The sequence below is a fragment of the Helianthus annuus genome, chromosome 13 (assembly GCF_002127325.2).
Source record: "Helianthus annuus cultivar XRQ/B chromosome 13, HanXRQr2.0-SUNRISE, whole genome shotgun sequence".
In the NCBI taxonomy this organism is placed as follows: Eukaryota; Viridiplantae; Streptophyta; class Magnoliopsida; order Asterales; family Asteraceae; genus Helianthus; species Helianthus annuus.
This window is the reverse complement of record NC_035445.2, coordinates 150,851,027-150,995,205: the sequence shown is the minus strand read 5'-3', so window position 1 is coordinate 150,995,205 and position 144,179 is coordinate 150,851,027. Positions and strand designations below refer to the sequence as shown.

The window sequence follows — 144,179 nt, the reverse complement described above, 5'->3', positions numbered from 1 at the left end:
TCAAGAACACTCTCAAGTCTTCTCCTATCTGCATTGGACTTCTGTAAGTCGTTCAATCCTTTGTGGTTTAGTTTTTGCTTAGTTATGTAGATAAAAATCAAACCGTCGTAATTACGGTTTGACTTCGAGATTAGTCCTCAATGGCTCAGTCATATCTCGAATTGAAAGTAGTTATAAGTTGGTATTTATGTGGGTAATAAACCCTTAAAAGGGTTCCCCCTGATCACCACTCTAACTAGTTCAAATGACGAGTCAAACATGCTTAGAAAAAGTCAACAGAAGTACTATTTTGCGATTTACGCATAATCTGTAATGTGGAGAGTATGCAACCTGTTTAAACACTCATAAAACATGATAATAAGTATATTAACAAGTCTAAGCTTGTTTGATCCGGCCATTTACTATATTGACCCGGTTCGGAGCCGAAAGTCGCAAAACTTTGACTTTTGCTTTGACTTCAGTTCTGACCCGTTTTAGGGTAATGTAGATATGCCTTAGGACTCTCTTAGGACCAGGTTACATGATGGTATAACCCTCTGTGACCGGTTCGTCGTTTGTCCAAGTCTTTTACACCTTTCCGTTAGGTGCTTAAAAGTTGACCGTAACACCCTTTTCAAATTAAAACGAGAATTTCGGACATGTGAAAGGACCATAAACTTGGTTACTGAATTCTAAGCATGTCCCTAAAGTTTCACGTCAATCCGAGGTCTAGAATAGAAGTTATGCTAAATAGCGCAATTAAAGAAAACTTTGGTAATTAACGGCGCAATTAGCATAACGCCTATCTAAACCAAGATTTCGACACCAAACCTTTTACACACTGATGTAAAATAATATTTCGGGATTTTTAAAGATTTTTAATTATTTTTGACCTGCTCATAACCTACGGTTATGGCATCGGTTCGGTAAATACCGAATATGCCCTTTTTGACCATAACTTGAGTTCTACAAGGTCTTTTGACCCGATTCCAGTTGCTACTGATTTTAAATAATAAATAAAGTATTTTAAACTTTATAAACTGTTCGGGAAACTCAGATTTCCTGTAGAACTCAGAAAGCTCTTTAAAAGCCTTTAGAATGACCGAAAAACCCCTACGAGGCGTATAATGGACTTAAACTCGTTACGGGCAATACGGAAGGTATCCTACTGATACCACAACCTCTTTAAAGCATATTGACTTAGGAAACAAGTGTAGGACTCCTACGGTTACCCGTTGCGCCTTTTGCGCGCACGGTTCGGCTTATGTAACTAGTTTACATGAATTAGCCGAAACGGGTCAAACCATATTGTTTTGACCCCAAAATCCAGAGTATGATTATTATACCCATATAAAACAAGTCTTCAAACTTGTAGGGTCAAAAATCACACTCCATTCACGGTTTTCGTCTTTCACGCGATTAAACTGTAACTATACTTTGAAACTGACCGGTCTAAGCTACGGCTAAATTAAAGACCTGTTAGGATTCTAATAGGTTAAATTACACCTTCGTTCCAGATTAGGGGACCAGTAAAAGCTGTCTGCAATTTATTTCAATTTAAGGAATTATACTTGCAAAGGTAAATACTTTTGACTTATTTTCCGTTATACGCGCTTGGGTTACGGTATTTAAAATACCGCTTGGTCGGGCAATTGACCCCAACTCATTAGTAGTTGGGTATTATCAATGTGACCCATTTAAAAACTTGTTTTGTTGGCTTAACGCCTTTGGGGGCTTAATGACCATGTCCCGGATATCCTTGGCAGCATTTACGAATGGCCACGACCTTGACATCCCGGTGTAGGCGTACACCCGGCATTATGTCTATAACTATAAAAGTGTAGCCGTTGGTTACCCGCCACGGTTTTATACTATCTGGTGTGTCTATTAAACTTTAACCCGATACGACTCGGGCGACCGAACGCATAGTAACATGTAATTCTTTACAAGATTTGATTATAAATTATCCCAAGTTATAAAGAGTTTGTGCTTTGAGCATTTAAACCAATTTTATTAAACATTTTTACAAAAGTGTCAGTTGAATGTATTTACCAGTGTAAACTGACGTATTTTCCCCAAAAAGACTAAATGCAGGTACTATGCGTAATTGGCTGGGATTTCTCCTTAGCATCACTAGAAGTCTCGCAAGCTTAAGATGCCTGAAGTCTGTTGAACAATATTGTTGTTATTTTTATTTGATCCCTTGTGGATTATTATTTCAACAATGGTGATACATTGATATTACACTTAATGTTGAAATATAATTATCTTTATGCTTCCGCTGTGCATTTATATATTGTGGTTTGACTATATTGTTGCCAACTACGTCACGGTAATCCTCCACCGGGCCCACCGGTGATACACGTGGAAATCGGGGTGTGACAGCGGGTACTGGGTCAGGGTACTGAGGCATAGGTTCTCCGTATGGGTATGGGTTTTCTAGTATCTCCTGGACATACTGATAGGCATTCCAATACGGATCTAGAGGGTTAAGGTTGGTATATTGTGCTATGGGGTTTGGTATTGGTTCTCCCTGTGGATAGAGTTCCTGATAATCCCTATGGTCATCCTCCCATGGATCATACATTAGAGGGTTAAGTGCTGGGATTCTAGGTATCTCGTTTGGGTCAAATGCTGGTATGGGAATCTGGTCTCCTTGGTTCGGTTCTATCTCCATTGGTTGGGTTGAGAATAGTGGCAGTGGTTGTGGTTTGATTATTTGGTCTAGGTTTGGATCTGCTGCAGTGGTGGCTAGTATGTGAAAGTTTGCTAGTCGCCTATTGACTATATCTTGGGTCTGGGCGTTCATATCCCTATTGGATGCTGCTAGTGCCCTTTGTTGTTGCAATTTTCTCATTCGCTTCCTGCGCTCATGCGCTCCCCGACTGAACCATCCTCTCTTTTAAAAAGGGAATGGTTCTTTGAATTGCGCCTTAAATATGAAGATTCCCTCTTCTGTATCAGCAGAATACCCCAAAGGAGTAGGCTGTGAGGAAGTTCCTTCACTTTTGGGAGAACTAGCTAGGTGACGATAGGCGTCAGACGGACCTTGATCACTCATACTGTAAACTAACAAATTGTTAAATAACACAAAATAATAATATACAGATACACACATAATCACATAGATTATTTCCTAACATAACGGATAAAAACTTTTGTGTCAGTAGAACACTTCCGTGGCTGAAATCAATGGTTGTCGCTCTAATACCACCTCCTGTCGCAACCCCCGACCCCTTTCCCGGGAGCGGGCGGCCGCGAGCGCAAATTCAGTGGTATCTGTGTTTATTAATTTGGCAGCGGAAATTTCATTAGGACAGTTGATGCGTGTTAGTGTATATATGTTTTTAGATATATATTAAAGCCCTTTTTACACTTTTAGCCAACTTTTAAATTTATAAAACACGATATTTACTAACACTAAACACACATATGGGCAAGTGCACCCATCATGGACGTAGTATAGTGTTGGTAAGATACCGAGGTCGTCCAAGGACACAAGAGCTTTTAATACCGGTTTATCCTCAACGTCTAATCAAATCAAAAAGGTTAGAAAAATGTTTTAAACTAAGAAAAATAAAAACTAACTAAATGCTGAAAATAAAAATAAAATAAAAACAGATAGACAAGATGAATCACTTGGATCCGACACGTGTATTAGTATAACCTTTGATTATTTTCGCACTTTTGCACTTGTTTAAGAGATTATCTTAGTTATTGTAGTAGGCCCCTCTTTTGAAGGCGACGTTACCCTCAACCCAGTAGTTTGAGTCAGCAAGGATACAATCCTAAAGGGTCGGATTATTGGAAGATAATGAATTAAGTTATTAATGAAAATTGTGGTAGGCCCCGCTTCTGGCGGTGACGTTACCCTCGGCTAAGTAGTCTGAGTCAGCAGGGATACAGTCCTAAATAGCCGGGTTATAGTATTAATAGTAGTTAACTTATGAGGGGGTCAAAGAGTTTGGATCCCCGCCATCCAATACCTATGGGCATTGAAGGAGATCCTACTAAATTTGACCCAGGTCCCAAGCAGGACCTCTAAACGCTGAACAAGGGCAAGACCCTTACCAAACTGTTCCCTTAACCCCCGACCAGGTAGCCAACATACCTCCATATAGACCGTGGAGATATGAATGGTGAAAATCTTTTATTTTATATAGACAGTAAAATAACGCCAAGACACCACGGACAAACGATAAGGAAAGATCACCTTCAACATAAGTAACTAGTTATTAAAGTCATTAATACAAAACCAAATAAAAAGTGCAAAAGATTAAAAATAAAAAGTATTATACTAAACACTTGTCTTCACCAAGTGATGTAAGAGACTTAGGCAAACATGGCCTTGATTGTCAAGAACTCTTACGATCAATCTTGGATCCCGAGACGACTCACACACTCTACGATGGACAATGGATGATGGTGGTGGATGATGGTGTTATGGTGGTGGTGGGTGGTGGATGAGGTGTGAGAGAGGTGGTGTGCCAAGGGATGAGAGAGAATGAATCCAAGCTCCTCTATTTATAGGCTGAACAGAAGGCTGGACACGGCCCCGTGTCCGCTGGACACGGCCCCGTGCCCGCCTGACACTCTCTCTCTTCATTAACTGTAATTGCGAATTACAATTAATGCGCCTGCTGTACTTTCACCACGCCCCCGTGCTCGCTGGACACGGCCCCGTGGTGGGCAATGGAAGCTTCTACTGGTTTGTCTTTTCTGCTGCTTCCTTGGCACGCCCCCGTGTTCGCTGGACACGGGGCGTGTTCAGACTCTGTTTCCTTCTTTTTGCCTTGGGAGGTGCCGTTGAGGGTCCGGGCAGTCCACTTTTGTTCCTTTTCTTGTATTTATGGTAGAATTAGTGGTCTTTTTGCTTCTTTTGTGATTTTGAGCTCATTTCATCCTGAAAATACAAAAGGAAGACAAAAACACTCTTTTTCCAACATTAGTACTTAAAAAGGGTTAGTTTTATGCCTTAATTGATGTGTTTTATATGTTGCATTTTACACACATCAAATACCCCCACACTTGAACTTTTGCTTGTCCTCAAGCAAAACTCTTTAAATGTGGCTTACACTCCCAAATGGAATAGGTAGAAGAGAAGTTTTTTTAGCTTGTCCAAGAGTGTCGGGAATCCAAGGTTTTTATAGGTTTTATTTTTAGTTATTTACAATCCTATTCGTTATGATTTATTTTGAACTTTTCACAAGATAAATTACTTATTCGGGCATAACATGTTTTATTAAAATTCCATTTATATACAAGTTCACATACCTCACGGGAGATCACTCAACACTCGGCCGAAGGTGTATATTTTAGTGAATCACTCGAGAGCGGCACGGAACTTACGTCTTTCCATAGGCTTGCCAAGCAATCAATCCTCCTCCTTTTTAACTTTTTACCTTTGTAAATATCAAGAGGACTTTTTGGGTGAAGGCTTGGGTTTAAAGGTGGGTGGTTGGTTAGTGGTTAGTAAAAAAAAGGGCGAAAATCGTAACAAGTGTCGGTTTTCGTAAAATACCTTGTTTTTAGTGACTTATTATTTTTGAAGTATTTCTCCAAACAAGCTTTTGTAGCTCTTGTTTGTTTTTGACTTCATATAAGATTTTTTTTTTTTTTTTTGATGTCACATGAAAGGGCAAGTTGATGAAAAACCGAGCTTGTTACTAAAATAAAAGAAAAAAAAATGAAAAAGGTTCTTGGTGGGTAAAAAAAAAAATTGTTTTGGGGTAATGAAATGAAAGGTTTAGGCTCAAAGGGGTTTTCTAGGGGGATTTTTGGGTAGGTAAAAAAAATGAAAAATAATGGTTTTGAAAAAAAAAATAGTTAGTCCTAATGCCTCCATCATTTACTTACTTGGGTTTAAGTTGGTAAGGACCGGGAATGTATTGTTGTGGCAAGTTCTAGATTTGTAAGGACCGAGCGGCTATTCACACAAGAAACGAAAAATGAGCATTTAATCTAAATATGTGTATTTTTATGCTCAATAAAGGCTCAAAACTCACTTTTGTGGGAATGGGTTTTTAATGTGACCAAGCATATATAATCGAATTTTAAACTAGACTTGTTATGCCGTTTCATAATTTTCTTATGTTGGTTCCTTTTTTTTTTTATCACCACGCTATCGGTTGTAAACTTGTAAAAATATAACCTTTTTAGAACTTGTTATTCCTAACTTAAACCAAGACAAGTAAATAAAAAAAAGAAAAATTTTTTTTGAAAAAATTTGGGGTGTTTAGCGGTTCCAATAGAGTTTTGTGTAAGGCTTGTGTTTAGGATTTTGCAAAATTTCAAGGTTTTAGCATCCCCCCCACACTTAAATTACACATTGTCCTCAATGTGTCCAAAAATAATATTTTTGGTTGATTAGAATGTATAAAAGTGTGTTAAAAAGCAAAGATTTATGTTACTGGCAGTCTGGACACGGCCCCGTGTTCACCGGGCACGGCCCCGTGGTCAAGTGCCAGTAACAAAAATTTCAGAATTGAAACAGAAGCCTGGACACGGGGGTGTGTCCGCTGAACACGGCCCGTGTCCAGTTACCTGAACTGGGTGATTTTTCTGCAGGGGTTCAGCACGGGGCCGTGTTGGTTGAGCACGGCCCGTGTTGAGCCTTCTGTGACGGAGATTTTTGTCGGGTTGCTCTGTTCTTCGTGCATGGTTCCATTTTTCTCGTTCCCTTTTTCATCCATTACCACCAGGAGTGTGTTTTATTCTCAAAACAACCATCAATCATAAAAACCATCATAACATTGCAAATCATAGAGAGATATTACACTAAGTTAGCTGAATAACTAGGGGATACATAAGGTTATCATAAGAGTTCTACTTATTTAAGAAAATTTCGGGAATAGCTTCCCGATGTAGTAACTCTCTTTAGCCGATGGCTCCTTGGTTGTCATTCAAAGCCATTCTTCTATCTCCCTAGGGAGGTAGAAGGTGGCCTCATTCTCTTCGGTGTCTTGAGGAGGAATGCTCACCGGGATTCCTTGCACCACCCTCGGTTGAGGTACTTGGTGCATGGCGTGCCATTCTGCTGGAATGATAACCTCGGGTACTACATTCCACGCCCTTTGGGTTATCACCGGGACCAAAGGCGGGGAAGCGAGAAGGTTTAATCTCTGGTGCAGGAGATTTACTTCCCGTAGGCAACCCTCCAAACCTACCGTCAGATGATTAATACGATCCACCAAAGCTTCCTCTACTCCCGTCATCTCGTCTATGGCTTCCCTCAAAGCGTAAACGTAGTTTACTAGGGAATCCTCTGCCGTAGACGACCTCCTTCCATTTCGGTTATTTCTTGAAGATGTTCCGCTGTTTCTGCTGGCCATTTTCTGCGAAATAATCCGAAGATAACTAAACTTTTGCAAAACAGTACCTCGAACACGGCCCCGTGCTCAGTGAGCACGGCCCCGTGTTCAGCTATCTGCAGGATTTTTGCCTAACGACTCTAGGTTTTTAAATTATTTTAATACACATTTGTTGTGTTTTAAGCTTAGATAATTTAAAACAAAGTTATAGAACTAACTTTAGACAAGAATCCGTGGCAAAAAAAATTCCTACAAACCCTTTCATAGAAGGTTGGAATCATGGGTTTCCAAGCTTCCATGGAGGTAAGGTTTGAAAAATTTTGGAAGAAGGAGAAATGAACAAAAGTGGAAAAGACAAGATGGTCCTTAGGAACCTTCTTTTAGCACTTACCTAGGATGGTATATGTGAAGATCCCAGGAATCTCTGCTTGGTGAAGTGGTCAAAAAGAGCAGAATTCAGGCTGCATTTAAAGAAAACGACAGCACACTGGACACGGCCCCGTGTCCGCTGGACACGGCCCCGTGTGCAGAGAAAATCCTGACACATTTTGTCCGTATTCTGACAGAATCAGCAGAGAATCTGCTGAGTGGACACGGGGGCGTGTTGACCGGGCACGGCCCCGTGTTGGTAGGCTGTTTTATGGAGTTTTGTTTCTACTAAGGAGCTAATCTAAATCGGGTGGCTCTTGACTTGTTGGAACAACCCCATAGTGCCTAAGATACCGTAATTGTCCTATACTAAGGCGAGAACGCAAGAGGTTGTCGGTGAGGGTAATTCCTATTTTCATTCTAGGTGGACAAGTCCAACCCTTTCCCGGGCTCTCGTTAAAGAAGGTGTATGCCGAATCGCTCAGGTCTATGTATGCACCGAACGAAGTCGATGGGGAGTCCTTCACGGCACAATCGACAAAGGGACGACTATCGTCCGCGTCTTTTCTAGGTAAGAAGGTATTTTCGGGAGCAACGAGGTTGTCGGAATGCGGTTCCAACATTTCCTCATGGTCATCATCTTGGGATGGATCTAAAAAATCCTTCCTAAGTTCTTTTGACCAATTAAGAAGTAGTTCTTCTAGTTGAAATAGCTCGTCAAGGAGCATTTCTCCTAGAATATCTGGCTGGGCGCATTCGAGGGAGAAATAGTGCTTATTTTTACTTTCGCCCCTCTTAAGGTTACAAGGAATCGGTGGGTCTATATAGTGGGGCCTATAAGTGAGGAAAAAACATTTTAATTCCTCATGTTCGCCTCCACATATTCGACACCACAAACCATAAGAGTGCCGAAAGTAAAAAGAATTACTATCACTCATGTTTGTGTCAGAAATTACCAACCGCCGGGATCTAACGGCTCTGTTTTCAGCAACTGAATCTTGGGCACGGGGGCGTGTTGAGTGGACACGGCCCCGTGTTCAGCCTACTGTCTGACTTAAAACAGGATTGCCAGTTCCAATGATTGAGCACGGGGCGTGTTCAGCAGGCACGGCCCCGTGTTGAGCTCTGCAGAAGCTAAAAATCTAAGAAAAAAAATCCTAAAAAATTTAAAAAATAAAAATATGATTAGGCCGTTGATTCCTAACTTTCTTAAAATCCTTGTGTCCCCGGCAACGGCGCCAAAAACTTGATGCGTGTTAGTGTATATATGTTTTTAGATATATATTAAAGCCCTTTTTACACTTTTAGCCAAGTTTTAATTTTATAAAACACGATATTTACTAACACTAAACACACATATGGGCAAGTGCACCCATCGTGGACGTAGTATAGTGTTGGTAAGATACCGAGGTCGTCCAAGGACACAAGAGCTTTTAATACCGGTTTATCCTCAACGTCTAATCAAATCAAAAAGGTTAGAAAAATGTTTTAAACTAAGAAAAATAAAAACTAACTAAATGCTGAAAATAAAAATAAAATAAAAACAGATAGACAAGATGAATCACTTGGATCCGACACGTGTATTAGTATAACCTTTGATTATTTTCGCACTTTTGCACTTGTTTAAGAGATTATCTTAGTTATTGTAGTAGGCCCCTCTTTTGAAGGCGACGTTACCCTCAACCCAGTAGTTTGAGTCAGCAAGGATACAATCCTAAAGGGTCGGATTATTGGAAGATAATGAATTAAGTTATTAATGCAAATTGTGGTAGGCCCCGCTTCTGGCGGTGACGTTACCCTCGGCTAAGTAGTCTGAGTCAGCAGGGATACAGTCCTAAATAGCCGGGTTATAGTATTAATAGTAGTTAACTTATGAGGGGGTCAAAGAGTTTGGATCCCCGCCATCCAATACCTATGGGCATTGAAGGAGATCCTACTAAATTTGACCCAGGTCCCAAGCAGGACCTCTAAACGCTGAACAAGGGCAAGACCCTTACCAAACCATTCCCTTAACCCCCGACCAGGTAGCCAACATACCTCCATATAGACCGTGGAGATATGAATGGTGAAAATCTTTTATTTTATATAGACAGTAAAATAACGCCAAGACACCACGGACAAACGATAAGGAAAGATCACCTTCAACATAAGTAACTAGTTATTAAAGTCATTAATACAAAACCAAATAAAAAGTGCAAAAGCTTAAAAATAAAAAGTATTATACTAAACACTTGTCTTCACCAAGTGATGTAAGAGACTTAGGCAAACATGGACTTGATTGTCAAGAACTCTTACGATCAATCTTGGATCCCGAGACGACTCACACACTCTACGATGGACAATGGATGATGGTGGTGGATGATGGTGTTATGGTGGTGGTGGGTGGTGGATGAGGTGTGAGAGAGGTGGTGTGCCAAGGGATGAGAGAGAATGAATCCAAGCTCCTCTATTTATAGGCTGAACAGAAGGCTGGACACGGCCCCGTGTCCGCTGGACACGGCCCCGTGCCCGCCTGACACTCTCTCTCTTCATTAATTGTAATTGCGAATTACAATTAATGCGCCTGCTGTACTTTCACCACGCCCCCGTGCTCGCTGGACACGGCCCCGTGGTGGGCAATGGAAGCTTCTACTGGTTTGTCTTTTCTGCTGCTTCCTGGGCACGCCCCCGTGTTCGCTGGACACGGGGCGTGTTCAGACTCTGTTTCCTTCTTTTTGCCTTGGGAGGTGCCGTTGAGGGTCCGGGCAGTCCACTTTTGTTCCTTTTCTTGTATTTATGGTAGAATTAGTGGTCTTTTTGCTTCTTTTGTGATTTTGAGCTCATTTCATCCTGAAAATACAAAAGGAAGACAAAAACACTCTTTTTCCAACATTAGTACTTAAAAAGGGTTAGTTTTATGCCTTAATTGATGTGTTTTATATGTTGCATTTTACACACATCAACAGTTGTTAGGAAATAGTTTATCAGAGTAAAACACCACATTTTTATAATAATAATAATAAATACATGGGAAAAACCCAAGTTTCAATTACAACATGTTTATAGTGATAAACCCTAATTTATTAAAATAAAACTTCTTTCTTGTTTAGGTAACTTTTATAGCCACTTTTACAAGCCTTTAGTGCTCTCCAGCTGACTTCTATTTGCCTTTCACATGTTGTTACCTAAAACGCGTTTAAAAAGTTTTTATTAGCAAGAAATACTGGCGAGTGAATCCCATTTTAATCAAAACAAGTTTTATCATTTTACAGCATTGTGGGTATCCGCAATTACATTTGTTTACATCTACTCAATTACCATCCACGGTACTGTCAATCCTGACTTGTGGTCATGTTACTACTCATAGTGTAGTAACAAGTTATGTATACAAAACCCCAACATACCGACAGTAATTGTAGAATCACAAATACTCAATCACTGTGAAATATAATTTAAAATAATTGAGGTTTTGTAAAAACAATTTACAAAAAGAGGAATTACTCACATTGCTATTTTAGATAATTCCTGGTGATTTCCTGGTTATAATCTATTAAATTAAACAATGCACACGTGTTAGTAAGATAACCCACTTTACATTAGATACCCTTCCCCCAAGACAGAACTTCAACGACTGAGTTAGGCAGAGCCTTGACATGCGTTATCGAGCTCTAGATCAATCGGGCAGAGCAACTAATACGTAACCGGGGGTTATAATACTTATATCGAGGAAGAGCTTCGCTTTTTAGTGGGTATATACCTGAGTATTATTTTTACTTATAAAAATTTTGAGAGAGAAAGTTGTTTTGAATGGTTTGGAAACTGAACATCGGCTACTCCATTTATAGGCTGGAAACAGAGGGCCTCGCGGCCCGCGACAACTTTTGTTGTCTCCTTCGCGGCCCGCGACGGTAGTAGCTAGGTTTTAGGCTTGTCGATTCAAGGGTATAGGCTCGACACGACATGGACACGTGGCAGCCTAGGGTTACACCTGTTGTTAGCGGGTCACGGGCCGCGACAGACACACCTAAGTGTGTCGCGCCCCGCGAGCGACCAGAAATATTTGTTTTATTTATTTTTTTGATAAAATAAAGGTATTTTGGGGCCGTTTTTCGTATACGGGGTGTATTTTAGGATATATATAGGGGTGTTTTAAGAATTTTGGGAGAGTTGTTATATTAAGCGCATAAAGTATTATACGAGGTCTTGGCCATTGTTGACGCAAAATCAGAAGACCATGTATAATACCCCATATATCAAACAATATAAAAACCTAGTATCCCAGAATCTGGCAATCTCTCAAACAACATTTCTGGGGTTACCCATATCTTCGAGAGATGTTCCCCACGAGATAAGTAAGATATTGATATTTAGGTTTATATCTCGAAATCAATCTACTAAGCGTGTAAAAACCTACTGGAATATCATCAGTGAGACCGTTTATCACATTTTACTTTCCATTTCTTTAGCGTACTCTGATTGTCTACTGATGTATTATTATTTTCTCTTTTTACAGAAAAACTCATTTTTAAGTTTTCTATTGTTTTTGGCTTTTTCAAATTTTTCAAATGTTTTTGTATTTTCTGAAATTTTTCTCCCCCTAAAATCCAAAACATTTAAGAAAATTTGACAGCCCGATGTAGATAGCTTTGTCTCGCCATCTATTTTCTGCTATACATGCTCTGTTTTGCAGAAAATACCCCCATGATTTACAACATACTGATTTTTAACAATGTTAAAACCATTTTCAATTGTGAAATAATCATGTTTGTTCAGGCGTGAGGGTTTTGGCATATTCACTTAACAATTTTTTAAGATTTTTTATTTTTAACAAATTTAAAAACAAACATATTTTTTTCATTTTTCAATTTTTGACAAATTAAAGACATAATTTTGATTTTTAAGTTTTTCTGTTTTTAGGGTTTTTGAAATATGGTTTATTTAAGTATAGAAACGAACAAACTCTCTGTTTTCACTTGCAGGGATCCACAACCTCCTCCTGTGCCAGGCTGCTCCTCTGTTCATTCTGACAATCATCCATCTTCTGGAGCACTGCACATTCAAATAATTCGATTATTTGAATAATGCAACCCAAGCCCGCTTTGACTCAGGTAGCTGAATATGTATCTTTACAGGTAAAACTGGATAGTTTCGTTCATTCTTCTCAAAAATATTTTCTTTATTATTCTCACTCACATAAGTCTTTTGTTGCTTGACCACCCAGATTTGACCTTTTGAAACTTGCCCTTGGTAAAATCTTGGATCAGTTTTTGGTTTCCAGATTTTTTTTATTCAAACTTGGATCTTTTTGTTTTCCAAGTTTGTTTTGGCTTTTGAAAATCAACCTTTTATTTCCAAATCTGTTTAGACTCAACTCTAGGTGTCTTTGATTTTGGTTTCCAAGTTTGTTTTGATTCAAACTTGGTTGACTTCTGATTCACAAAATCAGACTTCTTTTTCTTTCCAACATCAACAGGTTTTGGATTTGGAGATTTGCGACCAATATGTCCAGTTTGGTTACATTTAAAACATCTACTTTTTTAAACATCTTTAACCTGTTGTTGTTTCTTCTGAGCATAGAACTCTTCATTAGACTGTCGTCTAAATTGGAGTTCTTTCTCTTCTTCTGAACTTGTTCTGTGAACAAAGTTAGTCTGTTTATGAAGATTTTTCTTTTCAAAACACTTCTGATTATGTTTCTTCTTATAACCCAACCCAGCCTACGTATTCTTTTTCTTGTAACTAGGTTTGTTATAAAAAGGTTTCTTGCTCTTTCTAGTAAATTTTGAAATTTCAGATTTTTCAAATTTGAAAACTTTGTCAATCTTTTCTGAAATCACATTTTGAATCGGAACTTCAATATCTGAGAATAATTTGTCCGATCCAATCATGGTGTAAGCCAATCCTATCGAATCATCATTCGTATATTTCTTAGATTTTGAATTTTTAAGATAAGTTTCATGAAAACTTCCCTCATTTTCGTCCTGTGACTCAGACTTATCTGTTTTGGTAGACTCCTCTGTCAGAACACTTTCAACAACCTTACTTACCACCTCTGAATAACCAAGATCATCAGATTTGGTGTAAGTCACGTCGATGTTGTCAGGTAATTGGTCAACCATATTAATTGCTTTTTCCACCTTTTCGCCATCATAGAATGTATAATTATCGTCCAACGGTGGTGGAACTTGATGGTATTCTAACCCAATTCCCTTTTTGTTTGTTTCAGACTCTTTACCATCCGGTGTGATGTTGAAAATACATTCCAGAATATAGAATATATGATGAAGCATGATAACTTTGAAGTTTGTTAACTAATTTTTTTTTCAGCCAGTTCTTGTTTAAGTTTAGCTACTTCATTAATATAGTTATTTAAAACTTTTTGTTTTCCTTCATATCTGGCTTCAAGAAACTTAGTTGTTTCTTGACATGCTGACAATCTATTATCCAGACTTGTGACTTTACTTTTCAAAATTTCATAAGCTTCTTTTACTGTATGATATGACAATTTCATTCCATCATATTCTTTTTGCAACTCTTGAATAGTTTTATCTTTTGGAATACATTCATTGCAATCAGCTAAACACTTTTGTTTTATAACTTCGTTTTCTTTTAAAAGACTATCATATTTTTGTGTCAGCTTTTCATTTTCCTGTTTCAAAAACTTTTCATTTTCTAACATTTAATTACATTTTTCTTTGAAAATCTTTTCAATTTTAGTAAATTCAATGTATCTGGATCTCAGATTGTTATCCTTTTCAGCACAAGCCTTGCACGTTTCCATGCATTTCTTGCACTGTTCATCAGTTTATGATCAATTTTAATCGATGAATCAGAAGAATCGGTTTAAGTCATTACCTTGGCATTAGGAACCGTGACTTCTTCTGTCTTCTTTTTTTTATTTTCTTCCTTCCCCTGCTGTTCTTCAGCAACTGCTTCCTCTGCCTTTGCATCGGCTTACTTCACGTGTTGTTCTTTAGCACCACCTTCATCAACCGGCTTCCTTAGCTTTTCATCTGCTACTTTTTCTTTCTTCACCTCCTTCACCAACTTCTGACTTTCATCTACAATCTCCTCCACTGTCTTCTTCTTCTTCTCCAAGCTTGCATAAATTACCTTGTTTATTCCTTCCTTGACCTTTTCTCTGTAGTGTGGAATCTCTCTGAGCCCTCGACACCAAACTCCAATAGTTGGAATTGCAGCAACTAATGCTCCAAAATCAACCTCATCAGGATCAATTGTCGATTTTCCTTTAGGATCAACATAACACGCTAAATCAACATCCCATCTATTTGCCCGCCTTGCTTCTTTGTAAGCATCATATACATGACTCAAATAACATCGTGCCTCTTCTTCCTCTTGGCTTCTTTTGATCTCAGCAACCAACGACCATCTCTCTTTTCTCTCATCTTTAATATAATTGTTCCAATTGAAACCTTCATCTTCTTGAATTATCATACTGGGTCCACTGCATTCATCATTAATTGTCAACATAGCTTGTTTCTTCTCTTTAGATGACCCTTCTTCAATCTGCTTTAATTTCTTGACGGTTGCTCGTTGTTGGGATGATAGATAGCCTTTTTGTAAAAATCATCATGAAACGAATTTACACTATTATCAGCTTGATGGTTGGAGCATTCTCTTTTAAAATGTCCTGATAACGCTTGCCATGCACCAGCGAATATCCATGAGCTCCATCTCTTCCGGATCAACTTGATCATAGTCTTCCTTTGTCATGTTAGGATTGCCTATCTTTCGTGCAAGCAGACCTTCATATGACCCCAGAATAGAAGCTAAGAAACTCATGTGCTGTCTAGCGAAATCAGTGTTCAAATGCGGAGAATCTTTCCAGTCTTGACTTTGATTTGATTTGGATGATGCGGAAGATGAATGATATCCTGGATCATAACTTGGAGACTTGCTTTTGGATGAATCACCAGAATTATCTACACTGAATGTTGTACTAATCTTTGGTGACTGGTTGTTCTATAGCATACCTCTTCGGTAATACAGATCAACATTCTGTTGATAACTTGAACTGGACATTTTATTTTGTTTTTGCATCTCTAGATCATGTCCTTGCAGTTTCTCAATCAAACCATCCAATGTCATTTCATCAAACTTGGCATCATTTTTCAACACAATCACAAAAGTTTTTCAATCTTCCTCATGTGGTAACGCCTCGACAAGTTTATCAACAATCTCTTCTCTGTCTTTGTAGATTCCAAATCTCTCTAACTCAATCTTCTGATGACAAAATCTTTCAGTCATCTGTCTAACAGTCTCGCCTTTCATGTAGCCAAATAGATTAAACTCCTTTTTCAGTAAAGAGATTTTGTTTTTCTTAATATCTTTACCACCCTCTGCTTTCAACTTCAACGCTTCCCACATTGACTTAGATGTTTCACCATGTTGAAGTAAAAACAAAATATCCTCTCTAACTGATTTTTGCAACAATGTTACCATTTTTAGTTCATCAGAATGTTTTTCTTTATCGGTTTTTGAAAATTCTGGAATTGGAAGTAATACATTTTGATCTTTCACACGTTTTTTATATCCGTAAGTCATCATAATCCAACTCTCATAGGCATACGCCTTCACCCAATTTTCAAATATCATGCTCCACCAATGATAATCTTCGATATTCATTACTTTAGGTGGCCTTTGATGATTTCCATAAACATTATCATGATTTATATTATCATTTATGGTTTTTGAAATGTTTTTCAGTGTAACAGTTGCTGTTTCTGACGACTCGGAAGTGAACGCATTATAGAATGTGTTGTAAAAGTCTTTTGCCATGATTCTGATCTTTGAACAACCTGCAAACAAGCAAACACTTGATCAAATCTGAAAATCAAACGAGATAAACGCTCCGTTCGTATGAAACTATACACCTTAGGTTCATATGAAGCCAAGCTTTTCAAAGAATCACACTTGTTGATGTGGGTTCGTACGAAGCCATGTATTGAGGCTTCGTACGAAGCTACTACAGTGACTTTGTAAACACAGTTATCACAAAAACTTCAACTTTCTTCGTGGGTTCGTACGAGGCTAGTATCTGGCTTCGTACGAAGCTATGCTACAAGAAACTCAGTCACGTTTTCATGGTTTTTCACTGATTTGAGTATTATTTTGTTAGAATTTTGATCTGAAATTTTGAAGGATTTTTCAAAAACGTTTTTTCACACAACATATTCAAAAATCAGCCGATTGTAACCGTTAAAACTTCGTAGATCTAAGTTTTAAGTTCAAAAGGAAAAAGTAGAAGATGAGTAAAAGAAGATGAAGAGATTTGTCACTGAATCTGATGAAGTTGTTGAATCTTCATGTCTTCAATCCCTGCAAACAAACACCAGCTCTGATACCACTTGTGAATTCAGGATCTAGATTGAATTCTTGACCATTGAATGCGTACAAACACGTGAATGTGCGGAATCCAATCACGTGTGTGGATAGAACACGAAGATGTAATTATCAATGTTTTCTATTGCTGATATGACAGTAAAATAACGCCAAAACAAACGGGCAGAGCTTCGCCTCAAGAATACCCCAAAAGTTACAAATGACAAACACAAGACCTCTATTTATAGATAACTGGCTTCGTACGAAGCCTTGGAGTGGTCCCTTCGTACGAAGCTGTTGGCTTTGTATGAAGCTACTCTAGCTTCATTTCAAGCTGTCTTCTGTTCAGTCCCGGTCTTGTATCATCTGTTTAAGCTACAGTACGTGATTGACGTAAACGATAGACATTATGCACTCACATCTGCCATAAATAATAAAGATCAACAACACACTCTCTCTCCATCAATCATCACATCTCTCCCCTGTTTCTCTCTCTTAAAAAACCCCAGATCTAACTACATTCAAAACAGAAACTGAAATTGAAACTGAAACTCAAATCTACATCATGAGAAAACAAATAATCGGTGGATCCAAACATCATTAAGCAACTTTAAATGAAATCAAATGCAGTTAAATTCAAAATCAATGAACAATTACTTCCGTTACAGAAATCTCAAGCATGAAAATTGGAACTACACTCAAAACAGAAATCAAACTACTAGTAGTGAATCCAAACATCAATAAACGACTTAAAGCGAAATCAAATATCAATTACTTCAGTTATCATCAAAATCAAAACTACATTCAAACAAAAACAACTGAAATAAAATCAAACTGCTAGTAATTGAGTACATAAAATACAGTTAAATTCAAAATCAACAAACAGTTACTTCCGTTACAGAACTCCTAGATCTAATCAAACAAATTACTAGTGAATTAACCTGATTAACAACTACTTCCGTTACAGAAATCAAGTAATCGAAACTACAATCAAAACGGAAATTGAAAGGACGAATGAACAAGTACTAGCGATTGAGTACAAAATAATTACCTAGGTCGTGTGAGCAGAGTGAATTGAGATCGAAAGCAAAACTGCTAATGATTGAATGGAAATTTAGTGGAAGTGAAAATGGAGTTGAAACCACCACCCACCTTCGTCGACCAACCACCATTTATCTAACAGTTCATCTGAGAATTTTGAAGCAATTGGCCATGAACATAAGCAATTGAGAAAGTTACCTCCGTTAAGTTAATTTTGAAGAGAGATGGGTCTTTTATTTTAGATCTGGGTTTTTTAAGAAAGAGAAACAGGGGAGAGATGTGATGATTGATAGAGAGAGAGTGTGTGTTCTTGATCTTTGTTATTTATGATAGAAAATGTAGAAACAAAATAACTAAGATGAAATACCAATAATATCCTTGCCTTAAATAAACTTAACTGAGTAATTTAACTCGGTTTGGTGTAAAGGACTTAAAGTGATATAAAACATGTGTTGTTTGGACATAAAATGAAATTAAAACTTTTACAAGGCACGTTTCAAAATTCTGATAGTACATAAAGGACAAAAAGTGAAATTTACTCATTCATAAAATAAGGTGAAAATAAAAGATATATGAATTGACAATAATACCCTTCATTTAACTTGTCTGACTTCACTAGGTTTTAATGTTTGGACTGAAGTGGCATGTTTTCAGTATGTCAAGGAGGAAACTGGTGCATTTTTTAAAATTGGCCTGAAATAGAAAAAGTTAACAAAGCACAGGAACGAAAATGACAGTTAACTCTTAATTTTAATATAAAATGGTTAGATCTTTAGTAATCTACATAAGTAGTTCCTGAAAGGGTGAATTGACAAAAATGCCCTCATGTGCAAAGCACATGACCAAATTTAACTGAAAAAACTAACTGAGTTAGGCCTAAAGGACAAAACGTGTACGATTTGAAAACATAAAGTACAAAACTCGTCAATTTTGAACATAAAGGACAACGCCTGAAAATTGGTATAAAGATAAAGGACAATCCTTGAAATTCACTCTTCTGTGATATAACCGACATAGAAATTATGCTTTACTTTTTTTAAAGTGAAACTCGGCCCGAGTTGACCTCCTAGCTTTGATTCTGGCCGAGATTGATCGCATTTGATCGATTTCGAGTAATAATGCGAAGTTGAAGAAAGTCGTATCGGTAGCCTACCTTGGAGCGATTACTCGAAGTGTACTCAGCCTTAGAGACCTTGTTATTCTAAATGATGATTCAGAATAAGTTAAAAATTATTCTGAATCAGTTAAAAATTATTCTGAATCATCATTTAGAATAATTTGAATTTTGAACCATGTAGGTTGTATTGTTCTCATAGATATTGCCAAGTCCTTTTTTTCGAGTTCTTCTAAACTTTGTATTGCTTGTATGTTTTGGACCACCGATCTATAATGGTATGAATTCTCGACTGGTATCATGCAGTGTTATAAGTGTGTTGTTATTTAATAGTGTTAACCTCTAAGAAGTATTGTGTCGCGTATATATACTTGAATATGTGTTTTTTTAGTTCAAGTGTCTACATGTTGGACTCGAACTAGAAATGTTTTATAGATATTATTTCATTTTTTTTCTATGGGTTGTCATGTTTATCTTTATTGTTATTGGGCTTGATTTTTTTTGTTTTTTTTTTTTTTTAATATATTAGATTTTAAAACCAATTTTAAGTATTATTATAATAATTAAAACCATTTTGTAAGGACGGAATTAGGGATACCCATCACTTCATCACTAAACAACCATCCGAACACCGATCACAAGATGTCCTCTCATTCTCTCTAATTCCATCACAACATCAGTAAATTACTAATCCTCTATCACTAGATTTTTTTTAAATAAAATACTCAATAAAGTAAAAACCAACGTTTTTAAAATACAAAAAGAAAAATGAAAGACAAATAAATTTGAAACGCATTTTCATTTAAAATAAAAAGTGCATTAAAAAAACAGTCGACCTAAAAAAAAACAACCTAAAAGTTAGGGTCCCAACCCCACTTCGCACAACTCACCCATTTGCGATCTAATAGAATCGACTTGTATGGTTCTGTGATATTTTCATGTAGCTACATCACAACTTTCGAATCCTGGTTTTTCGATTGTCCGCTATTTCCGTCATTTTTTTCTCATCTTTTATTCGGAGACGACATCCACCAAACCTTTCCCTTTGCTTGATGACGACTCGACAGTTTTCCTCCGTTGCGGCCTTGTCAGTGTTGTGTCGTCGGTGGGGTCATCATTTAAATTGATTTCGGGTATGTTGCTTGATAACCAATCCGCTGACATTGTGTAATTTCCCGACTCGAGTGTTTTGTTCATTTTTTGGGAACGAGCTCGACTACCCATTGAGCCTTCAAGATCCATCAACGGAATAAGAACCCATTTGGAATGTGATCTCACAGTCTCCCTTGCCGGCAAGTGGAGGAAAGATTTCTTGCTGTAGGTTTTTGTGTACTCTTTTAGGGCGGCCTTGACGACATCCGCCTAATCTGATCCACTTGGCCAATTGTGAAACTAATATAATTATATAAGTAAAAATTAAATACTCAATATTTTGCATTTTAAGCATTAAGTATTGTTATACACATCATCAGTAATAAACAAGATACAGATAAGCATTCAGGTACACTCCCTCTAGACAAGTGCCGCCATCTCAATAGAAAAACACCATATCTGCACCCGCATCAGCAATGGCGCGACTGATCAATCGAAGATAGTGCAGAAGGATGGACTCAACCATGTGGGCTGTGGTTATGGCCTTGGTAGTGGTTGTGGCGTCAGTTTTCTACGGCCTATGCTTCTGAACTGCAATAGAATAAAGAACAGTTATATAAAAAACAGATAATATAAATAATAAAAGGAAAGAACGTAATAAACGAGCTTAGTCCCTTTAGTGGCGGAAGAGCATATAGAAAAAGAGGGAACATACATCAACTACACTTGCATACATGGAAACGAGTTATCAGGTGAGGCCATGAGCAAGCAAAATCCTGAATTCCAAATTGAGATACTGAGAGGATATTCCAAGCAGCAATATAGAAGTCAGATATCATATATAGCCCAAGTCAAGCCTCAAGGCAATGTACAAAATCTCATGTCACCTCATAGTCTAAATGTGTAATATCAAAGCATGAAATAGCATACTCATCTATAGGGGGGGGGGGTTAGTGCACGGACCTCCCGGCCGCCGGAGTATTTCAACTCACGCAAGCTAGCTTAGCCCCATAGCTGCCTGGCGGTGATTATCCCACCCGGAATTCAATACTTGGGGTTGCCAAGGCTCGAACCCGGGGCTCTACTGAAAGAAGGGATGAGGCTGGCCAACTGGGACACCCCAGTTGGTTAGCATACTCATCTATATATAACCTCAAAACAACAAAAACTATGGTGGAAAGTAACCGAAGATTCATTGCAAAGATCTGACAAGGGGTCCACGGTTTATATATACTATATAGAGTTAATTGCCCGGTTGGTCCCTGTGGTTTCATGTTTTTTCACGTCTAGTCCCCACTTTTCGGAAATAGCAGGTATGCTCCCTATGGTTTGTCATTTTTTACTCGGATAGTCCCCTTTTTACTCAGGGGACTATCCGAGTAACAAAATGACAAACCATAGGGAGCATACCTGCTATTTCCAAACTAACTGATATCTACTCAGGGACTATCCGAGTAACAAAATAACAAACCATAGGGAGCATGCCTGCTATTTTCAAAAGGTGGGGACTAAACGTGAAAAAACGTTAAACCACAGGGACCATCCGGGCAATTAACTCTACTATATATTAAACATATGAATGGAGCATAGTTGCCATATATAGAACTAAGATACACCTGAAATCCACCTTTCCCTAACAACCAATCATGCATAAATGACAGAGATACGGGACAACTCAGAATTCAGCAGAAGAACGATGAAACTGTAGAATAACAAGCATAATCATAGGGTATAGAGATACGGGACAACTCCGAATTCAGCATAAAGGTTAATGGTTCATAACTTCATATTTAACTTTGTATCTCTAGAATCCGAACAAGCAAACCTATGAATATATTTTACTACCTTTAGGGTTCAGGTACACCTGGCAAAACGGGTGGGTCGGGTAAATGGGTTCGGGTCAAAACGGGTCGAATAAAAAAAAGGGTTGTTTTGGTCTGGGTTGAAACGGGTACAGGTCGAAACGGGTATACACTCTAACAACTGCAACCATTTTAATAGGTGTACCTGGTTAACATCTGCAAAGGCGCTCATTTATCAATCAAAGATTCTGCAGATGGAAGGATTCAACCATGTGGGCTGTGGTGTCGATTTCCAACGCCCTGTACTTCTACACCACAGTAGAATAAATAAGAAGAGTCATATTGAGAAAAAAACAATATAAATGATAAAAGGAAAGTATGTAATGAATGAGCTTATACACTTTAGTGGCGGATGAGCATGTAGAAAAAAAGAGAACAAATATCAACTTGCATACATGGAAAACAGTTATCAGGTAAAGCAATATACTTCAATAGCACATTGCGCCTCGGGTACGATAAGCGGTGCGCTTGGTGCGTCCCGCCTCGGTTTTTTACCTTGTCGCTTTTGTGCACTTCTCGCTTTTAAAACTAAGAAATGAAGTAAGGGTTCTAAGCACACGATTTTGTATAAAACTAGTGTTATTTCACAAAGAAAAAAAAAACAAAGTGCATAGCAACTAATCATATAAAGAAACAACTGGGGTGATTTGCACCAATCAAGCACAACTACTTTGATGATCAAGTTAGCAATTCTCTAACCAAACACATCATCAGCACATAAATCGGATACAGATAAGCATTCAGGTATACACCCTCCAAACAAAAGCTACCATTTGTGGACCTGGTTAAACATCTGCAGTGGCGTCCACTAATCAAGCAAAGAGTCTGCAGAAGGATGGACTCACCCATGTGGCCTGTGGTTTTGGCCTTGATAGTGGTTGACTGGTTGTGGTGTCAGTTTTCAACGTCCTGTGCTTCTGAACTGCAATAGAATAAATACGAACAGTCATATAAATAATAAAGCGAAAGAATCTAACGAATGAGCTTAGTCACTTTAGTGGCGGAAGAGCATATAAATAAAAACAGAACAGACATCAACTAGCATACATATGAGGCCATTAGCAAAATTCCAAATTCCAAATTGATACACAAGCCATAAGCTAGTCAATCAACAACATCAAATGTAACCTCACATGCCCTAAAAAGGTACCACGGAGGGAAGTAATTACACCCTAGTCACAGAAACAAAACATCATCCACATGAACCATAATGAGCCTCTTGATTCACATCACATCCGATTTTTTTTTTTTTTTTTGAACATTCAAAAAAATTAATTATTAATTACAATGTTATCTCAAGATAGTATAGTTGGTAAAAGGGCAACACGCTGCACCGCTACCCAATATATAAACTCTGAGCCATCATCATGGAACATATACTCAATATATACTACATAAACCTATATCTTTATAAATACTCAGAAATACAATAAACACACCAAAGATGTCACAAAAGTACACAATGAACATATTTTTCCCAATCTCGCAACCCGGGCAAAAACGGGAATGCCTGGAGCATATTCATGTGGTAAATATACCATATTCCAAAAGTAAAGAGATACGAAACGATCCAAATTCAGCTAAAAAGATTAATTGTTCATGTATAATTCTGCATCTCCAGAATCCAATACAGATAAGCAATTTTCTACCCATACACATGAACAACACATAAACCGGATACAGATAAGCATTCAGGTATATACCCTCCAAACAAATGCTACTGTCTCAATAGACAAACACCATAAGTGCACCTGGTTAGACGTCTGCAGTGGCGTCTAGTGATCAATCAAAGATTGTGCAGAGGGATGGACTCAACCACGTGGGATGTGGTTATGGCCTTGGTAGCGATTGTGGTGTCAGTTTTCAACGCCCTATGCTTCTAAACTGCGATAGAATAAAGAACAGTTACATAAGAAACAAACAATGTGAACAATAAAAGGAAAGATTGTAATGAACCAGCTTAGACATTTTAGTGGCGCAAGAGCATGTAGAAAAAACAGAGAACAAATGTCAACTTGCATACATGGAAACCAAATTGATATTGAGAGGAATTTTTAAAGGGCAATATAGAACTCAGATATCATATACAGCCCAAGTCAACCCTCAAGGCAATGTACAAAAACTCATTTAACCTCATATACTAAGAGCGTGACATCGAACCATGAAATAGTATACTCATCTAAATTACCTCAACACAACAAAAACTACATACGATGGGAAATCAACCCTTAAGGCAATGTATAAACTCTTATGTAACTGCATATTCTAGATGCGGAACATCGAAGCATGATATTGTATACTCGTCAAAATAACCTCAAAACAACTAAAACTACATATGATGGGAAATAATCGAAGATTCAGTACCAAGGTCTTACAAGGGGTGCATAGTTTACAATCAGAAACCAAATTACAAAGTCCACCACATAAAAAGAGAATTTAATAACTACACACATCTTACTCATCTTTTAAAAATAACTCATTTTCAAACGAGGTCTAATTTGGGAAGAATGGTTTAAATGTTTAATGGAGGCTGATACATAAAGGTTGAGTTTATAAATACAGAAACGAAATGGAAGAGTTTATAGCTTTATATATAGCGCCCCTAAAATCTTGATAATGTAATATTCAAGGGAACACGACAATGCTTGCCAATAACTATGAAATAAAAGATCCTCATAAAACACCAAGAGAACAACAATATACTGTTATATGTCCCGAATAAAGTAAATATGCAAACAAACACCAAACAGCGCAAACTGGGAACACAGTAGAGCATGTTGAAAGCATATACACGGCATCATTATCATTATTCATCAAAGGGAAGATATAGCATAACTTGGCATCCATATAAGCACCAAAAATATAGTAAATAAATGGTTGGAAGTATATGTTAGCACACGACCAAGGACTTGTATAGACTGGGAACACGGTTCAAATACACAACCACATCACTCAAGTCAAGCCATAAGTCAACAACAACATCTAATGTAACCTCAATGCCCTAAAAAGGTACAATGGAGAGATGTAATTACCCCCTAGTCACAGAAACAAAACATCATCCACATAACCCATAAGTAAGTGAAGCAATAAGCGGCTCTACAAAATCAAACTGCAAATGGAGCTCACGATTCACATCCAAAATCTATATATGATATGAAGCAACACATAAACTCTGAGACATCATCATGGCCATATACTCCCAACATAATAAGTAAATACTAATACACCTTTATGGCTTTATATACACTAATACACAAACCTAACCTAACATAACGAATCCGTGAATGGTCATCAGTGCTGAGCACCGTTTTTACAAAAAAATCACTGCGCCTAAAGACATGGTTCGCCTCGCTTCAATGCGCCTAGGCGCACGCCTTTTGCGCTTTTGACAACTATGATTACACCTTTGCGCCTAACATACTAACTGCAAGCATTATTAATATCAGAAATACAATAAAGACACCAGAGATGCCACAAAAACACACAATGAACATATCTTTCCCAATTTATGTTAAAAGTGTTTAGTAAATAATTCATCAGTTTTATATTTTCTTTACTTTTGTATTTTATATTATTTGTTCTAATACGTGTCCTTTGTACATTTGAGGTATGGGCTGCTTATTGGATACCTACAACAAATTATTGTTGAGTTGGGCTTGATGATGGACAAGGCTTATTATACGGCTGCTTATGGGCCAGGTTTCAAGATCTAGACCTCATATATATAAATTGCAGTTCATCTCCATTTGTGTAGAGGGAGAGAGAAAAAGAGCTGGATATTCACATAAATTTCTAGGGTTTATTTTGTGTGTTCCTCAAAAGAATCGCACGTCTGATTCAAGTTCACTTTCACATTCTTTTGTTTCTCTATCTTCCTTTAGAAGTCTCTGGAGTTATAGGAGATCAAGGGTTTTTTCTTTGTAGTGTAAATCCGTTAGATCTCGTTTGTATGATTGTGAGATCGTCTCGTTGGTGAAGATGATCTGATCTTTCGAGTTCCTTAAAGGTTGTAAGTTTGTGAGTTTTATTGGTATAATAAAAGTCTGAGTCGTTTTGTTGTTATCAAAAGTCTCTGTAATACCAAATTTGACAATTTAGCAACGCGGGCAAAAACGGGAATGCGATCAAGACCTGAAGCAACAAGTTCAGCTGCGCAAGAGAAGCCGTACGTCAGGACGCTGTTGATGGTGAACCTGACTTGGTGAGGATGGGTGAAATAAGGAAAGCCGGGTTGGCACTGACACTTCATAGCTGCAAAAGCAAGGAGAACAGTGATGATAAAGCTCAGCCCAGATTTCGGCATCACTACGCGTTCCTCCACAAATGCTAATCGCTCATTATACTCGCCCCAGAGGTACACTACACCGTCACGTATTGCTGCTGCTGCTAGAGTAAACCATTTGATCAAAAACAAATGGGCGTTGGTGAAGATTGTGGTGGAGTGATCTGTTCTTGTGTTGGGGAGAGTTATTTGGTTTTTGTAAAAAATCTTAAATGAAAACACAGGCATCATTTCAACTCTCAAAATCCAACAACTCAGAGACTCGATACCAACAACAATATCTAAATCACTATCCAAAACCCCAACTACAAAGAGTCTCGGGAGCGAATTGGTGAAGACAGAAAATAACATTTGATTAAAGTTGATTTCTTCTAAGATCTTTAAATAGGATCCGTATGAACACTGCGTGATAAATTGTAGACTATGCTCACTTCCTAAATGCGTGATAAATTGTAGATCACTTCCTAGAAGTTTCAGTCTAGGATCTTTAAAATTTTACGGTGCCACCACGTGTAAACTAGTTATTTTACCACGTGTCAACTAGTTATTTTACCAGTTGTGTTGCGCGTTGTAGGGCTTGATAAATTTAGACTACAATCAACCTGCCTCGTTTCTAAACTAAATTTACGTTGAAACGTAAACTAATCCGAATTCATACCATTAAATGAAAATATATTTTATTTGACCCGACTTGTTTTCAAACAAAATTTACCTCGAAACGTAGACCAACTCAAAACATATATAAAATAAAGACGTACGTTGGCGTCATACGCGGCGTGATAAAGCATAGACTACATTTGGCGCTCTCGCCCCTGACGCGGTGCGGTTCCTAAAGCAGGTTCAACAGGTGGTAAGCAGTAACACCGCACATGTTAAGGGGCAGAATTTTGTGCTTAGCAGGGTAGGGTTTGCTATTCAGAAAGGGGTAGCGGCGCAGATTGTTGCTCGTCTACCTGTCATTAATTTGTAATCGTATTGCGTTTGTTTAAAAATAAACCCAATATATAGTAATTAATGTTTTCAAACTAAATTTACGTCGAAATGTGTAGCAACTCAAATTTATATCGTCGAATGAAAACGTATTATGTTTCACCCTATTTGTTTCTAAACAAATTTTACGTCGAAACGTACTCCAACTCCAAACATACATAAAAAAACATTATATAATTGACCCAACTTGTTTCCAAATAAAAATTACGTTAAAGTGTAAATGAACTTGAATTTATGAATTTATATCGACACGTACAAAAAAATAAAAATACAAACATTAAGAAATTAATTTTAAGGTAAACTCGAAATTTGAGAAACTTGTAGGAGTTAAAGTGACATTTAAAAAATTAGAGGGATTAGTTTTGGCAGTATCACAATGTTTAAGGGTAGAAAGATAGAACAACTCGTTTTCAAACAAAATTTACATCGAAATGTGGAACAACTTTAATTATACACATACGTATATAAAAATAAGCGCACAACAAAATAGTTTTTTTAAGTTAACGAACAAATTAGTTTTTTAAGTCTAGAACGCAAGTTATTAAGAAAAATCAGATTATATATACTCTCGAGTTTCAAATGGGTTAAAGTTACATTTTATAAACTTCATAGAAAGTTATAGAGGTGAAATAAATCCTATCATAGTTTTACTGAAGTTTCACATCGCCTCATGGCTTTTACAACTTTCAAATGAAGTCTGTTTAAATTCAAAAGTTTCCACTACACTTCCATTTCAATGGGCCCGCAGTTTCCGTTGATGATGCCTTTGAGCACCCGCATCTCACACAGTCACACTGGATGTTGATGATGCCTTTGAGCACCCGCATCTCACACAGTCACACTGGCGTTACATCGAACACCCAGTGGGCAATGACTAAGATACCAAAAACTTTGGCCTAATGCCAGAAGTACAAATCGTTAGAACGACGAACCTGGTTCTGAGTCGATGATTGCAGAAGAGGCACTAATCTGTGAACGATAATCTGTATAATGATATTTTATACATAATATAGTTAAAACCCAGCGAACGAACAAAGCTACAGACATTTCTTGTAATAGCAATCTTTATTTTTCTTAAAAGAAAAAGGTACAAACAAAGCTTCTAACATCCCAGCCTTTTGGATTCAAATTCTACAGGGATGAATTTAAAATACACAAATTTGATATTCCGGTTGCCTACCCACTAAAACCAAACGTCGCACATTCCTTACCGCCACACATTTGATTCTCGGCCACAATCCTTATTACCCGCGAGTAGCATTTGGGGAAGAAGGTGTTGTCATGCCCCATTCTGCACTAAGCTTTATCATCAATGCTCTCCTTGCTTTTGCAGAAATCAAGTGGCAGGGCCTACCTGGGTCCCCTTCCAAACTCACCCTCAGCCCATCATGTTCTATGTTGCCATTCTCTTGATGCATCGCTTTGCCGACTTCCACAACCGAACCTGTCTTCTGTTGCACGCTTCCTACCATAAGCAATGAATGGCATGATCCCAATTTCTGTCCACATGTCCACCACTTTGATTTCTAGATTAACTGAACCAAAAAATATTGATATGAGCATTAGGACTCTACTATTTGGACCTGGAAGTTGCAGAACAAATGGTAGTTCTACTACATAAGCTTCATTTTGCTTATGCTAGAGCCGGCCTTGCAGTAGAACGTGTCTAAAGCATATGCACACATCATCAAAGTGAACATATAACATAACTTCCGAGGTTGACATCCAAATAAGCAACTAAACGAAGCAATCAATGATGGGATCGAAGTCATTGTTAGCATGCTACAAAACACTTGTATATAAATTGGGCACATAATTCAAATGCACAACCACATCACTCAAATTCCTTGTTACAATTACAACAAGCATAACCATCATCCAATTAACCAACAAATCGGCCCGTAAAACAATCCACAAAATCAAATATTCAAATTTAACCTTTGATGCTTTACAAAGGTAGATTCGTCTATGTAAAGAAATATCCTTAGTGACAAATACAAAAATACCATCCCAAGTTCATATAAGCCCATGCGTAGTGGTAACAACAAATAATGCCCCACCCATCATCTAGTCAGCAAAGGGGCGTTTTTGGCGTAGTGGTGATAATGTCCAATAATGTCGAGTCAATCATTAGACAATTATTAATTTTTTTAGAGTTGATTACTGTTTTCGTCCTTGTGGTTTGTCAAAAATCACTATTTCAGTCCATTAGTTTAAAAATTGTGATCTCAGTCCCTGTGGTTTCACTTTCATAACAATTGCAGTCCCTGTGGTTTCCTTTTCGTAACCATTTCAATCCATTATTCTGTTAAGTACAGGGACTGAAATGGTTACGAGGTGGACTGAAATGGTTACGAAAGGGAAACCACAGGGACTGAAATCGCAATTGTTAAACTAATTGACTGAAATAGTGATTTTTGACAAACCACATGGACGAAAACGGTAATTAACTCATTTTTTTATTAAAACTAATAAAATTCATTAAATAAAAACATCACTAAACCCAAAGTGGGAAAAAAGAAAACACCTTTTTATACAAAATACAGAAACTTTATCAAATAAAGAAACCTATCAACCCAATCTAACAATAATGATGTAAGCATAAGTGAGATCAAGACCTGCAGCAGAAACAACAAGTTGGGTTCCGTACATCAAGAAACTGGTATAGCCGATAACATGATGGAGTGAGGGTGAGTTTGGAACCAACCCAGATCGGCCCTGTGACAAGATTTCTGCAAAAGTAAGGAGAGTATTGATGATAAAGTTTGGTACAGTATGAACACCTTCTTCCACTACTCGCGGGTAATAAGAGACACTAGATCTAGACCGCCACTTATTTATATTATTCTAGATATGGCCGATGCATCGGAACAACATTAAACTAAAGAAGGGCAGGTGAAGATGTAGGAGGTGTGGTTTTTGAAGGCGATCGGAATATCAATGTTTGTGGCGGAGGAATCATGTTTGTTAGGATAAGGGTTTGTGGTTTTTGAAGGCGATCGGAATATCAATGTTTGTGGCGGAGGAATCATGTTTGTTGGGATAAGGGTTTGATGTGAAGGAACTCGATCTTATCCGGAAAAGTCGGCAATCAGTTACGTCACCAGCACCGCTTTTGTTTTTTCTTTTCTTAAATTTTGATTTAAGTTTTACTTTTTTCCTAAACTACTGCTAGAAAGAAAAAAAAGAAAAAAAAAAAACTATTTATCAAAATAGTGTTTTCTTGTTTGTATTTGTCTTTTCTTTTTCAACCAACATATTAAATTTTTGAGTTAATTATTGTTTTCGTCTATGTGGTTTGTTAAAAATCACTATTTCAGTCCATTAGTTTAAAAATTGCGATTTCAGTCCCTGTGGTTTTACTTTCGTAACCATTTCAGTCCTTGTGGTTGCACTTTCGTAACCATTTCAATCCATTATTCTGTAAGTACAGGGACTGAAATGGTTACGAGGTGGACTGAAATGGTTACGAAAGTGAAACCACAGGGACTGAAATCGCAATTTTTAAACTAATGGACTGAAATAGTGATTTTTGACAAACCACAGAGACGAAAACAGTAATTAACTCTAAAATAGGTTAGCTAAGGATAATCAGATAATGGACTGAAATAGTGATTTTTTAGCAAGGAGTGACAGATCGCAATTAGAAATATTTTCTTTCTTTGACTTTCACTTTGACTTTTGAAACACGGGGTGTTACACAACATTTATCTGATTATCCTTAACTAACCTATGGACAGACAACATATTCACATTATAGCCTGGAACATAGAAAACATCTTTTAAAATAATGTTGTTCAACAGTTTTATACTACCAATTTTTACGACCTTAACATTAGTTCCATTAGGGTGACCAACCTTAAGATCAAACTCAGACACATCAATAGTATCAAACATATTTTAATCAGTGTTTATCATATGTTGACTAGCTCTAGAATCTATTATCCCATTAAACTGCCTACCAAACATCACCGAATTAAAACAACTAACAAAACTACTAACATTAACATACTCACCTCCCATATTAGTGTTTTGAGTGTCCACCGCATTATTTTCACCAACAAGACTCAACAACTTAGCTATCTGCTCAGATGTAAAAGCATACCAGAAGTAGACATACTAGTACTAGCAGAAGATCCAACAGACACATTAGACTTATTACCAACATTACTTTTACCTGATGGATTATTAACTTTTTTTCTTAAAACGAGGAGGGTACCCAACAATCTCAAAACATCTATGACCTAACATGTTGTGGTGGGTACATTTCAGATTAGGGTTAGGTCCTCTAGTTAACCTTCTTTTAGAATCAAAACTCTGATTAGACTTGGACACAAAAGACACACTTTGTGTTTTAGACCCACCAGTGGTAGACAACCTATGTGACTCTTCTTTAGAAACAATAGAGAATGCCACCTTGATTGAGGGAAATGGTTCTCTTGTCAAAAGATTAGTTCTCACAGGCTAATAAACATCATCAAGCCCATGAAAAACTGCATTAGTTTTATTATAGTTGAAAAATCGTTATAATTCTTAGCAGCTTGACAAGAACAGGAAGGCAGATGAAGCATAACATCAAACTGCTTCCACATTGTTGTCAACCTGTTGTAATACTCAGCAACAGTGCTGCCATTTTGAGAGATATTATTAATCTTCTTGTATAAGTCACAGGGCCGGTTTTGGGCCTGTGCGGGAGGTGCCACCGCACAGGGCCCAAAGCATTTAAGGGCCCAAAGTTTTTTTAAAAAATATATATATTTTTAATATATAAAGTTGATGTAGAAAAAAAAACACAAATCTCTCCTTTGGCATAATGGATGCGGCAATCATGTGATGAATTGGCTATTCCGGGTTCGAATCCCACCATATCTTTTGTTTTCTAGTCTCCAAATTTTCTTTTGTTTTATTAACTGTTGAAACTCATACGGACTGCCAATTTGCAATCATTTTTTAGTTTAATTTTGATTTTTACATTTAAATTTTGGCCTTAGTTTTTTTTTTTAATAAACTTTACATGGTAGGTATTTTATTTCTAATTTATTATTTAACCATTTACAATATAAACTTAGAAGAACTCAATATCTAGTTATATTTATTGTTTAAATTTGTAGGTATTTTATTTCTCATTTATTATTTAACCATTTACAATTATTATTTGCCAACACGGTATCCGAGCTTTGGTTTGTCAATTATTATTTATAATTATTATTTCTAATTTATTATTGTTTAAATTTGTAGGTATTTTATTTCCCATTTTATTTCTTGAGTCATTTGATTGCGTGAGAAACTGCATCAGTTGGTATCAGAGCTTTGGTTTGTCAAATGGCTCAAGAAACTATTGATAATCAAAGACGATAATATGAACCAAAGGTTCCAAGAACAATGTTCTTTTCAATAAAATTCAATCAAAAACTAACTAAACAATAAACCATAGATGCCTTACTTATACTAAATAATTAAAAGATAAACATGGTAAAGATAATTCAAATATTAAAAAAAGATAAACTTGATCTTCTCCATTTAAAAGATAATCTCGATCTTTTCCATTTAGATTCTCTTACATCAGTTTGATCATTTTGTACACTGTTTTTGTTTTGTTTTGTTTATTTTAAAACAATTAGCGTCGTATTGTGGTTTTTTGATATATGATTGATGAGTTTATATTATACGGAGGGGGCCCAATTTTTTTGCCTCGCACAAGGCCCAAAAATTTTATATCATTTTCAGGGACGGCCCTGATAAGTCATATACAACAGACCCATCAACCTTGTAAAAAGATTCTTTAAGATCATTCCAAACTTCAGAAGCTAATTTTGAAAAAACTTGAACAAGAAAAAGTTCTTCAGTAATAGAGTTTAACAACCATGTTAACACGACAGAGTTACATCTATCCCACTGATTAGCTAAAATATCATCATCCTTAGATTTTTTTTTTGCTTTACCATCAATAAACCCATATTTGTTTTTAGTTTCTAAGGCTAGCATCATAGCACTCGACCAAACAACATAGTTTTCAGTATCCTTTAGTTTAATACTAACTATGGTCAAACTAATAGAGTCACTTAGATGTAAGTACAAGGGATCTCCTATATCCAGTTTACTAATTAAAGTTTGTGAAGTACCTTCACCATCACCCATGATAACAACACACAAAAAATAACAACAAGCAGATGACAGACAAACATCAGGCAACAGAGGATATTCTCTTTAGTAGGCGGAAATCCATGTCAGACTTCCTATTTGTTAGCTTAACGCTATTCGGATGGTTGGAGTTCCCTAGAGGGTGTATTGTAACCAGGGCCGGCTCAACCATTTTGGTGGCCTAAGGCGAAGTAAAAGATTGTGGCCTCCCCCCCCCCCCTAAAAAAGAAAACAATTTGAGAAAAACCCTCCTCCTTTACTCGGGCTTGGGACCGGCAAAATAAACTATAAGGTTTATTGTTGGCGGAGTTAAATTTTTTTTTTTTTTTTTTTTTTTTTGCATTCTTATATATTTGTTGTATGTGTAAAGATATCTTTAGATTAAGTTTACTTTTCTAGCTTAATAGATGCAAACTTTTTAATAAAATCTTCATAATCAGTTTCTTCTAACAAATCGTTTTCAATTGATAAAGTAGCTAATCCATTCAATCTTTCTTGTGACATTGTAGATCTTAAATAATTTTTTAACAATTTTAATTTAGAAAAGCTTCTTTCGGCCGACGCAACAGTTACCGAGATAGTTAACATAATTCTATAAGCAATATAAGCATTTCGAAAAGATTCAAAATCTTTAATATAGCTTAGTATGTTTATAGGGGTGTCACATTCTAAATCTATCATATGTCTTAGAACTTTTAATTCTTCAAATAAATCTAAGCCATCAATATCTATACTAGTATCATGTTTTAAAGAACTTTCAAGATTAATACAATGTTGTTTTAAAGTATTATCATCTAATAATTTCAGCTTTTTTATACTAAATAGAAAACCAAAAATACTTTCAAACATTTTAAATTGATCAAATCTAGTATTGATTGAAGAAATAGCTTGATCTACTTTGCCATTTTTCAAACATTTTCTTTCATATTTCTCTCCATTTGCCATTTTTTGCATATAGAGCGAAGTACTAAAGCTCCTAGAATGCTCATCTTTAGGAAAATCATAACTATCAATCTAAATGGACCTTTTTCTACAAGGAAATATCTTAAGTTAGTGTTAATAGTGGTCCACTGACTAGGAGCAAATATATTTGAAGGTCCATATCTATATCTATATAACTATATAAAGTATTTCCTATGTACACATATGTAATTTCCATTACAAATTTTAAGATGGCAGCCCAATAGTCAAGCCTTTTTCCCTGATTTTTCATCCATTTCTTCCAAATTTGCCCCCAATTCATGCTCCTGCTCTCCCTTCATTGCTTCTACCCCTGCTCTTACTTCGTTTCCTCCGTCCATTTGACTGACCTCATATTGAATATCAAATCTGAAACCGTCCATACCAAATAGCCTTTTTAACACATTCAATGGAGTTCATCTACAATAGTGAAACCGTCCATTTAGCGCTTTCAATGCTTGATGGATTTTTGCATACAAATCGAATCACACACAAGAACTCATCATCTTTCTAGCAATATATACACCACCACTACTAAACACGATCATATTTGAAGTGGTGATCGTGAGATGAGAACCGCTCATTACAAAATTGTTGGTGCACTTGTGTCTGTACTTTGTCTGTATTCGATCTCGATGTAAAACGATGTTCTTGTTTGTCATGTAAGTTTGACCAAGTCAACCATCCTCCTGGTTTGACTTGGCCAAACAGTTAGTTTATGAATGTAACATGTCTAGTTCGAAGGATGTCTCATCGAAGGATAGTTTAGATCCTTCGATGAGCTCGAAAGTTGAACCTTCGATGGAAGTCTGATCGAAAGATGATCTTTCGATCAGTATTCCTGATCCTTCGACAGGTTCAACATCGATAGATGGTCCTTCGAGACATCTATCGGATCCTTCGGACAGACCTGCTGTGTATGGGTATAAATACCCATGCAGTGTGTTCTTTTCAGTAGGGACACACACACACAGACAGAAAGATAGCCTCGAGAGTTAGAGAGAGTTTTCTGTCAAGAACACACATACACTTAGAGAGAGTTTACAAAACAGATTTGTAAACATTGTGCTTGTAACCGGAACCTTCATTCGCATTAATACAAGTGGTGTTAATCGGTGAATCTTGTGTGTTTTGTGTTTATGCTTGTCTCAACTCGGTTTGCATTCTAGCTTGGATTCCGCACTCGCTAGTGTGTTACTATAACAAGGTTAAGGTTAAACCTCATCCTCCACGAGGGACCTACAAGTGGTATCAGAGCCGTGGCTCTTTACCTTGTTAAAAACCGGGTTTTGTTCAAGTCTTGGTGTGTTTGGACACTTGGTTTAGCTCCCGTTTTTAGTGGTTTTCTTGTATTTCTTGGCATAAAAACGTGTTCTAAACCAACCGGGAGTGTTTAAAAGCGGGTTGGGTAACTTACAACTTGTTTTTACGAAATTTGGTGATTTCCGGCCAAATTCCGGTGTGTTCCGGTGACTGGACTTTTTGGATAAGATTTGCCATTTTGGGCATATTTTGTTTAAAAATCTAAGTTGGTGAAAAGTTGAGGTCAGAACATACTTTCTGCCGAAAGTTGGTTCACCAACCAATCACCTTTCTCACCAACCTGTCACCTTTTTGTCAGTTGTGTCAGAAGCGATCGAAGGATATCTTTCGATATCGAACGATCATCTTTCGATCAAGGAAGGCTCGATAGATAATCATCTTTCGACCCATCCTTCGAAAGTGGTAACTTAACCTTCGTTACAGGGAATCTAGTTCGAAGGATAGTTATACGAAAGATAAGGATCATTTCATTGTGAATCTTTCGAGATTAGTGTTCGAAAGATAAGAATCTTTCATTGTGAATCTTTCGTGATCAGTGTTCGAAAGATAAGGATCTTTCATTGTGAATCTTTCGTGATCTTTATTCGAAAGATAAGGATCTTTCAAATTGTGAATCTTTCGAAGTCTTTGTTCGAAACTCAACAGTGATCTTTCGAACACTGTTGATCCTTCGAACAAGTCTTGATCTTTCGAACAAGTTAGTATCTTTCAATTCTTGTCTGTTTGAATTTAACAGTTTGTGTTTGTAGGTTTTCTATTAGTATTTCATCAAAATGAGTTGTACAAGTCCTTGGGACTGGAGTATTGACTCACAATCTAGTCAAGAGCTAACCTCTGCTGCAGCTTGGGCGAAAAGTATGTTTCCTCCGCCATCAATCAGTCCAAGTCAATGGGCTTTGGTATCCAATCAAAGTCAAAGCATTCAAAACCTTTTGATTAGTGAAAGCGAAACGGGCAGCAACAATCGTCCACCAAAGTTGAATCCAAACTGCACTGACCAGTCACATCCCTCATCAGCTTGAACAGCCAGAGCCCGATTGGGATTTGAAGTTCCAGGCTGGCCCTGATTGTTATTAACTGCCACCATCCTCCTTTCACGGTTCTCTTGCTGGGCATTCACATTTGTAGTACTTGTCTGGTTTCTGAAAGGGTTGTGATTGCCTTGTTTTGTTGGTCGAGTGCACTCTCGTTTGAAGTGCCCTTTATTACCACAATTGAAGCATGTAACGGCGTTAATATCAAACCCATACTTCGTATCTTTCTTTCCTTCCAACGAAGTTCTACCAGTACAAGCCATGAAGTCTTTGGCCCTTCTAACTGCACTTGCAAAAGCCCATTTGATATCCATCAACTCCATTTCTTCCTTGTCGATCTGTTGATAGTCTTCATTGGTCATGTTGATGTTTCCAAGCTGACCTGCTACCAAACCACAGTAAGCACTGACCATTGTATTGATAATTTCCATATGCTCCTTAGCAACTTCAATGCTGAGGTGTGAAAGGTTTGAATTATCGACTCGGATTGTTTTAGGGTTTTGAGGTTGAGGATTGTTTGTATAGTGAGCCTGCTGTTGTTGTTGTGGTGGTTGGACTTGTGGCTGTGTTGGGACGGGAATGTAAGACCTCGGATCAAAAGCTGGAGCAGCAGTTGATTGAGGAAACGGAAGAGAACTTGAGTTGGACACAAATGCAGTTTGCAGTTTAGGTTGCTGAGCTGCAGCTGATCTTGCCAAAACATCGAAGCCTGGAAGGTACATTTCTGTATTCTGAGGAGCGGGAGCTCGCTTTGCTTTCCTGATTTCTTCATCATTTTTATGTTCCAGCTTCTGAATGAACTCGTAGATGTTAACCGTGTCTAGAGTTCCAGTGTGCTTCAACAACTCAATAAAAGAACTCCACTTTGGAGGTAAGGCGTCAGCAAACCTATTCACCATGTCTTGTTGAGTGGATACAACCCCATAAGCACACATTTCACTAATCAGATGATAGAACCGTGTTGTCATATCATTTAGAGTTTCGTTTTCCAAAAATTGAAACGATTCAAACTCTTTCTTCAACAAATCATGACGAGACTTTCGAGTAGCTGCATTGCCTTCTCCTCTAGCAACTAAGGCATCCCACAATGTTTTCGTGGTCTTGCAGTAGGAGAACTGATGATAGATATCTTTGTTGAGTGCTTGTGTAAGTGTAGCAAAAGCCTTTTTCTCCAATTCATAAGCCTTCTTGTCATTTTCCAGCATGTTAGCATAACCTTCTGAAGTGGACGCAGCAACCTCCAGATTAGCATTGAATGCATTGATGATGATCAGAGAAGTGGAACAGCTTGTTATGCAAAGATCATCGAGCATGTTCATAAAGAAGAGTCCTCTGGAAGTGATGACAGTTCTGGTTATTCTGGAAGTTCTGATGAAGAAGGCTCTGTTTCTGGGGATAATCACTCAGAGTCTGATGTGAAGGAGGAAGGAGGTGATGATATTCAAGATCTACTGAATGAAGCTGATGAGCTTAAATGTCAGAAATCAATTCTGATTAGGAAGGCGGCTACTGCATCAAAGGAAATGGAGAAGTTATTTTCTGAAGATGGAGCTTTTTCTTTTCAAACTGCCTTTATGGCAAACTTTTCAGCCTCTTCTAGTCAGGTAAATTCTGAACCTCCTGCTCCTAGTGTTTGTAAATCATGTGCTGATATGAAGCTTGAATCAGAAAAGCTTCATAGTCATAATCAGAATTTGGTTATTGAACTGTCGAAATGCAAAGATGCGAACATGGCTTTAACTCGGAATGAAAAAGAATTTAAATCAGTAATTGAAACATTAAAGAAAAATGTGTCCGAAGTGAACAAAGTAGTTTACCACAAGCAAGTAAGTATAAATGAATACATTAACATTGTGGAAGAAACTAAGAAGCAATTAGCCATAGCCCAATGCGAGCATGATGCGATCAAACAAAAATTGGAGAGTTATTCTAACTCCCAATTTGTGCTTGATCACATCATCGATGTTCAACAACCAAAGGGAAATCAGAAAGGCATAGGGTATAAGAAATGTCCGCCCCCCTTTGATGAATAATTATACCAAGATGCCTGATGAGGAGGAAATGCCTCGATATGAACCCAGTGTGCCTCTTGATGTTGAGGAATTTGCTGCTGGCCTAGGGTTCAAACCGGACAATTCTTCAAACACATCCTCTAAGGAACAAGAGACTTCATCATCCATGAAGCAAAGTCCTCCAATTATCGAGGACTATGAGACATCGGATGATGAATCAGAAGTGGATGTAAGTGATCAGGATAAATCACTTAACAAGATGAAAGGAGTAGTTATTCCACGAGAGAATCACATCCTTTGTGATCCTGACACTCCTGATGTCTCATCTGTTAAGAAACAAGTGATTGATTCTGTCAAAGTTGATAAGACATGTGTGTCTACTGTTAAAAGCAGTAATGTGTTGTATACATTGGTTGGAGATAATAAAATCTACTCAGATCATGTTTTCCCAATTAAAAATGTAAATCAATCTTTGATTGACAAAGTCTTTGAAGACAACACAAACAGGTTTTTGGGAAAAACACTTTCGGGAATTGTTGTAACACAATGTGATCCAATTCCTAAGCATGAGATTAGAAAACAGTTTGGTAATCAAAAATCTTCAACCACTCAACAACCTAGTGCTTCTAATGGTAAACAACCAGTCAAACGAGCTCAAAAGCATAAAGTCTCTCAGATGAAGTCTGAAACAAAAGGAGCTCGATTTCAAAAGAAAGCAAAAGATGTCAAGTTCGTGTCATCCAAGGGTACTGATAAGATTGAAACTTTTGAGAACAAATCTAACACTGATTTTGTAACACAAGTCACAATCTTAAAACGTAACAGTGATAACAATTACACTCAACGCACAAATGGGTGTGATGAAAAGGCTAGTACCTCAGGTTCCACGAGTTCGACATCTTGTGGTCAATCAAGTTCTCCTAAGTTTGTTGAAAGGAGAACATGTTTTAAATGTGGAGAAATTGGGCACATCATCAAAAACTGCCCAAATGCTCCAAAGAATAAATTTGTTGAGAAAGCTCCACCTGAAACAGTTCATCCTCAACGTCGGTCAGTTTCACCTAAACATGATAAACGAACTGTAAAGGAACAAGAAACTAAACAACGACGTAAGAACATGAAAACTGTTGAAAAAGCTTTAAAATCTGAAGTTAAAACAGTTCAAAGGGAACCAAGTGTGTCACAACCTGTAAAACCAGAATCTTCAAAAACTGGTAGGCAAAAACGAACTTGGTTACCTAAGGCGGGTGACAATTCAGGGGGAGCAGTTGTTCTTGAAAACCATCAAGAGATTGATATCACGTTTCGTGATGCTCAGGGACGACCCAAGACCACTAAGGCTTGGGTCCCCATTCTCAACTGATGTTTTTAAATGACACGTGCAGGATGTTCTAGGAGGAACTATTAATAGTCATTGGATTGTTGATAGTGGGGCATCCAGGCACATAACTGGCGACTTACAGCTCCTATACGACGTGAGAAACATTAGAGGAGGGTATGTTGCTTTTGCGGGAGACAAAGGCGGATTCATCACTGGAGAGGGAAGTATCTCAAATGGTATGGTGTGCTTCGATAAGATCAATTATGTTAAGCAAATTGATCATAATCTTCTCAGTGTGTCGCAAATCTGCGATAAAAAATTCTCTGTGCATTTTGATGATGTCGGCTGCTATGTGCTGAAACCTGGATTCAAAATTCCACAAGAATGGATTCTCTTATCGGCTCCGAGAGTTAATGATCTTTATATTCTCGACATGAGCCAAGCGATTACAACATCTGCACAAGTCACTTGCTTTGTCTCAAAAGCCACGGAAAAGGAGTCTATATCTTGGCACAGAAGAATGGGACACATTCACTTGAGAAAGATGAACCATTTGGTGAAAAATAATCTTGTGAATGGTGTGCCTGTGAGAAGTTTTCATTTACAAGATATCTGTGTCTCGTGCCAAAAAGGGAAGCAAACAAAGAAGTCTCACCCTTTGAAGAAAATCAACACTGTCAGCATGCCTCTCGAACGTCTTCATATGGATCTTTTTGGACATATGAAGCACAAGACAACTTTCGGAGATGCTTATTGTCTAGTTGTTACTGATGATTATTCTAGATTTTCTTGGGTATCCTTCATGGCACACAAGAGTCAAACTCCTGGCTTCCTCAAGGATCTTCTTACAATGTTGGAGAATCTCTATTCGTTGAAAGTGAAGAGGATCCGAAGCGACAATGGAACCGAATTCAAGAATCAAGTTATGGATGAGTTTTGTACTTCTAAAGGCATTCTTCATGAGTACAGTTCTCGTTATACTCCACAACAAAATGGTGTCGCAGAGAGGAAGAATCGGACGATTATTGAAACTGCAAGAACAATGTTAGTAGAGTCGGAACTCCCTATTCAATTCTGGGGGGAGGCTGTATCGGCTGCATGCTACACGTTAAACAGAGTTCTTACAGTAAAGAGACATGGCAAGACTTGCTTCGAACTCCTTCAGAAAAGGAAACCGGATCTTTCTTACCTAGAACCGTTTGGTGCTCCATGTACTATGATTGAACCGGATGGAAAGTTTGGAGCAAGAGCTATCGAGGGTTTCTTCCTTGGATATGCTACTCCGAATTTTCGTGTTTGGAATCTGGCTACCAAAAAGATTGAGCTTTGGAGCGAAGTGAGGGTTCAAAGGTACACGAGTCCTGTTAGGGCTCCGGGTGATCCGTGGATGTTCGACTATGATGGGCTATTTGACTCCTTCAATCTGCCAACCTTTGACGAAGAATCAGCAGCGGCTAGGATGTTGTTGGAAAGTGACAACGCTGCTGTCTCGCCTTTGGTTAGACCTATTGTTGTTGACCCCCAAGCTTCTTCATATGTCAACAATATGGTTCAAAATGAGGTTTATGAAGATGCTGCTGATTATAATGATTCTTCTGAAGATGATGAATATCATGATGCAGCTGAAGGATCTTCGGCTCCAGTTGCTCCTGTTCAAGGTGCCTCTGTTGATACTCCTCATATGCAGAATGTAGACACTGCTGAAGGGAATGCATCCACCTCTACACACATTCCTGGTGTGGAGTTGGTTGTTGATCTTAATCTTACCAATTTGGGTATCAATGCACGTGTGCCAGAAAATCCTGAAATGAGGATTCATGATACCCACCCCAGCAGAATATTATAGGAGATGTCCATCGCGGTGTGCAGACGCGTAATCAGCTGAGAAACAACCGGAATGCTGGTTTGTATTCAGCTATAAGAGAATCTGGTCAACAAAATGACTGGTCCTTCGCGCGTTACGTGTCACAAGAAGAACCAAAATCGTGGAAAGAAGCGTTGAAAGACAGTGCTTGGGTTGAAGCCATGCAGGAAGAATTGCAGCAATTTCAAAAGCTTAGTGTTTGGAAGCTTGTTGAAAGACCTGAGAACTACAAGAAAATTGGCACTCGATGGGTCTTCAAATGCAAGAAAGACGACCGTGGAGTGGTTATTCGGAACAAAGCACGTTTAGTCGTTCAAGGTTTTCGTCAGATAGAAGGAATCGACTACAACAAAGTCTATGCACCTGTTGCACGTCTGGAAGCCATTCGGATCTTTCTGGCTTATGCCTCATTCAAAGGATTCAAGGTTTACCAAATGGACGTGAAAAGTGCATTCTTACATGGTGTGGTTGAAGAAGAGGTGTATGTCGAACAGCCTCCAGGTTTTGAAGATCCTATCCATCCCGATCGGGTTTGGTTGCTCAACAAAGCTCTCTATGGTCTTCATCAAGCACCGCGAGCTTGGTATGCAACCTTATCTACCTATCTGCTGGAGAACGGTTTTCGAAGAGGTATTATCGATTGTACTCTCTTCATCAAAGAACAAGATGGAGATCTTCTTCTGGTACAGGTATACGTTGATGATATTATTTTTGGTTCTACTAATGATGTCTTGTGTAGGAATTTCGAGCGCATTATGCAGGATAAATTCGAGATGAGTGCTATGGGGGAAATGACCTACTTCTTGGGCCTACAAGTGCAACAAACTGAGTCTGGGATATTCATCCATCAGACTAAATATGTTGGTGACATCTTGAGCCGGTTCCAGATGTCTGATGCAACGCCCATTGGTAACCCACTGCCACAAAATCACGGAATTACTCCAGACTTGAAGGGTGAAGCTGTTAGCCCCTCATACTATCGCGCAATGATCGGATCTCTTATGTACCTCACAGCATCAAGGCCAGACATAATGTACCCAACGTGCCTGCTAGCCAGATATCAAGTCAACCCGAAGGCCTCACATCTTGCAGCTGTAAAAAGGATTTTTCGTTATTTGAAGGGTTACCCTGACACCGGTCTATGGTACCCTAGGGATAATAACTTTGACTTAGTCGCATTCAGTGATTCTGATCATGGCGGATGCAAAATCGACGGCAAATCCACAACGGCTGGATGTCAGTTTTTAGGAACTCGCCTAGTCACATGGCAGTGCAAGAAGCAGACGTGCGTCGCTACATCAACATGCGAAGCTGAATACATTGATGCCTCAAGTTGTTGCTCCCAAGTTCTTTGGATACAACAACAATTGCGGGACTATGGTTTTGAATTCCTAACTACTCCTATTTACGTTGATAATTCTGCTGCATTACAGATCACTAGAAATCCTGTGCAGCACTCAAAGACCAAACACATCGAAATCAAATATCACTTCATACGTGATTGCTTTGAGAAAAGACTAATCGATGTTGTTAAGGTCCACACCGATGACCAACGTGCCGACCTTTTTACCAAAGCATTTGACAAATCAAGATTTGACTTTTTATTATTGGTAAACGGCATTAAGGTCAAGCAAGAGTAAACCAACATAGGAAAATCATTTTTGTAAATACCTTTGTGTTTTTAAATTTGTCTTAGTTTATTGATTTTAGGGGGAGTAAATCCAAAAATCGGAAAATCCAAAAACATCGAAAAATTTCAAAAACACAAAAACAATAGAAAAACAAAAATGAGTTTCCTGGCGAGCAAAAGAGAAAATGATAGTACATCAGTGGTCTATCCAAACCTCTTTAAACCTTAAATGAAAAACGATAAGCAGCTCTATATAAGATGTATCGGTAGGCTCACAATCATTTTAAAGTGTGCAGGGTGATATAAATCTTAAATCGACTGAAGACCAGGTGGGAACCATTCATTGGAATATGGTCTTAGTACCGAAATTTCGTTTGATAGATTGCCGAGGTTCTGAGATATTCGGTCTTTATGCTGCTTATCATCTAGGTATCATGGTTGTATCTTTTACCGAAAAATAACGGGGACGCAAGTCTAGATCTTCCATGATACTATACATACGTGTACATAATACATACTGCATTCGACCTCAATAAGTGATAAACAATCACATGTCCATATCAAATAAGTGATAAAATATCACATTTATCCGGGAGTCAAGTTCGTCTCTCTGCTGTACGGAAGTACTGACCTGTTTCACGGACTTGCTCCTGTGCCCTCATGCATATGAAAATCAAGTTCCTCATCAATAAGTGATTATATCACATAGGGCTTGTTTTCAAATCAAAATAAGTGAGTATCTCACATCATATACGGTCAAACAGATGATAATCGGTATACTCACCGGTAAGATGAACCCTCGTGCATACCTTGATACGGGAATGTGTCGTGATGTGGATGAACACCGGTCGGTAAGTATAAATCATACCTTAACGTATCCCCTCGCCATGATTACATCTGATAAGTTGAGCTTAAGTGGACAACAATACCGATAATTGTTATAGGATGCTTATTTTAATGTTAACTAACTGAATAACAAGAGTGTTTTGACATGACCGTACACTGATATGATTCTCTTACCCTCGAAACTCGCAAAAAGAATGTCTGTATATATTTATTTACTGCTTAACTTTTATTGTTTTATTTTTAAACAGTTTCGTCGTTTGGTGCATATCAGCACGACATTAGCGGTGATGTCGTTTGATAACACTCAAAGGATATTAAAATTGTTGTCTTTTAATTTCAAAAATACCAAAAAGATTTTAGGTGAGTTTTAATATAAACTTTATAAAAGCCAAAAAGATTTTATTTCTAATTTATTTTCGATCGTACGATGTTGGAGCTCGAGTCTTCGTTACCTGAAACCTGAACGAAAACCGAATTGACTAAATCTTCATAAACGGTCGAAATTTGCAAGCTTTGAAAGTTAGATCCAAAATTGACAACTTTATTAAAACTTTCAAACTGTCGGACGGTGTTTGATTATGACATGGTCATTCGTGTGTCATTTGTTTATACTAACTATTCCAAGCAGTTGTTCTCATTACGCGTTTAGATTTCTTGCATGTGCAGATTCTAAAGGCTAGGAGAACATGGTCAATGACAAGCTTTGGAATGAAGACACGACGTGAAGGCGCTCAAAAGATGAAGATGATCGAGTTGCTGCTGGCCATCATCAACACCACAAGGATCTTAAGCATTGAAGATCAAGTCATTCACGAGCATAACTCAAGGGGGAGCTTATGTTAAGGGGGAGTTTGTCAACACACTTCCTACACGATACGGGTAGTTTGTTGATACACTCTCTGCTTTCAAGACGTGAAGACTTTGAAGATCCTCCGACATCGAAGACTTAAAAGGACATCAGAGTCTTGAAGACACGAAGATCAAGGATGATCAAGATCGAGACAAGATTGAGACAAAGCTACAGCCAAGGGGGAGTTTGTTGGTGCACTTGTGTCTGTACTTTGTCTGTATTCGATCTCGATGTAAAACGATGTTCTTGTTTGTCATGTAAGTTTGACCAAGTCAACCATCCTCCTGGTTTGACTTGGCCAAACAGTTAGTTTATGAATGTAACATGTCTAGTTCGAAGGATGTCTCATCGAAGGATAGTTTAGATCCTTTGATGAGCTCGAAAGTTGAACCTTCGATGGATAGACCTCGATAGATCACCCTTCGAGGTCACTGTGAACCCTGCGATGGAAGTCTGATCGAAAGATGATCTTTCGATCAGTATTCCTGATCCTTCGACAGGTTCAACATCGATAGATGGTCCTTCGAGACATCTATCGGATCCTTCGGACAGACCTGCTGTGTATGGGTATAAATACCCATGCAGTGTGTTCTTTTCAGTAGGGACACACACACAGAGACAAAAAGATAGACTCGAGAGTTAGAGAGAGTTTTTTGTCAAGAACACACACACACTTAGAGAGAGTTTACAAAACAGATTTGTAAACATTGTGCTTGTAACCGGAACCTTCATTCGCATTAATACAAGTGGTGTTAATCGGTGAATCTTGTGTGTTTTGTGTTTATGCTTGTCTCAACTCATGTTTGCATTCTAGCTTGGATTCCGCACTCGCTAGTGTGTTACTATAACAAGGTTAAGGTTAAACCTCATCCTCCACGAGGGACCTACAAAAACCTCCTTAACTCTTTAACCATCATCTTCCGATGAGCAACAATCGCCGGTATCCTCTTGGTACCGGCAACGGCTTCGACGGAGGCGGCCAGTACGACGTTAGTTAATATTTTTCAAACAAACCCTAATTATAACCATCAATGTTCAAACCCCAAACTCAACAAAACCAACAGCAACAGTCATACTTCGAAATCATGCCGAGTGCAGGCAAGACATTCATATTGGTTGTTGATTAATCTGCTCTTATAAGGAATCTTTGACGGTTCTTAAGGTTGATATACAACACAACAGTGCTCTGTAAGCTATTTTTAACTCAGTTTCTGTTATCCTTATATTCATCGATATATATTTATTGGTTAGATGATCTATTGATCTGAGCACCTTTTTTCTAAGTAAGTGAAATGTTGATTATAGGGATGATGGCAAAAAGTTGCAGATACGCATGAACCACAGTTCTCTATGGTAAAACATTGATCTAAGTGTTTCATCTATTTTCTTCTCATATCTATGTGGTCTATGAAGAGTTTAAAGTTTAGTGTAACTTTTATTTTGATGTATTGTGATTGTACAGTAGGTGTAGAGTCTTGAGGTTTTAAATTGGGTTTTTCGTACATGGGTAAAACTAAGGAATTTTCATATGTGGTTTGTGCATATGGCTATACGGAGTTGATATCTTTGTAAATCAACCAATAGGCATCCATATTGATTAACGAAGGTGACAAATTGTTGCTTAGTTGGAATTTCTCTAAAGAATATTCGTTACATTGGTTACACGTAGTTGCTTACTTGAAAATTCACGCATAATGATTGTCTTGAGTCTTTATATCATGTGTTACTTTCCTTTTCTTCAACCCAACATTATCCTTCAACCGCTCCACACATCCCAACATCATTTGTAGCTCAAAATTCTAATGGCATTTGCAGGTACAACCTAGAAATGCATGACATGTAAGAAGACTGTCTACTTGGTGGACAAACTGACTGCTGATAACATATACTCAAGGTTTCTTATATCTGCCCATTAGGTGTTTGATGTAATGCCTCAATGACTATGAGTTCATGATACTAACTGATTGTTTAACTTTTTGGTGATTTTGCAGCTTAGTAACTACGACTCCTTTAAGGGCGTTCTTTGTTGCAGGCTTGATTAGTTATTCTAACTCCTTAAGGGCGTTCTTTGTTGCAGGCTTGATTAGTTGTTCTAGAAAACAGCTGGTAGCTTCCCGTTCCAAAGTTTATGCTCATCAAGAGTGTCGTTTTTCGACGTATTGGCAGGTAGTACTTCTCACACGTTTCTTATTTTGTTTTTTTCCCTATACGGTTTTGGCATTTTTAGCACAACCAGCCCATATAGAATCTAATTTATTCTACCCCCTCAGTTAGAAATAATATGCTTCCCATATTGACCCGCTATTTGACTTGATTGCTAATGCGTCAACAGTTTTCACAAGGCAAAATCGGCGAATGGAAATGCAAGCAAACCTATACTAAATATGCATAATCTGAACGGGGTTGATACTGACCATGCTTCAAGACCAACAACATTCGGTCAAAGTTCTCAAATTACCATGGCTCCACAGGTCTATCATTCTCTTTGTTTTTTCTTCAGATAATTCTATTTTCATTTATATAAAATAACCAAAATTATATTTATACATTTAGAGTCCATATGTGGAAAGCTCCAAAATTTTGCTGGTATAGTAATTTTTCCTTTCCTAATGCCAACAACCTGGGGTCCAAAGAAACCAGTGAAGTTGCAGGGTTAAGGTGAAATGGTATAACTATAAATAGTGATCTCATTCTATTTTGAGTGAATTTTTACGTTTTGATTGAATTCATGAAATTTGAGCTTTTTTAATGACATGGTTTTGTACTTTTTTTTGTTACATTTACAGATGTTATGGTGTGGAAATCTTATCATGTATTTCTATTTATTTGTAGATCTATAATCACAAATCATTTTAAGCATTCTAACACTTTTGACCCATTCGGACACTTCATAAATCTGATCTCGTGACAATTAGGAAAATTATGTTATTTAATAAACTCCTAAACTTGAAGTGGTATAACCTGGATTTGGTGGCTTATTATTTGAGCCTTAAACTTAGGTATTATTTGAGCTGTGTATGATAAAGAAGATCACTATTTTTTTGTTGGGTGTGTTAGTTACATAACCACTTTTAAATAGAAAATCACAAAGATCATACAAACATATGTACTTGATGTTTTAAATATTTGTCCTTACACCCGAATGTATACCATTGTAAATTGTCGACCCGCTGCAACGCGCGGGCTCCTCACTAGTACATGTACAAAATCATCATTTAAAGGTTCATCAACATTTAAAGGTTCATAAACATTAACATTTATAGGTTCATCAACATCAACATTTAAAGGTTCATCAACATTTACAGTTTCATCAACATCAACATTTAAAGGTTCATCAACATTTACAGTTTCATCAAGATCAACATTTAAAGGATCATCAACATTTACAGTTTCATTTATAGGTTTTACGAATCTGAGTAAAGAACCCTTTAGCGATTCTATTTCAGCTTCTCGTTTTTGTTTCTTTAGCCTTTTAAAATGGCCGGATTCATGTTTACAATATCTATTAGACATTATAAATTTATCACAAATTCACAGAACTCGCTAACAAACAGAAAATTAGGCAACTATGAAATTAGGGCTAATATCACAAACTTCAATTGGGCAACTAGGAAATTAGGCAACACTACAACATATTTTAACTAGAAAATTAGGCAACTAGGAAATTACGGCTTTACCTTCAACAAGGATTCAACAAGATGCAGCCACTAAGCGATCCCAGCGAAGAGCCGAAGATGCAGCCACTGAGCGAAGATGCAGTCTTGATTTTGTAAGAAGATGATTCGCATATGAGCACTGATGAGCGAAGAACAGCCGAACAATAGTGAGTTGAGTTTGTAAATTAGGTAGCAATTTAACTATTTAAGCTTAAGAAGATGAATCAGTGGCGAGAAAATAAAGATTACCGTTGAAAGAACTCAAGAAGATGATGAGACGCTGCCATAATTGCTCCGTGACGGCCGGCTGTTTCTCTTCCACTGACTCCGTGTGACTCGCTGCCATAATTGCTTTCCCTTGGGCCGCCCTAATAACCTATACGACTACCAGTGTTTGTGAGAAAATACATATAATATAATTTTTTTTTAAAAAAATGGAGGCCCTATGGTTGATGTGGCCCAAGGCCCAAGCCTCATTTGGCTTACCCTTGGGCCGGCCCTGACTGTAACATATCATCGACACATACTGACATACATATCACGTAGGACAAGAGGCTCCATTATCTTTTATGAATAAAGCCTATGATATGGGTTAAACACCTCAATAGCCCTTCCCCCATTTATTTTTTGGGTTTTAAGGTTTTGGATTGAAGTGGGGCCCACAATTCCATACGTTTATTGCTCGCTATGTAATCACTGGGCATCAATAGCGTCCTATCAATGACGCTCTGGTGTGAAAATGGGGCCCTATTGATAATTTTTTTGCTGAGGTGGAACAGGTTTGACGTCCTATATTATCCAGCCTTAAGGTTTGATGGAAAGTTGTGAGTATCCCATATATATATATACAATATTATACTAGAAAAAATATATTTTCTTAAGTAAACTGCAATTTTATCCCCTGTGGTTTTGGGTGATTGGCACCCTTACCCCCCTAACGAAATAATTGCAATTTTACCCCCCAACGTTTGCTGTTATGTCGCAACCTTACCCCCCGGCCTCAGTCAACGGTAGTTTGACCCTTATAGGTAAGGGTATTTTAGTAATCTTACCCTATATTTATTATTATTATTATTATTATTATTATTATTATTATTTTTATTATTATTTATAAAATCAAATTATCATCATCATCTTCAAATAACAGATCTGATCCTCCATCATCATCATCTTCAAATTATCATCATCATCTCCTAGTAACAGATCTGAACCTCGTAAGCTACTCGAAGGTTACTGCTGTTGTTCCCACTCCATGCGTGTCTTCCACCCTACTTCATTCTCCCAAAATTATACATACAAACCCCCATTATATATACACCCCCATCTTCAAAAGCCTCTCAATTCACCAATCTTCACTCCCCTAAACCCAAATCGCAAATCGAACCATTATTCCCACACTCTCCACGATCAAAACCCAGATCTAGCTCCTTCAATCTTCCTCAAATTTGATCAGAAAACCATGAATTCTCGATCGGTTGCAGTCGCCTTTATCGGGTTTGTGTTCATGGCTTTGTTTGGTGTCAATCGAGCTCAAGAATTCGCTCCAGTTCCGGCTCCGGTTCCGGGTAATGATGGTGCTGCGATTGATCAAGGGGTGGCCTATCTTCTTCTGTTGGTGGCACTTGCTATTACTTATCTTGTTCATTAGAGTTGTATTTGGTGTTGGATTTGGTTGATTGTTATATTCTTTTGATTCTTATATAGATTTTAGTTAGTGTGGCAATGGTGGTGCTCGATAATGGTGGCTGGGGGTGAAATGGTGGAGAGTGGGCTGGAGGTGGTGGGTGGAGGTGGTTGAGGGTGGTGGCTAGAGGTGGTTTGTGGTGGTGAATGGCGGTGGCAGTGTTGGCAGGGGGCAATATCACATAATGCACAAAACACAGGGGATAATATGAAAGGGCATTATAGTCATTTCAAGTTATAGTCAACAGATTAGTCAACACATTTGAGGCCGGGGGGTACGGTTGCGACATAACAGTGAACAGTGGGGGTAAAATTACAATTATTTCCTTAGAGAGTAAACATGCCAATGACCCCTAACCTCAGGGGGTAAAATTACAGTTTATACTCTGTTTTCTTTTTAAGGTAGTGCTACTTGTTAAGTGTCAATTCTCACAAAGTAAAAAGTTAACCACCGACAAAATTATGCATAAAAAATGTCAATTCTCACAAAGTAAAAAAGTTAACCACCGACAATTTTATAAAAAATGTTACATTTTGCCATTTTGGTCATGAAACCTTTTCATAATAAAAAAAAATCGCTAAATTATTGAAATTTTGTCATCAGTGACACAAAAAAGTCCGAAACGCCGCACACTCTTCCGATTCACCAGTCACCACACTCAATTTTCAGATGAGTGAAGAACGGAAGATGCCTCCGGCAGATGATCGGAAAACCACTGCATCGTCGTTAACAACCTCCACTTCCGGCAGCAAAAAAGTCGTAATCAAAAGCGCCGATATGAATGAAGAAATGCAAACTGATGCTGTCAATATCGCCATTTCTGTAATTATTAGTCCACTTTTGTTCTATTAAGATTATTATTATTATTATAACAAAATCAAGTTCGTTCACTGTTAATGTTATGAAGTATAATAATCGGAGTTGTGATTACGTGTGTGCAGGCGTTTGAGAATTGCAGTGTGGAGAAGGATGTAGCGGAATTGATTAAGAAGCAGTTTGATAAGAATCACGGTCCTACGTGGCACTGTATCGTCGGCAAGAACTTCGGTAATTTTTCTGTATTTTGTTAGAATTTATATATGATTTTGAGTACATATCGTATTGCAGTAGTTTTAATTTTGATTTAGCAGTGTAGATCTAGTGATTTAGGTTTAAATTAGTGTGTTGAGATTGTCGTTGAGTGTAAGAGTGTATGAATGTGGTGAAAAATTAGGGTTCGGTTTATGTGATTTAGTTCTAATATCGTGTTGGGGGCTGTTTGGCAACTTCTGAATGGTCAAGTGCTGAATCAATAAGAGGTCTGAATCATTAAGTGCTGAATCAGTAAGAGGTCTGAACTATTAAGAGCCAGTGTAATGCTTAACCGTTTAGAGGCAAATGTCTGATCAATTCACATTAGAGGTCTTAACCATTCAGACTTAGGGGCTGTTTGGCAACATCTGAATGGTTAAGTGGCTGAACCAGTAAGAGGTCTGAATCATTAAGAGCCAGTGTAATGCTTAACCGTTTAGAGGCAAATGTCTTGAACAATTCACATTAGAGGTCTTAACCATTCAGACTTAGTATAATGTTTAACCATTCAGAGGCAAATGTCTGAATCATTAAGTGCTGAACGAGTAAGAGGTCTGTACCATTAAGAGCCTCGTTAAGAGGTAAACAAACAGCCCCTTAACCTGCAATTGATGTGGCAATTACTTGTAAAATTAGGTTTAGTTTTGTTTTGGATAACTAGAAGTTGTTTTTGATTATTTTTACGCTAGCTAAAACTCTACGGCCCAATAGTTATGCCAGATATTAGTTGTCTTTAGGTGATTTGCCGGGAAGTCTCTACTCAGGCAACCAAAAACAAATCTATGAGTTATTCGTAGACAAGGCGGACACTATTGAATGTATGAGGGGTCGGATGTTACAGTGGTAGAATCTTGATTTCTAATTTCCAGCTGCTCACATGTAAAGCGTCTTCAATGGGACGTATCCACCACCACTTCTCACTCCGTCAAATATGAATCCTTGCAGGTTCATATGCTCCTAAATTTGGGATTTTATACTTGAACCAATCTTGAGTAAGCAGTGGTAACTAGATGTAACTGCATACTAAAAGTACAGTTTCCACTTTCCACATACAGAAACTGTTGATTCATGCAACTGTGAATGAAATGTGGTGCTGCTGAATTCATCATTTACTGATTAATTATTTAATACACCAGTTACAAACAACTTTTTTATAAGTAGGGTGTGTGGGAAGTGTGGAAATAGGATATAGTGCAAACATGTAAATACTGGGAGGATTAAATTTATGTTCTGAGCCCTTAAAAGAAACATTCTTCCTGTAGGCCCTTAAAAGAACCTTTATATAAGATCAAAGATATTATATTTTTTGTAACCTAAGATTATGTTATGAGCCCAGATAATAAGACCTAAGGTGAAGAGTTATTGTTGATATTCATTATAATTTGACCCCCTATATTTGTTAATCATGGAAGCTTCCTGTTACATCATGTAGTAAATTGTATTTAAGGATGTTGTACACATGTTTAGAAAGTGGTTGTATACTCATCCACTAACACCTTTTTTTTTGGGTAATCATCCACCAACACTTAAATCTGTTCATACCTAATTCTTGGGTTCGCGTGTGCGCTTGGTAAAATTAAATCTTTACGGGTCGGTTGGATTTTGCAGGGTCTTACGTGACTCATGAGACAAACCACTTTGTGTATTTCTATTTGGATTCAAAGGCAGTGTTGCTGTTCAAATCTGGTTGAGCCTGCTTACATATGCATTCAAGTTACCAATTGTAGCTGAACATGCATGCTTGTGATGTTGTATATTACACTCCACTATTAAATCTACTTTGGTGTTTGAATAATAATATAATATAATATAATATAATAATACCCTTCATTGTCTATTGACTCTTATATCCATCTTCTTCTGGTGTTATTATCTTGATTATGAAGTAAATTTTTTTATTATAGGTAACTTGAAATTTTCAACTTCACGTTATTTTTAATAAAAGGTTTTTTCAAAAAGCTCGTGACTTAAAACTCTCACGCAATCTGCTAATTAATAAACAAGTTGAGCTGACTTGGTTTGTAAACACGCTAAGCTTTAGTTAAGGTAAGCTTAATCGTTTGGATCATTTAAGTTAAACCCAAATTTTAATATTCATATAATCTAATTTCTATAAATAAGCCAATATAATATGCCCATGAAGCAATTAGAGACCGCCGTAATATTAAGTATATTTTAAACAAGTTGTCTCGAGCTTCTTACTAGTCGAGCTTAGCTTAAATTTCAACTCGATAAGAATAAACAAGTTGAGCTGAGCTAGCTCCTTTTACTCAGAGCCCAAGCTAAAGCTGGCTCCGACTAGAGGTGTACAAAACCGGTCTATTTACAAACCGATTAGGTTCCTGAAGTGAATCATTTTTTTTTCATAGTGGGCTCAAACTGGGTTGAACCAACCTGGTTCGAGTTGTAAATTGATCTTAGAGTTGAAACTCTGAACCTACCCAAATCGGTTTGGGTCGGGTTCTAAACCGATTTGGTTCCAAAACCTATTCCAGTATCGTTTTTTTTTGTACAAAACCATTTTTCTTACAAACCGGTTTGGGTCCAAATCGATTCTTCCATTGAAATCTCAAACTGATTACCAATCGGTGGGTTGGGTTGGGGTCCAAACCAGGGTGGGTCAAACTGGTTTTTAAGTGTAGTGGGCCGGGTAAGAAGCAAGTAGGCAACCCAAATTATGTAAATTACACTTTATCACGGATCATTAAAAGATTTATTGGGCCTAATCTGTTGGGCTCAAATTCACCTGTTAAAACTTAAAGTTCCCGCCATTAAAATTACAGAGTTCTACTCTCTGGAGGTTGCATTAAAACTACACTTTTTTTCATGGATGCTTATATAAATCGACACCGTCTTGATGAAGAAAATCAAATGTATTTGTAGCTACAGGACAACGTATTCGTATTGAGATAATTTGCAGATCTTTTACACATTCAGGTACTTTTATCCAATCGCTTTAAGGTACAAGTTGTTATTATTAACTGTCAATTTACATAAAGTTAGCTTCTTGAGTAGATTGTCACATATTAGATATTTGTTATTAAAGGGAGAAAATGTCATTATCATTAGTGTTCTGTTTTCAGTTATTAGTATGAGGATGTGTTTTAAAAAGATTATTAAATTATCAATGATTGATCTCAGAAATTTAAAAAGATAATTAGATTAACAATGATTATTTTCAGTGATGTATGAGTTCAGATCACATAAATCCTAATAGTTCATGTAAGAAAGGATGAAAGAAACCAATAAAGTATTATAGGCCCACTCAGTTAGGTTTCTGGGTTACAATATATATGGGTAACCCTAGAAACCTAACTGAGCTTGTGGGCCCATTATACTTCCGATATATATTTTTCTTTGATTCTACATTCAGTTATCTACTTTTATATTCTTGAAAGATACATTTAAGTCAGTAGCCTCTTTTTATTGTTTATTGCATCTCCAACGAGAGCTTGTAAGTCCCACATCGGCCGAGGAGGAGAACGAAACATTCTTTACAAGGGGGTGGAAACCTTTTCTACCAGGACATAGGGATGAGCAAATACCGATACCGTCCCGATCCCGAAAAATACCGATCCCGAATTTTGTGTAAACTTGGTACCGATACCGAAATATGTCGGTACGGTATCGGTATTTTGAGGGTAAAATTCGGTATTTTACCGATACCGTACCGATATCGAAAATGCCAAAAAGGGGATACCATTTCCGGTACCGAAAGAATTCGGGATCGGGATCGGGACGGTATTTTATACCAATTGCTCATCCCTGCCAGGACACACTTTTCCTGCATTGAGCAATTCGCTGGGTGAAAACAAATCATGAGTTCCTGGATGGGCAACCCATCAGGGCCAAGGACAAAGCAGCAGACAATATTCTGGCATGGTTTACTTGATCTGTTACACCAAAGTTCATATTGTTATGTTAGTTTGTAGTTAATGCTAAGGGCGTACGGGGCACCCTTCGGGGACCCCTTCGGTGACATGAAACACCGATCGGCAAAGCACCGCCGATGATGCGGGAGAGGAAATCGGGGAGGAGAGATGGAGGGGGACCGGTGGCGGCTCACCGAGAGAGAGGGAGGAGAGAGAAGGCAGCGGTCCAATCACACCTTTTTTTTTTTTTTTTTTTTTTTTTAAAAAAAAAAAAAAAACCAATTCACCTAAGAGGGGAGTGGCGCCATCAAATTGGGGTGTTAGGGGAGTTTAAGAGGGGAGTTGACGTGGCACACGGGGATTGGTTTGGCGTAAGAGAGGGGACTCACCTATTAGGTGAGCACCCCCTTCACCCTAAAGACTGAAAGGAGAGATATGGGTAGGAAGAATTAGTACAACAGTACCATATGTTGTATGACTTGAGAAATATTAAAACAAACTTCATTTTCTGTACATACATGTGTATTAACTATTAAGTATCAACTAAATAAACCCAATTCCTAGCTCACATTGATGTTTTGATCTTCATCTTCTGCCTACTATCTGTTACGCGTACGATGCTTCTTTTCTCTCTCAGTTTGTTCTGCATATCACAGCCAAGATCGATAATAGACATGTCTCCTTGTGTACAACTATATAAACCCAATTCCTTGCTCACATTCCATAGTTTGATCTTCATATGTGCATTCACTGCTTCTTCCTACCAACTGCCTTGCATCCGATGCTTCTTTCTCCCAATCTGTCCTGTATATCACAGTCAAGATCGATAGCAGACATGCCACCTGTGCCGCTAAAAGCCCATAACACAACCCCAAAAATCCTAACTTCCACACAAAAGCTGAAATTATGGCTACGGGTGTACCCACCAAGTAAAACGAGCATAGGTTGATTCTTGCACTAATAGACGGCCTTGCACTTCCTCGAAGAACCCCCGAACATGTGGTTTGTGGACAGTTTGCCAGCTCACATATTCCAATTATGGGTAAAGCAGCCATTGCTAACTCTAAAACTTCAATATCATTAGTGAACACTTTTCCCCATGCTTCTCTTCCAAATGTAATCCCCAACAGCCCAAAAACTGACGTTAATATTGCGAGCCCGATTGCCACTAGTGTTGCCAGGTGGGCCCGGCCCGGTTCTCCTGCCCCAAGCTCGTTCCCAACCCGGATCGATATTGACATACTAAGCGCTGATGGCAATGTGTACATTAAAGAGGTTGTTTGGATTACTATAGCAGATGTCGCTAAAGCAATGTACGGTTTATGAAGATAACCGGCTAAAAGTGTTAGTAATTCATACCACCACCATTCTGAACATACCGCTAAACAGCTGGAAATCGCGAGCCGAAATAGCACGCCCCACCCCTCCCCTAGTGACTCTTGTTCAGCCATCGGTTCAGACTCGTGGGTATGCGTGAAAAACATGTAGCCAAGAATGAAAGCCGATGCACTCAAGTTGGTGATAATTGTCGACAGTGCAATCCCTTGAAGACCAAGGTTAAGGGTGAAGGCTAAAATGTTGGCAATTGGAAAATGTAAAAGTGTTGATAGTAAGGTACACCACATTAATGGCCATGTTTTCCCATTGGTTCTTAGAAATATACGTAAAGGGTTTAAAATGCAATAAACAATAAGATCAGGGGCTGCGTATTTACAATATAAACTAGCAATGTGTGTAATCTCGGGGTCTTGGTGTAACTTGAGCATGATCGGTTCAAGGTTAAGCCATAGAATCCCAATGGGTAGTGATGCACATAATAACATAAGTATGGTTCGTTGTAGCGATAGGTTAACCATGTGTAAGTTTCTTGAACCGAAAGCTTGGCTGCAAAGTGGTTCCATCCCCATAGCCAACCCTGATAGAACCGAGTAGCCGGTTATGTTTGTGAACCCAATGGCTAGTGCACCACCAGCTAGCTCAAGTCTCCCTAGCCTTCCCATGCATGCAACCGAAATCATATTTTTTAGATAACTCACCAACCCCATGGTAAAGAGCGGGAACCCTATAGTCGTTATCATCTTCATTTCCTCCATTACCTACAAAAAATTATAACATAACATGTTTATAAATCTATCTTTATTATAAAGTATTGATTAAGGTTGCTTACCATGGGAACTATGAGAATTATTTGAGTGTAATCTGGCATGGTTTGCTTGTATAAGATGGAGATATAGGATTTGATAAAAGGCATTGATGTCTTCATGCATACAAAATATTATAATCGAGAGATACACACACATAAAAGTGTAGGGAGAGAGATAAGAGGACAGATGCAGAGTTGTCGGTTTTTATGAAGGATTTGGCATGGTTTTATAGTAGTGAAATGTGGTGGGGATAGCTTCATATGTCAAAAAAAATAGAGACATACTTTTAGAAGATAAGAATGTATTTAGATCATTGTAAAGTTAATGAAGTTCACATCAACACATGACACATGATATATGTACGTACATGCACTTATTTTAGACATCATCTTTTACGAACGTGTTATGTTGGTGTCTTACCGGATGCAACATGTGACAGTCTTTAATTTGAGAGCATGAACAATGTGAAGCCTAGAATTGTGTTTATAAACTTAGATCGTGTTGTTTATTTCATGGACCGCTATGGAAGTTGCATCTGTTAATGAAAACATGCCACATTTTCCTGTTGTTCAGTCGTAATCAGACAATTTTTCACTTGTTCTGTCTGAGATTCTTTTCCTAGATTGACATCCAAGATTACAAAAACACCTGTTTATAGCATTACATGTTATGAAACTATATATACGTTCATAATTTTAACATGTTCATTCATTTCTGTTTTTCCTTCAGAAGGGGGTAGCGGCGCAGCTTGTTGCCCATCTATCTACCATTAGTCTGTAGTCGTCTCTGTTTTATTGAAAATTAAACATTACATTTCCCTTCTTAAAATTTTTAAATGCCTAATTGGCTTCATCTTTATCTTTATCCATATGTGCGTGTGCTCATGAACAGTTGACGGTCGACCAGATGGTAAGATGTTATCTCAACTTAAAATCGCTAGTCAGACTTGAATGAAAAACCATGCATGTGGATTTGGTTACAAACTTACAACTTATAACAAATCAATTGTCATCAATCAAATTTATCTCCACTTTCTTTAACTCTCCCGTACAATAAATGATCGCTGTTTACTTCATCGCAATAATTGAGGTTTCCTTTTCTTCTACTTTTTAAGGAAAGCAGATGTAGGACTGAGGAGATATTACACCATCCAGTTATATCCCATCTTAACAACTCTCATAATATATAGCTGGTTACACAAAACCAACCATCTTTCATAATCTCACTCGTTTTGTGGCTTTTCGGTCTCAAATGTCTTAGGCATTTTCAAGAATCTGAGTCTTAATTAATACTCCATTGAAATGATTACACAGAAAGTTGACAACCTTCGTGTCCCGAAAGAGGAATGATATCTTATACCTACCACTAATTGAGATTTAGAAATCTTTCGCTCACTTAAACCACACAACGTGCATCCATTGCCCCACATTTCATGCTTGTTCTTTCATATTATATTTTGTATTAGCAAAAACTATTTCGGGTACAAGTTCGATCATGTGATGAAATGATGATCTTCGGTGTATTTATGGGCTAACATGATTATTAACCGAAAACTAGATGTAGAGATTGAGTGTCGTGTTGGTCAACATTATCTTGTCTAACCTTAAAAAAACTTATGTTATTCTTGTGCCATCTCTAAAATAACCGTTCTCAGTGGAGATATTCTTTAAACTAGATTTGTCGTGTTACTTTCGTATTTTTTGCTCGTCATTATGCTCCAACCTTTTACGATGTCCTACGAAATAATGAAAAATTGGAACAATTCTGTTTTTGGGATGTTCTGACTCATTCATACTTGTGTTCTTATTTTTGGTGTCACTGATCTTGTCCTCAAGATTAGCTTATTTTGACATTTTAAAAGTAGTCAAACGCTGTCTTGAAACCGAGTATCTAATCAAATGTTGCAATTTCATGATACAAAGGGACTACAATACCCTTTATACCTTGTAAGTTTTAATCCAGTGTAGCTAAAATTGTATGCCATTTCATTAAGACAAAATGCAAATTTAAATCACTCAAGTTCACCTTGGTTGCCCCCTTTTGCAAATTAAGCATACCTGAATTTATTGTGACAGCAAGTTATAGATGCTAGGTAGGAAACTTTACACTTATGTGTATGTGCCTTAATTCTTTAGATTATATACAAATATTATGGTTGATGTGTTGTATTTTAAATTTTATAAAACTGGGCAGTAAGTTTCATTATGTTTTTGATTTCTTATCTATAATTTTGTATCAAATATTTCATATTTCATATTTCATATTTGATGGAACAAATGAATTTACACATGTAAAAAGCATATAGTGAATGATGAGCCTCCACGTGACGTCGGTTTGTTACCGCCATGACAAGTTTGATCTAAAGTCAAGTAGTCCATAACCAGGGGGGCACTAATGATCAACTTGTTCCACAAAAAAAAATCTTTTTATTATTTTAAAAGGACATGGGATAATTTAAAAAGTTAGTTAGGTATGTGAATGTGACCCCCTCTCATCTTTGATCTCCAAGTTACACACATGCATATAGGGACCAGAATGAAACATTATTTGATGGGGTGTGGGGAATAGAGAAAAGGATCTTCTACCCCATTACACACACAAACACACATACACATATACACACAACTTCATATGTTGCACAACAATACTAAAGTGATTGAATCTAAAACTAGCATTTCCTGTACTTTAGAAAAAAAGTTCATGGTGATCTAAATAGGATAAATGTGACTGATGAGTTTCATGAATCCGATATGACATTCGTGAATTACACGTTGCCTTTTCTTTCTGTATATCAATGGTATATGATGGTATTCATTTACCCTCTTTTGTGATATCGTTATCAAAACTTTTAGTGAATACAGTAACTGACTGTGTGTGGTTGGTCCAATAATTTGGCAGGAATTTTATAAGTGTACTTTGAGGATATGGATGTGCTTAATGCATCCCAACTTGTACTTTTTCACACCCATGCATATGCAGGTAGGCTGGAAAAGACCTGACTCCTAAGGAAAAAATACAGGTACTATTAGATATACGATGGGCAAGGGCATACCCATGATTTATTTTAGATGTGTGTGTGTGTGAGGGGGGGGGGTACTTTGAAGGTTATTAAATAGCTTCTGTCATGGCATGTGATTTTGGAAATATGGAAATGTCGATTCATAGATGACTAAACTCACTGAAATGTACGTACTTTTGAAAACATATGGATGAGGTTTGATAGCGAATATAGAGCATGAACACTCACAAACATTAAATGTCTTTTTTCAGTTTTAGGCCATTACTTTCCATGTGTCTTGTGACTTATCACATCACACTTCTATATTCCTCCTAAGACTAAGTGATATGGTTTAATGCCTCCTTGCCACATCAGTCTTTTGGGCATGAAACACCACTCAAGTAGGGTGTGATTGGGTTTTTCGTGGAGCAAGCAACTGGCAAAGGAAGGGCCAAGAAAGGGGGGCCGCCCTCGGTTCGGATTGCAGGCTGCAACTCGCAAGAGCTCATTATATTGATCAGGGGTTGAGAACAGGAATGGATTTTGTGACATTTCTAATTTTGGGATCAATGATTGGATCATGCATCTAGCAATTTATCCATTTTACAAATGATAGACATTGTTGAGAAAAAGATGGCCCTTTCTTTTTCTTAAGAAAGTCCCCGTTTGAGTTATTTCAACTCCACACTTCCTTTCCTTTGAATCAAAATTAAAACATTAATCGTGGGGCGTGAGTTTGCACACAAACCATTTTTAACTAATTTTTCACCCAATCACAGTTAACCACATCACACTCATCTCTTTTATTTTTTCTTTGTTTAAATTGATTTTTTTTGGATAAACTGTGAAGAATCAGAATGATGCATCTTCGAGCAACCCAAGTTCAATGCATTGGAACTTTTAGGAAGCACAGCAGCCATTTGCTGAGAGACAAGGGATAGATGCCGAAGAGTCAAGAAAGGAGCTTTAACGCGTCGTTCACGTAAAACGCGTTCGACATAATTAGTGATTTGGTTATAACTGGTGAAACCATCACACAACTTGGAGAAAAAAAGTTAGTGAAAACCCTCTTGCCTACATGGCAGTTACTTTTTCACTTTTTAATGAAACCATTGCACATGGTCTAACTTTTTGAAACTCCGTTGAATCTCTTAGAAGTTAGAACATTACATTCATCATAAATCTAGTGTATCTAAGAGACCAAAGGTGTAGTTTTAACTTTAAACGTTTTCACTTTGACTTTGACATTTGGATATCGGAATTGTTGTAATCAGTTGCTTGGATCAAGCGGATCATTTATGACATGATGAACTAGAACCGTGCAGTACAAATTATTGTTGGTTTGTCAAGAATCAAGATCCGTGCAACAAGCAGTGGCGGATCCAGGGTAAGATTCCACTGGGTTAATTCCTTTTGTTAGTTTTTCACTAATTTTCATTATTTTTTCCCAAATCATACAATGTTTACACTAAATTTTTCCATTTTCTTCGAATCGAATGGGTTCCTGGGAACCCATGAAACCATGCTAAATCCGCCCCGGGCAACAAGGCCCATTTAAGCAAAACTTTTACAAGTGTTTAAGCAATAGCGTCACATTGTGTTTTTGAGGATAAGAGTCATAGAGAGAAGATGTTTATGCCATGACCCATCATCTGACTTGGCATTATCTATAATAACATTTTGGGTAGACTCTTGTGAACAGTATGGTAAATAGACAAATTCAGGACATTATTTACGATAATGCCACAGGCCACGCCACCACCTGCTTATCTCCATCACAGCCTCCCCTCCGTCGGTATCCCAAAGGCAAACCAGATTAAAAATAAGAGATAGAGAAAACGGGAAGATAGAAAGAGAGATGAGAAAGTGAGAAGGGAGGGGCCGGCCACGGTTGTTCCGTGGCGGCACTACGGAGGCAACACCATTGTACATCCGAGCGACGGTGACGATGTTGGACGGTGTAATAGCTCACTGGTCGGCGTCAGAACAGTACCCGAGGCTGCCTCCGGTGATGCGGCTACGGTGCTGGCAAGGTTCTTGCTTACCTCGGTTTTAAGGCGCCGCGCTCTTTCCAAGGCCACCATCAATTCCGGATTTGCGATGTTCATCTAGGATCCCATCTACTATTGCACATTCAAACGGTATCCGTTTCTTTTCCGGTCATCAGGTTTAGGCTTCAATTATGTAAAGACAGATTGCAAATAGTATGATTTTCCGTGCAGGTTAGAGATGTGATAATCCCTAATTTGTTAACTTCAGTCTGCTTTACGATACATATTCTTCAAATTAGTTTTGAATTTTTGATGAAATGGAAGCAGCCGAAGATCTTGATGTAGTTCATGATAAGTATCTTAACTCAATCATTTCTTGTACAACGGTCTCAATCTCTTTATAAAGGTATATTCGTGATGTTCAATTTTATATTTCTTTGCCTTGATAAGTTCTCCTAAGGATTATACTTTTGACCCGTTTAGCTCATAAACGGGGTTGATTTGGGTTGTATTTTGCCTCAAAAGGGTCCAAAGTTGTGAGAAATTATTTAGAATGCTTGAAACCTTATTATCCATTTTGCATCAAATATAAACACTGGATTCTGTTTGTATGAGTATGGTTCTTTAATTCATGATGATATGCAAAAACATGAAGTTTCTTATTCGGTTCGAATTCCAGTTCAATTTCGAAAACGTCAACCCGATCAACCTATGCAAATAACCTGATAACCAGCCCGATGAACACCCCTGGGACCCATTTAAAATAAATCAAAACTCAAATCATTCTCTTTATGAGCAAATGGGTCGAACCATATATTTTCATTTAATTTAAAGGTTGGGTGAGCAAACTATTTCCAGAAAAACAAGCACGGATTCAATCTCAACTAGGGAGAAATATGCAGATAATCACAATTCATTTTAGCTGTTGTAACTCAATTTCAAAAGTGCTTTTAGGAATTATCATTAATGCTTCACAGTTGTTTAAACCTATTCACTTTTTATTCTCCTGGCGCGACTAGAATCTAGCGAATCACCGGAGGTTTTTGAGACTTGAAGTTAAATCAAAGGTAGAGTTACCCTTTATGTTTTTTATTTATTTTGGTAAATGGATTGTGTTGTTGAATGTTGACCAGACTACTTGATGCGACACAGTTTTCTTGCTTGCGTTTTGAGCTTTTGTTTACGGTTATATGTATAGTTGGGTTAATAAGTTATGATATCATAATAATCACTTACATGTGCATGGACATTACAATATATTGAAAAATCTTTTATTTTTTCTGCACGACAACTAGCTTCATGAGTAATTTTTTTTTTTAAATCTTATAATAAATTTGCAACATTAAAAGTTTTCTTTTAGATGCAATAACTCAAGTTAAATGCTCTTTGCAAGAATTTCATGAAGACATGCAAAAGGGTTTCCACACTTAAACTAGGCAAACTTGGTGCCCCAATTCATATGGCTGAAAAATCTATGTTTACCTTTATAATCATTTAATTAATTAATTAATTAATTTTGATTTTCACGTAATTAATGTGTTTAGTCGTATTTGCAGCTCGCTTAAGAAGCTAGCAGAAAAAAGGATGCTGGAACATAGCAGATGATATGCAACTTCTTGAATATAGGGTAAGTGACTTCAATTAATTAACATTTTTTGAATAAATTAGCATGGAATACAAGCAAGTAAGCAACAAATGCCATATTATAAAGGTAAAAATGGTTATTTTTGGTCCAATCTACGAATCTCAAGAATGATGTATTATGTAAATACAGTTGTAGTGAATATATTTGTTTGTATAATGTTCTTTTTCAGGTCTATTTGACAATCGAAACTGGTTCACTCACAAAGTTGATGTTTTATGTGCGTCACGTTCTACATCACATGTTCACTAACAGAGCCCGCCGCAAAGCGGCGGGGCTTAAACCTAGTTAAGGCTAAAATACGTTACATGGGCCTTACATTTATTTCATCAGTGATTTGGACTTGGGCCGGGAGAGTCTCTTGGCTTAGTGGCAGAGCCCAGAGGTGAACAAAAAAATCTGTTTTATAAGCAAACCGGTAGTTATTAACCATAACTGAACCAGTTCAGGTTAGAAAAAATCGTAGGTTTGAGACCGGTAATGAAAAATTTGTTTTATAATCAAACCGGTATTTTTTGAGTGTGTTTTTTAATCATTTTGCCCACTTACACAAATGTTTTGAGTGTTTTGTTTAACAAAATTTTTGTATTATTTGAGTGTTTTGTTTAACAATATTATTATTTCTAAAAATTAAAAGATAAAGAAAATAGAAGTGGAGTTTGGGAAAATTACCAAAATGTCTCTTGACCAAGTGCATTTGCAAAATTGTCACCTTCCTGCGTCCTTGAAAGGTCCTCCTAGCATCGGAAGCGTGCGCCTTTCGCGTTTAAGTGTCCGCTTGTCACATTGAAGCGTCCGTTCCATTTCAAGCGACACGTGTTGATGCGTCCGTTCCGTTACGAAATTGCGTCAGTCACCGACGCATGAGAACCATAATTTTTTTAATGCGTCCATGTGTACGTTTCCGAGGCCTGGCCGACGTTTCCGAGGCTTGACCCCGACGCCCCCCCGATGCTTGACCGACGCTTCCCGACGCTTCGGTAAAAAAAAAAATGAAAACTCAAAAGTCGTTTAACTTTTACCGTTGCACACCTTTACCCCACTATATAACCCGTTCACTTATCACTTACCAAAACACCCGCCATTTTCAAAAAGATTTGCAAACAAAAATCAGCCATTTCACTAGAAAATCCGACGCCGTCAACGACGACAATGGCCACCTCCTGGACTGACGTTGAAGACATTGCTCTGTGCGAAGCATGGGAGCAGGCAATGATCGATCCTCCACCTCGAGGACAGGGTGGGCTCTGGGTCCGTGTTCAACAAAATTTCGCCCAACTACGTGGTCCGGAACACAACCAGACCGTTGACGCACTATCCTCCAGGTTCCGTGTGCTGCGGTTGGAGTGTGAGAGATTTGATCGATATTTCAAGAAAGTGGAGACGGAAATGCCGGACCTTGGTGAGGACGATCAGAAGGAGGTCGCCCTCATCAACTACCGCCATGAAGAGAGACATGATTTCAAACATGTCTCGGAGTGGGAAGCTATTAGGATATGGTTTTAGATAAATATATTTTATGTGTTGTTTGTTTTTTTTTGTTTTTTATTATGTTATGTTTTTAATGTTTAATATTAAAAAAAGTTTTAACTAAAAAATAACATGTTTTATATCGTTTAAAATTTGCTCCGTTAACATACATATAGTTTAATTTTTATAAAGAGCATGCACATGATCCCATGTTAGAAAAATGTTTATAAGTTATATATATATATATATATATATATATATATAGAGTTAAATGCCATTTTAGTCCCTGTGGTTTGGGTCATTTTGACAGTTTAGTCAAAAGGTTTCATTTTTAACCTGTGGGTCCAAAAAGGTTTCACAGTTGCCATTTTAGTCCACTAGGTTAACCTCATCCATTTTTTCTGTTAACGAGAAGGCCAATTTGGTCATTTTGTATGTAATTCTGTTAACTAAAAGGGCAATTCAGCCATATAAAATGACCGAATTGGCCTTCTCGTTAACAGAAAAACGAATGAAGTTAACCCAGTGGACTAAAATGGCAACTGTGAAACCTTTTTGGATCCACAGGTTAAAAATGAAACCTTTGGACTAAACTGACAAAATGGCCCAAACCACAGGGACTAAAATGGCATTTAACTCATATATATATATATATATATATATATATATATATATATATATATATATATATATATATATATATAGAGTAAGGTTAACATACAAAAAGCCTTATCATACATCACGTAGGAGACAATGGTAACCGTTGGATCAGGGGTATAATCACGCATGGGACCACATAATCACGCATGGGACCACATAATCACGCATGGGACTATAATCACGCACGTTCTATGATAATAACGCACGTTGTATTTTTTGTTATGCATGTTAATGTAGGTTAAGCCTTGAAGTACATTATACTTTCTCTCTCTCTCTCTCTCTCTCTCTATATATATATATATATATAGGGAGCCGCTAGAATGAGAACCACCTCGAGTTGTAAGAACCGCGAGAACTACACTCCACGGAGCGACGTTCGCCATGATTTTTTTTACAAGTAGATGTGTATATTATAAACACAGCCGTAAAAAATCATGGCGAACGGCGCTCCGTGGGGTGTAGTTTTTTACACCACAAGTTTGGTGGAAAAAAAAAGAAAAAAGAAAAAAAAATTAAAAACACCAAACTTGTGGTGTAAAAAACTACACCCCAAGGAGCGCCGTTCGCCATGATTTTTTACGGCTGTGTTTATAATACACACATCTACTTGTAAAAAAAAATCATGGCGAACGGCGCTCCGTGGGGTATAGTTCTCGCGGTTCTTACAACTCGGGGTGGTTCTCATTCTAGCAGCCCCCTATATATATATATATATATATATATATATATATATATATATATATATATATATATATATATATATATATATATATATATATATATATATATATATATATATATATATAAATTGGACAAAGATACGGAACGAACCTGCGTCGTTGGCCGACGCTTAAGAAGCTTCGCGGACGCATTGCATCGGACACGTGTCGCTTGAAAGGAATCGGACGCTTCAAGTGAAAGGCGGACGCTTCAACGTGAAAGGCGGACGCTTCAACATCGGACACGTGTCGCTTGAAAGGAAACGGACGCTTCAACGTGAAAGGCGGACGCTTCAACATCGGACACGTGTCGCTTGAAAGGAAACGGACGCTTCAACGTGAAAGGCGGACGCTTCCGAGGCAGGGAGGACCTTCCAAGGACGCAGGAAGGTGACAATTTTGCAAATGCACTTGGTCAAGAGACATTTTGGTAATTTTCCCATGTTTTAATGTTGCACCCGGAAGCGAAAACAGTCAACGGTTTCTCACCAAAGAGAAAGGTTCTGTTCTGTCATCCTTCACATGAGCTCATGGTGCTTCCACGCACCATGAACACCGTCATCCTCAAACTTGAAAGTATGCGCATAAATTATACAAGAGATGATTAAATTCTCAACCCTCGCAACGATCCGGATGAAGTTCATGTTTAAGGTTGATTAGGGCCTACAATAAATGAGAAAAACTGTATAACCAACAACTTATTTTATCTCATTAATGAGTTTAATAGTTAAACTCGACCCAATTTATGAAGTAAAAAAACAAGCGTTATTAATGATGGACAAGTCCAACAAACATAAACAAGCATGATAGAGAACATAATTCAAATAAAACTAGAAAAATGTGGGATCCAGACTTTGGTGTTTCCCCTCACACAAACTTGACAGAGAATGGGGTTATCACCGTGTTTTTAATAGAACTCCAACTAATATACCCTTCCCCGTATGGAGCTTTCACCTCCGCTTCTTGGTCACGTATAAACATCACTGTATAATTCAACTTTTGATTCACTTCGCTGAATTGGAGCTCTGCATGGTGAACTAATAAATCTAGACCGATCGGTAAAGCAACATACGTTACGATGTAAGTTGAATTTGCTTCACCAACATTAGTCACTGTCCTTGTGAAAATTTTAATTTCACCATGTGCTAAAGTAACCGCGTATGAAGGATAGTTAAGTTGTGCTTCTGGTATAACTTCCGTGCACGTCACCTCTTGTAGGAGACCGTTCACAAAATAAATAAAATAACAAATTTTATTAATAAACATTCTGATTACAATACATAAAGAAGAACAAAAGTAAACTGAAAGAAATTACAATACAAGAAATTTAAATTAAACTAAGAACAGATTACAAGGAAAAATAAAGAATAAAACGAAAACCAATGGTGACTGAGGCACGTGAAGATCACGCTTCCCTTAAAACAGATTTCGGGCCACCCAGGTGAACCCGTCTGTTTCCCAGGGTACAACAGCCTAAGCAGATTGTACTGCCGGGATTAGCCTAGCACCTGAAAAAAATACCTGAAACAAGAGTTCTCAGGGATTCGAAGTTAGGAAATTCTCTGTGTGTGCTATGAACCATACGAATGTGTAATTTTCAGTGTGTCTTAGACAAAGCACACAACTTGTATATATTCCTATTTAGAATTCTAACTGAAATTTTATATTGAATACAAAATTCAATAACGAATTCAATGACAATGATGGTCATATTGAATACTGAATTCAATAAAAATTAAGTCTCATATTCAATGAGAACTTAATTCACCTTAGCCAGTAGGAATCTAAACAGTCACCAGACCACTTGCTCAAGCCACAAGAACCAAGATGCATCTAAAAAAGCGGCGATGCGAGCGTGCGAAGTGCAAAGTGCGCCATCAAAGCGCCACATTGCGCCCATCGCCCTCGTCCCGGTCTCGTGCCCGTGCCCGGGCGCGGGCGCGGGTCGGGTGCTTCGCACCCTCCTGGCTACCACTGGGTGTGAGTTGTCATACAAGAATACATTCGTGTAGAGAATTCTAATTATAAATCCACAAAAGATTTATCTCTCCACCTATGTGGGACAAGCTCAATTTCCCACATGTTTATGGTTACAACACACAAACTTAATGCACAAGATCTCTCATTCATCTTGGCTTAATTATTAAATAATCATTATATTATCTCATAATATAATATTATTTATAAAATTCCCAACAATCCCCCACATGAATGGAGATCGTCCCATACACTCAAGTGTCATGATAAAATTTCAGCGGTTAAGTAATGCAGGATAGGTAGGTTTCCCTTTGAACCCTCCTTTGTGACATATACTTAGTCTCCTAGCGGTTAGTAGACGCGATGTCCTTGAACCAACCCCTTTTTACGTAGACGTTATTACACATCACACATTACTCTTCCTGGTCTGGCTAACCCCTCATAGTTGTGTCCGTTATGGTCATGGAACACCATCCTGGTTCTGCGAGAGCTCTAGGAATTGTGCCCCCAATTCCATTCGAAGCGACCCCACTTCTCTCTAACATAGGTGATTTACAAATCATTAAAAGCCATATGCTTAACCTTTCTTGATATCACTGAATTTAAGTAGGAATGGACTAGGAAGTTTGTAACTCCCTTTGTATGTTGAGGTACTCCCCCACAGTGACCTCAGTTCGTACAGTTAGGTGGTCCTATTGAACCTAGATCATGGGATCTCCAATCTTCTAGGATAGGTTTTCCGTTGTACAAACTTACTCCAAGGGCTTTAAACCCATTCCCATCGACGACTTATGTACTACCTCTCTGCTTAAGCCTTTTGTAAGCGGATCCGCAATGTTATCCTTTGACCTCACATAGTCAATCGTGATAACTCCAGTTGAGAGTAGTTGTCGTATCGTGTTATGCCGATGTCGCATGTGCCTTGATCTGCCATTATACATTGCACTTTGAGCTCTACCAATAGCTGATTGGCAATCATAATGTATGCAAATAGCAGTCAAAGGCTTAGGCCATCTTGGAACATATTCCAAGAATTGACGCAACCATTCTGCCTCTTCTCCAGCTTTATCTAACGCGATAAACTCAGATTCCATCGTGGATCTAGCTATAAGAGTTTGTTTGGACGACTTCCAAGATATAGCCGCTCCTCCAAGGGTAAACACATAACCACTTGTAGATCTAGAATCTTTCGTATCAGATATCCAGTTGGCATCACTGAATCCTTCCACAACAGCTGGATTTTGGCCATAATGCAGTCCATAATTTCTCGTGTATCTCAAATACCTTAACAATCTTGTCATACCCTTCTAGTGATCTGAACTAGGATTACTAGTATATCTACTTAGCCTACTCACAGCATATGCTAAGTCTGGTCGAGTACATGACATGAGATACATAAGACTGCCATTGATCCTTGAGTATTCCAATTGAGCAACACTCTCGCCTCTATTTTTTGACAAATGTTGAGAGGTATCAATTGGAGTTTGAGCTACACTCGTGTCCCCAGGATTGAACTTCTCAAGAATCTTATCCACATAATGAGATTGACTTAGCACCAAACCAGTTTGGGTTCTAATGATCTTTACTCCAAGAATCACATCAGCTAGACCCATATCTTTCATGTCAAATCTCGCTTTCAACATGTCTTTAGTAGATCTGATCATCTTATCATCACGCCCAATGATGAGCATATCATCTACATAAAGGCATAAGATCACATAACCCTTAGAAGTGTCTTTCACATAGACACATTTATCGCATTCATTTATTTTGAAACCACTGTTAAGCATAACTTGGTCAAACTTTTGATGCCATTGTTTTGGAGCTTGCTTCAAGCCATATAATGACTTGATGAGTTTACACACTTTACCCTCTTAGCCAGGAGCAGAAAAACCCTCTGGTTGCTCCATGTAAATCTCTTCCTCTAATTCCCCATTGAGAAATGCAGTTTTTACATCCATTTGATGTATTTCCAAATTTCTCAAAGCCGCAATTGTAAGCACCAATCTAATTGAGGTTATTCTGGTCACAGGCGAGTATGTGTCAAAATAGTCAAGACCTTCCTTTTGTCTAAACCCTTTGATCACAAGCCTTGCCTTGTACTTGTCGACAGAGCCATCAGCTTTCATCTTTTTCTTGAATATCCATCGATATCCAAGTGGCTTGCACCCTGGTGGAAGATCTACTAGCTCCCAAGTATGATTCTGCAAGATAGAATCAATTTCACTCTTGATGGCTTCTTTCCATTGAGGTCCATCTGAAGAGGTAACTGCTTCTCGATAGGTTTGAGGCTCACTCTCAACTATGAATGTAAGAAAGTCAGGCCCAAAGGATTTCTCAGTCCTTTGCCTTTTACTTCTTCTTGGCTCACCCTCTTCAACCTCTAATTGTTCTTGAGTTTCCTCTCGAACAGTCTCATCAACCATTGTTGATGAACTTGCATGATTGGTTGTTGAAGAACTCGCATGAGTTTTTACTAACATTGGAAACTCTTCTTCAAAGTAAGTCACATTTCCTGGCCTTGTCTCTATGATAGAGTCCTTGTGCACATCAGGATTCTTGGATTCATATACAAGAAAACGATGTGAGCTACCGTTTTTGGCATATCCAATGAAAATACAATCAACAGTTTTTGGCCCTATTCTAAGTGCCTTAGGGGGTGTAACAATCACCTTGGCCAGGCACCCCCACACTTTCAAGTATTTATAGGATGATTTATATCCCCACCACAATTCATGAGGTGTTATGTCCTTATTTTTGAAAGGTATTTTATTTAACAAAAAATTAGCCGACAAAATGGCCTCCCCCCACATGTCCTGGCTCATCCCAGAACTTATCAACATGGCATTCATCATTTCTTTTAGTGTACGATTCTTTCGCTCCGCGATGCCATTTGATTGGGGTGTATAAGGAGGGGTACACTCGTGTATTATGCCACTTTTTGCACATAATTCCCCAAATGGTGAAACATATTCACCTCCTCTATCACTTCTCACACGTTTTATTTTCTTGTTGAGTTGATTCTCAACTTCAGCTTTATACAAGATAAACTTATCAATTGCTTCATCCTTACTCTTAAGTAAGTAAACATAACAATATCTTGTATTGTCATCAATAAAGGTAATAAAATATTTATTACCACCTCTGGTAGGAATTGATTTTAAGTCACACACATCAGTGTGAATCAGATCAAGGGGTTCAGTTATTCTTTCAACTGATTTGAAGGATGATCTTGTTTGTTTGGCTTCAACACATGTTTTACATTTTGTTTTAGAGTCAATGGCAAAAGTTGGTATGTAATCTAATTTAATTAAACGACGCATCGAATTAAAATTTACATGACCAAGACGTCCATGCCAAACATTAGGAGACTCAACCAAGTAAGCAGAAGTACTAGCACTTTTATTCATGTTTTTCTTAACAACCATTACATTAAGTTTAAACATGCCATTCTGGGCATAGCCCTTTCCAACAAACATACCACGCTTAGTTAAAACAAAATTATCACTTTCAAAAACCAAACGAAAACCATGCTTGTTAAGCATCCAACCCGACACAAGACTCTTGCGCAGGTCTGGAACATAAAGCACATTCTTCAAAGTGAGCTCTTTCCCAGAAGTCCACTTCAAGATCACATCACCTTCTCCCCTTGATATCAGCTGTAGCAGCATTACCCATGTACAACTTTTCTCCCACCACCTCTTTAAATGTATTAAAGAGGGTCCTATCTGGGCACACATGGCGGGTTGCCCCAGTATCAACCCACCATCCTTTTGGCTCGCTACCCACCAAATTTACCTCCTCCGCCATGGCAGTGAGGTCTGAAATCATGGCCACTAATGGCATACCATCATCATCAACCATAAGAGCCGTGTCACGTTTAGGCTCTTTACATTGGTTAGCACGGTGACCAGTTTGTCCACAGTTGTAACACTTCCCTTTAAAGGGACCAGCCTTCTTCTTCACACCACCTTTCTTTGGCCCAAGGTCAACACCTTTGTTCTTCCCTTTTCCATTGAACTTGTGGCCTTTGTTACCCTTGTGACCCCTTGAGGATTGACCATGTTCCACAAGGTTCGCTTTTGCAGAAGCTTCAACTTGACCTCCTTTGTGTGCTATTCTATTGTCTTCTTCAATACGAAGACGAACCACAAGGTCTTCGATAGTCATTTCCTTTCGCTTATGCTTAAGGTAATTCTTGAAGTCCACCCAACTAGGAGGCAATTTTTCAACGATTGCTGCCACTTGGAATGTTTCACTCAGATTCATCCCTTCTGACAGAATATCATTAAGAATAATCTGCAGTTCTTGGACTTGACTCATCACAGTTTTTGAATCAATCATTTTATAGTCCAAAAACCTAGCCACAACATACTTTTTAGTACCCGCATCCTCAGTCTTGTATTTCCCTTCCAATGACTCCCAAAACTCTTTGGCAGTTGGAACCTTGAGATACACGTTATACAAGGCGTCTGATAGGCCATTCAACACATAGTTGCGGCATAGGTACTCAGAGTGTTTCCAAGCATCAATAGCACTCACAGATTGGACATCAGATGTCCCTTCTGCGAGAACAGGAGGAGACTCTGTCAAAAACCTCGCAAGGTTTAGAGTGGTCAGATAGAACGACATCTTTTGTTGCCATCTCTTAAAGTTCAAACCAGTAAACTTCTCTGGTTTTTCAGCATGGTTAGCAACTGCTTGAGCCGCTTGGGTACCAACCAATGGTCCCATGGTAGTGGATGTGGATCCAACGGTGGTTGATGTGGTTGCTGCGACAGTAGCCATTTCTGAAACAAGAGCAGAAAATCAGTCAGCTTAAGGCAGAAACAAATTGGTTTACAGAAAACCAATACCAACTGCAAAAGTTTGATAATAAACAATAACAAACTGTTTATAATTTTTTTTTTAAAACCAAAACAGTGAACGGGTTTAAAAATCTGTTTTAAGCTTGTAGGAGACCGTTCACAAAATAAATAAAATAACAAATTTTATTAATAAACATTCTGATTACAATACATAAAGAAGAACAGAAGTAAACTGAAAGAAATTACAATACAAGAAATTTAAATTAAACTAAGAACAGATTACAAGGAAAAAAAAAAGAATAAAACGAAAACCAATGGTGACTGAGGCACGTGAAGATCACGCTTCCCTTAAAATAGATTTTGGGCCACACAGGTGAACCCGTTTGTTTCCCAGGGTACAACAGCCTAAGCAGATTGTACTGCCGGGATTAGCCTAGCACCTGAAAAAATACCTGACACAAGAGTTCTCAGGGATTCGAAGTTAGGAAATTCTCTGTGTGTGCTATGAACCATATGAATGTGTAATTTTCAGTGTGTCTTAGACAAAGCACACAACTTGTATATATTCCTATTTAGAATTCTAACTGAAATGTTATATTGAATACAAAATTCAATAACGAATTCAATGACAATGATGGTCATATTGAATACTGAATTCAATAAAAATTAAGTCTCATATTCAATGAGAACTTAATTCACCTTAGCCAGTAGGAATCTAAACAGTCACCAGACCACTTGCTCAAGCCACAAAAACCAAGACGCATCTAAAAAATAGCAAAGTGCGCCATCAAAGCGCCACATTGCGCCCATCGCCCTTGTCCCGGTCCCGTGCCCGTGCCCGTGCCCGGGCGCGGGCGCGGGCGCGGGTCGGGTGCTTCGCACCCTCCTGGCTACCACTGGGTGTGAGTTGTCATACAAGAATACATTCGTGTAGAGAATTCTAATTATAAATCCACAAAAGATTTATCTCTCCACCTATGTGGGACAAGCTCAATTTCCCACATGTTTATGGTTACAACACACAAACTTAATGCACAAGATCTCTAATTCATCTTGGCTTAATTATTAAATAATCATTATATTATCTCATAATATAATATTATTTATAAAATTCCCAACAATCCCCCACATGAATGGAGATCGTCCCATACACTCAAGTGTCATGATAAAATTTCAGCGGTTAAGTAATGCAGGATAGGTAGGTTTCCCTTTGAACCCTCCTTTGTGACATATACTTAGTATCCTAGCGGTTAGTAGACGCGATGTCCTTGAACCAACCCCTTTTTATGTAGACGTTATTACACATCACACATTACTCTTCCTGGTCTGGCTAACCCCTCATAGTTGTGTCCGTTATGGTCATGGAACACCATCCTGGTTCTGCGAGAGCTCTAGGAATTGTGCCCCCAATTCCATTCTAGGCGACCCCACTTCTCTCTAACATAGGTGATTTACAAATCATTAAAAGCCATATGCTTAACCTTTCTTGATATCACTGAATTTAAGTAGGAATGGACTAGGAAGTTTGTAACTCCCTTTGTATGTTGAGGTACTCCCCCACAGTGACCTCAGTTCGTACAGTTAGGTGGTCCTATTGAACCTAGATCATGGGATCTCCAATCTTCTAGGATAGGTTTTCCGTTGTACAAACTTACTCCAAGGGCTTTAAACCCATTCCCATTGACGACTTACGTACTACCTCTCTGCTTAAGCCTTTTGTAAGCGGATCCGCAATGTTATCCTTTGACCTCACATAGTCAATCGTGATAACTCCAGTTGAGAGTAGTTGTCGTATCGTGTTATGCTGACGTCACATGTGCCTTGATCTGCTATTATACATTGCACTTTGAGCTCTACCAATAGCTGATTGGCAATCACAATGTATGCAAATAGCAGTCAAAGGCTTAGGCCATCTTGGAACATATTCCAAGAATTGACGCAACCATTCTACCTCTTCTCCAGCTTTATCTAACGCGATAAACTCAGATTCCATCGTGGATCTAGCTATAAGAGTTTGTTTGGACGACTTCCAAGATATAGCCGCTCCTCCAAGGGTAAACACATAACCACTTGTAGATCTAGAATCTTTCGTATCAGATATCTAGTTGGCATCACTGAATCCTTCCACAACAGCTGGATTTTGGCCATAATGCAGTCCATAATTTCTCGTGTATCTCAAATACCTTAACAATCTTGTCATACTAGGATTACTAGTATATCTACTTAGCCTACTCACAGCATATGCTAAGTCTGGTCGAGTACATGACATGAGATACATAAGACTGCCAATGATCCTTGAGTATTCCAATTGAGCAACACTCTCGCCTCTATTTTTTGACAAATGTTGAGAGGTATCAACTGGAGTTTGAGCTACACTCGTGTCCCCAGGATTGAACTTCTCAAGAATCTTATCCACATAATGAGATTTACTTAGCACCAAACCAGTTTGGGTTCTAATGATGCTTCGCACCCTCCTGGCTACCACTGGGTGTGAGTTGTCATACAAGAATACATTCGTGTAGAGAATTCTAATTATAAATCCACAAAAGATTTATCTCTCCACCTATGTGGGACAAGCTCAATTTCCCACATGTTTATGGTTCCAACACACAAACTTAATGCACAAGATCTCTCATTCATCTTGGCTTAGTTATTAAATAATCATTATATTATCTCATAATATAATATTATTTATAAAATTCCCAACACCTCTTTCTGCACAATGACTCCAACTTGTTTGCTGGTATATCCAAGACCGCATAAATAAGGTATGTAGTCGTCAGGTTGGATGTCGAAAATCAGTCCTGGATCACTGGCTTTCGATGGGTTGACGTGTCCAGCACCGACTGCAAAGACGTTTGCAGGGAGATCTCTCTCGTCCTTGATGGGCTGGCCACCGAGGTTTAGCTTATCTGCTGTGGTCATGATTGCAGACTTGATGGCTGCTGGAGACCAATCAGGATGTGCACTTTTTAACAGTGCTGATATACCAGAAAGATGTGGGCATGACATTGAAGTCCCAGATATCATGTTAAATGTTGCTTTTGTTTGTGTCGAGTTTTCGACAGATATGGGCTAAGCTGCAAGAATGCTAACTCCAGGACCGACGATATCGGGCTTCAGGATTCCCGGGCTTGCCAAGCTCGGTCCCCGGGACGAGAAAGAAGCCATTGCAGGAGCTGAATCTACGCCAATAACAGTTCCCCGAAATATGATTGTGGCCGCCGGGGATGAGGTTGAATTGATGTATGTTTTGATTGTAACACCAACATAATAAGCAACATGTGATGCAGGAAGAACATGAGCATCGACTTCTGTAGTATCCCCGTCTATCTCTGCGTTTGCGAGAATCATCGCTGCCCCTCCAGCATCTTTTACAGTCTGCCCTTTGGCAATCCTTGCAATGTTACCACCTCTATCACACAACACTACTTTCCCTTTAACATCGATATCATTTAACGATCCAGGAGCGCACCATGCTGCATCTTGACCGCCGTTCAAACCAGGGTACACGAGTGGCATATAGTCTTGAGGAAAATCTTTTGGTTGGAACAAAGATTCGCCATCAAATAAGTCCTTGTTTCCGAGATAAACGGTTGCTCTTATGCTTCTATCGACGGTGCTAGCACCTACAGTGAGAATCCATGGTGCCTCATTTGCCAATGATGCATTCACTGGACCAGCATTCCCTGCTGAACAACTTACAAAGATTCCATTCCGAATAGCACTAAACGCACCAACCGCGATACTATCCTCGTAACATGGAACTGAAGCTCCACCGAGCGAGAGTGAAAGCACATCCACTCCGTCTTCAATGGCTGCATCCATACCTGCTAAGATGGCACTACCGAAACAACCGATATCATCACAAACTTTATACATGGCCGAGTGAGCAAGCGGCGCCATTCCAGCTGCAGTGCCATTTGCTTGTCCAAACACATTGGCACCAGGGCCGGCCCTATAGGCTTGTCAACCTAGGCACGGGCCTAGGGCCACCAAAAAATAAGGGCCTCCAAGTTTAAAAAAAATTATATATACTATATGTATGTATTAGGCCCAAAGAAATACGTTTATTTCAAAACTAAACTGATTTTTCATTCAAGGAGTCCAAAATAAATATTGTTTAGCAAATAAAGGTCAAGTTTCAAAACCCATTTCGCCTTGATTTCCAACTATTACAACACAATAACCATCAACCAAATCATCAATGTTTAGCGGCTTAAAGCCCCTAAATACAGCCGCAATCATCGTTCTCACTTCCCATTGCAACCTGCTTTAAATTTCTAGGCTAGCAGCTATCACGAAACGAAAAAAGTAAGGGCAATCACCCATTGCGTCGGGATTGGAGGAGAGTTTGTCGGTGAATTAGGGCCCCTACCTCATAATTCGCTTGGGGTCTCCAAAAACCTAGGAACGGCCCTGATTGGCACCATCAACAAAGTTCCCAGCAGCGGTACTAGAAGTGTGGGTCCCGTGTCCCTCTTCATCAACCGGTGAACCGGTACCAGTACTGTTCGTAAAATCTCTCGCTCCGATCAGCTTATTGTTACACCATGAACCATCACATTTGCCTTTCCACTTTGCAGGAGGAGGAGGGACATCTTTATCATCAAAAGAAGGATGTCCGGGTGTAATTCCAGTGTCTAAAACCCCGATTATGATTCCCTTTCCGTAGTTTGATCCATTCCAGACCCCTAAATTCTGATGCAACCCCAAGAACGTTGGAGTATGTGTCGTATGCAGCTTGTACACCCTTTCACGTCTTGCTGACACGAACCCGTCCATATTTTCCATTGCTTTAACTTGATCGGCAGTCAGCTTGGCTGCAAACCCAGTGAACACATTGTGGTATGCATGGATCAAGCTCGGTTTCACATCTGAGTCGGCAGTGCTCGCCTTCAGAAAGGAATTATACCAACCTCGACGGTCTTCGGGCTTATCAAACCTTACGCCATCAGGAGCGTTTAAGTGGACAATGTAGGTTTCTGTTTGGTCGGAATTCGCAGAAGCGATGGCAAAGATGTTGGTGAAAGTAAGAACCAGGATAAGAAAAACCTCAGGTAAAAGATTGGTTCTCTTTATCTCCATGTTTATTGGAGAGTTTGAGCACATATCACATGAGATGTTCGAAGAATCTATATATAGAGAGTGGATTATGGGAAAATATGCTGAGCCGATTTCAATTCTTACATTGTACAAGCGATTACTTCTAAGTAGCATTATTTAAAGTTTAAACTACTGTTGATTATGATATAAACCAAGGAACAGAAGCATTGCCGGCACAAACTGGTGAAGGTATTGCAAAATGTGAACTTCTGTCAAAGAGGATAATCACCCGGCTAATTTCTTAAACCTTTTTTTTAAAAGAAAAAAATAAAAGATTTGTACCAATCCATCTCATTTTTTGTTATGTTGCACATACAAATGAGGCACCAATCCATCTCATTTTTGTTGTGTTGCACATACAAATGAGACATAAAATGAAACGTTAGAAATTTTATTTTTTAACTGCACAAGAATATATCAATCTCTTTATAAGCTCAAATAATGTTTTATTGGCAGGGTCGCAGGGAGATGAAGTCGAAGAATCTTTATAAGCTCAAATAATGTTTTATTGGCAGGGAGATGAAGTCGAAGAATATATATCGACTTTGTGAAGCTCAGATTGACAAAGCCAAGTGACAAGCTTGTTGGGAATCTGGGAGTCGGCTAACCGTACATGATAATGGCTGGAACAATTAACTTAATTGGTTCACAAAGTTAATGATTAAACATTGTTGATTAATTACACAGTAATTATCTAACACACATTTTAACTCAATACGTATGGCATACTAGACGGTTATCCGCCAATTAATTAACAATGTTTAATCATAAACTTGTGGACAAATTTAATTTTTCCAGCCGTACCCATGTACGTAACTGCGGGCAAACATTCACCCCCTGAATTTCTGAGTTGTATACGGGAGGTCTTCAACGAAGTACGCATTGTAAAGGTGACTGGACTTTAGTGTGAAAAATGTATCATGCAACAACTTATTTTAGGGCTAGGAGAAATTATCAAAGTTTCGAAAACTTTGGTTAAGGTAATTACTAGTATATTCGTGACCAGCCTATTCTGTTCATCAAACCAATAGTCTTATTTGGTTCATTAATCCGACTAGCCAGGATGATCCAACCCTGAGAAAATTGGTAACGGAGCTACATTTCGTATGCAAACTTTAAGAATCATTTAAAAAGTGTCATGAGCCATCCAACCAGTTATAAAGAAATTGTAAATAATAAACTAAATAATATCAATTATATTAAATTCCCATAATTATGCTAAAAACAATTAATTCTTTATTTGGATCTTAATTTTGTTTTCAATGTTCTAATATCATTCACATATGTGCTAAAATCAATTATCTTGACTAATTTTTATATGCTAATATAATTCAAAAGTGCTACTTATGTATTGTTTTAGTGTGTGATAATTTAACTTTTTTAAGTACTACTATCTATTCTCACGGTTTGTAGGATAATTCAATCGCCACGTTAGTACCCCATCTAGGGATGAGCAAATGATACCAAATCCCAAAACTAAACTAGTACCAACACCGAATTTACCGTACCAAAATCACTTTCGGTACTAATTCGGTATCCACCTTTTTCCGTTTTCGGGATCGGTACTTTCGGTTCTCGTTCGGTACCGATCTTTTACCGATTTTAACCTTTAAATTGTCACACCCCAACCGATGGCGGAATCATCGGGGCATGGCACTGAGCGAAACAGATTGTCCAGAAGTTTCCATAACAATTATCATTACTATTCAATTTATATAATACGTCCCATACCGTACCTCAAATAGCAATCAAATTATTACAGATAAGATCCAGGCAAATATTCTGTTCCGACAACTCATATTTAAATATAAATATTGTTTATCTATGTCTAGAGACTCAAGCTGCAAGATCTACAGACAACTATGCTCTAGACTTTTATTCTAGCTTCGCCTGCCTAGCAGATAAGCATCTTAAACACCTGTCACATACGTTAAAATAAAGTCAATACATAAAATGTAAAGGTGATCATACAAGTTTGATAATAGCATAATAGAGTTCGAAATAGTTTACGCAAAATCAGCACGTACACAGAAGAAAACGAAGCATGTTAATTATCGACATGGATCTATCGATACCAACGACTGCGGGTTGACTGCCCGAGGCAGTTCGCAATACACGATAACCACCGTAATCCATGCAAGTAATTGTCCTTAACAACCCCTGTGTGAACGGGTGCTGAGTCCAAACTATAGTACTATCGTCGTTAAGGCAGGTAGACAACATTCCACGCGTAAACATAACAACAAGCATTCATTTAGTCACGTAATACATGCGATAACGGTTAGCGTTTAAAGTAATCGAGTAGTGTGTTCGATTGTGATTTAGAATAAGTAACGTATGTAACACCCAAAAGTGCTAAAGCAAAAAGGGTTCGAGTATACTCACAGCGTTTGATGGATTGAAGGGAGCGCTTGAGAGTAGGGTTAGCCTGAATAGTTCGATAGTATAACGATAAGCAACGCGTAAAACAGAATGTAAGTGTTGGAGGGTCGGACAGCTGGTCGATCGGACGGTAGTCCGATCGGACGGCTGACCGTTCGGTTGACAGCCCGTTCGGACAGCTGTCCGGTCGGTCGATAGGCCAATCAGATGGCTGTTCGAGTGGATTGTTTCTTCCTTAGAGATGGATGTGTTTGTGTATGATGGTTTGACGTTTGAAGTTTTCGCTGTAGCATTTGAAAGCACTGAAGTATCTTTACCTTTCAGGTCGGTCGATCGGACGGTCGTTCGATCGGCCGGCAGCCCGATCGGTTAGGTACTTCTAGCAGGACAAGTTCTCAGCAGGGTGTCACCTGATCGGACGGCTGTTTCGATCGAGTGGCACTCTTAGTGCATTGAACACGTTGAAAATCGACTAAGTGTTGAAGTATAGTATCTCATGATCCGAAGAGTAATCCGATCGGACGGTAGTTCGATCGAACAGCTGTTCGTTCAATACTGGTCCTCAAAATAATTGATTAAGTGTGGGACCTTGTGCTAGCCGATCGGCTGGCCAGTCGATCGGCTGACTGTCCGTTCGGCTGGCTGTCCGTTCGGACAACAGTCCGATCGGTCAGTCATCCTGACCTGATCAACCTGTTCGTCTAACACTTGGCTGTTCTGATTGTTTTGTCATTATATCGAGGTGTTTTGACAACGAGTCGAACCATAGAACCCTCGTTCTAACTTGTTTCTTCTGATCGGACAGGAATCACCCAAATCCGGCCGGGGAACTGTTCGGAACGGAGTTTAACGTTTAACCCGAAATTGGTGAACCTCGTGGATAGAATCCGGATCTTGAGTCATGCAACCACCAGAATGATTAGCAAATCGGCACAAGCTCCGTTTCTATCGGTTTGAAGGCATTGAGTGTAAAAGAGTTGAAAGAAAGTTGGAAAACCATCTTTCAATCCTTTTCACCGTGTAAATGTTTAGATCCATGAAAGATCTTTGTTTGTTTATGTAGAAATCGGCTAGATCCAAGTTATTCTTGGTGGATTGAGGCCAAAACATGAAGTTCTTCAACACCATGATGACATCATCCTAGAACACTTGAATCTTGATGATTTCACGGTTAGAAATCAAGATTTGAAAGATAGAAAGGTGTAGGAGTGCGTGTAGATCAAGAAAGTACAAGATTTAGGATGAAATCTTACCAGAATTGGGAGAAATCTGAGAAAAAGAGGGGAGCACGAGCTGGTCTGATAGAGGTTTCCAAAAGTAGAAAGTTTGTGAGTGACAAGGGGTATTTATAGGATGCCAAATAAGGAAAGTGCTGGCCGATCGGCCAGGCAGTTCGATCGGACAGCCTGTCCGATTGGACAGTAGTCCGATCGGCTGGTTGTTCGATCGGCTGGTAGCCTGACCGTTCAGCTGCACGATTCAAGTGTTCGGTGCGACGATTTTTGATATTTCGATCTCGATTGCGATTGATGAGAATACGATAGTGTTTTCTATTCAAATTACTTTTAATCCCAACCACTATATCTAACATAGAATCATCTATATCTTGCACTGTCTCTTCTCCACCAATTATGATAATTCGATTTCGATTGAGTTCGATTGGGTTTCGATTTCGAGTCGAGTTTCGATTGATTACCACACATAACATAAAGTAGACACGCACAAGTAACACATAAGGCACACACACACGTATATTAACACCAAAATTCGCGTAATTCGAGTCTCGAGTTCGATGATGATTAGATTAGCTCGATTACTGATTAATGGACTTTATCGCATTGTTACTTCCTATCATTCACAGTCGTAAAGCGGTTCGCATCGATAAATAAACTTCGATTAATTCGATTTTACTTTATCACTCCACATAATACAACTAATGTAAACATAAAATAGACTAACTACCGTCAAAGAAGTCAATCTTGACTTTGACTTTCGAAAACACGGGGTGTTACAGCCTCCCCTTGTTTAGGGAATTTCGTCCCGAAATTAGGCTGAAAGCTGCACAACACCGTGAATCACCTTTTGCTACTTTCTCTCTCTAGACTTTCACTTAAACAACTGCGGGTACTTTGCCTTCATGTCGCTCTCGAGTTCCCAAGTGAACTCCGCGCCTCGTTTGCCTTCCCATCGGACTTTCACAATAGGAATGCGCGAGCGTCTGAGTTGCTTGGTTTGGCGATCCATGATTTTGACAGGCTTCTCCACGAAGTGTAGCGTTTCGTTTATTTGAAGGTCGTCGAGAGGTACAATCAGATCATGCTCAGCAAGGCACTTTCGGAGGTTTGACACATGGAAAGTCGGGTGGACGTTACTAAGTTCCTCCGGTAGTTCGAGTCTGTAGGCAACTTTTCCGATCCTTTCCAGAATCTTAAAAGGTCCAACATATTGAGGCGCTAGTTTCCCTTTCTTGCTGAATCTGACCACACCCTTCCAAGATGATACCTTTAGGAGTACGTAGTCGCCAACGTCAAATTCCAGGGGCTTGTGTCTTCTATCGGCGTAACTTTTCTGTCTACTTCGAGCTTTCAACAAGTTGTCTCGAATTTGGAGGACTTTGTCAGTCGTTTCTTGTAATAGCTCAGGACCGGTTAATTGCGAGTGACCGATCTCGTGCCACACAATAGGCGATCGATATCTTCTTCCATATAAAGCCTCGAATGGTGCCATCTGGATGCTGGTATGATAACTGCTGTTGTACGAGAATTCGACTAGCGGCAGGTATTTATTCCAATCACCACCGAAGTCTATGACACACGCACGGAGCTCTTCAAGAGTACAGCTCGTTCTTTCAGTCTGTCCGTCGGTTTGAGGATGGAATGCAGTACTTAAGTTAAGCGTCGTACCAAGAGCTGCTTGAAACGTTTCCCACAGTCGTGACGTAAATCGGGCATCACGGTCAGAGATGATGTCACGAGGCGTACCATGATTACAAATGATCTCGTCGGTGTAGATTCGGGCTAATCGTTCTACCTTGTAGTCTTCCCGTATTGGCAAAACATGGGCTGATTTGGTCAAACGATCAACGACAACCCAGATGCTGTCGTGACCTGATGATGTGGGCGGAAGTTTGGTTATGAAATCCATAGCTATACTCTCCCACATCCATATAGGAATTGGGGGTTGTTCGAGTAAGCCAGAGGGCCTTTGATGTTCAGCCTTGACCCTTGCACAACTCAGGCATCTTCCGACATAGAGAGCGATATCCCTTTTCATGCCCGGCCACCCGTACTTGTAGCGAAGGTCCTGGTACATTTTATCAGCACCGGGATGAATAGAATATCGGGATTTGTGGGCTTCGTCCATTATATTCTTTCGCAATTCGGTCCGCTTAGGGATCCAAATTCGGTCCAGAAAATAGAAGATCCCATTCGATTTGCTTACAAGCTGAGCTCCATCGTGATAGATTCTCTGCTTCTTCAAGGTGCGTTCATTAAAGCAAGAATGTTGGGCTTCACGGATGAGGGTTTCGAGGTCGTGTTGGGCTTGGGTATTACGAATGCTGAGCAAATAACTCCGTCTGCTGAGCGCGTCGGCAACGACATTTGCCTTGCCTGGGTGATAACGAATCTCACAGTCGTAATCGTTGAGGAGTTCTACCCATCGGCGTTGACGCATATTGAGTTCTTTCTGATCAAAGATGTGTTGTAAACTCTTTTGATCGGTGAAGATCGTACACTTGGTACCATACAGGTAGTGTCGCCAAATCTTTAATGCAAAAACAACCGCGCCTAGCTCGAGATCATGGGTTGTATAGTTCTTCTCGTGGATCTTGAGCTGTCGAGAAGCGTAAGCTATAACCTTGTCCCGTTGCATGAGAACACAACCAAGACCAAGGTTGGAAGCATCACAATAGACAATGAAACCGTCGTTCCCATCGGGCAGTGTGAGAACAGGAGCATTGCAAAGCTTCTGCTTGAGAGTTTGGAAAGCGGACTCTTGTTCAGTTCCACAAACAAAAGACCTGTCTTTATGCGTAAGAGCGGTAAGCGGCACAGCGATCTTGGAGAATCCTTCGATAAATCATCGATAATAGCCCGCTAATCCGAGAAAAGAATGGACTTCAGACGGGTTCTTTGGTGTAACCCAACTCTTAACTGCTTCAATCTTCGCAGGATCGACATGGATACCTTGACTATTCACGATGTGACCCAGATACTGAACCTCTTCTAACCAGAATTCGCACTTGGAGAACTTGGCATAGAGTTGGTTCCCCTGAAGTAGTTCGAGAACTAAACGTAGATGTTGCGCGTGTTCGGCTTTCGATTTGGAATAGATCAAGACATCGTCGATGAACACGATGACGAAACGGTCAAGATACGGCTTACACACGCGATTCATCGGATCCATGACCAAAGTTCGCATTGTTCGAGGTTTCGAGTTCGATGATTGATTCGATTAGCTTGATTGTTGATTGATTAACTTTATCGCATTATTACTTCCTATTATTCGAAGTCGATTATCGATTCGCAGTCGATTAACAATCGTTTCATTTTGATTAGACAACACTTACTCCACATAATACAAAAATTAAAAAAATAGACTAATTATAATAAAATTCAACATTTGACTTTGACTTTGACATTTGAAAACACAGGGTGTTACAGCCTCCCCTTGTTTAGGGAATTTCGTCCCGAAATTAAGCTGAAAACACGGGGTGTTACAGCATCACCGTGTTTTTACCAATTTGATGCTTCAGATCTATCTAAACAACTGCGGGTACTTAGCCTTCATGTCGCTTTCGAGTTCCCAAGTGAACTCTGCGCCTCGTTTGCCTTCCCATCGGACCTTCACGATCGGGATGCGAGAGCGTCTGAGTTGCTTGGTTTGGCGATCCATGATTTCGACAGGCTTTTCCACGAAGTGTAACGTTTCGTTGACCTGAAGATCGTCGAGTGGTATGATTGAATCATGATCAGCTAAGCACTTTCGGAGGTTTGACACATGGAAAGTCGGGTGGACGTTACTAAGTCCCTCCGGTAAATCGAGTCTGTAGGCGACTTTTCCGATTCTTTCCAGAATCCTAAAAGGTCCAACATATCGAGGCGCGAGTTTCCCTTTCTTGCCGAATCGGACTACACCCTTCCAAGGTGATACCTTTAGGAGTACGTGGTCACCAACTTCAAATTCAAGGGGCTTGCGTCTTTTATCGGCGTAACTTTTCTGTCTGTTCCGTGCTTTCACCAAGTTGTCTCGAATCTGGTGGATTTTGTCAGTCGTTTCTTGTAGAATCTCGGGACCGGTTAATTGAGAATTTGCAGCTGAATTGGTAAGAACTCTTCCTCCTGAGCTCTGATACCACTTGTAGGATCGTTTTCAGACCCGAACGAGTCGATCAGAAGAGTTTTTACTCAATACGAAAGGCGGAAACAGACGTATTGAGTTCAATTAAGCTAGAATATCACTTTAAACTGTCTCTTGATTGATTTGACAAAGAATTACAGCGAGTAGACACTTCGGTGGCACTTCGGTACTCAAGCCGGGAAGTTACAAATGAAATCAAGACACTCCTATTTATAGGTTTCTAATTTCGCACGGAATCAGCTCACACGAAATCAGTTTCATGCGGAATTAAATTCCGTACGGAATTAGCCAGTAATTTCGTGCGGAATTACCTCCAAACCTATTTTTGACATTTTCTTGTACTGCGTGCCCTGATCTATCTATCTAAATACAAGACTCGATACAAGACGAAGTCGACAGACGCATGCACTAACAATTTCAAAACTTCGGCAATAATCTTCATCTATTATTGTTTTGAAGACGATGATCGTATACGAAGACGACAACACAGAGACGATGATGCTGACTCGAGAAGAAACCTGCAACTCACCAACGCAAAAACTAGGGTTTACTCTGCAGAAGAAGAAACCTGCAACTCATTGGAAGAAACTACTTGCAGATGTCGCTAAAGGACTACAACAGACATACGTAAGTTCTGCAGAGCCGAATACATTTCAAAGGGATTACAAGGTTGAAGAAGATTCTTCGAAAGCTTTGTCGGAATCTTCGACGAAAGATACACAGATCATCGGAGAAGACAAAGCTTCGCCGGAGGTTCAGGTACAGGTCAACCTGAAAAGAAAGACCATCATCGAAAAAGACGATGATCTATGGCTACGAGAAGAACAACAAGAAGACTATGAAAAAATTAGCCGGAAAAAGAAGTCGAAATTAGTTTAGGAAACTCATTGTAATTAGATTAAGACCGACTTTGCCGGAATATCTTTGTAATTAGATTCAGACCGTCTTTGCCGGAATAGTTAGAACATGATGATCGGAAACAGCATACTACAACTGCATTTCACTATCTGAATTAAAACATCTACTGTTAATTGCATTGTGATTACGTGTCTGTACAAATTTCCCAGTAACTGAAGAACACATTGATGATGAAACCACAAAATTAATTAATTAATTAATTAATTAATTAATTAATTTTAATAAAGTTAATTAACTGCTTGATCACAAAATCAGCATCATCATCTGCAAAATGCAGGTTTGCAGACAGACCAAAACTGCAAGTCATTAGACTTGCAGAAGGACCAAAAAGGATTAAGTTACAGTTAACTGTGGTTAACAATCCGCTGCGCGGACGATTAAGGTAAAGTTATCGAGTGAACGTGATTAACGAGCTTAGTCTCAACGTCATTAAGGGTAATCCTAAACCACAAATAAGTAAAACACAACATCAAGGACACTTGCAGACAGACAAAACATTGTTTTGACCCGCTTGCAGACAGATCAAACTATATGCAAGCAAAACTTGCAGACAAGCCTAACACTATTTTGACCGACTTCAACAGTGTACAAGTCCAGGACTACAAACACACTAAACTATAATATTCAAAGTAAAACACGACGTTAATCACAGATTAACTTAATAATTAATAATATTGTATTATTAATTACACAACTAGAACATAACCAGTCTACAGGATTAGTGAGGACATGAACAATTTGTAAAGGTTTCTTATCGAGTCAACAAGTTACTGTGCTTCATTATATCAACAATTTGTAACAAATTAACATAGAAATGCCAAACATAAACAATATATTACAAAACACAAATACAAGATTAACAAAAGCATAGACTTTATTAATGATAAAGAGTACATCTCGTTACAAATTCCTAGTCTAATGCACCAGAACCATCTACAACCACCTGAATAACTTCAGGCATTGGCTCAGCTTCGTTAATCACCTCTTTGCTAACCGGCTGACCAGCAGCATTAAGTGGCTCGAACAAAGCATCAGCTTCGGCTTGCAAAGCCTCAACACACACCATAAAAATTGGAGTGCCACCATTGAAATACAAGATGCTAAAATTATGAAGCACAACGGCAGGAGCAAGCAACGGCTGCTCGTTAAGGGGCATCGGCTCTCCTAGATTGAACTCCATAATGTTGGCATGTAAATAGAAATATACATATGTATATATAGGCTACCAAAAATAGAAAATATATAACATATGGCCAAAAAACAACTAACTCGTTCAATCTTGATTTCTAGATGGACTTGACTAGCACATGGCTAGTAAATTATGCATGCATTCCACATGGTGATGAACTAGGCTGTATGAAACCTTTCTCCAGAAGTTCATCCAATTGTTTCTTTAGTTCTTGCATCTCTGCTGATGCTAAACGGTAAGGTGCCTTGGCAATCGGTGTTGTCTCTGGTAGTAGGTAAATTCTGAATTCAACCTCTCTATCTGGCGGTAATCCAGGCAACTATTCTCGAAAACATATGAGAATTGAGATACTACGGGAATATATTTCAATTCTTTTCCCTTAGTGTTAATGATTATGGAAATCATATACACTAGTGATCCTTTCGTTGCATAACCTGTTGTTTTCATCACAGAGATGAATTTTGTGGACCTGGTTGGCTTATCTCCTTTAATTGTGATCTTTTCACCCCTTGGTGAATTTACTTGTATTGACTTTTGATCACATAGAATACTAGCATAGTAGGCTACTAACCAATCCATTCCTAATACGATATCAAATCCAGCCAGATTCATTGGGTAAAGGTTGGCATTAAAATTTTGGTTTAATATTTCTGTTCTTGCTCCCTGCAAGATTTCAGTGATCTTAATGGATTCACGATTTGTTGTTTCTACCAGACATTCTTGTTGAAGTTTAGTTAATGGTTGATTGAGAAGTTTGCAGAATGAAGTATTAATAAAACTTTGGTTCGCACCAGAGTCAAATAATACTTTAGCAAAAATATCATTAACTAAAAACGTACTGGCAATCACGTCCGGAATCATCTTAGCTTCTTCCGCAGTCAGAACAAATGCTCTAGCATTCTTAGTAGTCTTGCTATTCATGGCTAGAGCTAGTTTCGGATAGTTTGGCTTGGTATGCCCCTTTTCTCCACAATTTAAGCATATTCCATTGCTGGGTTTCTTCCTGCAGTCTTCTTCCTAGTGTCCCGATATTTTGCAGAAGTTGCAGTATATGGAACAGCTTCCTGAATGCTTTTTATTGCAGTACTTACAGTAAGGTGCGGAAGTAGAACCTATATTTTTTTCACGGTTGGAATTACCGTATCGAAATTCCTGGGTAAGCCTTTGGACTAGGTTCTTTCTCTGGTTCTCTTCTTGCATGCGTACTAATTCATCAATCAAGGTATTGGCTAGCTCTCCAGCTTCTTCTATGGTTTGGGGTCTAGCTACCTTGACTACGTTTCTAATCTCGATGATTAATCCCCAGATGTAACGGGAGATTAATACTGGTTCTGGTGAGGCTAGGGTTGGCACTATTCTAGCATATTCGAAGAATACGGTAGTGTAACCCTTGCAGTCTACTCCAGTCATTCTAGGGTTTAATAACATATTAGCGATTTGTTCTTTTACATTGGAAGGACAAAATTTTCTTTCAACCATGTTCTTAAAATCAATCCATTCTGTAGGATCGTTTGCACGACCAAAACGAGTCGTTCAGAAGAATTCTAATCAATATGAGAGGCGGAAACAAATATCGACTTAGAATCAGCTTGATTTACACACAGAATCACTTTTAATGTCTTGTATATTGATATAACAGCTTTTTACAGGCAGTAGACACTTCAGCACCGGAATCAGATCCTTTGAAATGAAATCTCAAGGCACGTATTTATAGGCACAACCATTCCGCACGAAATGCTTCACACGAAATGGCCAGGTCCATTTCGTGCGAAATGACCACATCGCCATTTCGTGTGAAATGGCCAAAACCAATATGTTTCCCGTTTTTCTCGTATTTCGTGCCCTGATCTTTCTAATCTATTACAAGACTCGATACAAGAGGAAGTCGACAGACATATGCACCAATAGACTCCCCCTTGGATGTTGACGAAGTCTTCAGTGTCGAGTCTTCAACGTCTTCAGTCTTTATCAGTCTTCTCACTCTTTCCGAAGTATCTGACAATGTAAGCATCCTCAATCTCTCTTTTCTTCTCTCTCTCTTTCTTTCTTCCAGGATCTCAATCTGACTCTATCTTCTCTTGATCAGATTTCTTGATTTCTTAAGTTCATCAGCATCAGCAGCTTGTGTGGAGACCAAGATTCAAATCTGACTTTCTATCATCCAAACTCCCTTTCGATAAGCTGGGATCGCAGTCTGGAATAGCTCTTGTTCCAAGATCGTGACATGGCTCACACTCTGCTCATGTTTAGACACGGGAACCTGCACAAATCTCTACCTCATAATTAATTTCACAAATTTAAAATTTTACAAATTTATTCTCTGTTTACCACTTGAAGAAACAAACTCAAAACATCATTTGTTATAATATGACATTTCACAAATTATTTCAACCTTTTAACTTCACTTTTCATCTCGAACAAACTTACCCAAACCTGTTCATTATGATTAGCACTTGGAATTTTGAAAATCAGCTTTTCATCATCAGTTGTCTAAAATCTTTTTTTATTTTCAAAAATTTATGCTAAAACACACTTAAAATCTTTTTGGATTTTTGTTTTTAATAAAATGCAGTTAAAGAAATATTTACAGACACTATTTTTGTGAGTTTGTGTAAGAGGATCATATCAATTTATGAGACAAATCACTAACACCGTTAAGCTCTAAACATTTTAAGTTCTAAACGATTCACTTAGATAGTCAGTATACTGGTCCACTTAAATTTTCACACAAAGTTCAACTGTTTCAAGATACGAGTTTAGTGTTTTAAGCACTTAAACTTATTCGTGTGTACCACCTCAGAATATACTCCCGTATCCAGACTCTTATATTCAGTCTTATAGGTGAATGTACACTAATGATATCTGTAAACGGGTAATGCGAAACCATGAGAGCTCAGGTTAGAACTTCCGTTCAGACAAAGAGATGATGGCTCATCTTTCGGTGTGTCCCGTTTGGGGATCTTTTCTTCAACAGCACATGATTAGCATTTTTCGATGTTTCATCATTTTTTATGCTGAGGGTGGACTTTATGATTAAAGTAGTGCAAAGCATTATACGAGGACTAGGCTATTGCTTCCGCAAAATCAGAAGTCCTGGTATAATACCCCAGATATCATCACGCACAAAGACCTAGTATGTCAGAAATATAAAATCTTTCAAACAAGATTTCAGGGGTTACCTATATATCCGAGAGATGTTCCCCACGAAATAAGTAAGTAATTGATATTTAGGTTTATATCTCGAAAACAATCTACTAAATGTATAAAAACCTACTAGCATATCATCAGTGAGACCGTTTATCACATTTGACTTTCTAATTCTTTAGCGTGCTGTGATAGTCCACTGATGTACTATCATTTCCTCTTTTTCACAACAAAACTCATTTTTGAATTTTTTGATGTTTTTGGATTTTTCAAATTTTCTAATATTTTTGGATTTTCTGAAATTTGTTACTCCCCCTAAAATTCAAAACCATTAAAAGAAAGTTTTGACAAACCGATTTGAATTACTTCAATTCTCCATTCACTTGGCGTAAACAATCAGAACTCCCCCTGACAACAAACTATTTTCCCATTCTGATTTCAAAACACTTAAGTTTGTTTTAATGAAAATGGTTTTTCTGGAAAATTAGTTTTGTTAAAATTCACCAACCACTTGTAGGTTAGGGGTTTCATCACATTGTTTTTCAATCACTTATATGAAAGTTAAATCAAGTTCAACTTAATGACCTTGATTAACCACTTGTAGGAACAAACACTTGTATGTTCACTTCAACCATACCACTTGTAAGTTGAAATATGACATTTTTGAGTTTCACCACTTGTATGTTTTCCAAACAAAAATATTTCAAGAATGATGCCGATTCCTACTCCACGATTACCAACTTGGGAGCTCCGGCAAGTCAGGATTTTACATATGAAATACAGACACCCAAGCCTGACTAGCTTTTGGTGTGACCTTCTCAGTTTCACTCGGGGTTTGAACAGTTCTTTTTGCTTCATAAAATTGTTTTACCCCTTTGGCCTTACCCTCGACCATTTTTCCAAAAATATTTTTCACTTTTCCATTAAACACCTTTTCGACATCAAATTCTTTCTTTTTGGAATAGAATTGATTCGAAATTTCTACTTTTCCAACTTTTAATTTTAAATTTTCAGCCCGCAATGGTGAAAAGTTGACATCATCCATTGGCGGTACTGAATTTTCACTTTTCAACTCAACTTGTGGCTCCTCTGACTTGACGAGTTAGATTCATCGCCAGATTTCACATCTGATTTCTTAACAACCCATGTTTGGTTGTTAAGATTCACTCTTCTTTTGTAAAACCATTTTGAACTCTCACCAACTTCATATGTTGAATTTTTAAACACTTTGAATTTTTCAGTTGGTGGTTCAGTTTTATCAACAACTTTTTCTTTAAGTTTAGAAACAACTTCCTGTTTTATGTTAGTTGCCATTGGACAGTTCCAGGCGATGTGACCAACTTCTTGACATCGGTAACAGGTCCTTGTCTCCTTTTTCTGATTAGCTCCATTCTTCTCAAACTTTTGTTTTTCTGCAAAGAACTCTCTGTTCGATTGTTTCCAGAATGAGCTCTTTTCTTCTTTTTCAGAACTTGACCCTGAAACAAATATTGTTTTTGTTTTAGAAATTTTCTCATTTTTATGATTTTCGGGTGGAATAAAACCCAATCCCTTCTTTTTGAAATTACTGTTATGGTTTGGTTTCTTTTGGAAACCAGAGCCAGAACTGTAACCTTTTTTTCTTGTTCAACCTTTGTTGAACTCTTGAGGTGTAAGGTTTAGGCTTTTCAGCAAGATTTACATCTTTTATTTCAGAAATATTAATTTCTGTTAGTTTGAAAATCTTGTTAATCATTTCAGTTTTAACCCCTCTTATTGGAAATTCCTCATCAGAAAATAATTTGTCTGAATCACTCAAAGTATATGCAACTTTGAATGTTTCATCATTCAAATTACTTTTTGATAACAGAAATTCTTTATTGTACACCCTTTTGACTGATGGTTTTGAACTGTTGACCGACGAACTCGAAGTTTCTGACTCAGACTTTGACTCTGACTCCTCATCCTTATCCAACACCTGATCAACCACCTTTTTTATTAACTCAGACTCATGATCAGTGTCAGACGATGTGAACATGACGTCAATGTTATCTAGTAAACCATCAGTTGTTTCGGACTTTAACTTTATATTGACAACCTTTTTTACTTGTTCCTCATTTGGTTTTCTGGGAGAATAACCTTCCCAGATCGGAGGTGGACACTTGTTATAACTGACACTTTGTTTCTTACCAGTATCCTTCTCTTCTATCTTCTTGTCTTGAAATGCTTCAAAACCTGCAACAGTTGGATAAATTATATAAATCAAATAATCAGAACTTGAATAACTTTGCAGCAATCTTCTGATTGTTTCATTCTCAATCTTTTCAGTTTCCAACTCCTGCTTCAATTTTGCACACTCCTCAATATAGCGATTGATAGCCTTCTGCTTAGACATCATCACTGCATTCATCATGGTTAAAGCATCTTCTCTTTCAGAATTTGTCTTTTGCAAACTATTCACCGTTCTGTTCAACACATCATACGATTCTTTCACATACTTGACATCAAACAATAATTTTTCTTTCATCTTGTCAAGCTCACTATACTTCTCATCTTTTTCTTCACAATGTTTGCATGGTTCCAAACATTTTAGACACGGTTTTGTAATCTCAACAATTTTTTCAACTTCGATAATCTTTTCAACTTCGACTATCTTTTCAACTTCAATCACCTTCTCAGCAACTTTAACTTCTTCAATTTGTTCAGACTTCTCTTCCTTAGCAATATTCTTGCATTTTACCTCTTTCTTTTCTTTTGCTCCTCGCCTCTCCTTTAGCTTCTCCAATTTATCTGCAAAATAAAATTTGAAACTTTCAGGAGATAAATGAATTTTTCCAATGTTAATTTGAGTAATTTCTTCCTCATCATCACTACTATCAGTTGATGTTTGATCAAAATCTGGTGTCTTTTCTGAGTTATCTGAAGAAACAGACTCTTCATCTTGTCTTTTCTCATCATCTGCAAAAACATCCATCCACTCTTTTATCAACTCTGGTTCTTGAACTATTTGTGCAATGAATGCTCCAAACTTTGAATCAGCTGGAATATATTTGTCCCAGCAAAAGCCTTCTGCCACTATTTCATCATCTTGATTGACCAGATAAGCTTTCTTCTTTCCATCTTCAATCTGATTAGCATTGGATGATGAAGGTTGTTGTTGATGCGGTTGTTGAGCAACTTGAAGATAAATCGCTCTTTGATAATAATCATTGTTGCCGAACGGATTCTTAGCTCCACCTGCTTCTCGATTGGTACATTCCCTCTTGAAATGTCCTTTTTCCCTGCATCGAAAACAAGTAACTTTAGATTTATCAAAACCTAAAGTAGAAACATTTGCATCACGAAAGTCATCTCTTCATGTAATCTGCTTAAATTTCTCGGCTCTCCTCAACACACTTGCTAAACACCACTTAATATCCATAAGCTCCATTTCCTTAGCATCTATCTGATCGTAATCCTCTTTTGTCAACATAGGATTTCCGATCCTTCCAGCAACCAATCCCTCATATGATTCTAACACTGTATCCAGTAATGCCATATGACCTTTAGCGACTTCTTCAGATAAATTTTGACCATTTTGAAGATGCAACGCGATGTTGCATTGTAGCACAAGATTATTACTCTTGTTTGAACTTTGAACACTCGGATTGACACTTGGATATGAAGAAAAACTACTAGTGTTGATTGAGCTTTGATTAACTAATCCAGATGAGTTCTCTGCGCTGAAAGCAGTTTGGATCTTTGGACTAGCTTCAACATCTTGAACATTTCCTCTGTAGTACATCTTGATGTCTTGTTGACCGCTTGAACTGTTCATTCTAGCAATCTTTTGTTGTTCAAGATCGTGTCCCTCAAGTTTCTCAATGAACTGTGCAATCGACAATCTACTATGCTCTCCGGAATTTTTCAAAATCATGATATATGTACCCCATTCTTTTTGAGGTAACGCATCTGCTAATTTCTCAACCCATTCCTCTGGAGTTTTAATAATTTCCAATCGCGACATTGAATGCACTAGATGGCAATATCTCTCAATTTGAGTCTTTGTAGTTTCACCTGGTACACTTGTAAACAATTCAAATTCTTTCTTCAATAATGAGTTTTTACTCTTAATCATCTCGGCACTTCCTTCGAATTTTTTTGCGAAGAGCATCCCAAATCGAATAAGCACTACTATCATGTTGAAGTAATATGAAAATATCTTCTTTCACAGCTTGTTGAAATAAACTGACCATCATTTTTTCTGCCTTGTACGAATCTCTCTCTTTATCAGAAAATTCCGAGATAATCTTTGCAACTCCCAAATCCGACAGTGGTCTAGCATACTTTGTTTCAATACTTTCCAAAGATCTTAGATGATTTGCTTGAACCCAATTTTCGAAATGTTCTTTCCAACTATGATACTTTTGAATACCCATCAACTTTGGAGGTTTCTGTAATGTTCCCGTTTCATTTTCCATGGTCATACTCTGAGCAACGGTAACAGGAGTGCTCGGGGCAGTAGCAAACGTATTGTAAAATTCAGAATCCATGATTCGGTATCAAATGTTCACTAACACAAAATTTCAAACGAAATGAGGTCTCACACGAAATGAATCTTGGTATGAAATGCCTATTGGTGCAAAATCGATGATTTCGTGCGAAATGAACGATTTCGTACGAAATGATACACTCTTTCAAACGAAATGACAATCTGGTGCGAAATGGGTCTATTTCGTACGAAATGGATGACAATTTCAAATGATATGGCAGCTTTACGCGAAATGGAGATCTAAAAAGTCATTTCGTATGAAATGAAAAACTCAATTCGTGCGAAATGCTGCTGATGTCATCCAATCGGCCATGTTTTGTCAAATTGATCAGGTTTTAGGTTGACTTTAGGTCTAATTCTTTCAAGGATTCGTTAAAACAGTGTTTCGCACGTTATATGTGAAATTTAGCCCATTTTAACCATAAAATCTTGTTTAATTTTGAAAACTGTGTAACAGAAGGTGTAGAAATCAGAATTTTGATGAAATGATGATGAATACGGTAAGAACTCTTCCTCCTGAGCTCTGATACCACTTGTAGGATCGTTTGCACGACCAAAACGAGTCATTCAGAAGAATTCTAATCAATACGAGAGGCAGAAACAAACGTATCGACTTAGAATCAGCTTGATTTACACACAGAATCACTTTTAATGTCTTGTATATTGATATAACAGCTTTTTACAGGCAGTAGACACTTCGGCACCGGAATCAGATCCTTTGAAATGAAATCTCAAGGCATAGCCATTCCGCACGAAATGCTTCACACGAAATGGCCAGGTCCATTTCGTGCCAAATGGATGTTCCATTTCGTGCAAAATGACCACATCACCATTTCGTGCGAAATGGCCAAAACCAATATGTTTCCCGTTTTTCTCGTATTCCGTGCCCTGATCTTTCTAATCTATTACAAGACTCGATACAAGACGAAGTCGACATACATATGCACCAACACATTCCATATTATAGACTCTGTCACTTCTCCTAGACTGCAGAATAGTATTCCACCATTCTAGAGCTGCATTCTTAAAAAGATTAGAGGCAAACATAATTTTATCTTCCTCTTCACATTTACTTATTTTTAAGACTGCCTCATCTTTTCTATCCAACGTAGAGCTGCAATGGCTCCTTCATTGCCAGAGAATTCTATTGGTTTGCAAGACCAGAATTCTTTGTAAGAACAACCATATGACATGGCTCTTCTTCTTTTTGGAATAGGCAATTGAAGTAATGGTCCATTATTCACGCTGTGACTGGGTTCAGTAGGTGGTCGTTTACTTCCACTATTAGTTTTATTATTTTCCGCTTCTTTAACAGTCTTGATAATATATGGCATAGCGTCTATAATCCCTTGTGCCACTATATGTTGGATGGCACTGTTATCTATTTGGTTCCCATTATTATCGTTATTCTGGTTTTCCTGATTCACTTCGTTGTCCATCTGGATTACAACATTTACCAGGTATTAATATCACAGGATAAGATTTAATGCATACAATCACGCAAACATATTGATCAAAATCGTCAAGCATTGCGACATTTACTATTTTTTCATATGTATTACAATCTACAACTGGAATTGAAACACACTACTAGTTATGCATCACTAGGTATTAGGTTATCTATTTTAGTTGATTTGATTTGATTTTTTTTTCAAACTACACACACACACACACACACACACACACACACACACACACACACACACATATATATATATATATATATATATATATATATATATATATATATATATATATATATATATATATATATATATATATATATATATATATTATTACTAGGGGCGATTCATCCAATATTGCATTTCCCGCTCGTCGTATTTCCACACGAGCTTTTCCCCTATTTATCTTATTCTCTCTCCTCCTTCAACTAATTCCTCACCAAATGTGCGGAGTTCCTGCACATTTGCTTCACTCGTGGTTGGCCGTGGTGCGGGTGTAACACCTCGAATTTTTGTGTCCAATAAATAAATAACACGTGTCGCTTACGACAAAAATAATATAAACCCGGATTTAATTAAGATATGCGGTAGGATTTTCGAATATGTCGACATGTTAATTTTATACCTCTGAGCGACTTCGACACTATAAATCCCGAGACCCCAAGCAAATTTATAAGCACCTAATCTTAATCGGGCCATTAATAATAATCAAAAGTATCCAAGTTAATTAATTTAGGTCTTAAGAAAATAATGCAAGATAAATAACTAGCCATGAGCCCATCCTTCTTACAAACCCATATTGCATAATGGGGTAGATATCTGGGCAAGTATGGGTTAAAGGCAATCCATCAAAATTATTACTTTCAAGTTGACCATTCAAATCATGAAAGGTTAATTTTTTTTGCCACTGATGATCGCTTACGGACCGTAAGGGTCATGCCTTACGGACCGTAAGGGGGTGAAGGGGTAAAAGTGTTTCCGCCACAGGCTTACGGACCGCAAGGCCCATGCCATATGGTCCGTAAGCGACGCCCAGTGACAGAAAGTTGGTTGTTGGCTGTTTTAAGCGGTAAAACATTAATGCCAAGATCTTCCAGAGATATGGGCGACCCCTAATCAAATTTTAGCACGGAGGGACAGTTGTTCATCATCAAGGGAGCCTTGTAGACCCTTGTGTGATGATCTTAGTGATCCTCATTGCCTATAAAAGGCCATAATGTTGCAACAATGTTCCTCGCACCTTCTTGATCACATCTTGAGCTCAAGAACACTCTCAAGTCTTCTCCTATCTGCATTGGACTTCTGTAAGTCGTTCAATCCTTTGTGGTTTAGTTTTTGCTTGGTTATGTAGCTAAAAATCAAACCGTCGTAATTACGGTTTGACTTCGAGATTAGTCCTCAATGGCTCAGTCATATCTCGAATTGAAAGTAGTTATAAGTTGGTATTTATGTGGGTAATAAACCCTTAAAAGGGTTCCCCCTGATCACCACTCTAACTAGTTCAAATGACGAGTCAAACATGCTTAGAAAAAGTCAACAGAAGTACTATTTTGCGATTTACGCATAATCTGTAATGTGGAGAGTATGCAACCTGTTTAAACACTCATAAAACATGATAATAAGTATATTAACAAGTCTAAGCTTGTTTGATCCGGCCATTTACTATATTGACCCGGTTCGGAGCCGAAAGTCGCAAAACTTTGACTTTTGCTTTGACTTCAGTTTTGACCCATTTTAGGGTAATGTAGATATGCCTTAGGACTCTCTTAGGACCAGGTTACATGATGGTATAACCCTCTGTGACCGGTTCGTCGTTTGTCCAAGTCTTTTACACCTTTCCGTTAAGTGCTTAAAAGTTGACCGTAACGCCCTTTTCAAATTAAAACGCGAATTTCAGACATGTGAAAGGACCATAAACTTGGTTACTGAATTCTAAGCATGTCCCTAAAGTTTCACGTCAATCCGAGGTCTAGAATAGAAGTTATGCTAAATAGCGCAATTAAAGAAAACTTTGGTAATTAACGGCGCAATTAGCATAACGCCTATCTAAACCAAGATTTAGACACCAAACCTTTTACACACTGATGTAAAATAATATTTCGGGATTTTAAAGATTTTTAATTATTTTTGACCTGCTCATAACCTACGGTTATGGCATCGGTTCGGTAAATACCGAATATGCCCTTTTTGACCATAACTTGAGTTCTACAAGGTCTTTTGACCCGATTCCAGTTGCTACTGATTTTAAATAATAAATAAAGTATTTTAAACTTTATAAACTGTTTGGGAAACTCAGATTTCCTGTAGAACTCAGAAAGCTCTTTAAAAGCCTTTAGAATGACCGAAAAAACCCTACGGGGCGTATAATGGACTTAAACTCGTTACGGGCAATACGGAAGGTATCCTACTGATACCACAACCTCTTTAAAGCATATTGACTTAGGAAACAAGGGTAGGACTCCTACGGTTACCCGTTGCGCCTTTTGCGCGCACGGTTCGGCTTATCTAACTAGTTTACATGAATTAGCCGAAACGGGTTAAACCATATTGTTTTGACCCCAAAATCCAGAGTATGATTATTATACCCATATAAAACAAGTCTTCAAACTTGTAGGGTCAAAAATCACACTCCATTCACGGTTTTGGCCTTTCACGTGATTAAACCGTAACTATACTTTGAAACTGACCGGTCTAAGCTACGGCTAAATTAAATACCCGTTAGGATTCTAATAGGTTAAATTAAACCTTCGTTCCAGCTTAGGGGACCAGTAAAAGCTATCTGCAATTTATTTCAATTTAAGGAATTATACTTGCAAAGGTAAATACTTTTGACTTATTTTCCGTTATACGGGCTTGGGTTACGGTATTTAAAATACCGCTTGGTCGGGCAATTGACCCCAACTCATTAGTAGTTGGGTATTATCAATGTGACCCGTTTAAAAACTTGTTTTGTTGGCTTAACGCCTTTGGGGGCTTAATGACCATGTCCCGGATATCCTTGGCAGCATTTACGAATGGCCACGACCTTGACATCCCGGTGTAGGCGTACACCCGGCATTATGTCTATAACTATAAAAGTGTAGCCGTTGGTTACACGCCACGGTTTTATACTATGTGGTGTGTCTATTAAACTTTAACCCGATATGACTCGGGCGACCGAACGCATAGTAACATGTAATTCTTTACAAGATTTGATTATAAATTATCCCAAGTTATAAAGAGTTTGTGCTTTGAGCATTTAAACCAATTTTATTAAACATTTTTACAAAAGTGTCAGTTGAATGTATTTACCAGTGTAAACTGACGTATTTTCCCCAAAAAGACTAAATGCAGGTACTATGCGTAATTGGCTGGGATTTCTCCTTAGCATCACTAGAAGTCTCGCAAGCTTAAGATGCCTGAAGTCTGTTGAACAATACTTTTGTTATTTTTATTTGATCCCCTGTGGATTATTATTTCAACAATGGTGATACATTGATATTACACTTAATGTTTAAATATAATTATCTTTATGCTTCCGCTGTGCATTTATATATTGTGGTTTGACTATATTGTTGCCAACTACGTCACGGTAATCCCCTACCGGGCCCACCGGTGATACACGTGGAAATCGGGGTGTGACAGGTTGGTATCAGAGCTACCATCAGCTGAAATTCAGAGATGAAGACGTACATAAAACCGCATTTAGGACTCGTTACGGTCACTACGAGTTCCTAGTGATGCCTTTTGGGCTCACTAATGCACCGGCTGCGTTCATGGATCTCATGAATCGCGTCTGCAAGCCGTACTTAGACAAATTCGTCATCGTTTTCATCGACGATATTCTTATCTACTCTAAGAACCAAGCTGACCACGAGGTTGTATTCTCAAACTTCTGCATCAGGAGAAACTCTATGCCAAATTCTCTAAATGCGAATTCTGGCTTCGTGAAGTCCAATTTCTTGGACACGTGGTGAGCGAGCGTGGTATCCAAGTGGATCCTGCTAAAGTTGAAGCTGTAATGAATTGGCAAGAGCCAAAGACGCCTACAGAAATTCGTAGTTTCCTGGGGTTAGCAGGATATTACAGGCGTTTCATTGAAAATTTTTCAAGGATTGCTGCGCCCTTAACATCCTTGACAAGAAGAAGGAAAAGTTCGTTTGGGGCCCTAAGCAGCAAGAGTCCTTTGATATTTTGAAGCAAAAGTTGAGCAACGCTCCTGTGCTGACGCTACCTGAAGGTACCGAAGAGTTCGTAGTTTACTGCGACGCATCGCACACGGGCGTCGGATGTGTGCTTATGCAGAAAGGCAAAGTTATTGCCTATGCTTCGAGACAGTTAAAGGTGCATGAAAAGAATTACACCACCCATGACTTGGAGTTGGGTGCCGTTGTGTTCGCACTAAAACTGTGGAGGCATTATCTGTATGGTATCAAGTTTGTGATCTATTCGGATCATAAGAGCCTTCAACACCTGTTTAATCGGAAGGAATTAAACATGAGGCAGCGCCGTTGGATGGAGACTTTAAATGATTATGATTGTGAAATCAGATATCATCCCGGCAAGGCGAATGTAGTCGCCGATGCCTTAAGTCGAAAGGAAAGGTTGAAACCCATCCGAATCAATGCCAAAAGTATTGAAGTGAAGAACAATTTGATTGAAAGGTTGTTAGTTGCACAGAGAGAAGTTGTGTTGGAAGCTAACTATCCTAATGAGAAGCTAGGAGTAACTGAGGAGCAGTTAACTCTTGGTAAGGATGGAATTCTCAGATTGAATGGACGAATATGGGTTCCAATTTACGGAGGACTACGAGATGTTATCCTCCAGGAAGCCCATAGTTCCAAATATTCCGTTCATCCTGGTGCTGATAAAATGTACCAGGATCTAAAGGCAAATTATTGGTGGATAGGCTTGAAAAAGTCTGTAGACACTCATGTAGCGAAATGCTTGACTTGTGCGCAAGTCAAAGCTGAGCATCAAAAGCCATCAGGCTTGCTATAACAGCCTGAACTTCCCGAGTGGAAGTGGGAATGTGTAACTATGGATTTTATTACCAAGTTACCCAAGACGAAGAAAGGAAATGACACAATATGGGTTATAGTCGATAGACTGACTAAGTCAGCGCATTTCTTACCCATCAAGGAGACTTATAGCTCCGACATGTTAGCCCAGTTATACGTTGATAAGATTGTAGCCTTGCATGGCATACCTGTGTCTATTATCTCTGACAGGGATTGTAACGACTCTCACTAAAATTAATACTTATTATGTTAATTGTATAAAAAGGAAATCCTAATTAAGACACCCAAGTAATCCTGCACAATCCCTAAAATTTCCAGAACAATCAGAATCAGGATCAGGGCCCCTAAAACTCAAGAGGGGTAAAACCTAGTTGACGATTATCCTCTTAAAACGTTGTCAAAATATAAACTTTCGAATTCAGTTACTCAGCAAAGCTAGTCCCACACGTGGCTACCCTATAGTCGGTTCGTACCCCTTACGGACCGTAAGGGATAAGGCTTACAGTCCGTAAGCATGTCAATTTTGGTATATAAATAGCAGGCATCGGGACTTGAATTCTGCAATTGAAACGACGTAAAATCTCGGCCTGTACGTCAAGTTATCACAAAATCAGTTCTAAAACACACACGAATCACTAATTAGTATAGCGGGGTGCTGCTACGATGCCGGGTATTAACTCAATCGTTGTTCAATTCTTTTCTTTCCGTCAGCTTTTATTTTTGTAAATAATAGCTCGGGATTTTACCCTCTAAATCCCTAAACTCTGCCCGTTATTAGGGTAATAACTCTAATCACTGGTACGATACTTTATCCGATCGATTATAACTATCCAACGATTGTCTAAGTGTTGCTCAAATTGAGTTATACTTTGTTATTCATTGTGATTTCGACTTGAATGTTTGAGTGTTGTCCAAACTCGGGCTATACTCTGTCATTCGTTGTGAATCCGTTGAATTATTAAGTATTGCACTTGTAAATCGTTGTGAGGGTTTTATCTCGTGATTATCGTTAAAGTTGAATTGAGTTAATACACTAATACGAGTTCTTGTGTCTAGAAATTAGAACTCATAATCAGTAAGCTGTTAAACTAGTATATCAAACTTAGCAGTTAAGTTAACTGAGTAGATTAATTAATTTGTTAATTAAGTTTAATATAATTAATTAATCAGTTAATCAATATTAATTAAGCTAAGCAAGATTAATTAAGCTAAGTAAGTTATTTAATTAAATAAGGAAACTTAATAGTTAAGGAAACTTAATAGTTAAGGAAACTTAATAATTAAGGAAACTTAATTTGTTAAGGAAACTTAATAGTTAAGGAAACTTAATAGTTAAGGAAACTTAATAGATAAGGAAACTTAATGGTTAAGGAAACTTCCTAGCTAAGGAATAAATCTACCTATAAATAGAAAGCTTAGGATTCATTCTTCTTTGCTCATTTCTTTCTTCTTCTCTCTATACGTTGGTGTTCTAACCAATAATCACTCAATCGCTATTACGATTCATTTTCCGACCGATCAATATATCCAATGGATGTTTAAGTGCCGCCCATATTAGGGTTATACTTTGTCGTTCGTCGTTAATTCGATGAATGTTTAAGTATCGCGCTTTGTCGTTCGTTGTGAGAATTTGATCTCGTGAGTTATCGTAAAAGCTGTATTGATCATTAACCCGGTTTTTGTGAAATTCGTTAAGGTTCGAATCTCATGACTACCGTTAAGGTTTGATTTGGGTTTTACACCAATACGTATTCCATTCTGTTAAACTATGTATTTAACTACCAAAAATACTCCCAACTACACCCTTACAATCAAACAAACTATTAAATCATCAGAAGATCCAGAATAATAAAGTGCATGCTTAATTATCGGAAGAAATAGAATCAAGAAGTTTGTTAACTCAATCCTGCATGCTGAATTGTGAGTCATTCTTTTTTTTTTATCAACTGTTTTACAATACTCCAAATTATTTTCAGAATTATAATTACAGTGATTAAGTTGATGTAATCACCAAATTACAGCCAGTATGTGGGGTATTGTGCACATTACTACAGTTTAAATCATTTTAGGTGGGCGAACCTAAATTTAATTGATTTACGTCATTCATTGGGGCAGCCAATGGTGATATGACCACTGTCACAGATCCGGTCGAGTGACAAATACTGTGGGTAGTTGGTTGATATAAGAAACATGTGTAAAAGATCTTAACACTGTGAATTATAACAAATGTGTCGTTTTTAGTAAAATGAATGATTCACTCAGTATTTCCCGCTGACAAAACCTTTTTAAAACGCGTTTCAGGTAATTACAGTAGATTGGAGTAAGGAGTGGATCCGACACTGAAAGACTTCAAGAAGTGGCTTATTTTATTAATTAAATCAAATTAAGAAATATTGTTTTTATTAAAAGCTACCTTTGTAAAACATGGAATTTATTCCATCTATTTAAATAAAATCCGGTGTTTCTAAACTCTGATATTTTCCTAACTCACGGTCCTGATGAAATTTCCGCTGCAATATTTTTCAAAATAATCACCGGTACCACTGGACTGCTCGCGGCTTCCGATTCCGGCTAGGATGGGGTCGAGGGTCGTGACAGTAAAGGTGGTATCAGAGCTAAGCCACTGCTTTAAGCCTATAAGTGTTGTGATAACAATACTTAAGCTTAAATAAAAGAGTTAGGAGATTGCTATTAACTTAACTGGTAGCACATCTGATAACATTTAGACTTGAACATAAGAAAAGATGCCTTAGTATAAGCTAAGCCACTTGTGTACACAATTAGGTGTTATAATAATACCTAAGCTTAAACGGAAAGTTAGAAACTTAATATTATCTGATAGCACTCTGAATGATATTTAGACTCGAACTTAAGAATTTTGTCTTAATATAAGCTTCAAGATAAAATTAATTATATAAGTAATAATAAGTATAATTGGTATTCCATAAAAATGACGATTAGCAGGCAATAGCACGTAATTGCTTCTTGCTTATTGATATTATTTGGTCGAGAATAAGATATGTTAGGGAAATACAAATTTCCTTGATTCTGGATAAAAGCCCTAATAAAAAGAGGCACTTTTTGAAAAGATATTGTTTATGGGAAATAGGAAATTTTCTCCGGCAAAACTGGGTATAGAGTAGCAGACTCTCCAGCTTGTCCGGATATACTGAAATTACCGCTCCGGCGCGAACCGGATAAGACGGGATAGATGGTATGTCAAACCAGTAACAAGATTTCCCTAAATAGTATCATGACCAAATATCTGACTGGTTTTTGGAAATATGAATCTATTATATACATTTAACCCTATGAAAGGTATGTATATTACAACATGTGAAATATATAATATAGATATGTATATCTATAAGGAATTCCAAAAGTCAATTAAGAATAAAGCACAAGCATATGTATATAGATTTCTTTATCAGGAATCTCTCGCATATATCTTTAACTTCGATGTCAAACATTCTTTCGTTTGATCATCTACCTCGTAACTCGTGCAACAAAATAATACTGGAAACCCATTAAGTTGGGACACCATCAAAAATATATAAGAATTACCAATGCGTTACCATAAACTATTAACGCTAGTAAGAAGCAGGTAAAGTTGTGCTAATACACAAGAAAATACATGAAACTTAAATTATACGTCCACAGATGTTGAAGTTTATCACACACGATTTCCAAGGCAAGATCTTTGAAAAATATAAATTAGGCACGATGATACCAACACTAATTCCATCAGTAAAAGAACTCCTAATCAAAAAATCGGCACTTTGCCACATGATCTTACAAACGATCAAAATATCACGGAGGTACTTTGGAATAATATTTCACAACCATCGAGGCACAGTCTAATTATAGTCATAATTATTGGCACTACAAAAGAAGTCATCTACCTTTGCAAATTCCCTATTTCATTTCACTTCATTCATTCTCTGATAATGTCATTTAACAAATAGTTATCACACGAAATTCCAGATAAGAATTTCTTATATTTCTTTCGTTGCAATTCTGACTTCTGCCTATAAAGGGTTGACTTTCGTGTTTCTACTTCCTCTAATAGTCATCCTACCATGAGGATTTCTTTCATAGTAGCAAATATTGATCTATTTCATTTCTTGGTAAATCCACACTTTACACATGCACTGTTTGTTGCTCTTGTGGTTCGTTTGATTTATGAAGACCACTGGAGGGCTTCATTCCAATTTGTTATTTTTATCAAAAGTTCAAATATCATGTCACTATACTTGATCTTTGCATTGTAAACCGCGTTTTTACAAAGCGTTGATTCTTTAATATCGAATCAATGAATTTCTTGAAAAACTCGATTTTCTTTTTGAAGGGTATACATGGTTTCTGTTGTGATCATGTCCGAACTTCCTTATTAAAACTCGTGATATTCAAAATCAGTTAACTTGCTCACAAAACATAGGTCCCATATGATGAATTGAAGCCATCATATTCAAAATAATCCCAACCAGCACTTCAATTCTCTTGAACTATAACATGCTTGTTGGTCTTCAACTTCATTAAATCATTTTCTTTACATCACAATCACCTTGTAGTGACTTTTTCACAAATTTGAAAATTGCGCTAATCTCGTTTACATTTATGACTAGTTATTATTATTATTATTTTTAATTAATATTTGTAATAAAATATTAATAATAATGGTGTTAATATTATTTTTAAGATTACTGTCAAGGACAGGTATTGGGTAGCATAGCCTTAGTTAGGCATGGACTGGCCACCTATGCTTAAACAAGGCGGCACTAACCAATATCCAACCATGATAATAACTATTTAATATATATAAATTAAGTCATCATACTTATTTAATAAATTTCAATTATATGTAAAAATATTTTCTATATATATAGAAATATATATATATATATACTTCGTACTGTAAAGAGAAAACATATTTTCATAAAACAAATAAAGGGACGAATAAAATTATCTAAATAATCGTCTAAATATTCATAAACAAGACATGTTATAAATAAATTTTTATCTTGGTTAATATTTCACAACTATTAAATACTTATAGAAATATTCTTTTATAATATATACATATTAAAATATCAAATGTCATTTACGCAAGCCAATATTTAAGTATGCTCGATATTAAAATAAACATTTATTATTCTACTTTTATGATTTAAAATACCCTAATCTTATAGTTAAACATACTTGATTTTTTTTAAAAAAATGATAATCGTGAGATCTGCGATATTGGGTAAACCTATTTATAAAACATATATCATTATTTTATCAAAATTATTACGGGTTTTAATATTTTAAACCTATCTATATTTATTTATTATTCTACTTTATGATAACATAAAAGGAAAAGGTATTTAGTAAATCAAAATATCACCTATCTTTAAATCAAACATTTTGATTAAAATCATCTGAATACAATTGTGTATTAAGACAAAAATACTCTAACTTTATTGTCTTTTCATGTATTCTTACAAATCACCCATCTCAGGACATTGATTTGCTCATATCATAATTCAATATTTGACAAAACATTTTCATGTTTTCATTTCATTTTGAACCAGTCAATCTTAAGTCTTCCTTAGGTACCAATCAAGGTAAGTTTTCTTCTGACAAAGAATTTTACTAATTCCAAAAAGTTCTTCACATTCATTCTAAAAATCTATAGATCATATATCTTTTGGCTTAAACATAATCACCTTGAAAAACTATACCATTTCATCTCATTGTTTAAACATTTCATCTTCTGAAATATCTAGATTCGCTTCCTTGAAACTCTGAATTTTGAAAACGGTGAATTTATTCGGTCATCATAATTATTGAAATTCTTTCAATCATTACAAACGCTTTGTAGCGTCCGAATAGAGTTGTAGCCTGTGTTAAACCCTATTCATGAGTCATTCGTTTGATTTGACATATTCTTGGTACAATTATGTACTCAGATTACGATACACTAAATTCTATTGTCCAGTACCATTTAAGTAAACAATATTAATTTTCGGATAATCATTAACAAATCATTTTTCATACTTCTACTCACAAATAGAGATTTATCAATTAAGAATCTCCCTCAATTGATCAAAGTAAGTTCATTTCAGATATTGAATCCAATTGTTTCTATAAATCATCTTTATTTTCAAAAAAATTCATACCCCTCGAAATATCTTTTGATTCCATTCCACGATACATTATTTCTCTTAATTAAAAGAAGAAACATAACCCCAAGAAAATATCATAGTCCAAATCTCGAGGACGAGATTTTTATTAAGGTGGGGAGGATGTAACGACTCTCACTAAAATTAATACTTATTATGTTAATTGTATAAAAAGGAAATCCTAATTAAGACACCCAAGTAATCCTGCACAATCCCTAAAATTTCCAGAACAATCAGAATCAGGATCAGGGCCCCTAAAACTCAAGAGGGGTAAAACCTAGTTGACGATTATCCTCTTAAAACGTTGTCAAAATATAAACTTTCGAATTCAGTGACTCAGCAAAGCTAGTCCCACACGTGGCTACCCTATAGTCGGTTCGTACCCCTTACGGACCGTAAGGGATAAGGCTTACGGTCCGTAAGCATGTCAATTTTGGTATATAAATAGCAGGCATCGGGACTTGAATTCTGAAATTGAAACGACGTAAAATCTCGGCCTGGCCTGTACGTCAAGTTATCACAAAATCAGTTCTAAAACACACACGAATCACTAATTAGTATAGCGGGGTGCTGCTACGATGCCGGGTATTAACTCAATCGCTGTTCAATTCTTTTCTTTCCGTCAGCTTTTATTTTTGTAAATAATAGCTCGGGATTTTACCCTCTAAATCCCTAAACTCTGCCCGTTATTAGGGTAATAACTCTAATCACTGGTACGATACTTTATCCGATCGATTATAACTATCCAACGATTGTCTAAGTGTTGCTCAAATTGAGTTATACTTTGTTATTCATTGTGATTTCGACTTGAATGTTTGAGTGCTGTCCAAACTCGGGCTATACTCTGTCATCCGTTGTGAATCCGTTGAATTATTAAGTATTGCACTTGTAAATCGTTGTGAGGGTTTTATCTCGTGATTATCGTTAAAGTTGAATTGAGTTAATACACTAATACGAGTTCTTGTGTCTAGAAATTAGAACTCATAATCAGTAAGCTGTTAAACTAGTATATCAAACTTAGCAGTTAAGTTAACTGAGTATATTAATTAATTTGTTAATTAAGTTTAATATAATTAATTAATCAGTTAATCAATATTAATTAAGCTAAGCAAGATTAATTAAGCTAAGTAAGTTATTTAATTAAATAAAGAAACTTAATAGTTAAGGAAACTTAATAGTTAAGGAAACTTAATAATTAAGGAAACTTAATTTGTTAAGGAAACTTAATAGTTAAGGAAACTTAATAGTTAAGGAAACTTAATAGTTAAGGAAACTTAATAGTTAAGGAAACTTAATAGTTAAGGAAACTTCCTAGCTAAGGAATAAATCTACCTATAAATAGGAAGCTTAGGATTCATTCTTCTTTGCTCATTTCTTTCTTCTTCTCTCTATACGTTGGTGTTCTAACCAATAATCACTCAATCCCTATTACGATTCATTTTCCGACCGATCAATATATCCAATGGATGTTTAAGTGCCGCCCATATTAGGGTTATACTTTGTCGTTCGTTGTTAATTCGATGAATGTTTAAGTATCGCGCTTTGTCGTTCGTTGTGAGAATTTGATCTCGTGAGTTATCGTAAAAGCTGTATTGATCATTAACCCGTTTTTTGTGAAATTCGTTAAGGTTCGAATCTCATGACTACCGTTAAGGTTTGATTTGGGTTTTACACCAATACGTATTCCATTCTGTTAAACTATGTATTTAACTACCAAAAATACTCCCAACTACACCCTTACAATCAAACAAACTGTTAAATCATCAGAAGATCCAGAATAATAAAGTGCATGCTTAATTATCGGAAGAAATAGAATCAAGAAGTTTGTTAACTCAATCCTGCATGCTGAATTGTGAGTCATTCTTCTTTTTATCAACTGTTTTACAATACTCCAAATTATTTTCAGAATTATAATTACAGTGATTAAGTTGATGTAATCACCAAATTACAGCCAGTATGTGGGGTATTGTGCACATTACTACGGTTTAAATCATTTTAGGTGGGCGAACCTAAATTTAATTGATTTACGTCATTCATTGGGGCAGCCAATGGTGATATGACCACTGTCACAGATCCGGTCGAGTGACAAATACTGTGGGTAGTTGGTTGATATAAGAAACATGTGTAAAAGATCTTAACACTGTGAATTATAACAAATGTGTCGTTTTCAGTAAAATGAATGATTCACTCAGTATTTCCCGCTGACAAAACCTTTTTAAAACGCGTTTCAGGTAATTACAGTAGATTGGAGTAAGGAGTGGATCCGACACTGAAAGACTTCAAGAAGTGGCTTATTTTATTAATTAAATCAAATTAAGAAATATTGTTTTTATTAAAAGCTACCTTTGTAAAACATGGAATTTATTCCATCTATTTAAATAAAATCCGGTGTTTCTAAACTCTGATATTTTCCTAACTCACGGTCCTGATGAAATTTGCGCTGCAATATTTTTCAAAATAATCACCGGTACCACTGGACTGCTCGCGGCTTCCGATTCCGGCTAGGATGGGGTCGAGGGTCGTGACAGGGATACTAGATACACATCGCATTTCTGGAAGAGTTTCCAGCAGTCTTTGGGCATACGTTTGAATTTTAGTACGGCTTACCATCCTCAGACAGACGGTCAGAGTGAACGTACTATTCAGACGTTGGAAGACACGCTGCGTGCATGTGCTATCGATTTGGGTGGTAGTTGGGATAAGAACCTACCACTAATCGAATTCTCCTACAACAATAGCTACCATACCAGCATAAAGGCTGCGCCTTTTGAGGCATTATACGGTAGAAAGTGTAGATCGCCTGTTTGTTGGGCGGAAGTTGGAGATGTCCAGTTATCAGGACCAGAGATAGTCTTCGAAACAACGGACAAGATTGTCCAGATTCGAGACCGTCTCAAGGCTGCCCGAGATAGGCAGAAAAGTTACGCAGATCCAAAGCATAAAGATTTTCACTTCGAAGTAGGTGATAAAGTGTTACTGAAAGTATCACCCTGGAAGGGGGTGATGCGTTTCGGTAAGAAAGGCAAGCTAAGCCCGAGATACATAGGACCTTTCGAGGTTATCGAACGTGTCGGGTCGGTTGCCTATAAGTTAAACTTACCAGAAGAGCTCAATGGAAGTCACAATGTGTTCCACATCTGCAATCTAAAGAAGTGCTTCGCCGATGAATCATTGGTGATACCACATATAGATGTGCATATAGATGAGAGCTTAAAATTTGTGGAAAAACCTTTGTCGATTGAAGATCGACAGATAAAGAAGCTTCGAAGGAAGCATGTACCTATCGTAAAGGTCAAGTGGGATGCCCGTAGAGGTCCCGAATTCACGTGGGAGGTTGAATCCACGATGAAAGAAAAATACCCTTATTTGTTTCAGTAAATCTCGGGTCGAGATTTATTTTAAGGGGGTAAGGATGTAACACCTCGAATTTTTGTGTCCAATAAATAAATGACACATGTCGCTTACGACAAAAATAATATAAACCTGGATTTAATTAAGATATGCTGTAGGATTTTTGAATATGTCGACATGTTAATTTTATACCTCTGAGCGACTTCGACACTATAAATCCCGAGACCCCAAGCAAATTTATAAGCACCTAATCTTAATCGGGCCATTAATAATAATCAAAAGTATCCAAGTTAATTAATTTGGGTCTTAAGAAAATAATGCAAGATAAATAACTAGCCATGAGCCCATCCTTCTTACAAACCCATATTGCATAATGGGGTAGACATCTGGGCAAGTATGGGTTAAAGGCAATCCATCAAAATTATTAATTTCAAGTTGACCATTCAAATCATGAAAGGTTAATTTTTTTTTGCCACTGATGATCGCTTACGGACCGTAAGGGTCATGCCTTACGGACCGTAAGGGGGTGAAGGGGTAAAAGTGTTTCCGCCACAGGCTTACGGACCACAAGGCCCATGCCATACGGCCCGTAAGCGACGCCCAGCGACAGAAAGTTGGCTGTTGGCTGTTTTAAGCGGTAAAACATTAATGCCAAGATCTTCCAGAGATATGGGCGACCCCTAATCATATTTTAGCACTGAGGGACAGTTGTTGATCATCAAGGGAGCCTTGTAGACCCTTGTGTGATGATCTTAGTGATCCTCATTGCCTATAAAAGGCCATAATGTTGCAACAATGTTCCTCGCACCTTCTTGATCACATCTGGAGCTCAAGAACACTCTCAAGTCTTCTCCTATCTGCATTGGACTTCTGTAAGTCGTTCAATCCTTTGTGGTTTAGTTTTTGCTTAGTTATGTAGATAAAAATCAAACCGTCGTAATTACGGTTTGACTTCGAGATTAGTCCTCAATGGCTCAGTCATATCTCGAATTGAAAGTAGTTATAAGTTGGTATTTATGTGGGTAATAAACCCTTAAAAGGGTTCCCCCTGATCACCACTCTAACTAGTTCAAATGACGAGTCAAACATGCTTAGAAAAAGTCAACAGAAGTACTATTTTGCGATTTACGCATAATCTGTAATGTGGAGAGTATGCAACCTGTTTAAACACTCATAAAACATGATAATAAGTATATTAACAAGTCTAAGCTTGTTTGATCCGGCCATTTACTATATTGACCCGGTTCGGAGCCGAAAGTCGCAAAACTTTGACTTTTGCTTTGACTTCAGTTCTGACCCGTTTTAGGGTAATGTAGATATGCCTTAGGACTCTCTTAGGACCAGGTTACATGATGGTATAACCCTCTGTGACCGGTTCGTCGTTTGTCCAAGTCTTTTACACCTTTCCGTTAGGTGCTTAAAAGTTGACCGTAACACCCTTTTCAAATTAAAACGAGAATTTCGGACATGTGAAAGGACCATAAACTTGGTTACTGAATTCTAAGCATGTCCCTAAAGTTTCACGTCAATCCGAGGTCTAGAATAGAAGTTATGCTAAATAGCGCAATTAAAGAAAACTTTGGTAATTAACGGCGCAATTAGCATAACGCCTATCTAAACCAAGATTTCGACACCAAACCTTTTACACACTGATGTAAAATAATATTTCGGGATTTTTAAAGATTTTTAATTATTTTTGACCTGCTCATAACCTACGGTTATGGCATCGGTTCGGTAAATACCGAATATGCCCTTTTGACCATAACTTGAGTTCTACAAGGTCTTTTGACCCGATTCCAGTTGCTACTGATTTTAAATAATAAATAAAGTATTTTAAACTTTATAAACTGTTCGGGAAACTCAGATTTCCTGTAGAACTCAGAAAGCTCTTTAAAAGCCTTTAGAATGACCGAAAAACCCCTACGAGGCGTATAATGGACTTAAACTCGTTACGGGCAATACGGAAGGTATCCTACTGATACCACAACCTCTTTAAAGCATATTGACTTAGGAAACAAGTGTAGGACTCCTACGGTTACCCGTTGCGCCTTTTGCGCGCACGGTTCGGCTTATGTAACTAGTTTACATGAATTAGCCGAAACGGGTCAAACCATATTGTTTTGACCCCAAAATCCAGAGTATGATTATTATACCCATATAAAACAAGTCTTCAAACTTGTAGGGTCAAAAATCACACTCCATTCACGGTTTTCGTCTTTCACGCGATTAAACTGTAACTATACTTTGAAACTGACCGGTCTAAGCTACGGCTAAATTAAAGACCTGTTAGGATTCTAATAGGTTAAATTACACCTTCGTTCCAGATTAGGGGACCAGTAAAAGCTGTCTGCAATTTATTTCAATTTAAGGAATTATACTTGCAAAGGTAAATACTTTTGACTTATTTTCCGTTATACGCGCTTGGGTTACGGTATTTAAAATACCGCTTGGTCGGGCAATTGACCCCAACTCATTAGTAGTTGGGTATTATCAATGTGACCCATTTAAAAACTTGTTTTGTTGGCTTAACGCCTTTGGGGGCTTAATGACCATGTCCCGGATATCCTTGGCAGCATTTACGAATGGCCACGACCTTGACATCCCGGTGTAGGCGTACACCCGGCATTATGTCTATAACTATAAAAGTGTAGCCGTTGGTTACCCGCCACGGTTTTATACTATCTGGTGTGTCTATTAAACTTTAACCCGATACGACTCGGGCGACCGAACGCATAGTAACATGTAATTCTTTACAAGATTTGATTATAAATTATCCCAAGTTATAAAGAGTTTGTGCTTTGAGCATTTAAACCAATTTTATTAAACATTTTTACAAAAGTGTCAGTTGAATGTATTTACCAGTGTAAACTGACGTATTTTCCCCAAAAAGACTAAATGCAGGTACTATGCGTAATTGGCTGGGATTTCTCCTTAGCATCACTAGAAGTCTCGCAAGCTTAAGATGCCTGAAGTCTGTTGAACAATATTGTTGTTATTTTTATTTGATCCCTTGTGGATTATTATTTCAACAATGGTGATACATTGATATTACACTTAATGTTGAAATATAATTATCTTTATGCTTCCGCTGTGCATTTATATATTGTGGTTTGACTATATTGTTGCCAACTACGTCACGGTAATCCTCCACCGGGCCCACCGGTGATACACGTGGAAATCGGGGTGTGACAGCGGGTACTGGGTCAGGGTACTGAGGCATAGGTTCTCCGTATGGGTATGGGTTTTCTAGTATCTCCTGGACATACTGATAGGCATTCCAATACGGATCTAGAGGGTTAAGGTTGGTATATTGTGCTATGGGGTTTGGTATTGGTTCTCCCTGTGGATAGAGTTCCTGATAATCCCTATGGTCATCCTCCCATGGATCATACATTAGAGGGTTAAGTGCTGGGATTCTAGGTATCTCGTTTGGGTCAAATGCTGGTATGGGAATCTGGTCTCCTTGGTTCGGTTCTATCTCCATTGGTTGGGTTGAGAATAGTGGCAGTGGTTGTGGTTTGATTATTTGGTCTAGGTTTGGATCTGCTGCAGTGGTGGCTAGTATGTGAAAGTTTGCTAGTCGCCTATTGACTATATCTTGGGTCTGGGCGTTCATATCCCTATTGGATGCTGCTAGTGCCCTTTGTTGTTGCAATTTTCTCATTCGCTTCCTGCGCTCATGCGCTCCCCGACTGAACCATCCTCTCTTTTAAAAAGGGAATGGTTCTTTGAATTGCGCCTTAAATATGAAGATTCCCTCTTCTGTATCAGCAGAATACCCCAAAGGAGTAGGCTGTGAGGAAGTTCCTTCACTTTTGGGAGAACTAGCTAGGTGACGATAGGCGTCAGACGGACCTTGATCACTCATACTGTAAACTAACAAATTGTTAAATAACACAAAATAATAATATACAGATACACACATAATCACATAGATTATTTCCTAACATAACGGATAAAAACTTTTGTGTCAGTAGAACACTTCCGTGGCTGAAATCAATGGTTGTCGCTCTAATACCACCTCCTGTCGCAACCCCCGACCCCTTTCCCGGGAGCGGGCGGCCGCGAGCGCAAATTCAGTGGTATCTGTGTTTATTAATTTGGCAGCGGAAATTTCATTAGGACAGTTGATGCGTGTTAGTGTATATATGTTTTTAGATATATATTAAAGCCCTTTTTACACTTTTAGCCAAGTTTTAAATTTATAAAACACGATATTTACTAACACTAAACACACATATGGGCAAGTGCACCCATCATGGACGTAGTATAGTGTTGGTAAGATACCGAGGTCGTCCAAGGACACAAGAGCTTTTAATACCGGTTTATCCTCAACGTCTAATCAAATCAAAAAGGTTAGAAAAATGTTTTAAACTAAGAAAAATAAAAACTAACTAAATGCTGAAAATAAAAATAAAATAAAAACAGATAGACAAGATGAATCACTTGGATCCGACACGTGTATTAGTATAACCTTTGATTATTTTCGCACTTTTGCACTTGTTTAAGAGATTATCTTAGTTATTGTAGTAGGCCCCTCTTTTGAAGGCGACGTTACCCTCAACCCAGTAGTTTGAGTCAGCAAGGATACAATCCTAAAGGGTCGGATTATTGGAAGATAATGAATTAAGTTATTAATGAAAATTGTGGTAGGCCCCGCTTCTGGCGGTGACGTTACCCTCGGCTAAGTAGTCTGAGTCAGCAGGGATACAGTCCTAAATAGCCGGGTTATAGTATTAATAGTAGTTAACTTATGAGGGGGTCAAAGAGTTTGGATCCCCGCCATCCAATACCTATGGGCATTGAAGGAGATCCTACTAAATTTGACCCAGGTCCCAAGCAGGACCTCTAAACGCTGAACAAGGGCAAGACCCTTACCAAACTGTTCCCTTAACCCCCGACCAGGTAGCCAACATACCTCCATATAGACCGTGGAGATATGAATGGTGAAAATCTTTTATTTTATATAGACAGTAAAATAACGCCAAGACACCACGGACAAACGATAAGGAAAGATCACCTTCAACATAAGTAACTAGTTATTAAAGTCATTAATACAAAACCAAATAAAAAGTGCAAAAGATTAAAAATAAAAAGTATTATACTAAACACTTGTCTTCACCAAGTGATGTAAGAGACTTAGGCAAACATGGCCTTGATTGTCAAGAACTCTTACGATCAATCTTGGATCCCGAGACGACTCACACACTCTACGATGGACAATGGATGATGGTGGTGGATGATGGTGTTATGGTGGTGGTGGGTGGTGGATGAGGTGTGAGAGAGGTGGTGTGCCAAGGGATGAGAGAGAATGAATCCAAGCTCCTCTATTTATAGGCTGAACAGAAGGCTGGACACGGCCCCGTGTCCGCTGGACACGGCCCCGTGCCCGCCTGACACTCTCTCTCTTCATTAACTGTAATTGCGAATTACAATTAATGCGCCTGCTGTACTTTCACCACGCCCCCGTGCTCGCTGGACACGGCCCCGTGGTGGGCAATGGAAGCTTCTACTGGTTTGTCTTTTCTGCTGCTTCCTTGGCACGCCCCCGTGTTCGCTGGACACGGGGCGTGTTCAGACTCTGTTTCCTTCTTTTTGCCTTGGGAGGTGCCGTTGAGGGTCCGGGCAGTCCACTTTTGTTCCTTTTCTTGTATTTATGGTAGAATTAGTGGTCTTTTTGCTTCTTTTGTGATTTTGAGCTCATTTCATCCTGAAAAATACAAAAGGAAGACAAAAACACTCTTTTTCCAACATTAGTACTTAAAAAGGGTTAGTTTTATGCCTTAATTGATGTGTTTTATATGTTGCATTTTACACACATCAAATACCCCCACACTTGAACTTTTGCTTGTCCTCAAGCAAAACTCTTTAAATGTGGCTTACACTCCCAAATGGAATAGGTAGAAGAGAAGTTTTTTTAGCTTGTCCAAGAGTGTCGGGAATCCAAGGTTTTTATAGGTTTTATTTTTAGTTATTTACAATCCTATTCGTTATGATTTATTTTGAACTTTTCACAAGATAAATTACTTATTCGGGCATAACATGTTTTATTAAAATTCCATTTATATACAAGTTCACATACCTCACGGGAGATCACTCAACACTCGGCCGAAGGTGTATATTTTAGTGAATCACTCGAGAGCGGCACGGAACTTACGTCTTTCCATAGGCTTGCCAAGCAATCAATCCTCCTCCTTTTTAACTTTTTACCTTTGTAAATATCAAGAGGACTTTTTGGGTGAAGGCTTGGGTTTAAAGGTGGGTGGTTGGTTAGTGGTTAGTAAAAAAAAGGGCGAAAATCGTAACAAGTGTCGGTTTTCGTAAAATACCTTGTTTTTAGTGACTTATTATTTTTGAAGTATTTCTCCAAACAAGCTTTTGTAGCTCTTGTTTGTTTTTGACTTCATATAAGATTTTTTTTTTTTTTTTTTGATGTCACATGAAAGGGCAAGTTGACGAAAAACCGAGCTTGTTACTAAAATAAAAGAAAAAAAAATGAAAAAGGTTCTTGGTGGGTAAAAAAAAAAATTGTTTTGGGGTAATGAAATGAAAGGTTTAGGCTCAAAGGGGTTTTCTAGGGGGATTTTTGGGTAGGTAAAAAAAATGAAAAATAATGGTTTTGAAAAAAAAAATAGTTAGTCCTAATGCCTCCATCATTTACTTACTTGGGTTTAAGTTGGTAAGGACCGGGAATGTATTGTTGTGGCAAGTTCTAGATTTGTAAGGACCGAGCGGCTATTCACACAAGAAACGAAAAATGAGCATTTAATCTAAATATGTGTATTTTTATGCTCAATAAAGGCTCAAAACTCACTTTTGTGGGAATGGGTTTTTAATGTGACCAAGCATATATAATCGAATTTTAAACTAGACTTGTTATGCCGTTTCATAATTTTCTTATGTTGGTTCCTTTTTTTTTTTTATCACCACGCTATCGGTTGTAAACTTGTAAAAATATAACCTTTTTAGAACTTGTTATTCCTAACTTAAACCAAGACAAGTAAATAAAAAAAAGAAAAATTTTTTTTGAAAAAAATTTGGGGTGTTTAGCGGTTCCAATAGAGTTTTGTGTAAGGCTTGTGTTTAGGATTTTGCAAAATTTCAAGGTTTTAGCATCCCCCCCACACTTAAATTACACATTGTCCTCAATGTGTCCAAAAATAATATTTTTGGTTGATTAGAATGTATAAAAGTGTGTTAAAAAGCAAAGATTTATGTTACTGGCAGTCTGGACACGGCCCCGTGTTCACCGGGCACGGCCCCGTGGTCAAGTGCCAGTAACAAAAATTTCAGAATTGAAACAGAAGCCTGGACACGGGGGTGTGTCCGCTGAACACGGCCCGTGTCCAGTTACCTGAACTGGGTGATTTTTCTGCAGGGGTTCAGCACGGGGCCGTGTTGGTTGAGCACGGCCCGTGTTGAGCCTTCTGTGACGGAGATTTTTGTCGGGTTGCTCTGTTCTTCGTGCATGGTTCCATTTTTCTCGTTCCCTTTTTCATCCATTACCACCAGGAGTGTGTTTTATTCTCAAAACAACCATCAATCATAAAAACCATCATAACATTGCAAATCATAGAGAGATGTTACACTAAGTTAGCTGAATAACTAGGGGATACATAAGGTTATCATAAGAGTTCTACTTATTTAAGAAAATTTCGGGAATAGCTTCCCGATGTAGTAACTCTCTTTAGCCGATGGCTCCTTGGTTGTCATTCAAAGCCATTCTTCTATCTCCCTAGGGAGGTAGAAGGTGGCCTCATTCTCTTCGGTGTCTTGAGGAGGAATGCTCACCGGGATTCCTTGCACCACCCTCGGTTGAGGTACTTGGTGCATGGCGTGCCATTCTGCTGGAATGATAACCTCGGGTACTACATTCCACGCCCTTTGGGTTATCACCGGGACCAAAGGCGGGGAAGCGAGAAGGTTTAATCTCTGGTGCAGGAGATTTACTTCCCGTAGGCAACCCTCCAAACCTACCGTCAGATGATTAATACGATCCACCAAAGCTTCCTCTACTCCCGTCATCTCGTCTATGGCTTCCCTCAAAGCGTAAACGTAGTTTACTAGGGAATCCTCTGCCGTAGACGACCTCCTTCCATTTCGGTTATTTCTTGAAGATGTTCCGCTGTTTCTGCTGGCCATTTTCTGCGAAATAATCCGAAGATAACTAAACTTTTGCAAAACAGTACCTCGAACACGGCCCCGTGCTCAGTGAGCACGGCCCCGTGTTCAGCTATCTGCAGGATTTTTGCCTAACGACTCTAGGTTTTTAAATTATTTTAATACACATTTGTTGTGTTTTAAGCTTAGATAATTTAAAACAAAGTTATAGAACTAACTTTAGACAAGAATCCGTGGCAAAAAAAATTCCTACAAACCCTTTCATAGAAGGTTGGAATCATGGGTTTCCAAGCTTCCATGGAGGTAAGGTTTGAAAAATTTTGGAAGAAGGAGAAATGAACAAAAGTGGAAAAGACAAGATGGTCCTTAGGAACCTTCTTTTAGCACTTACCTAGGATGGTATATGTGAAGATCCCAGGAATCTCTGCTTGGTGAAGTGGTCAAAAAGAGCAGAATTCAGGCTGCATTTAAAGAAAACGACAGCACACTGGACACGGCCCCGTGTCCGCTGGACACGGCCCCGTGTGCAGAGAAAATCCTGACACATTTTGTCCGTATTCTGACAGAATCAGCAGAGAATCTGCTGAGTGGACACGGGGGCGTGTTGACCGGGCACGGCCCCGTGTTGGTAGGCTGTTTTATGGAGTTTTGTTTCTACTAAGGAGCTAATCTAAATCGGGTGGCTCTTGACTTGTTGGAACAACCCCATAGTGCCTAAGATACCGTAATTGTCCTATACTAAGGCGAGAACGCAAGAGGTTGTCGGTGAGGGTAATTCCTATTTTCATTCTAGGTGGACAAGTCCAACCCTTTCCCGGGCTCTCGTTAAAGAAGGTGTATGCCGAATCGCTCAGGTCTATGTATGCACCGAACGAAGTCGATGGGGAGTCCTTCACGGCACAATCGACAAAGGGACGACTATCGTCCGCGTCTTTTCTAGGTAAGAAGGTATTTTCGGGAGCAACGAGGTTGTCGGAATGCGGTTCCAACATTTCCTCATGGTCATCATCTTGGGATGGATCTAAAAAATCCTTCCTAAGTTCTTTTGACCAATTAAGAAGTAGTTCTTCTAGTTGAAATAGCTCGTCAAGGAGCATTTCTCCTAGAATATCTGGCTGGGCGCATTCGAGGGAGAAATAGTGCTTATTTTTACTTTCGCCCCTCTTAAGGTTACAAGGAATCGGTGGGTCTATATAGTGGGGCCTATAAGTGAGGAAAAAACATTTTAATTCCTCATGTTCGCCTCCACATATTCGACACCACAAACCATAAGAGTGCCGAAAGTAAAAAGAATTACTATCACTCATGTTTGTGTCAGAAATTACCAACCGCCGGGATCTAACGGCTCTGTTTTCAGCAACTGAATCTTGGGCACGGGGGCGTGTTGAGTGGACACGGCCCCGTGTTCAGCCTACTGTCTGACTTAAAACAGGATTGCCAGTTCCAATGATTGAGCACGGGGCGTGTTCAGCAGGCACGGCCCCGTGTTGAGCTCTGCAGAAGCTAAAAATCTAAGAAAAAAAATCCTAAAAAATTTAAAAAATAAAAATATGATTAGGCCGTTGATTCCTAACTTTCTTAAAATCCTTGTGTCCCCGGCAACGGCGCCAAAAACTTGATGCGTGTTAGTGTATATATGTTTTTAGATATATATTAAAGCCCTTTTTACACTTTTAGCCAAGTTTTAATTTTATAAAACACGATATTTACTAACACTAAACACACATATGGGCAAGTGCACCCATCGTGGACGTAGTATAGTGTTGGTAAGATACCGAGGTCGTCCAAGGACACAAGAGCTTTTAATACCGGTTTATCCTCAACGTCTAATCAAATCAAAAAGGTTAGAAAAATGTTTTAAACTAAGAAAAATAAAAACTAACTAAATGCTGAAAATAAAAATAAAATAAAAACAGATAGACAAGATGAATCACTTGGATCCGACACGTGTATTAGTATAACCTTTGATTATTTTCGCACTTTTGCACTTGTTTAAGAGATTATCTTAGTTATTGTAGTAGGCCCCTCTTTTGAAGGCGACGTTACCCTCAACCCAGTAGTTTGAGTCAGCAAGGATACAATCCTAAAGGGTCGGATTATTGGAAGATAATGAATTAAGTTATTAATGCAAATTGTGGTAGGCCCCGCTTCTGGCGGTGACGTTACCCTCGGCTAAGTAGTCTGAGTCAGCAGGGATACAGTCCTAAATAGCCGGGTTATAGTATTAATAGTAGTTAACTTATGAGGGGGTCAAAGAGTTTGGATCCCCGCCATCCAATACCTATGGGCATTGAAGGAGATCCTACTAAATTTGACCCAGGTCCCAAGCAGGACCTCTAAACGCTGAACAAGGGCAAGACCCTTACCAAACCGTTCCCTTAACCCCCGACCAGGTAGCCAACATACCTCCATATAGACCGTGGAGATATGAATGGTGAAAATCTTTTATTTTATATAGACAGTAAAATAACGCCAAGACACCACGGACAAACGATAAGGAAAGATCACCTTCAACATAAGTAACTAGTTATTAAAGTCATTAATACAAAACCAAATAAAAAGTGCAAAAGCTTAAAAATAAAAAGTATTATACTAAACACTTGTCTTCACCAAGTGATGTAAGAGACTTAGGCAAACATGGACTTGATTGTCAAGAACTCTTACGATCAATCTTGGATCCCGAGACGACTCACACACTCTACGATGGACAATGGATGATGGTGGTGGATGATGGTGTTATGGTGGTGGTGGGTGGTGGATGAGGTGTGAGAGAGGTGGTGTGCCAAGGGATGAGAGAGAATGAATCCAAGCTCCTCTATTTATAGGCTGAACAGAAGGCTGGACACGGCCCCGTGTCCGCTGGACACGGCCCCGTGCCCGCCTGACACTCTCTCTCTTCATTAATTGTAATTGCGAATTACAATTAATGCGCCTGCTGTACTTTCACCACGCCCCCGTGCTCGCTGGACACGGCCCCGTGGTGGGCAATGGAAGCTTCTACTGGTTTGTCTTTTCTGCTGCTTCCTGGGCACGCCCCCGTGTTCGCTGGACACGGGGCGTGTTCAGACTCTGTTTCCTTCTTTTTGCCTTGGGAGGTGCCGTTGAGGGTCCGGGCAGTCCACTTTTGTTCCTTTTCTTGTATTTATGGTAGAATTAGTGGTCTTTTTGCTTCTTTTGTGATTTTGAGCTCATTTCATCCTGAAAATACAAAAGGAAGACAAAAACACTCTTTTTCCAACATTAGTACTTAAAAAGGGTTAGTTTTATGCCTTAATTGATGTGTTTTATATGTTGCATTTTACACACATCAACAGTTGTTAGGAAATAGTTTATCAGAGTAAAACACCACATTTTTATAATAATAATAATAAATACATGGGAAAAACCCAAGTTTCAATTACAACATGTTTATAGTGATAAACCCTAATTTATTAAAATAAAACTTCTTTCTTGTTTAGGTAACTTTTATAGCCACTTTTACAAGCCTTTAGTGCTCTCCAGCTGACTTCTATTTGCCTTTCACATGTTGTTACCTAAAACGCGTTTAAAAAGTTTTTATTAGCAAGAAATACTGGCGAGTGAATCCCATTTTAATCAAAACAAGTTTTATCATTTTACAGCATTGTGGGTATCCGCAATTACATTTGTTTACATCTACTCAATTACCATCCACGGTACTGTCAATCCTGACTTGTGGTCATGTTACTACTCATAGTGTAGTAACAAGTTATGTATACAAAACCCCAACATACCGACAGTAATTGTAGAATCACAAATACTCAATCACTGTGAAATATAATTTAAAATAATTGAGGTTTTGTAAAAACAATTTACAAAAAGAGGAATTACTCACATTGCTATTTTAGATAATTCCTGGTGATTTCCTGGTTATAATCTATTAAATTAAACAATGCACACGTGTTAGTAAGATAACCCACTTTACATTAGATACCCTTCCCCCAAGACAGAACTTCAACGACTGAGTTAGGCAGAGCCTTGACATGCGTTATCGAGCTCTAGATCAATCGGGCAGAGCAACTAATACGTAACCGGGGGTTATAATACTTATATCGAGGAAGAGCTTCGCTTTTTAGTGGGTATATACCTGAGTATTATTTTTACTTATAAAAATTTTGAGAGAGAAAGTTGTTTTGAATGGTTTGGAAACTGAACATCGGCTACTCCATTTATAGGCTGGAAACAGAGGGCCTCGCGGCCCGCGACAACTTTTGTTGTCTCCTTCGCGGCCCGCGACGGTAGTAGCTAGGTTTTAGGCTTGTCGATTCAAGGGTATAGGCTCGACACGACATGGACACGTGGCAGCCTAGGGTTACACCTGTTGTTAGCGGGTCACGGGCCGCGACAGACACACCTAAGTGTGTCGCGCCCCGCGAGCGACCAGAAATATTTGTTTTATTTATTTTTTTGATAAAATAAAGGTATTTTGGGGCCGTTTTTCGTATACGGGGTGTATTTTAGGATATATATAGGGGTGTTTTAAGAATTTTGGGAGAGTTGTTATACTAAGCGCATAAAGTATTATACGAGGTCTTGGCCATTGTTGACGCAAAATCAGAAGACCATGTATAATACCCCATATATCAAACAATATAAAAACCTAGTATCCCAGAATCTGGCAATCTCTCAAACAACATTTCTGGGGTTACCCATATCTTCGAGAGATGTTCCCCACGAGATAAGTAAGATATTGATATTTAGGTTTATATCTCGAAATCAATCTACTAAGCGTGTAAAAACCTACTGGAATATCATCAGTGAGACCGTTTATCACATTTTACTTTCCATTTCTTTAGCGTACTCTGATTGTCTACTGATGTATTATTATTTTCTCTTTTTACAGAAAAACTCATTTTTAAGTTTTCTATTGTTTTTGGCTTTTTCAAATTTTTCAAATGTTTTTGTATTTTCTGAAATTTTTCTCCCCCTAAAATCCAAAACATTTAAGAAAATTTGACAGCCCGATGTAGATAGCTTTGTCTCGCCATCTATTTTCTGCTATACATGCTCTGTTTTGCAGAAAATACCCCCATGATTTACAACATACTGATTTTTAACAATGTTAAAACCATTTTCAATTGTGAAATAATCATGTTTGTTCAGGCGTGAGGGTTTTGGCATATTCACTTAACAATTTTTTAAGATTTTTTATTTTTAACAAATTTAAAAACAAACATATTTTTTTCATTTTTCAATTTTTGACAAATTAAAGACATAATTTTGATTTTTAAGTTTTTCTGTTTTTAGGGTTTTTGAAATATGGTTTATTTAAGTATAGAAACGAACAAACTCTCTGTTTTCACTTGCAGGGATCCACAACCTCCTCCTGTGCCAGGCTGCTCCTCTGTTCATTCTGACAATCATCCATCTTCTGGAGCACTGCACATTCAAATAATTCGATTATTTGAATAATGCAACCCAAGCCCGCTTTGACTCAGGTAGCTGAATATGTATCTTTACAGGTAAAACTGGATAGTTTCGTTCATTCTTCTCAAAAATATTTTCTTTATTATTCTCACTCACATAAGTCTTTTGTTGCTTGACCACCCAGATTTGACCTTTTGAAACTTGCCCTTGGTAAAATCTTGGATCAGTTTTTGGTTTCCAGATTTTTTTTATTCAAACTTGGATCTTTTTGTTTTCCAAGTTTGTTTTGGCTTTTGAAAATCAACCTTTTATTTCCAAATCTGTTTAGACTCAACTCTAGGTGTCTTTGATTTTGGTTTCCAAGTTTGTTTTGATTCAAACTTGGTTGACTTCTGATTCACAAAATCAGACTTCTTTTTCTTTCCAACATCAACAGGTTTTGGATTTGGAGATTTGCGACCAATATGTCTAGTTTGGTTACATTTAAAACATCTACTTTTTTAAACATCTTTAACCTGTTGTTGTTTCTTCTGAGCATAGAACTCTTCATTAGACTGTGGTCTAAATTGGAGTTCTTTCTCTTCTTCTGAACTTGTTCTGTGAACAAAGTTAGTCTGTTTATGAAGATTTTTCTTTTCAAAACACTTCTGATTATGTTTCTTCTTATAACCCAACCCAGCCTACGTATTCTTTTTCTTGTAACTAGGTTTGTTATAAAAAGGTTTCTTGCTCTTTCTAGTAAATTTTGAAATTTCAGATTTTTCAAATTTGAAAACTTTGTCAATCTTTTCTGAAATCACATTTTGAATCGGAACTTCAATATCTGAGAATAATTTGTCCGATCCAATCATGGTGTAAGCCAATCCTATCGAATCATCATTCGTATATTTCTTAGATTTTGAATTTTTAAGATAAGTTTCATGAAAACTTCCCTCATTTTCGTCCTGTGACTCAGACTTATCTGTTTTGGTAGACTCCTCTGTCAGAACACTTTCAACAACCTTACTTACCACCTCTGAATAACCAAGATCATCAGATTTGGTGTAAGTCACGTCGATGTTGTCAGGTAATTGGTCAACCATATTAATTGCTTTTTCCACCTTTTCGCCATCATAGAATGTATAATTATCGTCCAACGGTGGTGGAACTTGATGGTATTCTAACCCAATTCCCTTTTTGTTTGTTTCAGACTCTTTACCATCCGGTGTGATGTTGAAAATACATTCCAGAATATAGAATATATGATGAAGCATGATAACTTTGAAGTTTGTTAACTAATTTTTTTTTCAGCCAGTTCTTGTTTAAGTTTAGCTACTTCATTAATATAGTTATTTAAAACTTTTTGTTTTCCTTCATATCTGGCTTCAAGAAACTTAGTTGTTTCTTGACATGCTGACAATCTATTATCCAGACTTGTGACTTTACTTTTCAAAATTTCATAAGCTTCTTTTACTGTATGATATGACAATTTCATTCCATCATATTCTTTTTGCAACTCTTGAATAGTTTTATCTTTTGGAATACATTCATTGCAATCAGCTAAACACTTTTGTTTTATAACTTCGTTTTCTTTTAAAAGACTATCATATTTTTGTGTCAGCTTTTCATTTTCCTGTTTCAAAAACTTTTCATTTTCTAACATTTAATTACATTTTTCTTTGAAAATCTTTTCAATTTTAGTAAATTCAATGTATCTGGATCTCAGATTGTTATCCTTTTCAGCACAAGCCTTGCACGTTTCCATGCATTTCTTGCACTGTTCATCAGTTTATGATCAATTTTAATCGATGAATCAGAAGAATCGGTTTAAGTCATTACCTTGGCATTAGGAACCGTGACTTCTTCTGTCTTCTTTTTTTTATTTTCTTCCTTCCCCTGCTGTTCTTCAGCAACTGCTTCCTCTGCCTTTGCATCGGCTTACTTCACGTGTTGTTCTTTAGCACCACCTTCATCAACCGGCTTCCTTAGCTTTTCATCTGCTACTTTTTCTTTCTTCACCTCCTTCACCAACTTCTGACTTTCATCTACAATCTCCTCCACTGTCTTCTTCTTCTTCTCCAAGCTTGCATAAATTACCTTGTTTATTCCTTCCTTGACCTTTTCTCTGTAGTGTGGAATCTCTCTGAGCCCTCGACACCAAACTCCAATAGTTGGAATTGCAGCAACTAATGCTCCAAAATCAACCTCATCAGGATCAATTGTCGATTTTCCTTTAGGATCAACATAACACGCTAAATCAACATCCCATCTATTTGCCCGCCTTGCTTCTTTGTAAGCATCATATACATGACTCAAATAACATCGTGCCTCTTCTTCCTCTTGGCTTCTTTTGATCTCAGCAACCAACGACCATCTCTCTTTTCTCTCATCTTTAATATAATTGTTCCAATTGAAACCTTCATCTTCTTGAATTATCATACTGGGTCCACTGCATTCATCATTAATTGTCAACATAGCTTGTTTCTTCTCTTTAGATGACCCTTCTTCAATCTGCTTTAATTTCTTGACGGTTGCTCGTTGTTGGGATGATAGATAGCCTTTTTGTAAAAATCATCATGAAACGAATTTACACTATTATCAGCTTGATGGTTGGAGCATTCTCTTTTAAAATGTCCCTTATGTTTACATTTGAAACATGTGACTTTGGATTTATCAAAACCTATCTTCACATCAGGGCCTTCCAAACACTTTCTCCCAGTAATCTTCATAAACCGTTGAGCCCTCCTGATAACGCTTGCCATGCACCAGCGAATATCCATGAGCTCCATCTCTTCCGGATCAACTTGATCATAGTCTTCCTTTGTCATGTTAGGATTGCCTATCTTTCGTGCAAGCAGACCTTCATATGACCCCAGAATAGAAGCTAAGAAACTCATGTGCTGTCTAGCGAAATCAGTGTTCAAATGCGGAGAATCTTTCCAGTCTTGACTTTGATTTGATTTGGATGATGCGGAAGATGAATGATATCCTGGATCATAACTTGGAGACTTGCTTTTGGATGAATCACCAGAATTATCTACACTGAATGTTGTACTAATCTTTGGTGACTGGTTGTTCTATAGCATACCTCTTCGGTAATACAGATCAACATTCTGTTGATAACTTGAACTGGACATTTTATTTTGTTTTTGCATCTCTAGATCATGTCCTTGCAGTTTCTCAATCAAACCATCCAATGTCATTTCATCAAACTTGGCATCATTTTTCAACACAATCACAAAAGTTTTTCAATCTTCCTCATGTGGTAACGCCTCGACAAGTTTATCAACAATCTCTTCTCTGTCTTTGTAGATTCCAAATCTCTCTAACTCAATCTTCTGATGACAAAATCTTTCAGTCATCTGTCTAACAGTCTCGCCTTTCATGTAGCCGAATAGATTAAACTCCTTTTTCAGTAAAGAGATTTTGTTTTTCTTAATATCTTTACCACCCTCTGCTTTCAACTTCAACGCTTCCCACATTGACTTAGATGTTTCACCATGTTGAAGTAAAAACAAAATATCCTCTCTAACTGATTTTTGCAACAATGTTACCATTTTTAGTTCATCAGAATGTTTTTCTTTATCGGTTTTTGAAAATTCTGGAATTGGAAGTAATACATTTTGATCTTTCACACGTTTTTTATATCCGTAAGTCATCATAATCCAACTCTCATAGGCATACGCCTTCACCCAATTTTCAAATATCATGCTCCACCAATGATAATCTTCGATATTCATTACTTTAGGTGGCCTTTGATGATTTCCATAAACATTATCATGATTTATATTATCATTTATGGTTTTTGAAATGTTTTTCAGTGTAACAGTTGCTGTTTCTGACGACTCGGAAGTGAACGCATTATAGAATGTGTTGTAAAAGTCTTTTGCCATGATTCTGATCTTTGAACAACCTGCAAACAAGCAAACACTTGATCAAATCTGAAAATCAAACGAGATAAACGCTCCGTTCGTACGAAACTATACACCTTAGGTTCATATGAAGCCAAGCTTTTCAAAGAATCACACTTGTTGATGTGGGTTCGTACGAAGCCATGTATTGAGGCTTCGTACGAAGCTACTACAGTGACTTTGTAAACACAGTTATCACAAAAACTTCAACTTTCTTCGTGGGTTCGTACGAGGCTAGTATCTGGCTTCGTACGAAGCTATGCTACAAGAAACTCAGTCACGTTTTCATGGTTTTTCACTGATTTGAGTATTATTTTGTTAGAATTTTGATCTGAAATTTTGAAGGATTTTTCAAAAACGTTTTTTCACACAACATATTCAAAAATCAGCCGATTGTAACCGTTAAAACTTCGTAGATCTAAGTTTTAAGTTCAAAAGGAAAAAGTAGAAGATGAGTAAAAGAAGATGAAGAGATTTGTCACTGAATCTGATGAAGTTGTTGAATCTTCATGTCTTCAATCCCTGCAAACAAACACCAGCTCTGATACCACTTGTGAATTCAGGATCTAGATTGAATTCTTGACCATTGAATGCGTACAAACACGTGAATGTGCGGAATCCAATCACGTGTGTGGATAGAACACGAAGATGTAATTATCAATGTTTTCTATTGCTGATATGACAGTAAAATAACGCCAAAACAAACGGGCAGAGCTTCGCCTCAAGAATACCCCAAAAGTTACAAATGACAAACACAAGACCTCTATTTATAGATAACTGGCTTCGTACGAAGCCTTGGAGTGGTCCCTTCGTACGAAGCTGTTGGCTTTGTATGAAGCTACTCTAGCTTCATTTCAAGCTGTCTTCTGTTCAGTCCCGGTCTTGTATCATCTGTTTAAGCTACAGTACGTGATTGACGTAAACGATAGACATTATGCACTCACATCTGCCATAAATAATAAAGATCAACAACACACTCTCTCTCCATCAATCATCACATCTCTCCCCTGTTTCTCTCTCTTAAAAAACCCCAGATCTAACTACATTCAAAACAGAAACTGAAATTGAAACTGAAACTCAAATCTACATCATGAGAAAACAAATAATCGGTGGATCCAAACATCATTAAGCAACTTTAAATGAAATCAAATGCAGTTAAATTCAAAATCAATGAACAATTACTTCCGTTACAGAAATCTCAAGCATGAAAATTGGAACTACACTCAAAACAGAAATCAAACTACTAGTAGTGAATCCAAACATCAATAAACGACTTAAAGCGAAATCAAATATCAATTACTTCAGTTATCATCAAAATCAAAACTACATTCAAACAAAAACTGAAATAAAATCAAACTGCTAGTAATTGAGTACATAAAATACAGTTAAATTCAAAATCAACAAACAGTTACTTCCGTTACAGAACTCCTAGATCTAATCAAACAAATTACTAGTGAATTAACCTGATTAACAACTACTTCCGTTACAGAAATCAAGTAATCGAAACTACAATCAAAACGGAAATTGAAAGGACGAATGAACAAGTACTAGCGATTGAGTACAAAATAATTACCTAGGTCGTGTGAGCAGAGTGAATTGAGATCGAAAGCAAAACTGCTAATGATTGAATGGAAATTTAGTGGAAGTGAAAATGGAGTTGAAACCACCACCCACCTTCGTCGACCAACCACCATTTATCTAACAGTTCATCTGAGAATTTTGAAGCAATTGGCCATGAACATAAGCAATTGAGAAAGTTACCTCCGTTAAGTTAATTTTGAAGAGAGATGGGTCTTTTATTTTAGATCTGGGTTTTTTAAGAAAGAGAAACAGGGGAGAGATGTGATGATTGATAGAGAGAGAGTGTGTGTTCTTGATCTTTGTTATTTATGATAGAAAATGTAGAAACAAAATAACTAAGCTGAAATACCAATAATATCCTTGCCTTAAATAAACTTAACTGAGTAATTTAACTCGGTTTGGTGTAAAGGACTTAAAGTGATATAAAACATGTGTTTTTTGGACATAAAATGAAATTAAAACTTTTACAAGGCACGTTTCAAAATTCTGATAGTACATAAAGGACAAAAAGTGAAATTTACTCATTCATAAAATAAGGTGAAAATAAAAGATATATGAATTGACAATAATACCCTTCATTTAACTTGTCTGACTTCACTAGGTTTTAATGTTTGGACTGAAGTGGCATGTTTTCAGTATGTCAAGGAGGAAACTGGTGCATTTTTTAAAATTGGCCTGAAATAGAAAAAGTTAACAAAGCACAGGAACGAAAATGACAGTTAACTCTTAATTTTAATATAAAATGGTTAGATCTTTAGTAATCTACATAAGTAGTTCCTGAAAGGGTGAATTGACAAAAATGCCCTCATGTGCAAAGCACATGACCAAATTTAACTGAAAAAACTAACTGAGTTAGGCCTAAAGGACAAAACGTGTACGATTTGAAAACATAAAGTACAAAACTCGTCAATTTTGAACATAAAGGACAACGCCTGAAAATTGGTATAAAGATAAAGGACAATCCTTGAAATTCACTCTTCTGTGATATAACCGACATAGAAATTATGCTTTACTTTTTTTAAAGTGAAACTCGGCCCGAGTTGACCTCCTAGCTTTGATTCTGGCCGAGATTGATCGCATTTGATCGATTTCGAGTAATAATGCGAAGTTGAAGAAAGTCGTATCGGTAGCCTACCTTGGAGCGATTACTCGAAGTGTACTCAGCCTTAGAGACCTTGTTATTCTAAATGATGATTCAGAATAAGTTAAAAATTATTCTGAATCAGTTAAAAATTATTCTGAATCATCATTTAGAATAATTTGAATTTTGAACCATGTAGGTTGTATTGTTCTCATAGATATTGCCAAGTCCTTTTTTTGGAGTTCTTCTAAACTTTGTATTGCTTGTATGTTTTGGACCACCGATCTATAATGGTATGAATTCTCGACTGGTATCATGCAGTGTTATAAGTGTGTTGTTATTTAATAGTGTTAACCTCTAAGAAGTATTGTGTCGCGTATATATACTTGAATATGTGTTTTTTTAGTTCAAGTGTCTACATGTTGGACTCGAACTAGAAATGTTTTATAGATATTATTTCATTTTTTTTCTATGGGTTGTCATGTTTATCTTTATTGTTATTGGGCTTGATTTTTTTTGTTTTTTTTGTTTTTTAATATATTAGATTTTAAAACCAATTTTAAGTATTATTATAATAATTAAAACCATTTTGTAAGGACGGAATTAGGGATACCCATCACTTCATCACTAAACAACCATCCGAACACCGATCACAAGATGTCCTCTCATTCTCTCTAATTCCATCACAACATCAGTAAATTACTAATCCTCTATCACTAGATTTTTTTTAAATAAAATACTCAATAAAGTAAAAACCAACGTTTTTAAAATACAAAAAGAAAAATGAAAGACAAATAAATTTGAAACGCATTTTCATTTAAAATAAAAAGTGCATTAAAAAAACAGTCGACCTAAAAAAAAACAACCTAAAAGTTAGGGTCCCAACCCCACTTCGCACAACTCACCCATTTGCGATCTAATAGAATCGACTTGTATGGTTCTGTGATATTTTCATGTAGCTACATCACAACTTTCGAATCCTGGTTTTTCGATTGTCCGCTATTTCCGTCATTTTTTTCTCATCTTTTATTCGGAGACGACATCCACCAAACCTTTCCCTTTGCTTGATGACGACTCGACAGTTTTCCTCCGTTGCGGCCTTGTCAGTGTTGTGTCGTCGGTGGGGTCATCATTTAAATTGATTTCGGGTATGTTGCTTGATAACCAATCCGCTGACATTGTGTAATTTCCCGACTCGAGTGTTTTGTTCATTTTTTGGGAACGAGCTCGACTACCCATTGAGCCTTCAAGATCCATCAACGGAATAAGAACCCATTTGGAATGTGATCTCACAGTCTCCCTTGCCGGCAAGTGGAGGAAAGATTTCTTGCTGTAGGTTTTTGTGTACTCTTTTAGGGCGGCCTTGACGACATCCGCCTAATCTGATCCACTTGGCCAATTGTGAAACTAATATAATTATATAAGTAAAAATTAAATACTCAATATTTTGCATTTTAAGCATTAAGTATTGTTATACACATCATCAGTAATAAACAAGATACAGATAAGCATTCAGGTACACTCCCTCTAGACAAGTGCCGCCATCTCAATAGAAAAACACCATATCTGCACCCGCATCAGCAATGGCGCGACTGATCAATCGAAGATAGTGCAGAAGGATGGACTCAACCATGTGGGCTGTGGTTATGGCCTTGGTAGTGGTTGTGGCGTCAGTTTTCTACGGCCTATGCTTCTGAACTGCAATAGAATAAAGAACAGTTATATAAAAAACAGATAATATAAATAATAAAAGGAAAGAACGTAATAAACGAGCTTAGTCCCTTTAGTGGCGGAAGAGCATATAGAAAAAGAGGGAACATACATCAACTACACTTGCATACATGGAAACGAGTTATCAGGTGAGGCCATGAGCAAGCAAAATCCTGAATTCCAAATTGAGATACTGAGAGGATATTCCAAGCAGCAATATAGAAGTCAGATATCATATATAGCCCAAGTCAAGCCTCAAGGCAATGTACAAAATCTCATGTCACCTCATAGTCTAAATGTGTAATATCAAAGCATGAAATAGCATACTCATCTATAGGGGGGGGGGGGGGGTTAGTGCACGGACCTCCCGGCCGCCGGAGTATTTCAACTCACGCAAGCTAGCTTAGCCCCATAGCTGCCTGGCGGTGATTATCCCACCCGGAATTCAATACTTGGGGTTGCCAAGGCTCGAACCCGGGGCTCTACTGAAAGAAGGGATGAGGCTGGCCAACTGGGACACCCCAGTTGGTTAGCATACTCATCTATATATAACCTCAAAACAACAAAAACTATGGTGGAAAGTAACCGAAGATTCATTGCAAAGATCTGACAAGGGGTCCACGGTTTATATATACTATATAGAGTTAATTGCCCGGTTGGTCCCTGTGGTTTCATGTTTTTTCACGTCTAGTCCCCACTTTTCGGAAATAGCAGGTATGCTCCCTATGGTTTGTCATTTTTTACTCGGATAGTCCCCTTTTTACTCAGGGGACTATCCGAGTAACAAAATGACAAACCATAGGGAGCATACCTGCTATTTCCAAACTAACTGATATCTACTCAGGGACTATCCGAGTAACAAAATAACAAACCATAGGGAGCATGCCTGCTATTTTCAAAAGGTGGGGACTAAACGTGAAAAAACGTTAAACCACAGGGACCATCCGGGCAATTAACTCTACTATATATTAAACATATGAATGGAGCATAGTTGCCATATATAGAACTAAGATACACCTGAAATCCACCTTTCCCTAACAACCAATCATGCATAAATGACAGAGATACGGGACAACTCAGAATTCAGCAGAAGAACGATGAAACTGTAGAATAACAAGCATAATCATAGGGTATAGAGATACGGGACAACTCCGAATTCAGCATAAAGGTTAATGGTTCATAACTTCATATTTAACTTTGTATCTCTAGAATCCGAACAAGCAAACCTATGAATATATTTTACTACCTTTAGGGTTCAGGTACACCTGGCAAAACGGGTGGGTCGGGTAAATGGGTTCGGGTCAAAACGGGTCGAATAAAAAAAAGGGTTGTTTTGGTCTGGGTTGAAACGGGTACAGGTCGAAACGGGTATACACTCTAACAACTGCAACCATTTTAATAGGTGTACCTGGTTAACATCTGCAAAGGCGCTCATTTATCAATCAAAGATTCTGCAGATGGAAGGATTCAACCATGTGGGCTGTGGTGTCGATTTCCAACGCCCTGTACTTCTACACCACAGTAGAATAAATAAGAAGAGTCATATTGAGAAAAAAACAATATAAATGATAAAAGGAAAGTATGTAATGAATGAGCTTATACACTTTAGTGGCGGATGAGCATGTAGAAAAAAAGAGAACAAATATCAACTTGCATACATGGAAAACAGTTATCAGGTAAAGCAATATACTTCAATAGCACATTGCGCCTCGGGTACGATAAGCGGTGCGCTTGGTGCGTCCCGCCTCGGTTTTTTACCTTGTCGCTTTTGTGCACTTCTCGCTTTTAAAACTAAGAAATGAAGTAAGGGTTCTAAGCACACGATTTTGTATAAAACTAGTGTTATTTCACAAAGAAAAAAAAAACAAAGTGCATAGCAACTAATCATATAAAGAAACAACTGGGGTGATTTGCACCAATCAAGCACAACTACTTTGATGATCAAGTTAGCAATTCTCTAACCAAACACATCATCAGCACATAAATCGGATACAGATAAGCATTCAGGTATACACCCTCCAAACAAAAGCTACCATTTGTGGACCTGGTTAAACATCTGCAGTGGCGTCCACTAATCAAGCAAAGAGTCTGCAGAAGGATGGACTCACCCATGTGGCCTGTGGTTTTGGCCTTGATAGTGGTTGACTGGTTGTGGTGTCAGTTTTCAACGTCCTGTGCTTCTGAACTGCAATAGAATAAATACGAACAGTCATATAAATAATAAAGCGAAAGAATCTAACGAATGAGCTTAGTCACTTTAGTGGCGGAAGAGCATATAAATAAAAACAGAACAGACATCAACTAGCATACATATGAGGCCATTAGCAAAATTCCAAATTCCAAATTGATACACAAGCCATAAGCTAGTCAATCAACAACATCAAATGTAACCTCACATGCCCTAAAAAGGTACCACGGAGGGAAGTAATTACACCCTAGTCACAGAAACAAAACATCATCCACATGAACCATAATGAGCCTCTTGATTCACATCACATCCGATTTTTTTTTTTTTTTTTGAACATTCAAAAAAATTAATTATTAATTACAATGTTATCTCAAGATAGTATAGTTGGTAAAAGGGCAACACGCTGCACCGCTACCCAATATATAAACTCTGAGCCATCATCATGGAACATATACTCAATATATACTACATAAACCTATATCTTTATAAATACTCAGAAATACAATAAACACACCAAAGATGTCACAAAAGTACACAATGAACATATTTTTCCCAATCTCGCAACCCGGGCAAAAACGGGAATGCCTGGAGCATATTCATGTGGTAAATATACCATATTCCAAAAGTAAAGAGATACGAAACGATCCAAATTCAGCTAAAAAGATTAATTGTTCATGTATAATTCTGCATCTCCAGAATCCAATACAGATAAGCAATTTTCTACCCATACACATGAACAACACATAAACCGGATACAGATAAGCATTCAGGTATATACCCTCCAAACAAATGCTACTGTCTCAATAGACAAACACCATAAGTGCACCTGGTTAGACGTCTGCAGTGGCGTCTAGTGATCAATCAAAGATTGTGCAGAGGGATGGACTCAACCACGTGGGATGTGGTTATGGCCTTGGTAGCGATTGTGGTGTCAGTTTTCAACGCCCTATGCTTCTAAACTGCGATAGAATAAAGAACAGTTACATAAGAAACAAACAATGTGAACAATAAAAGGAAAGATTGTAATGAACCAGCTTAGACATTTTAGTGGCGCAAGAGCATGTAGAAAAAACAGAGAACAAATGTCAACTTGCATACATGGAAACCAAATTGATATTGAGAGGAATTTTTAAAGGGCAATATAGAACTCAGATATCATATACAGCCCAAGTCAACCCTCAAGGCAATGTACAAAAACTCATTTAACCTCATATACTAAGAGCGTGACATCGAACCATGAAATAGTATACTCATCTAAATTACCTCAACACAACAAAAACTACATACGATGGGAAATCAACCCTTAAGGCAATGTATAAACTCTTATGTAACTGCATATTCTAGATGCGGAACATCGAAGCATGATATTGTATACTCGTCAAAATAACCTCAAAACAACTAAAACTACATATGATGGGAAATAATCGAAGATTCAGTACCAAGGTCTTACAAGGGGTGCATAGTTTACAATCACAAACCAAATTACAAAGTCCACCACATAAAAAGAGAATTTAATAACTACACACATCTTACTCATCTTTTAAAAATAACTCATTTTCAAACGAGGTCTAATTTGGGAAGAATGGTTTAAATGTTTAATGGAGGCTGATACATAAAGGTTGAGTTTATAAATACAGAAACGAAATGGAAGAGTTTATAGCTTTATATATAGCGCCCCTAAAATCTTGATAATGTAATATTCAAGGGAACACGACAATGCTTGCCAATAACTATGAAATAAAAGATCCTCATAAAACACCAAGAGAACAACAATATACTGTTATATGTCCCGAATAAAGTAAATATGCAAACAAACACCAAACAGCGCAAACTGGGAACACAGTAGAGCATGTTGAAAGCATATACACGGCATCATTATCATTATTCATCAAAGGGAAGATATAGCATAACTTGGCATCCATATAAGCACCAAAAATATAGTAAATAAATGGTTGGAAGTATATGTTAGCACACGACCAAGGACTTGTATAGACTGGGAACACGGTTCAAATACACAACCACATCACTCAAGTCAAGCCATAAGTCAACAACAACATCTAATGTAACCTCAATGCCCTAAAAAGGTACAATGGAGAGATGTAATTACCCCCTAGTCACAGAAACAAAACATCATCCACATAACCCATAAGTAAGTGAAGCAATAAGCGGCTCTACAAAATCAAACTGCAAATGGAGCTCACGATTCACATCCAAAATCTATATATGATATGAAGCAACACATAAACTCTGAGACATCATCATGGCCATATACTCCCAACATAATAAGTAAATACTAATACACCTTTATGGCTTTATATACACTAATACACAAACCTAACCTAACATAACGAATCCGTGAATGGTCATCAGTGCTGAGCACCGTTTTTACAAAAAAATCACTGCACCTAAAGACATGGTTCGCCTCGCTTCAATGCGCCTAGGCGCACGCCTTTTGCGCTTTTGACAACTATGATTACACCTTTGCGCCTAACATACTAACTGCAAGCATTATTAATATCAGAAATACAATAAAGACACCAGAGATGCCACAAAAACACACAATGAACATATCTTTCCCAATTTATGTTAAAAGTGTTTAGTAAATAATTCATCAGTTTTATATTTTCTTTACTTTTGTATTTTATATTATTTGTTCTAATACGTGTCCTTTGTACATTTGAGGTATGGGCTGCTTATTGGATACCTACAACAAATTATTGTTGAGTTGGGCTTGATGATGGACAAGGCTTATTATACGGCTGCTTATGGGCCAGGTTTCAAGATCTAGACCTCATATATATAAATTGCAGTTCATCTCCATTTGTGTAGAGGGAGAGAGAAAAAGAGCTGGATATTCACATAAATTTCTAGGGTTTATTTTGTGTGTTCCTCAAAAGAATCGCACGTCTGATTCAAGTTCACTTTCACATTCTTTTGTTTCTCTATCTTCCTTTAGAAGTCTCTGGAGTTATAGGAGATCAAGGGGTTTTTTCTTTGTAGTGTAAATCCGTTAGATCTCGTTTGTATGATTGTGAGATCGTCTCGTTGGTGAAGATGATCTGATCTTTCGAGTTCCTTAAAGGTTGTAAGTTTGTGAGTTTTATTGGTATAATAAAAGTCTGAGTCGTTTTGTTGTTATCAAAAGTCTCTGTAATACCAAATTTGACAATTTAGCAACGCGGGCAAAAACGGGAATGCGATCAAGACCTGAAGCAACAAGTTCAGCTGCGCAAGAGAAGCCGTACGTCAGGACGCTGTTGATGGTGAACCTGACTTGGTGAGGATGGGTGAAATAAGGAAAGCCGGGTTGGCACTGACACTTCATAGCTGCAAAAGCAAGGAGAACAGTGATGATAAAGCTCAGCCCAGATTTCGGCATCACTACGCGTTCCTCCACAAATGCTAATCGCTCATTATACTCGCCCCAGAGGTACACTACACCGTCACGTATTGCTGCTGCTGCTAGAGTAAACCATTTGATCAAAAACAAATGGGCGTTGGTGAAGATTGTGGTGGAGTGATCTGTTCTTGTGTTGGGGAGAGTTATTTGGTTTTTGTAAAAAATCTTAAATGAAAACACAGGCATCATTTCAACTCTCAAAATCCAACAACTCAGAGACTCGATACCAACAACAATATCTAAATCACTATCCAAAACCCCAACTACAAAGAGTCTCGGGAGCGAATTGGTGAAGACAGAAAATAACATTTGATTAAAGTTGATTTCTTCTAAGATCTTTAAATAGGATCCGTATGAACACTGCGTGATAAATTGTAGACTATGCTCACTTCCTAAATGCGTGATAAATTGTAGATCACTTCCTAGAAGTTTCAGTCTAGGATCTTTAAAATTTTACGGTGCCACCACGTGTAAACTAGTTATTTTACCACGTGTGAACTAGTTATTTTACCAGTTGTGTTGCGCGTTGTAGGGCTTGATAAATTTAGACTACAATCAACCTGCCTCGTTTCTAAACTAAATTTACGTTGAAACGTAAACTAATCCGAATTCATACCATTAAATGAAAATATATTTTATTTGACCCGACTTGTTTTCAAACAAAATTTACCTCGAAACGTAGACCAACTCAAAACATATATAAAATAAAGACGTACGTTGGCGTCATACGCGGCGTGATAAAGCATAGACTACATTTGGCGCTCTCGCCCCTGACGCGGTGCGGTTCCTAAAGCAGGTTCAACAGGTGGTAAGCAGTAACACCGCACATGTTAAGGGGCAGAATTTTGTGCTTAGCAGGGTAGGGTTTGCTATTCAGAAAGGGGTAGCGGCGCAGATTGTTGCTCGTCTACCTGTCATTAATTTGTAATCGTATTGCGTTTGTTTAAAAATAAACCCAATATATAGTAATTAATGTTTTCAAACTAAATTTACGTCGAAATGTGTAGCAACTCAAATTTATATCGTCGAATGAAAACGTATTATGTTTCACCCTATTTGTTTCTAAACAAATTTTACGTCGAAACGTACTCCAACTCCAAACATACATAAAAAAACATTATATAATTGACCCAACTTGTTTCCAAATAAAAATTACGTTAAAGTGTAAATGAACTTGAATTTATGAATTTATATCGACACGTACAAAAAAATAAAAATACAAACATTAAGAAATTAATTTTAAGGTAAACTCGAAATTTGAGAAACTTGTAGGAGTTAAAGTGACATTTAAAAAATTAGAGGGATTAGTTTTGGCAGTATCACAATGTTTAAGGGTAGAAAGATAGAACAACTCGTTTTCAAACAAAATTTACATCGAAATGTGGAACAACTTTAATTATACACATACGTATATAAAAATAAGCGCACAACAAAATAGTTTTTTTAAGTTAACGAACAAATTAGTTTTTTAAGTCTAGAACGCAAGTTATTAAGAAAAATCAGATTATATATACTCTCGAGTTTCAAATGGGTTAAAGTTACATTTTATAAACTTCATAGAAAGTTATAGAGGTGAAATAAATCCTATCATAGTTTTACTGAAGTTTCACATCGCCTCATGGCTTTTACAACTTTCAAATGAAGTCTGTTTAAATTCAAAAGTTTCCACTACACTTCCATTTCAATGGGCCCGCAGTTTCCGTTGATGATGCCTTTGAGCACCCGCATCTCACACAGTCACACTGGATGTTGATGATGCCTTTGAGCACCCGCATCTCACACAGTCACACTGGCGTTACATCGAACACCCAGTGGGCAATGACTAAGATACCAAAAACTTTGGCCTAATGCCAGAAGTACAAATCGTTAGAACGACGAACCTGGTTCTGAGTCGATGATTGCAGAAGAGGCACTAATCTGTGAACGATAATCTGTATAATGATATTTTATACATAATATAGTTAAAACCCAGCGAACGAACAAAGCTACAGACATTTCTTGTAATAGCAATCTTTATTTTTCTTAAAAGAAAAAGGTACAAACAAAGCTTCTAACATCCCAGCCTTTTGGATTCAAATTCTACAGGGATGAATTTAAAATACACAAATTTGATATTCCGGTTGCCTACCCACTAAAACCAAACGTCGCACATTCCTTACCGCCACACATTTGATTCTCGGCCACAATCCTTATTACCCGCGAGTAGCATTTGGGGAAGAAGGTGTTGTCATGCCCCATTCTGCACTAAGCTTTATCATCAATGCTCTCCTTGCTTTTGCAGAAATCAAGTGGCAGGGCCTACCTGGGTCCCCTTCCAAACTCACCCTCAGCCCATCATGTTCTATGTTGCCATTCTCTTGATGCATCGCTTTGCCGACTTCCACAACCGAACCTGTCTTCTGTTGCACGCTTCCTACCATAAGCAATGAATGGCATGATCCCAATTTCTGTCCACATGTCCACCACTTTGATTTCTAGATTAACTGAACCAAAAAATATTGATATGAGCATTAGGACTCTACTATTTGGACCTGGAAGTTGCAGAACAAATGGTAGTTCTACTACATAAGCTTCATTTTGCTTATGCTAGAGCCGGCCTTGCAGTAGAACGTGTCTAAAGCATATGCACACATCATCAAAGTGAACATATAACATAACTTCCGAGGTTGACATCCAAATAAGCAACTAAACGAAGCAATCAATGATGGGATCGAAGTCATTGTTAGCATGCTACAAAACACTTGTATATAAATTGGGCACATAATTCAAATGCACAACCACATCACTCAAATTCCTTGTTACAATTACAACAAGCATAACCATCATCCAATTAACCAACAAATCGGCCCGTAAAACAATCCACAAAATCAAATATTCAAATTTAACCTTTGATGCTTTACAAAGGTAGATTCGTCTATGTAAAGAAATATCCTTAGTGACAAATACAAAAATACCATCCCAAGTTCATATAAGCCCATGCGTAGTGGTAACAACAAATAATGCCCCACCCATCATCTAGTCAGCAAAGGGGCGTTTTTGGCGTAGTGGTGATAATGTCCAATAATGTCGAGTCAATCATTAGACAATTATTAATTTTTTTAGAGTTGATTACTGTTTTCGTCCTTGTGGTTTGTCAAAAATCACTATTTCAGTCCATTAGTTTAAAAATTGTGATCTCAGTCCCTGTGGTTTCACTTTCATAACAATTGCAGTCCCTGTGGTTTCCTTTTCGTAACCATTTCAATCCATTATTCTGTTAAGTACAGGGACTGAAATGGTTACGAGGTGGACTGAAATGGTTACGAAAGGGAAACCACAGGGACTGAAATCGCAATTGTTAAACTAATTGACTGAAATAGTGATTTTTGACAAACCACATGGACGAAAACGGTAATTAACTCATTTTTTTATTAAAACTAATAAAATTCATTAAATAAAAACATCACTAAACCCAAAGTGGGAAAAAAGAAAACACCTTTTTATACAAAATACAGAAACTTTATCAAATAAAGAAACCTATCAACCCAATCTAACAATAATGATGTAAGCATAAGTGAGATCAAGACCTGCAGCAGAAACAACAAGTTGGGTTCCGTACATCAAGAAACTGGTATAGCCGATAACATGATGGAGTGAGGGTGAGTTTGGAACCAACCCAGATCGGCCCTGTGACAAGATTTCTGCAAAAGTAAGGAGAGTATTGATGATAAAGTTTGGTACAGTATGAACACCTTCTTCCACTACTCGCGGGTAATAAGAGACACTAGATCTAGACCGCCACTTATTTATATTATTCTAGATATGGCCGATGCATCGGAACAACATTAAACTAAAGAAGGGCAGGTGAAGATGTAGGAGGTGTGGTTTTTGAAGGCGATCGGAATATCAATGTTTGTGGCGGAGGAATCATGTTTGTTAGGATAAGGGTTTGTGGTTTTTGAAGGCGATCGGAATATCAATGTTTGTGGCGGAGGAATCATGTTTGTTGGGATAAGGGTTTGATGTGAAGGAACTCGATCTTATCCGGAAAAGTCGGCAATCAGTTACGTCACCAGCACCGCTTTTGTTTTTTCTTTTCTTAAATTTTGATTTAAGTTTTACTTTTTTCCTAAACTACTGCTAGAAAGAAAAAAAAAGAAAAAAAAAAAAACTATTTATCAAAATAGTGTTTTCTTGTTTGTATTTGTCTTTTCTTTTTCAAC

General features: G+C 37.8%; 2 protein-coding genes, 5 long non-coding RNA genes and 1 pseudogene across 9 annotated transcripts; 2 read left to right on the top strand and 6 right to left on the bottom strand.

Annotated features, from left to right (window-relative positions):
- Positions 1-22,734: 22,734 nt before the first annotated feature.
- Positions 22,735-27,398, bottom strand: LOC110899806. Its single transcript, XR_002570554.2, has 3 exons — positions 26,220-27,398; positions 23,840-23,972; positions 22,735-23,010 (listed from the first exon to the last, which is right to left on the bottom strand). It is a non-coding gene; the product is annotated as an uncharacterized LOC110899806 (long non-coding RNA).
- Positions 27,399-28,398: 1,000 nt separating this feature from the next.
- Positions 28,399-30,513, bottom strand: LOC110899805. Its single transcript, XR_002570553.2, has 2 exons — positions 29,979-30,513; positions 28,399-28,895 (listed from the first exon to the last, which is right to left on the bottom strand). It is a non-coding gene; the product is annotated as an uncharacterized LOC110899805 (long non-coding RNA).
- Positions 30,514-51,245: 20,732 nt separating this feature from the next.
- LOC110899804 (dynein 8 kDa light chain, flagellar outer arm) lies at positions 51,246-53,589 on the top strand. Its single transcript, XM_022146696.2, has 3 exons — positions 51,246-51,503; positions 51,623-51,728; positions 53,361-53,589. Exons 1-3 carry the CDS (start codon positions 51,351-51,353, stop codon positions 53,441-53,443), a joined length of 342 nt encoding a protein of 113 aa, XP_022002388.1. The 5' UTR covers positions 51,246-51,350; the 3' UTR covers positions 53,444-53,589.
- Positions 53,590-56,153: 2,564 nt separating this feature from the next.
- On the bottom strand, positions 56,154-57,948 carry LOC110899802 (protein DETOXIFICATION 55). Its single transcript, XM_022146695.2, has 2 exons — positions 57,792-57,948; positions 56,154-57,720 (listed from the first exon to the last, which is right to left on the bottom strand). Exons 1-2 carry the CDS (start codon positions 57,885-57,887, stop codon positions 56,317-56,319), a joined length of 1,500 nt encoding a protein of 499 aa, XP_022002387.1. The 5' UTR covers positions 57,888-57,948; the 3' UTR covers positions 56,154-56,316.
- A 4,469-nt stretch (positions 57,949-62,417) lies between these two features.
- LOC110899803 lies at positions 62,418-64,691 on the top strand. Of its 3 annotated transcripts, none has more exons than XR_004876354.1 (4): positions 62,418-62,907; positions 62,989-63,824; positions 64,314-64,384; positions 64,572-64,691. It is a non-coding gene; the product is annotated as an uncharacterized LOC110899803 (long non-coding RNA). The 3 variants fall into 3 exon arrangements; XR_002570552.2 differs by lacking the exon at positions 64,572-64,691 and having other exon boundaries at positions 62,989-63,163; positions 63,777-63,824; positions 64,314-64,453; XR_002570551.2 differs by lacking the exon at positions 64,572-64,691 and having other exon boundaries at positions 64,314-64,453.
- A 3,424-nt stretch (positions 64,692-68,115) lies between these two features.
- On the bottom strand, positions 68,116-79,057 carry LOC110901942 (annotated as a pseudogene).
- A 57,241-nt stretch (positions 79,058-136,298) lies between these two features.
- On the bottom strand, positions 136,299-140,410 carry LOC110899718. The gene is made up of 3 exons (XR_002570485.2): positions 139,785-140,410; positions 137,404-137,536; positions 136,299-136,574 (listed from the first exon to the last, which is right to left on the bottom strand). It is a non-coding gene; the product is annotated as an uncharacterized LOC110899718 (long non-coding RNA).
- Positions 140,411-141,963: 1,553 nt separating this feature from the next.
- On the bottom strand, positions 141,964-144,094 carry LOC110899717. The gene is made up of 2 exons (XR_002570484.2): positions 143,544-144,094; positions 141,964-142,460 (listed from the first exon to the last, which is right to left on the bottom strand). It is a non-coding gene; the product is annotated as an uncharacterized LOC110899717 (long non-coding RNA).
- Positions 144,095-144,179: the final 85 nt, after the last annotated feature.

What these genes read in the sequence shown, in the direction of transcription:
- LOC110899804 (XM_022146696.2), top strand. Translation starts at nt 51,351, where the DNA reads ATGAGTGAAGAACGGAAGATGCCTCCGGCAGATGATCGGAAAACCACT. An exon ending in CTGTCAATATCGCCATTTCT is followed by an intron (nt 51,504 to 51,622) that starts GTAATTATTAGT and finishes ACGTGTGTGCAG; the next exon opens with GCGTTTGAGAATTGCAGTGT. An exon ending in TATCGTCGGCAAGAACTTCG is followed by an intron (nt 51,729 to 53,360) that starts GTAATTTTTCTG and finishes TGGATTTTGCAG; the next exon opens with GGTCTTACGTGACTCATGAG.
- LOC110899802 (XM_022146695.2), bottom strand. Translation starts at nt 57,887, where the DNA reads ATGAAGACATCAATGCCTTTTATCAAATCCTATATCTCCATCTTATAC. An exon ending in TAATTCTCATAGTTCCCATG is followed by an intron (nt 57,721 to 57,791) that starts GTAAGCAACCTT and finishes AATTTTTTGTAG; the next exon opens with GTAATGGAGGAAATGAAGAT.